Raw genomic sequence first — 120966 nt, 5'->3', positions numbered from 1 at the left:
ATATGCATTTTAATGAGGGAAATAAGTATTTGACCCCTCTGCAAAACATGACTTAGTATTTGCTGGCAAAACCCTTGTTGGCAATAAATAATAATAATAATATGCCATTTAGCAGACGCTTTTATCCAAAGCGACTTACAGTCATGCGTGCATACATTTTTGTGTATGGGTGGTCCCGGGGATCGAACCCACTATCTTGGCGTTACAAGCGCCTTGCTCTACCAGCTGAGCTACAGAGGACCAGTCACAGAGGTCAGACGTTTCATGTAGTTGGCCACCAGGTTTGCACACATCTCAGGAGGGTTTTGTTCCACTCCTCTTTGCAGATCTTCTCCAAGTCATTAAGGTTTCGAGGCTGACGTTTGGCAACTTGAACCTTCAGCTTCCTCCACAGATGTTCTATGGGATTAAGGTCTGGAGACTGGCTAGGCCACTCCAGGACCTTAATATGCTTCTTCTTGAGCCACTCATTTGTTTCCTTGGCTGTGTGTTTTGGGTCATTGTCATGCTGGAATACCCATCCACAACCCATTTTCAATGCCCTGGCTGAGGGAAGGAGGTTCTCACCCAAGATTTGACGGTACATGGCCCCGTCCATCGTCCCTTTGATGTGTGAAGTTTTCCTGTCCCCTTAGCAGAAAAACACCCCCAAACCATAATGTTTCCACCTCCATGTTTGACGGTGGGGATGGTGTTCTTGGGGTCATAGGCAGCATTCCACCTCCTCCAAACACGTTCATGCAAAGAGCTCGATTTTGGTCTCATCTGACCACAACACTTTCACCCAGTTCTCCTCTGAATCATTCAGATGTTCATTGGCAAACTTCAGACGGGCCTGTATATGTGTTTCTTGAGCAGGGGGACCTTGCAGGCGCTGCAGGATTTCAGTCCTTCACGGCTTAGTGTGTTACCAATTGTTTTCTTGGTGACTATGGTCCCAGCTGCCTTGAGATCATTGACAAGATCCTCCCGTGTAGTTCTGGGCTGATTCCTCACCGTTCTCATGATCATTGCAACTCCACGAGGTGAGATCTTGCTTGGAGTCCCAGGCTGAGGGAGATTGATAGTTATTTTGTGTTTCTTCCATTTGCGAATAATCGCACCAACTGTTGTCACCTTCTCACCAAGCTGCTTGGTGATGGTCTTGTAGCCCATTCCAGCCTTGTGTAGGTCTACAATCTTGTCCCTGACATCCTTGGAGAGTCTGATTGATTGATTGCTTCTGTGGACAGGTGTCTTTTATACAGGTAACAAACTGAGATTAGGAGCACTCCCTTTAAGAGTGTGCTCCTAATCTCAGCTTCTTACCTGTATAAAAGACACATGGGAGCCAGAAATCTTTCTGATTGAGAGGGGGTCAAATACTTATTTCCCTCATTAAAATGCAAATCAATTTATAACATTTTTGACATGCGTTTTTCTGGATTTTTTTGTTGTTATTCTGTCTCTCACTGTTCAAATAAACCTACCATAAAAATTATAGACTGATAATTTCTTTGTCAGTGGGCAAACGTACAAAATCAGCAGGGGATCAAATACTTTTTTCCCTCACTGTATGGAGCAAAAAGTACATTATTTTCATTAAGAATGTAGTGAAGTAAAAGTAGTCAAAAATATAAATAAAGTAAAGTACAGATACCCCAAAAAACTACTTATATAGTACTTGAAAGTATTTACACCACTGCCAATAATGCACTGCACTGTAAAGGTGTAACTGTAACAGTAACAGTAACAATAAACATAAATTAAAAATACTTTATGTATTCCACAAGGGGGTATGGTGTAGGCAGCAGTGCAAATAGGTAAAACAACATATAACAATTAACATAAGAAATGACCACAACTGTCAATTACATTTAAAATTTCACCTTGACATGCAACTAGGGGCTCGATTCAATCCGTAGCGCTGAAGATCTTTGCTATAGCATGATAGAAATATAAAGGTAATGTTCCCGCATTGGCGGAGACTGCATTCACGGTAAACGCTGCAGATCTGTGCTCAATCCGAAAATAGCTTTACATTTTAATTGCGCTATAACGCTGTGTTAATAAGTGACGTATGGAGACGTGTTAATAAGTATGCAATAAGTATGTGTTATGGGCATCAGCAAACATATTAAGGAGCTATCAGTTGTTATGGGCAATGCAGCATGAGTGCCCTACCCCCACAACTACACATTATTTTAGCAGCCCATACCAATACCCCTCCTACATCCTGCAATACAGCAGCCTTCATCACCTGGAGCCTACAAGCCCCAACCATGCCCAAACACCGAGCTGCCCAGTGACACAAGCCTACCAGACGAGCTAAACCACTTCTATGCTCGCTTCGAGGCAAGCAACACTGAAGCATGCATGAGAGCACCAGCTGTTCCGGATGACTATGTGATCACGCTCTCCGTAGCCGATGTGAGTAAGACTTTTAAGCAGGTCAACATTCACAAGGCCGCAGGGCCAGACGGATTACCAGGACGTGTACTCCGAGCATGTGCTGACCAACTGGCAAGTGTCTTCACTGACATTTTCAACATGTCCCTGACTGAGTCTGTAATACCAACATGTTTCAAGCAGACCACCATAGTCCCCGTGCCCAAGAACTCTAAGATAACCTGCCTAAATGACTACCGACCCGTAGCACTGACGTCTGTAGCCATGAAGTGCTTTGAAAGACTGGTCATGGCTCACATCAACAGCATAATCCAAAGAAAAGAGAAGCCCCCCCATTCCCAGCGGGGCTGTAGTGGAACAGGTTGAGAGCTTCAAGTTCCTTGGTGTCCACATCACCAACGAACTATCATGGTCCAAACACACCAAGACAGTCGTGAAGAGGGCACGACAAAGCCTATTCCCCCTCAGGAGACTAAAAAGATTTGGCATGGGTCCTCAGATCCTCAAAAACTCTACAGCTGCACCATCGAGAGCATCCTGACTGGTTGCATCACCGCCTGGTATGGCAACTGCTTGGCCTCTGACCGCAAGGCACTACAGAGGGTAGTGCGTACGGCCCAGTACATCACTGGGGCAAAGCTCCCTGCCATCCAGGACCTCTATACCAGGCGGTGTCAGAGGAAGGCCCTCAAAATTGTCAAAGACTCCAGCCACCCTAGTCATAGACTGTTCTCTCTGCTACCGCACGGCAAGCGGTACCGGAGTGCCAAGTCTAGGTCCAAAAGACTTCTCAACAGCTTCTACCCCCAAGCCATAAGACTCCTGAAAAGCTAATCATGGCTACCCGGACTATTTGCACTGCCCCCCCCACCCCATCCTTTTTACGCTGCTGCTACTCTGTTAAGTATTTATGCATAGTCACTTTAACTCTACCCACATGTACATATTACCTCAACTACCTCAACTAGCCGGTGCCCCCGCACATTGACTCTGCAACGGTACCCCCCTGTATATATAGCCTCCCTACTGTCACTTTATTTTACTTCTGCTCTTTTTTTCTCAACACTTTTTTTGTTGTTGTTTTATTCTTACTTTTTTTGTTTAAAATAAATGCACTGTTGGTTAAGGGCTGTAAGTAAGCATTTCACTGTAATGTCTGCACCTGTTGTATTCGGCGCATGTGACCAATAAAATTTGATTTGATTTGATTTGATACCGTGAGACAGCCCAACACACTCCCCGGTGAGACCCTCTACAACCACCCAAATTGAACTGACACAGCTGGTTCCAGCTCCTCAACCCGAGTCCCTGTCAATCCAGCCTGTCCGTCCAGTTTCACCGATTGGGCCACCACCAGGTCTAGAGACAGCCCAGTCACCGCCACGACCTGAGCCACAGCTATCTCTAGACCAAGCACAGCCAGCCTAGTCTATGCCACGTCCTGGGCCACAGCTAGCCCTAGACCCAGCTCAGTCTTCCCAGTCACCCCCACGTCCTGGGCCACAGTAACCTCTTCCTTAGGCTATTGCGCATCGCGCATATAAGCCTCGGATATCAACCAAAGTTGGCCTTAGTGTGATTGACCATAGAATTCTATAGGAGTGACCTACTGAGTAAAGTATTTGTCAACATTACATTTTTGCAAATCAAGCGACTGTGAGGCGTGGCTCTGTAATTGTGGTGTGCTAGGGGGAGGGTTAGGGGGAAGGTGTTGTCAGAGATGATTGGTTGGTAGATTAAGCCAATTAAGCCAATGCCTATGCGCCAGTTATTTCTCCCGGATCTCTGTATTGGCTAACGAAGGCCAAGTTTGACACGTTGGTCCACCAGACTCTTCGTGTGTTTGGGTGGAAGTGTCTGGGAACGAGATAAGGGCACAGCTACCCCTAGATCCAGCTCAGCCAGCCCAGACACATCCACGGCCTGTGCCACAGCCACTTGCTCCACAGCTGTATAAGGAGTATGTAAACAGTGTTATTTCATTATAACTGCTGATACGCAAGGTATATTTTACAGCAAGGTATTATTTTCATAACCTTTATGGTATACTGTTATGATCCACATTGTTATGTGCATTTCTCCACTTGTTCTGTATAAACCTATACAAATGGTGTGGAAGCGATGGCTGCTGTTTTACAGTCTCCTACCCAATTGTGATATTTTGTGTGGTTTATTTTGCGTTGTTTGTAACTTATGTTGTACATACAGCATTCGGAAAGTATTCATACCCCTTCCCTTTTTCCACATTTTGTTACGTTACAGCCTTATTCTAAAATGGATTTAAAAAAACATTTTCCTCATCAATCTACACACAATACCCCATAATGACAATGCAAAAACAGGTTTTTATAAATCTTTGCACATTTATATAAAAAAACAAAACAGAAATACCTTATTTATATTCAGACCCTTTGCTATGAGACTCAAAATTGAGCTCAGGTGCATCCTGTTTCGAATGATCATCCTTGATGTTTCTATAACTTGATTGGAGTCCACCTGTGGTAAATTCAATTGATTGGACATGATTTGGAAAGGCACACACCTGTCTATATAAGGTCCCACAGTTGACAGTGCATGTTAGAGCAAAAACCAAGCCATGAGGTCAAAGGAGTACTGAAGGTCCCCAAGAACACAGTGGCCTCCATCATTCTTAAATGGAAGAAGTTTGGAACCACCAAGACTCCTCCTAAATCTGTCCACCCGACCAAACTGAGCAAACGGGGGAGAAGGGCCTTGGTCAGGGAGGTGACCAAGAACCTGATGGTCACTCTGACAGAGCTCTAGAGTTCCTCTGTGGAGATGGGAAAACCTTCCAGAAGGACAACCATCTCTGCAGCACTCCACCAATCAGGCCTTTATGGTAGAGTGGCCAGACGGAAGCCACTCCTCAGTAAAAGGCACATGACAGCCCGATTGGAGTTTGCCAAAAGGCACCTAAAGGACTCTCAGACCATGAAAAACAAGATTCTCTGGTCTGATTGAACTGTTTGGCCTGAATGCCAAGCGTCACATCTGGAGGAAACCTGGCACCATCCCTATGGTGAAACATGGTGGTGGTAGCATCATGCTGTGGGGATGTTTTTCAGCGGCAGGGTCAGGGAGACTAGTCAGGATCGAAGGAACGATGAAGGGAGGAAAGTACAGAGAGATCCTTGATGAAAACCTGCTCCAGAGCGCTCAGGACCTCAGACTGGGGCAAAGGTTTACCTTCCAACAAGACAACGACCCTAAGCACACAGCCAAGACAGTGCAGGTGTGGCTTCGGGACAAGTCTCTTAATGTCCTTGAGTGGCCCAGCCAGAGCCCGGACTTGAACCCGATTGAACATCTCTGGAGAGACCTGAAAATAGCTGTGCAACGACTCTACCCATTCAACCTGACATAGCTTGAGAGGATCTGCAGAGAAGAATGGGAGAAACTCCCCAAATACAGGTGTGCCAAGCTTGTAGCCTCATACCCAAGAAGACTCCAGGCTGTAAACACTGCCAAAGGTGCTTCAACAAAGTACTGAGTAAAGGGACTGAATATTTATATAAATGTCATATTTAAATGTTTTATTTTTAATAAATGTGTAAACATTTCTAAAAACCTGTTTTTGCTTTGTAATTATGGGGGTGTGTTGATTGAGGAGGGGGAAAAAACAATTTAATCCATTTTAGAATAAGGTTGTTAAAAACCAAAAAAGTGTTAAACATATCAAAATATATTTTTATAGTTGAGATTCTTCAAATAGCCACCCTTTGCCTTGATGACAGCTTTGCACACTCTTGGCATTCTCTCAACCAGCTTCATGAGGTAGTCACCTGGAATGCATTTCAATTAACAGGTGTGCCTTCTTAAAAGTTAATTTGTGGAATTTCTTTCCTTAATGCGTTTCAGCCAATCAGTTGTGTTGTGACAAGGTAGGGGGGTAGAAGATAGCCCTATTTGGTAAAAGACCAAGTCCATATTATAGAAAGAACAGCTCAAATAAGCAAAGAGAAACAACAGTCCATCATTACTTTAAGACATGAAGGTCAGTCAATATGGAAAATGTCAAGAACTTTTTGCAGTCGCAAAAACCATCAAGCGCGATGATGAAATGGCTTTGTCTTGATCACGTTGAGGGAGAGGTTGTTATCCTGGCACCACACGGCCAGGTCTCGGACCTCCTCCCTATAGGCTGTCTCATCGTTGTCAGTGATCAGGCCTACCACTGTTGTGTCGTCGGCAAACTTAATGATGGTGTTGGAGTCGTGCCTGGCCATGCAGTCATGGGTGAGCAGGGAGTACAGGAGGGGCCTGAGCACGCACCCCTGAGGGGCCCCCGTGTTGAGGATCAGCGTGGCAGATGTGTTGTTACCTACCCTTACCACCTGTGGGCGGCCCGTCAGGAAGTCCAGGATCCAGTTGCAGAGGGAGGTGTTTAGTCCCAGGGTCCTTAGCTTAGTGATGAGCTTTGAGGGCACTATGGTGTTGAACGCTGAGCTGTAGTCAATTAATAGCATTCTCACGTAGGTGTTCCTCTTGTCCAGGTGGGAAAGGGCAGTATGGAGTGCAATAGAGATTGCATCATCTGTTGATCAGTTGGGGCGGTATGCAAATTCTAGGGTTTCTGGGATAATGGTGTTGATGTGAGCCATTACCAGCCTTTCAAAGCACTTCATGGCTATAGACGTGAGTATGTGACATTGGATTTAGGTTCAAATTTGGGTGAAAAAAATACAAAATGTCCTTATCTTGATGACTTTTTTCAAATTCAACCAGTTTCACAAGTTGATTCAAGGTCATCAAATTGTGTTTTTGGTTGAAATGAAGTGGAATCAACATTGATTCAACCAGTTTTGCCCTGTAATGAAAAGTGTAATGAATGACAGTCAGTAATTGGCATTCATTAGGCCTAGACTAGGCTACTTGTAAGCTAAATTGATGCGTCCACTGCTGTCTGCTCGTGCCTCAGTCGCTCATCTCTGCCTTTTCAAAATGTTTATTTTATCTTCGAACCACACTGCATTTTGGAGCCTAGTCCACACGTTTTCAAGCACATTTTTCATGTGACTGACATGCGGTAATGGTAAATAATAGTTAATAGCCTACAGTTTTCTTGCCATCTTTGTTTTAGTTGTTTTGATAGGCTCATGTTTTACCAGTAAGGCCTACCCCCATTATTTATTTTGCCATTACTTTCATCCCAACAGCTTAATTTCATTACTGGTGTTTCATTTTGTTCTTATAAACATAAGATGTTTGCCCTATTCATCATAATGTAGCTAATGACTGTAATTATGCTACAGAAATCTGATGTATCAGTCATGAGTTCCTCTTTCTCATGTCACAAGGCTTCGATTTTTGTATTCTCAGTTGTCCTCGATAGGCCTGAGCTCTGATGCCTGTTCATGATTTCATGATTATCTTAGTGGCAGAACTCAGGCTATCGTGATGGATGGGGTTAAGTGAAGGGTTGTTTAGTCTAAGTTACTCTAAGTTCCAGCTGCAAAACTTCAGTCTGATTGATCATTCCATTGGACAGAAGACACAGAGGAATTCTTTTTGGATGATTTTCCTTCAAGTTAGACAGACAAGGTGAGTTTTCATGAAATCTTTTGGCAAATTATTTTGTTAAGCTATTGAAAAGGTAGCTAACCAAACATAGTTTTGCTTCTTTGTCAATGACGTGCGCCAACACATCTGAGTAAATCATACACAATTATTAACTGATGATATTCCCTGATCTTTTCTGAACTTCCCAATACTTCTCAGGTGCATTTCAGTCACTTCAACTCATACTTAGACTACTTGTGATTTAACTAATGTCAAAAATACTGTCAGACTGAATTGTCATAGCCCCAAATGAAAATGTAAACACTGTCTGTTGATTATATATGGGGAAGGTAATTCAGAGTTTTTCCTGAACCCAAAAAAGGCTTACAGTGGCTTGTGAAAGTATTCACCCCCCTTGGCATTTTTCCTATTTTGTTGCCTTACAACCTGGAATTAAAATGGATTTTTTGGGGGGGTTTGTATCATCTGATTTACACAACATGCCTACCACTTTGAAGATGTAAAATATTTGTTTTTGTGAAACAAACAAGAAATAAGACAAAAAAACAAAAACTTGACCGTGCATAACTATTCAAAGTCAATACTTTGTAGAGCCACCTTTTGCAGCAATTACAGCTGCAAGTCTCTTGGGGTATATCTCTATAAGCTTGGCACATCTAGCCACTGGGATTTTTGCCCATTCTTCAAGGCAAAACTGCTCCAGCTCCTTGAAGTTGGATCGATTCCGCTGGTGTACAGCAATCTTTAAGTCATACCACAGATTCTCAATTGGGTTGAGGTCTGGGCTTTGATTAGGCCATTCCAAGACATTTAAATGTTTCCCCTTAAACCACTCAAGTGTTGCTTTAGCAGTATGCTTAGGGTCATTGTCCTGCTGGAAGGTGAACCTCCGTCCTAGTCTCAAATCTCTGGAAGACTGAAACAGGTTTCCCTCAAGAATTTCCCTGTATTTAGCGCCATCCATCATTCCTTCAATTCTGACCAGTTTCCCAGTCCCTGCTGATGAAAAACACCCTGCCGATGGTGTTCTCGGAGTGATGAGAGGTGTTGGGTTTGCGCCAGACATAGCATTTTCCTTGATGGCCAAAAAGCTCAATTTTAGTCTCATCTGACCAGAGTACCTTCTTCCATATGTTTGGGGAGCCTCCCACATGGCTTTTGGCGGACACTTATTTGTTTGCTTATTTTAAAGCAATGGCTTTTTTTTAAGCAATGGCTTTTTTCTGGCCACTCTTCCGTAAAGCCCAGCTCTGTGGAGTGTACGGCTTAAAGTCATCCTATGGACAGATACTCCAATCTCCGTTGCAGCTCCTTCAGGGTTATCTTTGGTCTCTTTGTTGCCTCTCTGATTAATGCCCTCCTTGCCTGGTCCGTGAGTTTTGTTGGGCGGCCCTCTCTTGGCAGGTTTGTTGTGGTGCCATATTCTTTCCATTTTTTTATAATAGATTTCATGGTGCTCCGTGGGATGTTAAAAGTTTCTGATATTTTTTTATAACCCAACCCTGATCTGTACTTCTCCACAACTTTGTCCCTGACCTGTTTGGAGAGCTCCTTGGTCTTCATGGTGCCGCTTGCTTGGTGGTGCCCCTTGCTTAGTGGTGTTGCAGACTCTGGGGCCTTTTAGAACAGGTGTATATATACTAAGATCATGTGACAGATCATGTGACACTTAGATTGCACACAGGTGGACTTTATTTAACTAATTATGTGATTTCTGAAGATAATTGGTTGCACCAGAGCTTATTTATGGGCTTCATAGCAAAGGGGGTGAATACATATGCAGGTACCACTTTTCTGTTATTTTTTGTAAAGATTTTTTTTTAACACGTTATTTTTTTCATTTCACTATTTTGTGTATGTCCATTACATGAAATCCAAATAAAAATCAATTTAAATTACAGGTTGTAATGCAAGAAAATAGGAAAAACACCAAGGGGGATTAATACTTTTGCAAGGCACTGTATATACTCAACCTCAGCAGCCAAAGTGTGACTAACCAGGGTTTGAACCTATGCTCCACAAGACTGTGTTGGCCGGCCGGCTAAGCTAAAGTAATGCATGTTTTCTAGCTCTGCTCTACTTATGCACATATGCAAACGCTCATAAGGTGAACATAAGGCGAATGGTATATATTATTATTATTATTTATTTATTTAGGGGGTAGATCAGCTTTAATTTTGTAGATAGATTGTAGCTTCCATCAATGTAATTGTCTGCATCATTTCAAATCCCCCATATATTTTTTGCCAATATATACATACATACATACATACATACATACATACAGTGCCCTCCACAATTATTGGCACCCCTGTTTAAGATGTGGTCGAGGACTTCCAAAAATTCTCTTTTTTTTTAAACAACATAGAACCCAAATGCAAAAAAAGAGAAAAATCCAACCTTTTATTTAAGTACATTACTTTGGTGTAAAAAAAAAAATCACACATTTAGAAAAAAAATAACTTGAAATCATGTGTCCCACAATTATTGGCACCCCTGATGTTAATACTTTGTACAACCCCCTTTTGCCAACAAGACAGCACTTAATCACCTCCTATAACATTTCACAAGATTGGAGAACACAGAGAGAGGGATCTTTGACCATTCTTCTTTGCACAATCTTTCTAGATCATCCAGTGTCCTGGGTCCTCTCTTATGCACTCTCCTCTTTAGCTCGCCCCACAGGTTTTCGATTGGGTTGAGGTCTGGGGACTGAGATGGCCATGGGAGGACCTTGAGTTTGTGACTGCTGAACCATTTTTGTGTAGATTTTGCCACATGTTTTGGATCATTATCCTGCTGAAAGACCCAATGACGACCCATCTTCAGCTTTCTGGCAGAGGCCATCAGGTTTTTATTTAAAATGTCCTGGTAGTTCAAAGCGTTCATAATGCCATGCACCCTAACAAGGTTCCCAGGGCCTTTGGAAGAGAAACAGGCCCACAGCATCACAGATCCTCCACCATACTTCATGGTGGGCATGAGGTGCTTTTCGGCATACTCATCTTTTGTTTTACGCCAGACCCACTTAGAGTGTTTGTTGCCAAAAAGCTCAATCTTAGTCTCATCTGACCAAAGCACACGATCCCAGTTGAAGTCCCAGTGCCGCTTAGCAAACTCCAGACGTTTACGTTTGTGAGTGTTAGTGAGAAAAGGCTTTTTCCTTGCATGCATCCCAAACAGCTTGTTGGCATGTAGAGAGCGTCTGATGGTTGTTTTGGAGACTTTGTGACCCCAAGATGCCACTCTTTGATGCAATTCTGTGACAGTGAGCTTAGGACTTTTTTTTACTTCTCTTACCATCCTCCTCACTGTGCGTTGTGGCAAGATAAACTTGGGACCTCTTCCAGCCTTGTTTGTCACTGTTCCAGTTGTTTTAAACTTCTTAATGATTCCTCTGACTGTAGATACGGGCAAGTTAAGGCGAGTGGCTATTTTCTTGTAGCCATTGCCTGACTTATGAAGGTCGACACAAATCTGCCTTACTTGAATGGTGTGTTCTCTTGTCTTTGCCATGTTGACAAATGGGTAAGAGAATTAGGCCTCTGTGTCACGTCATATTTATACCCCATGGAAACAGGAAGTCATGAATTACTAATTAAAAGTTCCTAGATACCCTGACCAACTTTAGCAACTACAGAAAAATATATTTTTTAAAAATCAATTACAATTTTCAGCGGAATTGTTAGGGGTGCCAATAATTGTGGGACACATGATTTCAAGTTTTTTTTTCTAAATGTGTGATTTTTTTTTACCACCAAAGTAATGTACTTAAATAAAAGGTTGGATTTTTCTCTTTTTTTTGCATTTGGGTTCTATGTTGTTTAAAAAAAAAGGAGAATTTTTGGAAGTCCTCGACCACATCTTAAACAGGGGTGCCAATAATAGTGGAGGGCACTGTACATACATACATACATACATACATACATACATACATGCATACAGTTGAAGTCGGAAGTTTACATACACTTAGGTTGGAGTCATTAAAACTAGTTTTTCAACCACTCCACAAATTTCTTGTTAACAAACTATAGTTTTGACAAGTCGGTTAGGACATCTACTTTGTGCATGACACAAGTAATTTTCCGAACAATTGTTTACAGACAGATTATTTCACTTATAATTCACTGTATCACAATTCCAGTGGGTCAGACGTTTACATACATTAAATTGACTGTGCCTTTAAACAGCTTGGAAAATTCCAGAAAATGATGTCATGGCTTTAGAAGCTTCTGATAGGCTAATTGACATCATTTGAGTCAATTGGAGGTGTACCTGTGGATGTATTTCAAGGCCTACCTTCAAACTCAGTGCCTCTTTGCTTGACATCATGGGAAAATCAAAAGAAATCAGCCAAGACCTCAGAAAAAAAATTGTAGACCTCCACAAGTCTGGTTCATCCTTGGGAGCAATTTCCAAATGCCTGAAGGTACCACGTTCATCTGTACAAACAATAGTACGCAAGTATAAACACCATGGGACCACGCAGCCATCATACCGCTCAGGGAGGAGACTGTTCTGTCTCCTAGAGATTAACGTACTTTGGTGCGAAAAGTGCAAATCAATCCCAGAACAACAGCAAAGGACCTTGTGAAGATGCTGGAGGAAACAGCTAAAGTATCTATATCCACAGTAAAACGAGACCTATATCGACATAACCTGAAAAGCCGCTCAGCAAGGAAGAAGCCACTGCTCCAAAACCGCCATAAAAAAGCCAGACTACGGTTTGCAACTGCACATGGGGACAAAGATCAGGAAGTTAAAGATTGGTCGAAAATGGGTCTTCCAAATGGACAATGACCCCAAGCATACTTCCAAAGTTGTGGCAAAATGGCTTAAGGACAACAAAGTCAAGGTATTGGAGTGGCCATCACAAAGCCCTGACATCAATCCTATAGAAAATGTGTGGGCAGAACTGAAAAAGCGTGTGCGAGCAAGGAGGCCTACATACCTGACTCAATTACACAAGCTCTGTCAGGAGGAATGGGCCAAAATTCACCCAACTTATTGTGGGAAGTTTGTGGAAGGCTACCCGAAACGTTTGACCCAAGTTAAACAACTTAAAGGCAATGCTACCAAATACTAATTAAGTGTATGTAAACTTCTGACCCACTGGGAATGTGATGAAATAAATAAAAGCTGAAATAAATCATTCTCTCTACTATTATTCTTAAAATAAAGTGGTGATCCTAACTGACCTAAAACAGGGAAGTCTTACTAGGATTAAATGTCAGGAATTGTGAAAAACTGAGTTTAAATGTATTTGGCTAAGGTGTATGTGAACTTCCGACTTCAACTGTTCAGTGGGCACGCGCTGCACGTCGGGCGCATGCACTGGTGGATTCTGGGGCTGCGGGAAACCTGATGGACGCAGGGCTGGCCCAAGGGTGGAGCGTTCCGTTACTCTCCCTCGCCGAGCCGGTTCCGGTCATGGGCCTGGACGGCCGGCCGTTGGGGTCGGGCTTCATAATCCGGGTGGCGGGGGGGGGGCTATGGGAGGATGTCCAGTTTTTCATTGTGGACTCTCCGGAGTGTCCCCTCATCCTCGGGCACCCCCGTCCTGTTCCGGTCTCCACCGACCACTCATCAGCCCAAACCACCGTCCCAGACCACCTACCAGTCCTCACCTCTTCCCCAGGTTCCGCACTCCAAACCGCCTACTGCCCTAACGGCGGCTACAAACTCTGTCACCGGCCCAGACCTGGCAGGCATTCCCCCGGGAGTATTGGGATCTGGGGGAGGTGTTTAGTAAGAGGCATGCCAAGGGCCTACCTCCTCACAGGCCATACGACTGCGCTATCGATCTCCTTCCGGGCGCCATGCCCACACGAGGGCGATTGTTTTCCTTGTTCCGGCCGGAGACGCTGGCCATGAGGGAGTATATCGATGAGGCACTCGTCGAGGGGCACATCCATCCCTCTACCTCACCCGCGGGTGCGGGCTTCGTCTTTGTGGGGAAAAGGACGGTGGGTAGCGGCCGTGCATTGATTACCGGGCGCTCAACGACATCATGGTTAAGAACCGCTATCCACTCCCCCTGATGACGACGGCATTCAAGTCATTGCAGGGAGCCCGGGTCTTCACCAAGCTGGATTTACGCAATGCCTACAACCTGGTGAGGATTCAGGAGGGGGACGAGTAGAAGACGGCTTTTAACACAACCAGTGGGCATTACAAGTACCAAGTCATGCAGTTCGGTCTAGCCAACGCACCTTCGGTGTTCCAGGCATTGGTCAATGACGTGCTCCGGGACCTCCTCGACTACAGCATCTTTGTGTATTTGGATGACATCCTAATATTCTCAAAGGACATGAGTGAACACCAGCAGCACGTTCGGCAGGTCCTCCAACGCCTTCTCCATCACCCGCTCTTTGTGGCACCTGACCACACGACTGGGCAGTAGTCCAGGTGAATCTATGGCCTGTAGCACCTGCCTGATATTGTTGTTAAGAAGGCAGAGCAGCACTTTATTATGGACAGGACTCTCCCCATCTTAGCTACTGTTGCATCAATATGTTTTGACCATAACAGTAGACAATCCAGGGTTACTCCAAGCAGGGTTACTCCAAGCATTTCCACATTATTTATTACAAGATTTAGTTGAGGTTTAGTGAATGATTTGTCCCAAATACAATGCTTTTAGTTTTTGAAATATTTAGGACTAAATTATTTCTTGCCACCCATTCTGAAACTGACTGCAGCTCTTTGTTAAGTGTTGCAGGGATTTCACTCACTGTAGTAGCTGACATGTGTAGTGTTGAGTCATCCGCATTCATAGACACACAGGCTTTACTCAGAGCCAGTGGCAGGTCATTAGTAAAGATTTTAAAAAGTAAGGGGACTAGACAGCTGCCCTGGGGAATGCCTGATTCTGCTTGGATTATGATGGAGAGGCTACCATTAAAGAATACCTTCTGTGTTCTGTTAGACAGGTAACTCTCAATCCACGGTATAGCAGATAACATATATGTTTTTCCAGCAGTATACTATGATCGATAATGTCAAAAGCCGCACTGAAGTCTAACAAACCAACCCCCACAATCTTTTTTATCATCAATTTCTCTCAGCCAATCATCAGTCATTTGTGTAACTGCCGTGCATGTTGAATGCCCTTCCCTATAAGCGTGCTGAAAGTCTGTTAATTTATTTACTGTAAAATAACAATGTATCTGGTCAAACACCATTTTTTCCAAAAGTTTACTAAGTGTTGGTAACAGGCTGATTGGTCGGCTATGTGAGCCAGTAAAGGGTGCTTTACTATTCTTGGGTAGCGTAATAACTTTTGCTTCCCTCCAGGCCTGAGGGCACACACTTTTTTGTAAGCTTGAAGAGATGAAAAATAGGAGTGGCAATATTGTTCGCTACTATCCTCAGTAATTTTCCATTCAAGTTGTCAGACCCAGGTGGCATTGTTGATAGACCACAATACTTTTTTCACCTCTTCCACACTCACTTTACGGAATTCAAAATTACAACGCTTGTCTTTCATAATTTGGTCAGTTATACTTGGATGTGTAAGTTCGACGTTAGTTGCTGGCATGTCATGCCTAAGTTTACTAATCTTGCGAATGAAAAAAATTAATAAAGTAGTTGGCAATATCAGTGAGTTTTGTGATTCAATGAATGATGGAGCTGAGTTTGCCTTTTTGCCCAAAATTTAATTTAAGGTGCTCCAAAGCTTTTTACTATAATTCTTTATTGTCACGGTTCAGACAGACGACAAGAGGACCACAATTGCGTCACACCAGAAAGTTTATTAAAACTTAAGGGAAAAGGGAAGTAGGGAGTGAGTGAAGGCTCCAGGGGTTATCCCGTCCAATGTGCTGGGTCTGTGCCCCCCAGTGGCAGCGATCGTCCGATGACGCCGGTGGTTGGTGGTCCAGAAGTCCTGGGGGAGGAAACACAGACACAACGGGGCGGATGAAACAAGGCAGAAGTACAGTTCAAGGGAAATCCAAATACGTTGTAGCAAGGCAGAAGGCTGGTCAGAGTTACCGGGGTCGAAGAGTAGTCAGGAGTCGTAATGGCAGAAAGCAGGTCTGGTTTTCCTGGGGCAGAAGAGTATCCAAGAATCAGGCAGGTCCGGGGGTCACAAAACAAGGGTGAGCCAGAAGCGCGAGCACACAGGTTCGGGTGTGAGCTTTGCAGACGATCTGACAAAGGAGAGCTGAAAGACAGGACTTTAAATACTGGGAGAGGTTAGTGGGTAATGCAGCGCAGCTGGCAGAGTAATTAGAGCCGAGCAGAGCAGGGACAGGTGGAGCTAGTTAGGCTGAGTAGAGAGAGAGAGATGAGCAGAGTGGAAGATAGTGGAAACACATTAAGGTGGTAACCCGGTGGAGTGAGAGGGCTCATGACAGAACCCCCCAAGGGGACGGCCCCAGAAGTCCCAAGAGCAACACCACGCCGGGCGGGAGGAGGGGAGCCGGAGGAGGGCTAGAACTCCTCCGAACGGTCCGAGCGAACGCCCTCATCCTCGGAGGAAGCCGGAGGGCCGTGGTCGGGGAGATGGGACAGGTCCCGAGACAGGATCAGGCACAGGACAGGAAGCCGAGCGGGCAGGACGGTTAGGGATCCCTCTGGGGCGGCCCCTACGGATTGCAGGTTGATCAGGATGCCCGTTGGTAGGAAGGCGGTGATGAGAGTCCTATCCACAATCCGACTAGCTGGCACCCAGGTCCTTTCCTCAGGTCCATAGCCCTCCCAGTCAATGAGGTACTGGAGACCCCTACCCCTCCGTCTGGACCGAAGCAGGCGGCGGACGGTGTAAACCAGACCACCATCGGCGAGCTGTGGAGGAGGAGGACAAGGCGCAGCAGGGACCAGCGGACTCTCATGAATGGGCTTAATCTTAGACACATGGAAAGTGGGGTGCACCCTCATGGGAATTAGGCAGTTGGAGCCGGACAGCAGTTGGGCTAATCACTCTTATGATAGGGAATGGGCCAATGAACCGAGGTGCCAACTTCTGCGACTCCACCCTGAGTGGCAGGTTCCTTGACGACAACCACACCCTTTGACCAACATGGTAGGTGGGAGCAGGGATTCTCCGACGGTTGGCCCCGGTAGTGTAGCTGGCAACGGATCTGAGAAGTGTGGCTCGGGCCTGTGACCAGGTGCGGCGACATCGACGGGCAAACGCAAGTGCAGATGGGCAAGTAACCTCCCCTTCCTGACTGGCAAATAGAGGAGGCTGGTATCCATAAACACATTGGAAAGGGGACATACCGATGGCAGAGCAGGTCAGAGAATTGTGTGCGTACTCCACCCATGTCAATTGCTGCGACCAGGAGTGGGGGTTGCGTGAGGTCATGCATCGCAGTGCCTTCTCGAGCTCCTGATTTGCCCGCTCTGACTGCCCATTGGATTGGGGATGGAATCCGGAAGTCAGACTGACTGTGGCTCCCAGCAGGTGACAGAACTCCTTCCAAAAAGCGGAGGAGAATTGTGGACCACGGTCAGAAACTACATCCTTTGGCAGTCCGTGGATCCGGAAGACGTGTTCCAGGACCACCTGGGCGGTCTCCTTGGCGGTTGGGAGCTTGGGGAGGGGAATGAAGTGTGCCATCTTGCTGAATCGGTCAACTATGGTGAGAATGACGGTCTTGCCCCTTGAAGGGGGCAGCCCCGTGACAAAGTCAAGGGCGATGTGAGACCAGGGACGTCTGGGCACAGGCAGGGGCTGCAGCAATCCGGCTGGGGGCTGGCAGGACGACTTGTGTTGGTTGCAGATGGGGCAGGCTTGAACGAATTCCCGTACATCCTTTCTCAGAGCGGGCCACCAGAACCTCTGGGCGAGCAGGTTGTAAGTGCGGGTGGAGCCAGGGTGACAAGCTAGGCGGAGTCATGTCCCCACTGAACGACCTGGGACCTTAGGTTTTCGGGGACAAAAGGCGGTCAGCTGGGCAAGTGCTGGGACCGGGCTGGTTACGGAGAGCTTCCAGCACCTGTTCCTCAACAGCCCAGGTCAGAGCTGCTACGATGCAGGGACTTGGCAGAATCGACACAGGATCCTTGGAGGGGTTGTCATCCTTCTGGAATTGACGGGAGAGGGCGTCTGGCTTGGTGTTGCGTGATCCAGGCCGGTATGACAGAGTGAAATTAAACCTGGTGAAGAACAGGGCCCAGCGGGACTGCCTGGAGTTCAACCGTTTGGCCGTGCGGATGTACTCCAAGTTCTTATGATCGGTCCAAACGAGAAATGGAATGGTGGACCCCTCCAGCCAGTGACGCCACTCCTCCAAGGCAAGCTTCACAGCCAGCAGCTCTCGGTTCCCTATGTCGTAATTGCACTCAGAGGGGGACAACCGACGTGAGAAAAAGGCACAGGGATGGAGCTTCCTATCCTCCGCAGCCCACTGAGAAATCACAGCACCAACTCCCACATCCGAGGCGTCCACCTCCACAATGAATTGCCGGTCCACGTCAGGCATCTGGAGGATGGGAGCGGAGGTGAACCTTACCTTGAGGGTACTGAAGGCCTTGTCGGCTGCTGGGGTCCAGGTGAAGGGTTGCTTGGTGCTGGTTAGAGCAGTGAGAGGGGCAGCAACGGTACTGTAGTTCCGGATAAACTTTCTATAGAAGTTAGCAAACCCCAGAAACTGTTGCAGCTTCTTTCTGTTCTCCGGAACTGGCCATGAAGTGACTGCTGATACTTTGGCAGGATCCATTTGGATACTTCCCTCTGCCACTATGTACCCCAGGAAGGCCACTGTCTTGACGTGAAACTCACATTTCTCTGCCTTGGCGTAGAGGGAATTCTCCAGAAGACGATGAAGGACTTGCTGGACATGGCGGGTGTGTTCAGACAGGTTTCTGGAGTAGATTAAGATGTCATCCAGGTAAACGAAGACAAACTTGTTTAACATGTCCCGCAGTACATCATTCACTAGAGCCTGGAACACAGCAGGAGCATTGGTGAGGCCAAAAGGCATAACCAGATACTCGTAGTGGCCTGTTGGTGTATTGAATGCGGTCTTCCATTCATCTCCCTCCCGGATCCGCACTAGGTGGTAAGCGTTTCTGAGATCCAACTTGGTAAAAACAGTGGCTCCCTGGAGCAACTCAAAAGCAACGGTGAGCAGAGGGAGAGGGTAACGGTTTTTCACTGTGATGTCGTTGAGTCCCCTGTAGTCGATGCAGGGGCGAAGAGATCCGTCCCTCTTCCCCACAAAGAAGAAGCCAGCACCAGCCGGAGATGAAGATGAACGGATCAATCCTGTGGACAGAGAGTCATTGATGTAGTCCTCCATGGACCTTCTTTCAGGAGCAGACAACGAATAAAGACGGCCCCTTGGAGGGGCTGTTCCAGGGAGGAGGTCGATGGCACAGTCGATACGGTCGGTGAGGGGGGCAGAGATGTGGCTCTTGCTTTGTTAAACACTTCTCTGAGACCATGGTAGCATTCTGGGACATGGGAGAGGTCAGGAGCGGAGTTAGTAGGTACTGGCCGAGGGGGTAGTGCGGCAGCAAGCAGGCAGGTTCGGTGGCAGTCCTCTCCCCCACTCCCTGATCACCCCGGTCACCCAGTCGAGCTGAGGGTTGTGCCGGGCGGAGCCATGGGTAACCCAGGATGAGGGGTTGGCCTGGAGAGGGAGCAGGTGAAACTGGATAGTTTCTTGATGGTTTCCGGACAGACCCATCAAGACCGGGGCCGTGACATGAGTGACCGATCCGAGTAAGTGTCCGTCCAGTGCCCGGGCAGGAATAGGAGGTGTCAAACGGAGGTTCTCCAGTCCCAGTTGGCGTGCCAGCTTGATGTCCATTATGTTGGCTTCGGCGCCCGAATCCACCAGAGCAGCCAGGGTGTGAGTTGAGTCAGAGAGGCGGAGGTGAACTTGCAGCAAGGGTTTGCGGTCGGAGGACTGGATGGTCATTGAGCTCAACCGGACTCCCCTATGCCCGGTGAGCTTCGGCTTTTAAAGGGCAGGTTACCACACGATGTCCATCACCTCCACAATAGAGGCAGAGGTTTGAGGTGAAGCGGCGCTGGCGCTCTGCAGGAGTGAGAGAGGCTCGCCCAATCTCCATAGGCTCAGACTGATCAAGCTGACTTGGGTGAGTGGCAGTAGCTGACAGGAGCCCAGTCGGATCTCTCCGAATGCCGGTAGTTGGTGGACCTTGGCGCCCCCTCTCACGACGACGGGTCTGTATCCTTCTGTCGATCCGGACAGTCAGTGCGATGGCTTCATCAAGAGTGGAAGGCAGTTCATGGGAGACCAACTGCGTCCTTGATATAGTCAGCCAAGCTATGGAAGAACGCGTCCACCAACGATGGTGTGTTCCAAGAACTTCGTCTTGCCAGGGTTCGGAAGTCGATGGAATGGTCTGCGACTGTACGTCTGCCTTGTCGAATACTGAACAGTTCACGAGACGCCTCTGCGGTTGGTGAATCCAGGTCAAACACCTTCAGCATCTCCTCAGCAAACAGGTCGAAGGTTGCACATGCGGGGGGTTTGACGTTCGAACTCTGCTGTTCCCCAGAGTCGAGCTCGGCCCGTCAGGTGAGTGATGGCATACCCGACCCTAGCCCCCTCCGTGGCGAAGGTCCTTGGCTGCAAGGAGAACTGAAGTCGGCAGCTAGTCAGGAATGGCCGGACCTGGGTAGAATCGCCGTTGAACCGCTCGGGGTTTCCAATCTTGGGTTCGGGGCCGCGGCTGCAATGACCGGGGCAGGTAACTCGGAGGCAGGGCTGGTGGGCAGACTGGCTGGGGTAAGGTTGGTGAGGAGTTGGATGATCCTGGCGAGTTGTTGTTGCTGCTGCTGGGACTGCTGCTGGTGCTGCTGGAACTGCTGATGCTGTTGGTGGCCGACCTGAAGCAGAGAGGTGATGTCGCCGCTCATGCGGCCTAGCTCTCTCTCAGTGTGTTCCAGGCGTAGCATGGCGGTGGGTTGCTCAGGTTCTTCGGTTTCCATGTCGGGGGAAGTGTGCGCTGAGTCCATGATGGTCGGATCGTACTGTCACGGTTCAGACAGACGACAAGAGGACCACAATTGCGTCACACCAGAAAGTTTATTAAAACTTAAGGGAAAAGGGAAGTAGGGAGTGAGTGAAGGCTCCAGGGGTTATCCCGTCCAATGTGCTGGGTCTGTGCCCCCCCCCAGTGGCAGCGATGCGTCCGATGACGCCGGTGGTTGGTGGTCCAGAAGTCCTGGGGGGAGGAAACACAGACACAACGGGGCGGATGAAACAAGGCAGAAGTACAGTTCAAGGGAAATCCAAATACGTTGTAGCAAGGCAGAAGGCTGGTCAGAGTTACCGGGGTCGAAGAGTAGTCAGGAGTCGTAATGGCAGAAAGCAGGTCTGGTTTTCCTGGGGCAGAAGAGTATCCAAGAATCAGGCAGGTCCGGGGTCACAAAACAAGGGTGAGCCAGAAGCGCGAGCACACAGGTTCGGGTGTGAGCTTTGCAGACGATCTGACAAAGGAGAGCTGAAAGACAGGACTTTAAATACTGGGAGAGGTTAGTGGGTAATGCAGCGCAGCTGGCAGAGTAATTAGAGCCGAGCAGAGCAGGGACAGGTGGAGCTAGTTAGGCTGAGTAGAGAGAGAGAGATGAGCAGAGTGGAAGATAGTGGAAACACATTAAGGTGGTAACCCGGTGGAGTGAGAGGGCTCATGACACTTTATATCATTTATCTTTGTTTCATAGTATAGTTTCTTCTACTTTTTGTTCTGTTTAGCCACATGATTTCTCAATTTGCGGTAGGTTTGCCAATCGGTTATGCAGCCAGACTTATTTGCCTCTCAACCATAACATTTTAATTCCTCATCAATACACAGGGATATAACAGTTTTTACAGTCATTTTCTTAATGGTTGCATGCTTATTAGTAACTGGAGTAAACAATTTCATAAATGTGTCAAGTGCAGCGTCTGGTTGATCTTCATTACACACCACAGACCATCAAATATTCTTCACATTGGATGTGGATGATTTCATTCCTGTGCTGTTTGTAAATACCCTGATAGGTTGACTGATAACCTGAACCAGGTTGCAGGCACTGGTTACAGTTTGAAGCTTTTTCTTGAGTGGGCAGCTTGATCAAAGCCAGTCAAGGGGGGGTTAGAAGGATTACTTTTATACTATTCCAGGTATTCCTTAAAGAGGTAGGGTTTCAAGTGTCTCCGGAAGGTGGTCAGTGACTCCGCTGTCCTGGCGTCGTGGGAGAGCTTGTTCCACCATTGGGGTGCCAGAGTAGCGAATAGCTTTGACTGGGCTGAGCGGGAAGTGTGCTTCCATAGAGGTAGGGGGGCTAGCAGGCCAGAGGTGGATGAACGTAGTGCCCTTGTTTGGGTGTAGGGTCTAATCAGAGCCTGAAGGTAAGGAGGTGCCGTTCCCCTCACAGCTCCGTAGGCAAGAACCATGGTCTTGTAGTAGATGCGAGCCTCAACTGGAAGCCAGTGGAGTGTGCTGAGGAGCGGGGTGACATGAGAGAACTTGGGAAGGTTGAACACCAGACGGGCTGCAGCGTTCTAGATAAGTTGTAGGGGTTTAATGGCAGAGGCAGGGAGCCCAGCCAACAGCGAGTTGCAGTAATCCAGACGGGAGATGACAAGTGCCTGGATTAGGACCTGTGCCGCTTTCTGTGTAAGGTAGGGTCGTACTCTCCGAATGTTGTAGAGCATGAACCTGCAGGATCGGGTCACCTCTTTGATGTTAGTGGAGAATGACAGGGTGTTGTCCAGGGTCACGCCAAGGTTCTTTGCACTCTCGGAGGAGGACACAATGGAGTTGTCAACCGTGATGGCAAGATCATGGAGCGGGCAGTCCTTCCCCGGGAGGAAGAGCAGCTCCGTCTTGTCGAGGTTCAGCTTGAGGTGGTTATCCGACATCCACACTGATATGTCTGCCAGACATGCAGAGATGCAATTCGCCATGTGGTTATCAGAAGGGGGAAAGGAGAAAATTAATTGTGTGTCGTCTGCGTAGCAATGATAGGAGAGACCATGTGAGGATATGACAGAGCCAAGTGACTTGGTGTATAGAGAGAATAGGAGAGGGCCTAGAACTGAGCCCTGGGGGACACCAGTGGTGAGAGCACGTGGTGCGGAGACAGATTCTCGCCACGCCACCTGGTAGGAGCGACCTGTCAGGTAGGATGCAATCCGAGAGTGAGCAGCGCCGGAGATGCCCAACTCGGAGAGGGTGGAGAGGAGGATCTGATGGTTCACAGTATCAAAGGCAGCAGATAGGTCTAGAAGAATAAGAGCAGAGGAGAGAGAGTTAGCTTTAGCAGTGCGGAGAGCCTCTGTGACACAGAGAAGAGCAGTCTCAGTTGAATGACCAGTCTTGAAACCTGACTGGTTTGGATCAAGAAGGTCATTCTGAGAGAGATAGCAGAAGAGTTGGCTAGAGACGGCACGCTCAAGAGTTTTGGAGAGAAAAGAAAGAAGGGATACTGGTCTGTAGTTGTTGACATTGGAGGGATCGAGTGTAGGTTTTTTGAGGAGGGGTGCAACTCTCGCTCTCTTGAAGACGGAAGGGACATGGCCAGCGGTCATGGATGAGTTGATGAGCGAGGTGAGGTAAGGGAGAAGGTCTCCGGAAATGGTCTGGAGAAGAGAGGAGGGGATAGGGTCAAGCGGGCAGGTTGTTGGGTGGCCGGCCGTCACAAGTCGCAAAATTTCATCTAGAGAGAGAGGGGAGAAAGAAGTCAAAGCATAGGGTAGGGCAGTGTGAGCAGGACCAGCGGTGTCATTTGACTTAATAAATGAGGATCGGATGTCATCAACCTTCTTTTCAAAATGGTTGACAAAGTCATCCACAGAGAGGGAGGAGGGAGGGGGAGGATGAGGAGGATTCAGCAGGGAGGAGAAGGTGGCAAAGAGCTTCCTAGGGTTAGAGGCAGAGGCTTGAAATTTAGAGTGGTAAAAAGTGGCTTTAGCAGCAGTGGAAGAGAATGTAGAGAGGAGGGAGTGAAAAGATGACAGGTCCGCAGGGAGTCTAGTTTTCCTCGATTTCCGCACGGCTGCTCGGAGCCCTGTTCTGTGAGCTCGCAATGAGTCGTCAAGCCACGGAGCAGGAGGGGAGGACCAAGCCGGCCGGGAGGATAGGGGACATAGAGAGTCAAAAGATGCAGAAAGGGAGGAGAGGAGGGTTGAGGAGGCAGAATCAGGAGATCGGAGGGAGAAGGATTTAGCAGAGGGAAGAGATGAAAGGATGGAAGAGGAGAGAGTAGCGGGAGAGAGAGAGCGAAGGTTGCGACGGCACATTACCATCTGAGTAGGGGCAGAATGAGTAGTGTTGGAGGAGAGCGAGAGAGAAAATAATACAAAGTAGTGGTCGGAGACTTGGAGGGGAGTTGCAGTGAGATTAGTAGAAGAACAGCATCTAGTAAAGATGAGGTCAAGCGTATTGCCTGCCTTGTGAGTAGGGGGGGGGACGGTGAGAGGGGGAGGTCAAAAGAGGAAAGGAGTGGAAAGAAGGAGGCAGAGAGAAATGAGTCAAAGGCAGACGTAGGGAGGTTAAAGTCACCCAGAACTGTGAGGGGTGAGCCATCCTCAGGAAAGGAACTTATCAAGGTGTCAAGCTCATTGATGAACTCTCCAAAGGAACCTGGAGGGCGATAAATGATAAGGATGTTAAGCTTGAATGGGCTAGTGACTGTGACAGCATGTAATTCAAATGAGGAGATAGACAGATGGGTCAGGGGGAAAAGAGAGAATGTCCACTTGGGAGAGATGATGATTCTTGTGCCACCGCCGCGCTGACCAGATGCTCTCGGGGTATGCGAGAACACATGATCAGACAAGGAAAGAGCAGTAGGAGTAGGTGTGTTTTCTTTGGTAATCCATGTTTCCGTCAGCGCCAAGAAGTTGAGGGACTGGAGGGTAGCATAGGCTGAGATGAACTCTGCCTTGTTGGCCGCAGAACGGCAGTTCCAGAGGCTGCCAGAGACCTGGAACTCCACGTGGGTCGTGCGCGCAGGGACCACCAGATTAGAATGGCAGCAGCCACGCGGTGTGAAGCGTTTGTATGGCCTGTGCAGAGAGGAGAGAACAGGGATAGACAGACACATAGTTGACAGGCTACAGAAAAGGCTACAATAATGCAAAGGACATCGGAATGAAATTAAGTAAACATCTGGGAAAGCGAGAGAGCGGGGCCTCCCTCACTTACGTTTCACTGAAACACTCAAATATAACTCTCCCAACTCTCCCATAAATTATAATTGTTGTAAACTACAGCGGTTCAATGTTTTCTAGGAATAGACTAACTTCGTTTATTCAGCTAGCTAACTTGGTACAGTATTCGTCCGTGAAAACCGCCCAGGGCACCGTATCCTATGACGCCATAGCTAACTAGCATGCTAGCTTCCAATAACACGGTTTAGCACCAATACTCAGTTACAACAAACTACCAATAGTGTGTTAACACGCTAAACAGATCATTCGTGTCCGTGTCTAATGTTGTGTAAAGTTTTGGGGTTAGTTTTTGCAGTTTGAGTGAGTACGTCGTCAACTTATTCAGCCAGTTAGTTAGCTAGCTAGAATAGTTAGCATATTAGCTAGCCATTGCTCTCTGTCTGTCAACGAACCAACCCCTCCTCCCACGGTATGAAACACACAGAGAGAGCCAAGCTAATGTTAACTAGTCACCCATGTCTTGAATTCCTTTTGAACGACTCTGGTTACCAGTATGTAAAAATAAAATTAAAATAAATGTAGGCTACTGTTAGCTAGTTAAGTGTAAAGCTAGCTACTGAATCGATTTAGCCAGTTCGCATCTGTCCCAACGGAGAGAAAGCGTCTCCAAACATTACATCTAGGTCGTTCCAGCTAGTGTTTAGTTAGCTATCCAGGTAGCAACAAGCTAGCTACATTTCGAGTACAGTAGCTACTAACTACCTAACGTTAATGCTTCAGATAATGAGGTTAGAAAAACTATCCATAGTTGCTAATAGTTACCAGTAGCTACCCGCTAGCTAGCTAGCTTTATTGGTCCAGGTAGTGGGTTAGCTAGCTCGTGCTTCACCGGGCTCAGCCGAATACAATGCTTACCTACAATAACTACCTTAGATTGTAGGTAGGTATTGTAGTTAGGTATTGTAGGTAGTTTATCTAGGTCAGGGGTGTCAAACTCATTTTAGCTCAGGGGCCACATGGAGGAAAATCTATTCCCAAGTGGGCCGGACCGGTAAAATCATGGTATATATAACTTAAAAACAACAACTTCAGATTGTTTTCTTTGTTTTAATACTATCAACATAAAACATAAAGCTGGAGCCTGAGGACAGTGTGTCCAAAATAGTACAAGCACAACATCACTATTAATCATAAAACACCTCAAGTTTATTTGAAAATTCTAAAGAAAAAGAACACACAAACACACAATGCCTCAGTGATTCACAGAACTGTTTCACAGATCACAGAACTATATCAGGGTGTCATTTCTCAGGCAGAAATGTAGATACAAATAATGAAATCCTGTTCCCCAAACAAGTGCAAGAACCACAGAGTCAAGAATAGGTTAAATATACAAATAAATAAAAATCAATTAAAAACAATAGTACATCAACATAAAAACATATAAACATAAAGCTGGAGCCTGAGGACAGTGTGTCCAAAAGCACAACATCACTATTAATCATAAAACACCTCAAGTTATTTGAAATTCTGAGGACAAACAACACACAAACACACAATGCCTCAGTGATTCACAGAAGTATATCACAGATCACATAACTATATCAGGGTGTCTCATGCAGCACTTTAAGTGGGGTTGCATAGTTTATTTGACTCCTGATACGTGGCATCTTTTAGCTTTCACCAGCGCATCAATATCAGGCGTCACATCCTGAGTGGCAGCCAACTTCAGGATGTGATTCAAGTGCTTGTGCGTGAGCCTTGAGCGCAGCTTTGTTTTATTTATGCTCATTACAGAGAACTTGCTCACAAAGATATGTGGTTCCAAACATGCACAACAGTTTTGCAGCGAGGGCTGTCAAGTTGGGGTAACCTGGCAAGAGATTCTGATAAAATGTGTCCAAGCCAGCTGCGGCAAATTTGCCCTTCAAATCCGAGTCACACTGCAAGTATATTATTTCAAGTTGGATGCTGACGGGCAGATCAGAGGGATTCACGGTTAATGGCGAACAAAAACCGTTGAAGTCTTTCTCCAGTTCACCAAAAATCTGAAAGCGTTGCTCAAACTCCCTTAACAGTCCCGTTATTTTATCTTTGAACCGCTTCATGTCTGCCACATGTTGGGTCGCGCACACATTTTTCAGACAGGGGAAGTGAGCTGCATCACCACCGGCGAGTTGTGTCTCCCACAATGACAGCTTCAACTTGAAAGAACGTATGCTGTCATAATACTGCGTGGCAACTTTGTTGCACCCTTGCAGCTGTTTGTTCAAGTTATTCAGGTGCTCTGTAACATCCACCATAAATGCAAGGTCCTGCATCCATTCTGCGGAATGAAATTCTAACACTGGTTTGCCCTTTTCTTCCATGAACTGTTCAATTTCTTCTCATAAATCAAAGAAACGCCTCAGCACAGCACCTCGGCTTAACCATCTTACCTCAGTGTGGTATGGCAGGCCATAGATGTGGTCTTTCTCTCTGAGAAGGCTGTCAAACTGACGGTGATTCAGGCTTCTGGATCGGATGAAATTAACAGTTTGGATGACCACCTTCATGACGTTATCCATCTTTAATGACTTGCAACACAAAGCCTCCTGGTGCAAAATACAGTGAAAAGTCAAAAAATCACGTCCTCCATTTGCAGATTGCACTTTCTCTCTGAACTTTGTCACAACGCCTGCTTTTTTCCCGATCATTGAGGGCGCACCATCTGTAGCCAGGCTGACAGCGCGGGACCAGTCCACTCCGACCCTGTCCAGCGCGCTGACGAGTGCAGTGAAAATATCAGCTGCTGTCGTTGTATCTGTCATCGGCACCAACTCCACGAACTCCTCGGTGACGGTCAATGTGTCATCAACTCTGCGGATGAAAATGGCCAGTTGTGCAACATCTGTAATGTCCGTGCTTTCATCAATTGCAACCGAAAACGCAATAAATTACTTTACTTTTTGCTTCAACTGGCTGTCCAAATCCACTGAAAGATCGGAAATCCTGTCTGCAACTGTGTTTCTTGTCAGGCTGATATTTGCAAAAGCCTGGTGCTTTTCAGGGCACACAATCTCCGCTGCCTTCATCATGCATGTTTTTACAAATTCACCCTCACTAAATGGTTTTGAAGCCACTGCGATTTCATTAGCAATGAGGTAGCTAGCTTTCCCTGCGCCACTGATGTCTCGGCTGTGAGTAAACACAGACTGCTGTTTCTTCAGACCCGCCAACAGTTCATTCACCTTCTCTCTTCTCCGCTGTCCTTGAAAGTTGTCATATTTGTCGGCATGAAGACTCACATAGTAGCGACAAAGGTTATATTCTTTCAGCACTGCAACATGCTGTGAACACACCAAACATACAGCTTTCCCATTCAATTCCGTGAATAAATGGAAGGATGACAATTTTTCTTGGAACACTCTGCGTCCACTTTTCTCTTTTTTGACAGAGACATATTGGGGCAATGAGGGTGCCAAAGCACATCATGTTAAAAGTAGAAGCCGTAATAAATATCGCGGGCAAAACAAAGTAGCTCATCCGGACTGGCTGCACTTGCTTGACCTATTTGCTCTGCCCCGGTATAAACAGTTTGCTTGCTTAACACAATTGCTATTGCGCCATCCAGTGGACACAATTGGAACAGCAGTTTCTTTTATTGAAAAATTGCAGCTCATTTTTATACTTTACAAAATCATCTCGCGGGCCGGATTAAACCCGTTTGCGGGCCTGATCCGGCCCGCGGGCCGGACGTTTGACACCCCTGATCTAAGTACATGGTTTAAGCTTTACTCGACACAATATAAAGAAGAAGCCAAGCTTACCTCCCGCTTAGAGAAACACAACCTCACCCCATCACCACCTGTATTCACACGTATTATCCAGATACTGACTGTTAGCATTTGGTGGTCGATAGCAACTTCCTACAATAATGGGCTGTAGGTGAGGCAGATGAACCTGTAGCCATATTACTTCAACAGTATTTGACATGAGATCCTCTCTAAGCTTTACTGGAATGTTGCTGTGAATATAGACCGCAACACCAACCCTGTTGGCTTTTCTGTATTTTCTGTAGATGTTATAACCATGTATTGCTACCGCTATATCATCAAAGGTATTATCTAAGTCAGTTTCAGAGATAGTCAGTATATGAATGTAATCTGTTACTAGCAAGTTCACGATTTCATGAACCTTATTTCTTAGCTACATATGTTAATGTGGGCACTTTTCTGGAATATTTGATTGTTTTGATTGTTTTACAGAGCGGCTTATCAGAAGTAGACATGACAGTGATATTTATGTTTGAGCTGATAGTGCAGGGTGAGCTGCACACAGCGAACTTCCTACTAGGCACACCACCTCAGTGCTAACAGTATAACTCTGGTTCATAGACACATGATTACTGCATACAATTGCTATAGGATCGATAGAGGCATTCAGTGGACTTAGAGGGACATCAATTAAGTGACTTACATTATGACTTCCAATGCTCCTGGGCAATGTACATTTGCTGCAGCACAACGACAACTCAGCGACACAATAGTAGGGATTATCTGAGCAGGGCTTGGGTCATTGATAAGCCATTGTCTCAACGCAGCCTTGAAATGCGTGGAAAGAGTCCAGGAGCTAAGATTATTTGGATGGACTTTGTCATTCCTGTAGAGTATCTTCTGTTTCCAGAAGGTGTCAAAGTTATCTATAAAAGTTATGCCAACAGAGTGGCAGTAGTCTTTAAACCAGATATGAAGTGTTAAGAGCCTGCTGAACCTTTCGTAGCCGCGACCCAGTGACGGCACGTGACCAGAGATAATTGGATGCTTTTCAGAGCCTTGGAATGGCAAGCCAGACAAAATTAATCAGGCCTATTTATCTAATGAATTTGAATTCGGAGGGCAGAAATTATTAAATATTAAAGCATTAGACCTCTCACTAAAGGCTTCAATCATACAAAAGCTATACTTAAATCCAAACTGGTTCTCTAGCAGATTCGTAAGAATGTCTCACCCCATGTTCAAGAATGGCCTTTTTCCTTTTATTCCGATTACAACTTCTCACTTTAGGTATTTGAAAATGAAATGATCTCCAAAATATCGCTATTTTTAAAACAAGTGATAGAAAGTTGGTTGCAATTTCAGTTTAATCCACCAGAGAAGACAGAACAAATATTACAATAATTATGGTTAAACTCAAATATACTAATGGATAAAAATCCATTATTTTTGTAAAAAGAAAAAATATAATGGTATACTCTTTGTCAATTATATCATAAATAGGACTAACAAAAATATGTGGAAATGTCTGCTTTATCCAAAATTATAACAAACTAATTGCAGCATTTCCGCAAAAATGGAAGAGGCAAGTGGATAGGGAAGAAGGAACTTGTCTGTAGGCCCTGCATTAAAGACCAAAACTGGTTAAAGAAACTTAGGATAAATAAAAAAGTTTACAGCATTTACAGCTGTGCCATACAGCTTGCAAAATAGCTGGGAAGAGATTTTCGATGTACCGATTCCATGGCACATGTTTTATGAACTGATACACAAAACTACGCTGGATTCAAAACGTTTTAATTTTTTTTTAAATGATTTCACAAATTCCTTGCAACCAATAAAATGTTATATATACAGTACCAGTCAAAAGTTTGGACACTATTCATTCCAGGGTTTTTCTTTATTTTTACTATTTTCTACATTGTAGAATAATAGTGAAGACATCAAAACTATGAAATAACACATATGGAATCATGTAGTAAACAAAAAAGTGTTATGTAATGTAAATGTAAATACATTTGAGATTCTTCAAATAGCCACCCTTTGCCTTGATGACAGCTTTGCACACTCTTGGCATTCTCTCAACCAGCTTCACCTGGAATGCTTTTCCAACAGTCTTGAAGGAGTTCCCACATATGCTGAGCACTTGTTGGCTGCTTTTCATTCACTCTGCGGTCCGACTCATCCCAAACCATCTCAATTGGGTTGAGGTTGGGGGATTGTGGAGGCCAGGTCATCTGATGCAGCACTCCATCACTCTCCTTCTTGGTAAAATAGCCCTTACACAGCCTGGAGGTGTGTTGGGTCAATGTCCTGTTGAAAAACAGATGATAGTCCCTCTAAGGCCAAACCAGATGGGATGGCGTATCACTGCAGAATGCTGTGGTAGCCATGCTGGTTAAGTGTGACTTGAATTCTAAATAAATCACAGACAATGTCACCAGCAAAGCACCCCCACACCATAACACCTCCTCCTCCATGCTTTACGGTGGGAAATACACATGCGGAGATCATCAGTTCACCCACACCGCGTATCACAAAGACACAGCGGTTGGAACCAAAAATCTCAAATTTGGACTCCAGACCAAAGGACACATTTCCACCGGTCTAATGTCCATTGCTCGTGTTTCTTGGCCCAAGCAAGTCTCTTTCTTATTATTGGTGTCCTTTAGTAGTGGTTTCTTTGCAGCAATTTGTCCATGAAGGCCTGATTCACACAGTCTCCTCTGAACAGTTGATGTTGAGATGTGTCTGTGACTTGAACTTTATTTGGCCTGCAATTTCTGAGGCAGGTACAGTGGGGAAAAAAAGTATTTGGTCAGCCACCAATTGTGCAAGTTCTCCCACTTAAAAAGATGAGAGAGGCCTGTAATTTTCATCATAGGTACACGTCAACTATGACAGACAAAATGAGAGAAAAAAAATCCAGCTAATCACATTGTAAGATTTTTAATGAATTTATTTGCAAATTATGGTGGAAAATAAGTATTTGGTCAATAACAAAAGTTTCTCAATACTTTGTTATATACCCTTTGTTGGCAATGACACAGGTCAAACGTTTTCTGTAAGTCTTCACAAGGTTTTCACACACTGTTGCTGGTATTTTGGCCCATTCCTCCATGCAGATCTCCTCTAGAGCAGTGATGTTTTGGGGCTGTCGCTGGGCAACACGGACTTTCAACTCCCTCCAAAGATTTTCTATGGGGTTGAGATCTGGAGACTGGCTAGGCCACTCCAGGACCTTGAAATGCTTCTTACGAAGCCACTCCTTCGTTGCCCGGGCAGTGTGTTTGGGATCATTGTCATGCTGAAAGACCCAGCCACGTTTCATCTTCAATGCCCTTGCTGATGGAAGGAGGTTTTCACTCAAAATCTCACGATACATGGCCCCATTCATTCTTTCCTTTACACGGATCAGTCGTCCTGGTCCCTTTGCAGAAAAACAGCCCCAAAGCATGATGTTTCCACCCCCATGCTTCACAGTAGGTATGGTGTTCTTTGGATGCAACTCAGCATTCTTTGTCCTCCAAACACGACGAGTTGAGTTTTTACCAAAAAGTTCTATTTTGGTTTCATCTGACCATATGACATTCTCCCAATCCCTGGACATGTACTGGCTTAAGCAGGGGGACACGTCTGGCATTGCAGGATTTGAGTCCCTGGCGGCGTAGTGTGTTACTGATGGTAGGCTTTGTTACTTTGGTCCCAGCTCTCTGCAGGTCATTCACTAGGTCCCCCCGTGTGGTTCTGGGATTTTTGCTCACCGTTCTTGTGATCATTTTGACCCCACGGGGTGAGATCTTGCGTGGAGCCCCAGATCGAGGGAGATTATCAGTGGTCTTGTATGTCTTCCATTTCCTAATAATTGCTCCCACAGTTGATTTCTTCAAACCAAGCTGCTTACCTATTGCAGATTCAGTCTTCCCAGCCTGGTGCAGGTCTACAATTTTGTTTCTGGTGTCCTTTGACAGCTCTTTGGTCTTGGCCATAATGGAGTTTTGAGTGTGACTGTTTGAGGTTGTGGACCGGTGTCTTTTATACTGATAACAAGTTCAAACAGGTGCCATTAATACAGGTAACGAGTGGAGGACAGAGGAGCCTCTTAAAGAAGAAGTTACAGGTCTGTGAGAGCCAGAAATCTTGCTTGTTTGTAGGTGACCAAATACTTATTTTCCACCATAATTTGCAAATAAATTCATTAAAAATCCTACAATGTGATTTTCTGGATTTTCTTTTCTCAATTTGTCTGTCATAGTTGACGTGTACCTATGATGAACATTACAGGCCTCTCTCGTCTTTTTAAGTGGGAAAACTTGCACAATTGGTGGCTGACTAAATACTTTTTTCCCCCACTGTAACTCTAATAAACTTATCCTCTGCAGCAGAGGTAACTCTGGGTCTTCCATTCTTGTGGCGGTCCACATGAGAGCCAATTTCATCATAGCACTTGATGGTTTTTGCGACTGCACTTGAAGAAACTTTCAAAGTTGTTGAAATGTTCCGTACTGACTAACCTTCATGTCTTAAAGTAATGATGGACTGTTGTTTCTCTTTGCTTATTTGAGCTGTTCTTGCCAAAATATGGACTTGGTCTTTTACCAAATAGGGCTATCTTCTGTATAACCCCCCTACCTTGTCACAGCACAACTGATTGGCTCAAACGTATTAAGAAGGAAAGAAATTCCACAAATTAACTTTTAACAAGGCACACCTGTTAACTGAATTGCATTCCAGGTGACTATCTCATGAAGCTGGTTGAGAGAATGCCAAGAGTGTGCAAAGCTGTCATCAATACAAAGGGTGGCTATTTGAAGAATCTCAAATCTCAAATATATTTTGATTTGTTTAACACTTTTCTGGTTACTACATGATTCCATATGTGTTATTTCATAGTTTTGATGTCTTCACTATTATTATACAATGTAGAAAATAGTAAAAATAAAGAAAAACCCTTGAATGAGTAGGTGTGTCCAAACTTTTGACTGGTAGTGTATATATGTAAATATAAATAGGGGGGATACAACCATTCCAGCTCTGCAAATTTTGCTGCGAAGAGACAAAATCATTAGATGACTTGTTTTGGTACTGCCCATATGTCGTTTGTTTTTGGTCGCAGGTTCAGGAATGGTTTAAAAATTGCAACATTTATCTGGAGCTAACTCTGCAAATAGTACTGCTGGGTGATTAGAAAAGTCATAGTTAATCGATCAACAATATAATAATGTATGCGCACATTACTGTAAGTCGCTTTGGATAAAAGCGTCTGCTAAATGGCATATTATATTATTATATTATTATAATAATACTCTTATCAAAAATGTGTATCTTTAATTTACAATCTGTAGAAACTATGAGAATAGAAAGGTTCAGAACTTTAGTGAAACATCACAGCACAGTTTAAAAATACTGTATATGGCAAATAGAAATCAAAACTGGATGGTGTTCAGAGATAGATGGGAGGGATTGAGGGGAGCTGAAGGGTGGAAGTTTGGAGAGAAGGGGTTCCATTCACCCAGGCTGACGGCCTGGTGTAGGATCATTTAGGGGCCAAAGTAGTGGGATGGGGTGGTAGGATTTGGGGATTTGGGGTTAGATGGTGGTGCAATAAAAATTTTCACATTCACCTTTTCCCTTTTTTGGGGGTGATCAAAATGTGCAATCCGCACTCCGACCTGCGAAAGGCATCAATACGCAACACAGCCAAATATTTCTCTGCTGCTGCAACTACCACATCTATCTTCAGTGATTTCCGCTCCATCAGTGCAGTGCAGTTGATCACCATGGCTATAAACGCATGAAATCCAACCTTACTAAAACTCATCCTCTCTGGCACGCTCTCTTCAGGCCTACTCACTGTGGGCCTCCCAGTCGACTCACTGACCCTTGGGCTATCCTCTACACTCTACACTCTTCACTGCCTCAGCATAGGAAACGTTTTGCCCCACAGCCAGGGTTGCCATGTCCGTAGTTTTCTGAAAATTGGGCTAATTTAAAAAATGTCACGGTTGAAAATGTACTGGTCGCAGGTTGCAGGTTTTGGGCAACTTTAAGATTGCAACGCGGCCACCATGGCATTTCAAAAAATCGATTTCAATGTGATCTGTTGCTGCTGACTATCAGGCCGTGAGGCAGGCTGTTGAGTGAGTGAGTGAGTGAGTGAGTGTACGGCCCAATTGTCATACTTGAGAAAAAATAAATATACCTTAATAGAAAATGACTCAAGTGAAAGTCACCCAGTAAAATACTACTTGAGTGAAAGTCTAAAAGTATTTGGTTTTAAATATATATAAATAATTTCACATTCCTTACATTGGTTTACAGATAGCCAGGGGCACACTCCAACACTCAGATATAATTTACAAACTAAGCATTTGTGTTTAGGGACTCCGCCAGATCAGAGGCATTAGGGATGACCGGGGATGTTCTCTTGATAAGTGTGTGAATTGGACAATTTTCCTTACATTCGAAATGTAAGGAGTACTTTTGGGTGTCAGGGAAAATGTATGGAGTAAAAAGTACATTATAAATAATAAAGTAAAGTACAGATACCCCCAAAAACTACTTAAGTAGTACTTTAAAGTATTTTTACTTAAGTACTTTACACCACTGGGTGTGGTGTAAGGCCCCCAGGCGCTGCAGCAGGCAGCTGAGTCATGTGAGTGAGAAGAGAGAAGCACAGTGCACATCATGACAACTTTTTACCAGTTGTAGGTATGCTATTTAGATTGTCATTATGGAGACATCTCTTTCCAAACCTTTTTCCATAAAACGTGCTAGAACCGATGTGCATCAAGAAATATTGGCAACAAAGCAGTGGAAAAACAACTTTAGGCGCACTAGAGTGCATGAGATGGATTCGCTCAGAGGTGATTTAAAGTGCATTCTAATGTGGAAAAGTCCACAATGAAAATGACATTAAATGTGGAGAATGATACATTTGCATATGTTGGCCATCAAGCAGACTATTAATGTATATGCCATTGTAGGCTATGTAGCCTTAGCCTACCATTTGATACAATACATATGTTGAAATGAGATTTCACTGTATCATTGCAAATCAATTTGTGCAACTTGTGTAGCTTACATGGAGCTGGCAAATTGATTTAATAAATAGCCTATAACTAAGTTTATTGTTGTTATAGTGTCGTGTATGAAGATTATGACTATTCTAGAGGGACAAAGAAAATATGTTTATCTTAGTTCAAAAGTAGCAGTTGTAGGGATAGGTGATTGGACGAAAGAGGGAGCAACCCATATTTTGGCATTGTTTATAAGTATGAGCTAGACAAAGAGGGGGCAGAAGCATTCAGATTATTTTGGGACGGTGCTTCTCCAGACACCGCGGGTCTGTAAACATGCTGTAAACTTGTGATATGAATAAAAACTTCTAATCAAGGTGCAGCCTAAGCGGACTCTTTGTTTGACAGCAATAACCACCAACAGCCGACGCGACACGACATAATGGAGGCTCCGCTGAGATTGGCCTGCAACTTCCCTTTGTTTCATTCATGAGCAGCGAGGTGACTACCGCTCAAGCCGGCTAAGGTGAGATTCCTCACAAATTATTGGGCGTTAGTTGTTTGGCTGGCTTGTGGATGTGCGCTGGTGAAGGTGTACCATGTAAAATTACTTGGGTTTTGGGCTGGTGTGGTGTTATTGCTGTCGACTGGGTGTCTGTAATAATTATTTTAAATTTTGGGTGCATTGGTAATTGGCGCAAATAGGGGGAAGAATTCTAGAGCAATCGATGGAAGTGAATAAGGCAGAGATACGTATACAATTAGGGCATTGTGAATCTGGAAAGACCTCGAAACGAGGCCATCATAGGATGGGCCATAAATCCTGATTATGCATTCGGTGTTTCAGGTTAGTTCTGGGAACTATGAGGTGGACGGTTATATTGTAAGTTATTCTCATCTTGTAGCCGACGGGGTATCTGCTTGGGGTAACCGCTCATATAATATCCATATCTCACGGCAGCATAAAGTTAGCAGGGGATAAATGTATTTAGGCACAATGCAGGTTATATTGCGTCATGCCACATTGTACATAAAGGCTAAGGCTAAATGCTAAAGGCTAATGCTGAATGCTAATTATGTTACATGCTACATGCTAACTTTTGACCTTGGAGGGCCATTGCGATGGGATAAAGCCTCTTAAATTTGTTTGTGTGTGTAGAATTCAGAGTTCTACGCAAATGTGAGCTCTGTTAAGTGTAATTGTTTGATTATAAGGGGTAAAATAGTGAAGTTGTAGCGGAATGCTAGGGTTCTATTGTCTGGGAATCGTATCGTTAAATGTATTTGCGCATGCGTTTAATTTTACGACACTACACTACAAAACGTGGGAGTTGGAGTTTATTGCACGAGATTATGAGACGTTGGTTTACGGTACTAAACTACAACACGGTGGGTACTAAAACTACAACAGGGGGATTGTGGGTAAAGTGTCATATTTCTGTTGGGCTTTGCTGCAGGGGGAGACAGAGAAACACAGACGAGGGAACAAAGAGGAAAGATTTGAAAATGAATTAAATCTTCTAGTTGTTACATCGGCTGTTGGTTAAAGATGAAACTTGTTTTGTGACCTATTGAATTGATAAATGAGAGAGATATGTTGACGGATTAAAAATAAAAAGAATTAAATAAATAAATAAAATAAAAATGTTTTTGAGCGATCCATAATTATTCCTGAGTTGATTCTTAGAGCGAATGTGAACGAAGGAATGTTGAATGCTGAAAGTAACTCAGTGATTGCATTAACTACTAAAATCTTTTTCTGTGTCTCTGTTCTTTTGTCATATGAGAGGAGCAATAGGACGAGACGACAGGAGAGAGAGAGAGAAAGAGAGGGGGTGCTGACGTACACGTCACGTGACGCGACAGAGGATCGAGTCAAAAGGTTTCTTTGGTACTGTTATGTTTACAAAATCTTCCCCTACAGGATATCTGATGTTATGACAATTTCACATAGGCTTGGCAAATACTGATTCATTAAAAATTGCATTTTGGAGGCTATGTTCATCACTTGGGTTGATTGGAGTTGTGTTGGGAATCAAGGACTGACATTATTCTGTAAAATTAAGATAATTAGGTGCTTATAGAGCAAGGGGGTTTATGGGAATTGTAGTGTTGAAGGGTTAGAGGCTTTGTTTTTAGGATTGTAGTCTGAAGTTGACTACTTGCATTTGATGGGTTGTGGTAAGATAGCCACTAATTGATAAATTGGTAGGATAGGATATAGAAATAAAAAATTGATTTTAATTGTTCATAATTTTAATTGATTTTTTAATTGATTTTTTATTTTAATTAAAAATGTTTTTTGAATAAAATTTAAAATATAATTTTTTGATATTCATATTTTTGTTGATTGATAAAAAAAAAAAAAAAAAATTTAAAGGGGGGAAGCCATAGGCTATATAGTCTAAAATAAAATAATTCACAATAAAGGAATATAAAAGGGTAGTTACAATGGGGAGAAAGGACAGCAAGGCTATGAAAGTCATTACACCGGTTGATATAGTTGAGAATAGTAATCCTTTAGTTAAGGGTATTGCGAGGTTATCCGGCAAATGGAACAAACGTTGGCCTGACATTGAACAACCATGGCCAGTGGAAGGGACTCTTAGCCCTGACGTCATCAACATCATGAAAGTGCTTCTGTCAATTTACAAGGCAGATCAGAAGAAGGGAAGAAAAGGCGACAGAAAAACTAAGGGCAGAAGTTAGTACACCTTTCTCACACACGGATTCAGCAAAAAGACACCCACCTTATGAGAAGGAAGTAGAGCTTAGGGATGTTTATCCTCAGCTTCCAGTGATCATCCAGCAGGGTGATTATTACATCAGAGATGAAGATGAACGAATAATATATAGAGGACAAGCAGAAACGACCAGAAAGATGAATCCAAAACTCCAGAAGTAAGAAAAACCGAGATGTCTGGAAACTAAGAGAAGAATGAGGTTCGGAAAGATGAGGATGAAGATACAGAAGAGAATAAAAATTGCTGAGAAAAGGATCCCAAGAATTGGAGGAGAAGAATACATTGAGGCCAAGAAGCTGAAGAAAAGTAAGAAGATGATGGAAGATGATATTTCGAGGACAGAACTTAGAATATAAGCTGTTGAAGAATCCTGATATGTCAACAACAAAGAACAGGACGAAGAAACTCTCAAAAAACTCAATCATACAACTGGTGGAGAAGGAGAAGAGAAGCTTTGGTTATGAAGAATCAGAGTGAACCAAATCAACAATCACTGTTACAGCTTCAACTGAACAAGATCAAATGCAATTGTACCAGCCACCAAGGGGGGTACCAGGTGTTTCATATCCACAGCCAGTTTCTGGACAGACACAGAGTTGGAGAGGAAGAGGACGAGAAGGCTTAGAAGGAGGAGGAAGATTTCAGCTACACTTCCAGCAACTTTCAGAAGACTGTTATAATTGTGGACAGGTTGGTTACTTTACCTGTGACTGCAATGCGTCAGGAGGAAACAACAGAGAACATTTCTAAGGAAGATACAGGAGCCAGTCAAGATCATCTGGAGGACAGGTGAACCCCTACAGGGGGCCGGAGCAAGGATTCTAGAGCCTAGAAGATACGAAGGGGGGTGTCAGCTGATAACATCGATTAGAGAAGAAGAGAAAATATCTAACAATTGAAGTAAAAATAAAGGACTAGGAGAGGTGAATAGTGGAAAAACTTTTATCTGTGTTCAGCCTAAAGAGGTTAAACATCTCACTATGTAAAATTAACTAATTAGGATAGGGATTTGAGGTAGTAAAACAGCTAATTACTCTTAAGGAACCAATTGAGCGCTGCTATAAAACTCAAAGAGAAATTAAAATAGACATACTAATATTAGAACATATACCTATTGCATTGTTGGAAAGAGATGCATGGTGTAAATTGAACTGTACAATAAGACGTACACTAGACGGCTGTCTGGTAGAGGATTTTAAAAAGAATAGGGTTTTTGGGAATCATATTTGCTTGAAAAGATAATATCATAGGAAGGATGATAATCTATTAGACTGACTATTAGACAATCTGTCTGAAAAATAAAGTTAAAAGGGGTGACTGTTATTCTGGGTTACATTCTTACACCAAGAGATTTCAGGCTAGGCTAAAAGGTGTTTAGTCGTTTGCCAAGTCTGTGTGTAAAGAAGTCATCACATATTCTAAAAATTGGTGGTAAAGGATTTTGTGAATAAATCAGTGGAAAAGGTTTTTAAAGGTTAGGAGAAAAGATTAGATTAAAAAAGTTAGGAGAACTAGGGTTGAAGGAACTCTAAGACAGTAAGCTAAGTTTCAATGTTAGTTAGTAGTAAGAGAGAAAGAACAGTGGTGAAGGACATTTTAGAGTTTAGTGGGAAGATAGATATGGTAGGAGTTTAGATCTGTTAGGAGCAGATGCGTTGCTGAATGATAAGAGAAGATTGAGGGTGATTGAGTATCTATATTACAGTTCCCAGCAGGAAGATCAAGGTAATTGTGGGTGTATTTTTTATAATCAGAAGTTTGAAAGTCAGGGATTAGAGGTAGGACTGAGAGTTGAAAAAGTGACACTAGTGGTGATAGATGGAAGTACAAGCAAAGAGTTCAAAGCTTTGGGAAAAATGGATGAAGTAACAACAATGACATCAACACTTCAGTCTATTATAACAACAGTGAGAAGCAATTTAACTCTTTCAACGTTGATAGTTATTAAAGCCATAAATATATCGCATTTGATTATAAGGGAACCAATAGCTCCAGCACCAATTTTAGGGGGAAAAATACTTATTGGGGTTAGGATGGGGACGTTCCTCCCACATGGAGAGATAATTATGGAGAAGAAGTATTGTTATCAGGACCAGATGTAGAAGCTGTTGCACCTAGTCAAAGGAGGTATAGTTTGTACAACAATATGAAGTGAAAGAGGGTTATGAGTGATTGTTCATTTATTTTGCATAATGTTACAGAGAAAGATCAGGGAGAATATATGTGTACTTATCTAGTGCAAGCATTAAAATTTGTTCCGGTTAAGAATTATTGGTTAAAGGGCTATGTAATTCGTAAAGTGACGCTTATAATGGAAGATTTGAAGTCTGTTGAAGTTTCCACAGTCACCAAAGGAGTTCAGGAAGAATATGTTACAGTAGTCACTCCAACAGTAAATAATGCACATAGGATATCGGTAGCTTTCCCACTAGAAATAATTAAGGTTAATACATCAACTAAATCAACTACTTTAATGGTAACTTTGGAAAGGGATTAATGATACGATGGCAATAGCAAATGTAGGAAGTATGACACCGACACCGACAACAACTTTTCTGAAATTAAAGGAGGTAGCAAGAGAGACTCAGGGGTTTATGATACGGATAGAGAGTGCTGTCAATATAGATTCATCTGAAATAGTGAAGGATACTATCATGGAGGTACAGGATGAGGTCTTTGATTTTAATGACAGACAAGGAGAGGTATCTGATCAGTACCGCTCGTTAGGGAAGAGAGAAACTAAATGGATGGGTTTGATTCTTCTGTTGTGAAAATTAGAGATAGATGGGCAGGTAGGAATCTTTGGTTCCAGCAGTTAACTCATTCTGTAAGATCAGTGAGGAATCTTGAGGGTCCATGTCTGTTGAGAATTCCAGAACCAGAGACGTGGGGTTCCATTTTAGAGACGGTCGCTCAACCGCTATCAAGTGTGTGTCAGTCTTATGCTTTGTCATGGCTGTTGTATCAGCAACGAGCATTGACAGATAAAGTAATGTCGTTGTCAAAACATTTGTTTAAGCCTAGGTTTAGGTGTTCTTGGTTAAATGAATTACCCTATGTGAATTTGTTGGATGGTAGGGAAAATCAGGTAACAACGAACCCTGAAGCATTGGAGGTGAAACCAGTGAGGGCTAAAAGTTGTTTTTGTTCTAATAAAACATATGAGGTAAGGGGTATGTTTATGGGAATATCAGATTGTGATGAGTATATGATAACTTTGGGTATGCATGACCTTAAGGGTAGTAATGAGAAATATAATGTTACTTTTTATGTTCCAGTTAGTAAGAAAAGCAGGACGTTGATGGTTAAAAGATTAGCTTTTGCCTGACAATGTGACTATGGGGAATTTTAGAGATATTTTGAGGGTTTGTGGTGATAAAGCATATTCTTACCCTAGGGATGGACAGGATGTTGTTACATGTCAACGTTGAAGCTTCCATATGAGGTTTCTACCATTAAAAGAGGGGTAGCACCGGACACAGATAAATCTAGGTTTGAAAATAGGGTGAAAAGAGACATGGCGACATGTCATAGTCTTCAAGCCTATCATTGAAGGATAAATCTAAGGGAGAAGGGGGGACTTTTTCCATGGTATGGTGTAACATTTTTGGCAGATCATCTTGATAATTACCTATACTTTGATTCCAGATAGTTATAGATGCATTGAAGAATATAAGGGATGCGTTTGGTAGATCTGAAGGAGCTGGATGGTCAGCAAAGACTTGGTTGCAAGATCAGTTAGGCCAGTAGGAGCAGTGATGGATTACATTTTAATAGCAGCTTTGATAACACTGTGTGTGATGTTTGTAATTTGTTACTGACCTTTGAGAAAGCTATGATATTGAGATAGGTTGGAGTAGTGATGCCTGGAGACAACACTCAGATGCCGGTGTTGACTGTTCCTGATCTGGATGAAGATGGACAAGTAGAACTGGATGGATAAATATCCTTTTTGATGATTTGATCATTTTTCATTTTTTTTCAATATTAGTGTGATTTTAGTATGATTTTATGAATCAAAGGGGGGAAATGGGTTAATGTGATTCATACATCATTTATATATAATTTTTATATTCTTAGTTGATATTGATGTTTAATTTGAAAGTGCTGTTTTGCAAAAGATACTGTTTGGTCTTTCCTTTTCTTCCAGAAGCATTTGGGGGAATATGTGGAGATTGGAATACTCAAACGAGGACAATATGAAGGGACAATATGAAAGGACAATGACTGGAGGAGATGAAACAAGGAGGGTGTGGAAAGGTTCTGATTCCATCATCAACAATGCATTGGAAGTCGGGACTATGGGGGAGATGAAGTGTAGTGGACTACATTCCAGTGTCTGCAATGAAATATAGACATATTTGCATGTGTAATACATAATGTGTGTCATAGTCTTAGGTATTAATTTTTGTAGAAGGATATTTGATGTTATTGAATACATGTGAGGATCTTAGATGTTTTTGTTTATTTCGTTGATGCTTAGGGACAGGGAGTCTAGGCAGGGAGAGGTCCACTGTAGGATCCGATGGGTTGACCAGCCTTAGAGTGGACATTTTTTTGGATAGTATTTTGTTTGCAGGGCCTTACATGTGTATTTAATTGCATCATAGTTTCAAATGCATTTATAAAGAGTTATGAATTCATTGGGAGTACCTAGGTGGTTGCCTGGGGCAGAGGAACCGTGAGAGAATTTTACTGTCTTGATTGATGGATGGATATCTGGAAAGATGGCTGCCGGACAGTTTTTCGCTCTCACACTCCATAAAGATTTGTTCATATTTCATAGTAATGTATTCACACTCCATGAAGATTTGTTCATATGTCATAGTAATGTATTCACACTTCATAAACAGTTATTCATATTTCATAGAAAGGTATTTACACTCTAGAGGAGAATGTTTTTGGTTTAATGTTAAAGATACTCAATAAGATAAATTGTTACTGGTCATAATCCTATTCTGTTTGTTTTCGAGACTTTTAGTTAGTCTCGAAGGGGGGATATGTCGTGTATGAAGATTATGACTATTCTAGAGGGACAAAGAAAAGATGTTTATCTTAGTTCAAAAGTAGCAGTTGTAGGGTGACGCCCCAGGGGGGATAGGTGATTGGACGAAAGAGGGAGCAACCCATATTTTGGCATTGTTTATAAGTATGAGCTAGACAAAGAGGGGGCAGAAGCATTCAGATTATTTTGGGACGGTGCTTCTCCAGACACCGCGGGTCTGTAAACTTATGCTGTAAACTTGTGATATGAATAAAAACTTCTAATCAAGGTGCAGCCTAAGCGGACTCTTTGTTTGACAGCAATAACCACCAACAGCCGACGCGACACGACAATAGCCTTGCAATCATTAATGTTAATGTTTGTTTAGTTCATAAAATTGAAAGTTATCAATTGTGATCATGGTCACAGCCAATGTTCTCTCTAGGACTGCGGCGCAGAAAAAAAATGCCATGCCACCGAGAGACGCAAGAGATTGAACTTCACTGAGTTCGCCTCATTTGCACTATATAGATTAACGTTTTTTTCTGTTATCGAATAAACATTATATCAGCCCCTTTTCAATACAACAAACGAAAACAAATCTAACTTTGCAAGACTGAGCACGTGATTTTGTTGTAGGCAGAGCCAGAACGCAAAGGAGTAGAATTCTATTGGCGGGGGTAAAGTTAGTCCACGAGCGGTCTTTCAATCAACCGCGAGTGAATGCGCTTTTCAGAGTGCAGATTTGTTGATATTCTTTGCTAGTTAGCGAGTTATTAGCCCAGTTATATATAAGTATAGGTCAGCAATGGAGAGTTACTGCTTCCTACAAGAGCACAAAATGTGTATGCCAGTCAAGTAAAAAGCTTACGTCTTAATTAAAGGGCCAGTGTTGTATTTTGAGAGAGGCTTGAATATGCAAATAAGCCAAGAGGCAGAGGGGTCGCCTACATTGTCTAATTCTCTGTATGGTAATAATAATTCATTTTATTTTGTAAAGTGGTTTCTTACATCATACAACACAATACAATGCAATTTACAGTCACCTATTTCGCCCATCATGTTACAGACCAAGTAAAAAATCATTAATATCAAGCCCTTCATAATGTAAAAACGTTTTTAAGTCTCATGCAATGTAGGCCTGCATTGAACACCACACATAGGCTACTGTAGGCTATATCATAGAAATCAAAAGCTATGTGAAAATGTTATGGGATTTGCTCCATTGGTTTTGTTGGTAGGCCTATATTATGCTCAGATAGCCACAATACTTATTGGCTACTGTCTAAAACTGTAAGGGTACAGCCTCAGTGTTCACTGTAAACGTGCGCCGGAAGTTGCACAAAATTCTCACAATGTTCAAGTTTCTGCTCACAAAACCTAAAATTTGCTCAGTGCCCCCCAAAATTTGAGGGAACATTGGTCACAGCTCTATCGCAATTGCCAGCTGTTGTTAGAATGCATTAGATTGACACTAACAGTCAGTCAGATTAGGCTACAGATAAAACAAAAAAAACACTGGCTGATGTTGTCAAGCATATTCAGTTCATATTCATATTATTAATATTTGTTCAGTGATTGAAATTACAACCCCATCCTCAGTAGCCTATTCCAGCAGGCTATTGGATAACACAAGCAAAGTTTCCCAAAAATATCAAGGACATCAACCACCCGAGCCACTGCCTGTTCACCCCGCTATCATCCAGAAGGCGAGGTCAGTACAGGTGCATCAAAGCTGGGACCGAGAGAATGAAAAACAGCTTCTATCTCAAGGCCATCAGACTGTTAAATAGCCATCACTAGCACATTGGAGGCTGCTGCTGCCTATTGAAATCACTGGCCACTTTAAGAAATGGAACACTAGTCACTTTAATAATGTTTACATATCTTGCACTACTCATCTCATATGTATATACTGCATTCTATTCTATAATATTCTACTGTATCTTAGTCCATGCCGCTCTGTCATTGCTTGTCCAAATATGTATATATTCTTAAATCCCATTCCTTACTAGTTTTGTGTGTATTGGGTATATGTTGTGAAATTGTTAGATATTACTTGTTAGATATTACTGCACTGTCGGAGCTAGAAGAACAAGCATTTCGCTACACCAGCTATAACATCTGCTAAACACGTGTATGTGACAAATACAATTTGATTTGATTTGATTAGATTTTTTACCTCTAAATCGCCTAGCTATTCATGTTGAATAAATTAGTCTGTCAATTTGAACTAAGCAAATTGCTAAATCGTTCAGTTTACACCTTGACTACATCTTGCCTAGGCTACTGTAGGCTATCTGAAATTAGATGTAGGCCTATCATGGGCTATAGGCTACCTGCATCTAGCTAAGCAAACCATGGCAAAGTTGAACTGCAATCATAAACCCAGATTTGAGTCAGTAGTCTATGCCTATTGAAATAAACCAATCTAAAAAATAGGACATTTATAACGGGTTGTAGTCTTAACATCTGGCACATAATAAGGCACAATTGCCAGAAAAAAATGCCTAACATTGTTTTTTTTAAGTTCTTCCAAGTGTTTCCTGGGTAGAGATTTCATCACTCAAACTCTCCTGTCAATTTTATGCCAAAAGGGATTTATTTACAATCATAGCAGTCAAACGAGTTAAATCGACATCCATTGATGGAAAATTATCTGGCATTTAATAAGGGCGAATTATATTTTCTCTTGCAACATGTTCAAATTCCTTTATTACTTCAGCTAGCTCGCAATAATTCTTATTTTTATGGAAAACCGAATTTTGATCATAACGTCATTACAATATATTCCTTCTTAATTCGCTCGATTATTTTATGGAAAAGGGGTTTATTGGGTTTAATGTGTCAACTACTCTCTTGCTGCACAAAAAAAATTGGGGTAGTTTTAGGCCTTGTGCGCAAATTTTAGAAGTCATTGGGCTAGACATTTAATCTGGACCTGGCAACCCTGCCAACAGCGTCTAGTCTGCGGAAAGCCACACTAAGAAGAAGAAGAAGAAGAAGAAGAAGTTGCTTAGTTACAGTAGCTGTTCAACCCACACATATTTAGTCTAGCATAGCATCGTTTCATGTAATGCTAGCTAAATATTTTCAATATGCCATGTAAAGTAACGTTACATGGAGACTGCTTGGTTATAACGGCATAGACTAAAAAACAAAGCTAGCTAATTAAGCAACTGATTTGTCTCGAGTCATAACTTTAGCGTGCATGCAAGGTAAGGTCGTTAGTGCGTAAAAAAATACATTGCTAGTGCGTACTATGTTGAATCTAGCTAGCTATTTAACGTTAGCTAGTTAAGTTAGGTGACTGACGTTAGCAGAGCTTTCTTGATAGGATCAGCTGACTTGATACGGGCTTTTGTAGGACTTGATAACGTTACAGTAAAGTTAAGTCTGTCTTTATGCTAGCTAACTATAGCGTTAGCTCTTCCATTTGAGATGTGGATGTTTTACTTGAGCTTGCTAGCTAGCTACTACTGGCTTCCCCATCAATCAAGGCTGCACTGACGTGTTATATGCAGTGTACTGTAGTCAAATAAAATAACTTTAGCAGAGTGCCTTGGGTACTGACTGTAAAACTGTCTGTCTTTCTGCTAGCTAGGTAACTACTAGTTAGCTTAACTGTAACGTTAACTAGCTAGTGACGTCAAGGAACTTCCACATCTTGCTACTAACGTTAACGTACACCCATGAACTGTTTTACTAGAGCTAGCTAGCTCTTCCATTAGAAATGTGGATGTTTTACTTTATCAATCAAACCTGCAATTAAGTGCTATATGCAGTGTTCTGTGGTCAAATAAAATAGGAAAATGCCTTTGGCTTTGTGTACTGTAAAAGTGATTTTTAGACTCCCCTCACAGTTAGCTAGCTACTGTAGCTAACATGATGTAGGTAGCTAGATTGTGTGTAAGAAGCAGTTGGTCAACAAATGCAATGCATATAGCCTCAACATTGCTAATGGTGGTTTGATGAATATGTCAATCATTGATGATTGGAGGGTCACCTATAAGGTACCATTTGGCATTTAAATGAAGTATTAACCAGCTGAGAGTATTGAATATAAAAAGATGTCCCCTTATCTCTCTCCAGTTTTCGACCAGAGTGCTGAAGGAGACACCTGTTATGTACAGCCCCAAAGAACTGGAGGGCGAGGTGGATCACTCGTTTTTCGACAGTGATTGTGACGGCAGCAGCATTAGCAAAGAGCAGGGGAAGAGTGAAAGAAATAGTGACATAAGCTCTGAGGCTAGAAAGGAGCCAGACATCCAGCCAGAGGCTCCACAGACAGAGCGGCATAATGGTACAGAAGGGTCCGGTGGTGGTACTAGGGACCCTAGTACTGCAGGAGTGATACCTCAACCGAGGACAGAGGAGAAGGGTCATGGCTTTGGGGCCGAAGACAGGAGGAACCGGTCTTCTAGCATGTCTTCCATTAAATCAGAGGTAGGCATGCTAACGGCGAGGCTATTTATTGAATGGCCTGTAAGAAAGGCATGAACAAGGATAGTCTGATGAATATAACCACTGTCGTCTTTTACCCGTTCCCTTGTGACTTTCCCGACCCCTTTACCCAGGTCAAGGTAAAGTCACAAGGAAAGGGCAAAGAGTACTTTGTTATAGAATCAGAATGCACCCTAACTGTAATAGATTTACAGTGCACATGCAGGCAAAGCAGCATGCAGGAGTAATAACTTGGCAAGTCTGTGTGGCTTCATCATTCTACTTTATGCCACAAGGTGGCATTAGTCACTCAATGCAACTGCCCAGGCTTGGGGTCCATTGGGATTGAGGCCTAATCAAAATCAATGTCAAGGAAGCGTCATTATTTGGAATTTGAAATAAGATATATGATTTAATCCCAAATATGTCAATTAGAATTACAATTGTTTTTATACAATACAGTACAGATTTAAAACAAACAGTAGTCACATCAAATGCAATCCTCATCATACATGCTCTTATTTTTATTTTATTTATTTTTTCTTCTATTTTGTCTTATTTATTTATTTATTTTTTTTGTGGGGGGGATCAGCTTAATATTGCAGATAGATTGTATCTTCTATCAATGTAATTGTCTGCATCACTTCCAATTCCCCATGTTTTTTATATATATACTCCCCTTTATTACTTTTCAACCCCACCATCCTTTCCCTACTTGGAGTAAATTAGTGAACAACAATGCCCAGGCCTCTACTTCCGGTCTATACTTACTATCTACACCTTATGGACAGAGTTAATTTTACAATAATTCTATTATATATATATATATATATATATATATATATATATATATATATATTATTTATTATATCATACATGCTCTTAATCACTTTCAATAACATGTCCATCAAAAGCTTGAAAAGAGTTCCATGACCAGGGAGCTGAGTAATAAAATATGTCTAACCGTGGTCTGTTGTAATATTTGTAAACTATATTCACTTACCTGCCTAGTCGGAGGTGAAGGACGGCAGTGGTGCAGAGGAGGTATCTAGCATCCATTCCAAGAGCTCCAGCGACAGCCGCATGGCGTCATCGGCAGAGGAGCAGGAAGAAGACGCTGATGATGATGAAGATGGCTATCACCAGAGCCAAGATGAAAGCGAGGAAGAGTCAAGGAGGCCACCGGGTCCCAGGTTCAAAGATTTTATGATTTATTATCCTGATTATTTAGGAATCCCATATTTCCTTATCTCAAAATTTTAATCAGGCATACAATTTCTTATCTTCATGTATTTATTATTTAGAAGTGACCATTGAGATTATAAATGTATTTTCCAAAGAAGGCCAAGGTAGCAGCAAACAAGCATGTAACATTATGCAGGGGTGTCAAACTCATTCCATGGAGGGCAGAGTGTCTGCTAGTTTTAGTTATTTCCTTTCAATTTGTGTCCAATTAAGACCTAAACAAGGGGAGTTCCTAACTAATCAGTGACCTTAACTCAATGAGTCCCACCGTAACGCTGGTGCGTTTTGGACATAACCCCTTTTAAACATTTTGTGTTTGAGCTATAGACTTCTGAGTTGGACCATTGGATGTGTCTATTTCTTCTGCATCCGTAGATACCAATACTGAATCAGAGAGGTGCGGGGGGCTGCCTTAATCGACATCCACATCATTGGGAGCAGTTGTTGTTGGAGGTTAACTGCCTTGCTCATTAGTCTGTGATTAACGGGAGCTGAGCTAGAGTGGTGTTTGTGAGACAAGGGCGGATCCTGAAGGGGCCCTGGGCCGGGTCTTTTTACAAAAACGTCTGTAGAGTCCGGTTTGAGCTGCTAACTATTAAAAGCTACCTACTGTGAGACTCTCACGAACATGCACATGTAACATGTTTTGCTTTATGACGCTCACAAGCTACACAAGAGTTGTTAGAAGGTAAGGGGGTCTTCTACATGGAAGATCATAGGAAATCCCAGGACCTAGTGTTTATAATACTGTAATAAGGTCACATAGTTGCTGTCACAAACTCCACACAGTTGTCACTGACTAGTTGGATATTAATTTCCCATTGAGACTTATTTTTTAAATTGATATTTGTCAATATAACTCATGAATGCAACTGTTTATGTCAAATTGTTTTGTGTTCTACTTGTAGCCCTGGTTGTCCTGCAAATACAATGGTAAACCACTTAATTGTGAGGCCCACCATTGTAATTATATGTGCTGGACATGCAGATAAATGGAAAGCCAATTTTTGCTGGGGCCTCAGGTCTGATAGGGTTAATTGATCAATCAAGTACAAGGGACGAGTGAAAACCTGCAGACACTCGGCCCACCATGGAATGATTTTGACACCTGTGCATTACAGACATGAAATCAACAGTACAGTGTTCCAATATGCAGGCAAAATAAAATATCCCAAAATACAGACAACTAAAAGCATTCACATCCTCTGTTTACCAGGTTGTGTTCTTATCTAGACAGCCATATCATTCAGTTGGATGGGTAAGCCTTTGTTTCGTGACTTTATCTTTTGTTAACCCAAGGTTGATACCCGGACCTAATGGGACACAGCACGGCATTCCCAAGAAGCCTGTCAGAAAGCTCCACCACAGGAGCTTGTCCCTGTCTTCCACTTCATCCGAGTCGGCGGCGGATGAGAGCTACAGCAGTGGGGAGAGCTGCTCCTCCGAGCCCTCTCACTCTGTGGACATGGTAGGATTACAACTTGTTCTTGTCTAGCTGGCTTAGGCTAGTCATTCTCAATCCTCCTGGAGAGAGCTGCAGTACTGCCCGGCTTTGTACGTATACCCAGTGGTTACTTCAAGGAAGGGAGGAAGGATGCATTTTAAGAGTATTCGGACAGGGTCCAGCTTTTTGTCCCAGCTCAGCAGTGAAACACCTGGGTTGAATTCACTAGGAACCAAACGGAGGCAAACGGGCTGAAATGGGGTGGGACCTAATAAGAAACACTAGTTTTTGTAGCTAAATGTTTTGCTAGGTTTGTACTAATGAATACCCCAGATTCAGCACAAGAGTCAATAGAAGGTAAGGGGGTCTTCTACATAGACGATCATAGAAATCCCAGGACATAGTGTCTATAATACTGTAATAAGCTCACATAGTTGCTGTCACAAACTCCACACAGTTGTCACTGACTAGTTGGACGTTAATGCCACTGAGCCTTATTTCTTTTGAAAATCAGTTGATCAGTTGAATCAGTTGTGATGGCACTAAGCTCGGACAAAAACCTGCAGTACTCAACTGGCACAGGAGTACTGAGGATCACTGCTAACTGTATGTCGATCAGCATAAGAGTCTGGAAAAGGGCATCAGCACCTGCTAAATGACTAAAATGTAAGTGTGGGCACTATTGTGTTTGTAGTAAGGTGTTCAACAGGAGTTATGACACTCTTAAAATCCAGAATTGACCTTGTTTTAACATTTAAAACAACTCCCTGCATGTATCTTATTATTCCTTCAGGTGCATACCGGAAGCCCAGAGCCCTCTCCCAAGCCCAGGCTCCCAACCCACCAGACATCCGTGCCCTTCTCCCCCAGACGGAGGCCCCCCAGGCTGGGCTCGGCAGCGCCCAGGGAGATGCCCCACACCACCGCCGCCCTGGAAGAAGAGGAGGACACGGTGACTGACGTGACCCCACTGTCGACCCCCGACGTCAGCCCGGCCCAGTCCCTGGACCTGGGAGTGGGGAGGGTGGTGGTGGAGGAGGAGGGTGTGGGGCCTGGGGGTGTGGGTGTCAGGCAGCAGCAGCATAGAGGGACAGAGGGGAGCGCTCCCACTGGTAACCTCAGCAGCATACCCCAGGAGGAGGAGGAGGAAGGGGGCTCCTGGAACCCGGATGCAGAGGAAGGTGAATGGAGGGTGGGGAGAAGCAGGGGCTGAGGTGTGTGTGGGGGCGGGGTTGTCAGTCCAGGAGGACGGGAGCTATCTGAGAAAGTGGTGGTTTACATGTGTTTTTATAAATCTCAGCAATATTTTCATTGACATACAGATGCTCCGTTTGTAACACATCAGACAGCTAACTAACAAAATGTTCATTGCTGCTTCCTCCTCTGTCATCTCTCCCTCCTCTCTCTCTGAAGCCTTCCTCAGTCGCCTGGGGAGTGGGCTGGCCATCGACTGCCCCAGTGGAGGCAGGAACAGGAAGAACTACTCCTTTAGCAATGACGAGGTGCGGCAGATCGACCGGGAGAACCAGAGGCTGCTGCGCCAGCTGTCGCGTCCCTCGCCCCACTCGCGACCGGGCAGCACAGGGGGCACCAGCACCACCAGTAGCTCCCGGAGGAGGTCCAACGGAGGAAGAGGGGGTCCGACCCCTGTCCGCCTCTACCACACCGCCCTCAACAGGCAACGCGAGCAGCAGCGCATCGAGAAGGAGAACCTGGTGAGTGTTCTTCTCTTTTTGTGTATATATCTTTTGTTATTGGGTGTTTGGCTTTATTGTTTCAAAGTTTCGTTGTGTTTATTGGGATTTTTGTTTATTTCAAGCTCAAATGAGTCAAGACTTGCTTCAAAGTGGAAAAGTATTTGCCCCCTTTCTGAATTTTCTCTATTTTTGCAGCTAAAGGTGGCACAACCAGTTTTTGAGTGTGAAGGGGCAATTACTTTTTCACACAGGGGCATTGGGTGTTGCATAACTTTGTTTATGAAATAAATGAAATAGGTACAGTACCAGTCAAAAGTTTGGACACACTTACTCATTCAAAGATTTTTCTTTATTTTTACTATTTTCTACATTGTAGAATAATAGGGAAGACATCAAAACTATGAAATAACACATATGGAATTATGTAGTAAACACAAAAGTGTTAAACAAATCAAAATATATTTTTGATTCTTCAAAGTAGCCACCCTTTGCCTTGATGACAGCTTTGCACACTCTTGGCATTCTCTCAACCAGCTTCACCTGGAATGCTTTTCCAACAGTCTTGAAGGAGTTCCCACATATGCTGAGCAATTGTTGGCTGCTTTTCCTTCACTCTGCCATCCGACTCATCCCAAACCATCTAAATTGGGTTGAGGTCGGGTGATTGTGGAGGCCAGGTCATCTGATGCATCACTCTCCTTCTTGGTAAAATAGCCCTTACACAGCCTGGATGTGTGTTGGGTTATTGTCCTGTTGAAAAACAAATGATAGTCCCACTAAGCACAAACCAGATGGCTGCAGAATGCTTGGTAGCCATGCTGGTTAAGTGTGCCTTGATTTCAAAATAAATCACTGACAGTGTCACCAGCAAAGCACCATCACACCTCCTCCTCCATGCTTCATGGTTGGAACCATACATGCGGAGATCATCCGTTCACCTACTCTGTGTCTCACAAAGACACGGTGGTTGGAACAAAGGACAGATATCCACCATCAGACCAAAGGACAGATATCCACCGTCTAATGTCCATTGCTAGTGTTTCTTGGCCCAAGCAAGTCTCTTCTTCTTATTGGTGTCCTTTAGTAGTGGTTTCTTTGCAGCAATCCGATCATGAAGGCCTGATTCACGCAGTCTCCTCTGAACAGTTGATGTTGAGATGTGTATGTTACTTGAACTCTGTGAAGCATTTATTTGGGCTGGTAACTCTAATGAACTTATCCTCTGCAGCAGAGGTAACTCTGGGTCTTCCTTTCCTGTGGCGGTCCTCATGAGAGCCAGTTTCATCATAGCGCTTGATGGGTTTTGCGACTGCACTTTAAGAAACTTTCAAAGTTCTTGAAATATTCCGTATTGACTGACCTTCATGTCTTAAAGTAATGATGGACTGTCGTTTTTCTTAGGTTATTTTAGCTGTTCTTGCCATAATATGGACTTGGTATTTTACCAAATAGGGCTATCTTCTGTATACCACCCCTACCTTGTCACAACACAGCTGATTGGCTCAAACGCATTAAGAAGGAAAGAAATTCCACAAATTAACTTTTAACAAGGCACACATGTTAATTGAAATGCATTCCAGTTGACTACCTCATGAAGCTGGTTGAGAGAATTTCAAGAATGTGCAAAGTGTCACGATCGTCGATAGAAGTGGACCAATGCGCAGCGTGATGAGTGAACATACTTTTAATTGATTCACCACACGAAACAAAACAACAAAACGATACGTGAAGTCCTAGGTAACAGACACAACCAAACACGGAACAAGATCCCACAACACACTGTGGAAAACAGGCTGCCTAAGTATGGTTCCCAATCAGAGACAACAAGCAACAGCTGATACACGTTGCCTCTGATTGCGAACCACACCGGCCAACATAGAAACAAATGAACTAGATAATCACCCTAGCACACAAAACACATAGAAACAACACACCCTGGCTCAACATAACAGAGTCCCAGAGCCAGGGTGTGACACAAAGCTGTCATCAAGATATATTGTTTAACACTTTTTTGGTTGCTACGTGATTCCATATGTGTTATTTCATAATTTTGATTTCTTCACTATTATTCTACAATGTAGAAAATAGTAAAAATTAAGAAAAACCCTTGAATGAGTACGTGTGTCCAAACTTTTGACTGGTACTGTATGTCATTGTTGTGTTATTTGTTCACTCAGGTTCCCTTTATCTAATATTAGGTTTTGGTTGAAGATCTGATAACATTCAGTATCAAATTAGAAAGTGGCCAAATAATTTTTCACACCACTATAGCTGTGCAATCAGGGGCATATTATTGTATATTATGGTTAGAGGATTGCTTTGAACTTGGTGTTTGGCTTCACCCTGTGATGTACAGTGGGGAGAACAAGTATTTGATACACTGCCGATTTTGCAGGTTTTCCTACTTACAAAGCATGTAGAGGTCTGTAATTTTTATCATAGGTACACTTCAACTGTGAGAGACAGAATCCAAAAATCCAGAAAATCACATTGTTGATTTTTAAGTAATTAATTTGCATTTTATTGCATGACATAAGTATTTCATCACCTACCAACCAGTAAGAATTCTGGCTCTCACAGACCTGTTAGTTTTTCTTTAAGAAGCCCTCCTGTTCTCCACTCATTACCTGTATTAACTGCACCTGTTTGAACTCGTTACCTGTATAAAAGACACCTGTCCACACACTCAATCAAACAGACTCCAACCTCTCCACAATGGCCAAGATCAGAGAGCTGTGTAAGGACATCAGGGATAAAATTGTAGACCTGCACATGGGCTACAGGACAATAGGCAAGCAGCTTGGTGAGAAGGCAACAACTGTTGGCGCAATTATTAGAAAATGGAAGAAGTTCAAGATGACGGTCAATCACCCTCGGTCTGGGGCTCCATGCAAGATCTCACCTCGTGGGGCATCAATGATCATGAGGAAGGTGAGGGAACAGCCCAGAACTACACGGCAGGACCTGGTCAATGACCTGAAGAGAGCTGGGACCACAGTCTCAAAGAAAACCATTAGTAACACATTACGCCGTCATGGATTAAAATCCTGCAGCGCACGCAAGGTCCCCCTGCTCAAGCCAGCGCATGTCCAGGCCCGTCTGAAGTTTGCCAATGACCATCTGGATGATCCAGAGGAGGAATGGGAGAAGGTCATGTGGTCTGATGAGACAAAAATAGAGCTTTTTGGTCTAAACTCCACTCGCCGTGTTTGGAGGAAGAAGAAGGATGAGTACAACCCCAAGAAAACCATCCGAACCGTGAAGCATGGAGGTGGAAACATCATTCTTTGGGGGTGCTTTTCTGCAAAGGGGACAGGACGACTGCACCGTATTAAGGGGAGGATGGATGGGGCCATGTATCTTCCCTCAGTAAGAGCATTGAAGATGGGTCGTGGCTGGGTCTTCCAGCATGACAACGACCCGAAACACACAGCCAGGGCAACTAAGGAGTGACTCCGTAAGAAGCATCTCAAGGTCCTGGAGTGGCCTAGCCAGTCTCCAGACCTGAACCCAATAGAAAATCTTTGGAGGGAGCTGAAAGTCCATATTGCCCAGCGACAGCCCCGAAACCTGAAGGATCTGGAGAAGGTCAGTATGGAGGAGTGGGCCAAAATCCCTGCTGCAGTGTGTGCAAACCTGGTCAAGACCTACAGGAAACGTATGATCTCTGTAATTGCAAACAAAGGTTTCTGTACCAAATATTAAGTTCTGATTTTCTGATGTATCAAATACTTATGTCATGCAATAAAATGCAAATTATTTACTGAAAAATCATACAATGTGATTTTCTGGGTTTTTGTTTTAGATTCCGTCTCTCACAGTTGAAGTGGACCTATGATAAAAATTACAGACCTCTACATGCTTTGTAAGTAGGAAAACCTGCAAAATCGGCAGTGTATCAGATACTTGTTCTCCCCACTGTACCTTGATGCAGCAAAGGCATTTTGAAAAAGTAACTCTTTACTGCCCAGATCTGTTCCATGTTATGTTATGTTACAGACTAAAAGTTCTAACGTCCTTAAATGAGGCCTTGCTGGCTAAACCCAAAGTCCCAAACAATCCTCCAAAGGACAATTTCTATGTGCAGTTTCAGGAAAACATATGTAATGGACATTTCGGTTCCATTTTCACACAAACTGCTGCCTGCGTGCACACACACTTTTAGTCTAAAAACTATAATCATCTGCTTGTGAGGCAGTGGAGGCTCCTCAGAGGAGGAAGGGGAGGACCATCCTCCTCAGTGAATTTCATACAAATTGTAAACATTAAAGTGATAATTTTTAGTTAAAACTATACTAAATATAATCACGTCACCAAATAATTGATTAAAACACACTATTTTGCAAAGAAGGTCTACGGTATCCTCAACAGCACTCTGTAGTTTAGCACCATGGTGTAGCTAGTGGACAGCTAGCTTCCGTCCTCCTCTGGGTATATTGGCTTCAATACAAAACCTAGGAGGCTCATGGTTCTCACCCCCTTCCATAGACTTACACAGTAATTATGACAACTTCCGGAGGACATCCTCCAACCTACAGTGGGGAAAAAAAGTATTTAGTCAGCCACCAATTGTGCAAGTTCTCCCACTTAAAAAGATGAGAGAGGCCTGTAATTTTCATCATAGGTACACGTCAACTATGTCAGACAAATTGAGGAAAAAATTTCCAGAAAATCACATTGTAGGATTTTTTATGAATTTATTTGCAAATTATGGTGGAAAATAAGTATTTGGTCACCTACAAACAAGCAAGATTTCTGGCTCTCACAGACCTGTAACTTCTTCTTTAAGAGGCTCCTCTGTCCTCCACTCGTTACCTGTATTAATGGCACCTGTTTGAACTTGTTATCAGTATAAAAGACACCTGTCCACAACCTCAAACAGTCACACTCCAAACTCCACTATGGCCAAGACCAAAGAGCTGTCAAAGGACACCAGAAACAAAATTGTAGACCTGCACCAGGCTGGGAAGACTGAATCTGCAATAGGTAAGCAGCTTGGTTTGAAGAAATCAACTGTGGGAGCAATTATTAGGAAATGGAAGGCATACAAGACCACTGATAATCTCCCTCGATCTGGGGCTCCACGCAAGATCTCACCCCGTGGGGTCAAAATGATCACAAGACCGGTGAGCAAAAATCCCAGAACCACACGGGGGGACCTAGTGAATGACCTGCAGAGAGCTGGGACCAAAGTAACAAAGTCTACCATCAGTAACACACTACGCCGCCAGGGACTTAAATCCTGCAGTGCCAGACGTGTCCCCCTGCTTAAGCCAGTACATGTCCAGGCCCGTGCTAGAGTGCATTTGGATGATCCAGAAAAGGATTGGGAGAATGTCATATGGTCAGATGAAACCAAAATAGAACTTTTTGGTAAAAACTCAACTCGTCGTGTTTGGAGGACAAAGAATGCTGAGTTGCATCCAAAGAACACCATACCTACTGTGAAGCATGAGGGTGGAAACATCATGCTTTGGGGCTGTTTTTCTGCAAAGGGACCAGGACAACTGATCCGTGTAAAGGAAAGAATGAATGGGGCCATGTATCGTGAGATTTTGAGTGAAAACCTCCTTCCATCAGCAAGGGCATTGAAGATGAAACGTGGCTGGGTCTTTCAGTATGACAATGATCCCAAACACACCGCCCGGGCAACGAAGGAGTGGCTTCGTAAGAAGCATTTCAAGGTCCTGGAATGGCCTAGCCAGTCTCCAGATCTCAACCCCATAGAAAATCTTTGGAGGGAGTTGAAAGTCTGTGTTGCCCAGCGACAGCCCCAAAACATCACTGCTCTAGAGGAGATCTGCATGGAGGAATGGGCCAAAATACCAGCAACAGTGTGTGAAAACCTTGTGAAGACTTACAGAAAACATTTGACCTGTGTCATTGCCAACAAAGGGTATATAACAAATTATTGAGAAACTTTTGTTATTGACCAAATACTTATTTTCCACCATATTTTGCAAATAAATTCATTAAAAATCCTACAATGTGATTTTCTGGATTTTTTTTCCTCATTTTGTCTGTCATAGTTGACGTGTACCTATGATGAAAATTACAGGCCTCTCTCATCTTTTTAAGTGGGAGAACTTGCACAATTGGTGGCTGACTAAATACTTTTTTTCCCCACTGTATCAGAGCTCTTGCAGCATGAACTGACATTTTGTCCACCCAATCAAAGGATCAGAGAATTAATCTAGTACTGAAATTATAAGCTACAGCTAGATAGCACTGCAGTGCATAAAATGCGGTGAGTAGTTGACTCAGAGAAAGACAATAGTTGAATAGTTTTAAACAAATTAATTTTTTCCAAACTAAAGGAGAAGCAAGAGAGATATACAGTAGCAGTCAAAGTTTGGACACACCTACTCATTCAAGGGTTTTTCTTTATTTGTTTTACATTGTAGAATAATAGTGAAGACAAACTATGAAATAACACATATGGAATCATGTAGTAACCACATTTGTCTCTCAACCTGTGTGCACCTACTGTCACAGGTGTAGAGCGGAGTAGGCAAGAGGCAGTCGCAGGTTTAGAACTACTGAATTTATTTAAGCACCGTAGATCAAAGCGGGACGAAACCCAAATGCTGTTGTGCTCAAAATATATCTTCATAAACAAAAAGGTACAGGGCGAACCCGAAGTGCAAAATATAAAGTACTCAGGAAATAGTAGGAGAGATTCCAAGTTACATATACAATGACCGACAAAGACAAATGGCAGAGGGAGTATATATACAGTGATAGAGTGGGGATTGGAACCAGGTGTGTGTAATGATGACGAGACAAGTCCGGGGTTGATGAGTGAAGGGCGTTTGCCAGCAGTAGGTTCGGCAGCAGCTAGAAGGCCGGCGACGCCGAATGCCTGAGCTGGACAGGAGGGGGAGCCAAAGCGAAGGCTAGTGTGTCACCTACGTTGTAAACTTTCATTCATAGGCTTGGTTGTAGCAACCTCATGATGGGTATAGGGAAGATTTGAGTATCGTGTAGTAGCCTAAACCTATCACTGTTACATTGAACTGGGTGAATGGAATATGAATGACAGTCATCCAATATGCTGTAATAGAAATAAGGCCATGCTCATGAAAAAAAAATGGTCCTCCCTCATCTTAAAATGAACTGGCCGCCACTGTTGTGAGGGGATTCTACCTGGTAATAAAACAAGACATTCACAGATTTTGTTTGACAATTGGGAAAAAAATTTTTGGCTACTGCGTTGATATCACCATACAAGTTTGACTGAATTGAGTCATAATATTATGAGAGAAAATGAAGATACAAGGATGACTGTATTATGAGCGACTGATTAATCAACTTTTGCAATGCAAGTCCCACTCCTTCCATATTTTCTCTTTATTGGACAGTGATAACTAGAGAGAGCCAGGAAAGAAGGGAGAGGAGTTTTAAATTATAAGGGTGGGCCGGATTCAAACCCAAGCCAACACTGAGTACGTTTACGTGCACACTAATAATTTGATATGAAACTGATTATGGCATTAGTCATGTAAACACCTTACTCTGCTTATCTTAATCGCCGTAAGGTCATAATCGAACTAAGCATACAGTGTATTAGATCTGCGCATGTGCTAGCACCGGGTAGCGCAAGCCTCCCTCTTATGCGCGAGTGAAGTGAGTTTTGAAAAATTGAAAGTATACATCATATAAAAAAATGTCATATACAAACTTTATATGTCCGAGCTCAGAATCAAAAGTATTTGCAAAAATAACATGGTCACTGTGGTAGAACGTTTAATTTGATTGCCGATTTTTTTTTTGTTGCATTTATAAATAATCCCATCAGTAGCCTGATTTCAGATGTGTCCATGTAAACAGGATTATTAGAGAAATCATTCTTCTTGTAAAGTATGTAAACGTTTTAAACAAACTATTATATTAACCTGACTATCCACAATAATGGCATTATTGTGTGCATGTAACCGTGCTCACTGTGTAATGGATTCTGAAAGCAGCAGCTCTAACCACTAGGCTAGACCATTCATTTTGTGAAATCCAACATTACAATTATTATTCTCTAAAAAACACAGTTAACAATAGGCCTATTTCTTTCATTGTACAAAATTATGTAGGCTACTATCTTTCGGATTTATGTTAAATTTAGCTCACACAAATATAAGTGTTTTATTAGATCGTTGAGAAATATTATATGTATTTAGCCAAAGATACATATCAGAATTTAGCCTTACTCAAGTGTCTTTCAAAATGCAATACTACTTTTAACAACTAAAATTAGCTAAAACAGTAATTAAGAAATGTTTTGTCTTCCAGTATCATATTTTCCTTTGTACATTTTCCTGTATCACAATGTTTTTTAAAAAGTACGACTCCGGTGGGACTCGAACCCACAACCTTTGAATCACCTCACATTCACAAGCCTAGAAGTCCAATGCGCTATCCATTGCGCCACGGAGCCACCTGTTTGATGTGTGTGAAACTGAATCTTTTGAACTGTGTGTGTGTGTGTGATGGTTGTGTGTCCATGCATGTGTTTGTTCATGCACAAATGTGTGTGTGTGTGTGTAGAGGGAGAGCCTATTCAGGGAGGATTGCCAGGGGTGTGTCTGCTGTCTGTGTGTCTGAGAGCACAGGCCGGTCAGTGAAAGCAGACACGGGACGGCCACAGAGAGACGGTAGCAGGTGGCAGTGGACACAACAGTGGTGGCAGCACAGATTTACATTATATAGAGTTCAAGGCCAACCCCAACCTTTACTCCCACAGCCCTGCACTAAGAGAGATAATGGTTTTAAACACTGTAAATGTAAAAGTTGTATGGCACAGATTACTATATTTAAATATTAAACACAATTATGCACTGAGACATAAAAAAGGCATTCCATTAAAATAATAATTGCTAAGGTGGTCACTAATGGAAAGTACAATCTAGTAAACCTCACATAGGGTGACGTGTCGACGCAGAAAGGGGCATCTTTACAATTGCACTGTTCGACACCCCCATATGGATGTGGTATAATTGAGGGATTAAAAATTAACCTTAAGTATTGGGAGCAGCATAGTCTCTCTGGACTCTAGCACCACTTTTTAAAGGGATAGTTAAGCTTTTTACATATTTAGATACAGTCCTCTGTAGCTCAATTGTTAGAGCATGGCGCTTGTAACGCCAGGGTAGTGGGTTCGATCCACGGGACCACCCATATGTAAAAATGTATGCACGCACGCATTACTGTAAGTCGCTTTGGATAAAAGCATCTGCTAAATGGCATATTATATTCAGAAAGTATTAATACCCCTTGACCCATTCCACATTTTGTTGTGTTAGTTGAATTCAAAATGTATTAAATAGCTTTTTTTTCTCACCCATCTACACACAATACCCCATAATGACAAAGTGAAAACATGTTTTAAATTTTTTTTGTGCTAATTTATTGAAAATGAAATATAGAAATATCTCATTTACACCCCTGAGTTAATACATGTTAGAATCACCTTTGGCAGCAATTACCGCTGTGAGTCTTTCTGGGTAAGTATTTAAGACCTTTGTACACATGGGTTGTACAATATTTGCCAATTATTCTTTTCAAAATTCTTTAAACTCTGTAAAATTGGTTGTTGATCATTGCTAGACAACCATTTTCAAGTCTTGCCATAGATTTTCAAGCAGATTTAAGTCAAAACTGCAATTCGGCCACTCAGGAACATTCACTGACTTCTTGGTAAGCAACTCCACTGCCTTCTGTTTTAGGTTATTGTCCTGCTGAAAGGTGAATTTATCTCCCAGTGTCTGGAGGAAAGCAGACTGAACCAGGTTTTCCTCTAGGATTTAGCCTGTGCCTCGCTCTATTTTGTTTATTTTTTATCCTGAAACACTCCCCAGTCCTTAAGGATTACAAGCATACCCATAACATGATGGGCGGCAGGTAGCTTAGTGGTTAAGAGCGTTGTGCCAGTAACCGAAAGGTCGCTGGTTCTAATCCCCGAGCCGACTAGGTGAAAAATCTGTCAATGTGCCCTTGAGCAAGGCACTTAACCCTAATTGCTCCTGAGCGTCTGCTAAATGACCCAAAAAATAAAAAATGATGTAGCCACCACTATGCTTAAAAATATGGAGAGTGGTACTCAGTGTTGTATTGGATTTGCCCCAAACATAGCACTTTGTATTCGGGACAAAAAGTTAAATCACTTTGCCACATTTTTTGCAGTATTACTTTAGTGCCTTGTTGCAAACATGTTTTGGAATATTTTTATTCTGTACAGGCTTCCTTCTTTTCCCTCTGTTAATTAGGTTAGTATTTTCAAATCAAATCAAATTGTATTGGTCACATACACATTTTTAGCAGATGTTATACACCCGCAATAACATCTGCTAAAAATGTGTATGTGACCAGTACAATTTGATTTGATTTGAAAATACTAACCTATCTAACAATTCACAACAATACACACAAATCTAAAAGTAAAAGAATGGAATTAAGAAATATATAAATATTAGGACGAAAACGTTCTTGGCCAATAATGTAAGAAATATCACACAAAAAAACAAAATACTGCAAAGTTGCGTAGGCGCTAGAAGCAGAGCTGCCATGTCTGTCGGCACCATCTTGCAGATCAATGTTGTTGATCCATCCTCAGTTTTCTCCTGTCACAGCCATTAAACTCTGTAACTGTTTTAAAGTAATCATTGGCCTCATGGTGAAATCCCTGAGTGGTTTCCTTCCTCTCCGGCAACAGAGTTAGGAAGGACGCCTGTATCTTTGTAGTAACTGGGTGTATTGATACACCATCCAAAGTGTAATTAATAACTTCATCATGCTCAAAGGGATATTCAATGTGTGCTTCTTTTTTTTTACCCGTCTACCAATAGGTGCCCTTCTTTGCGAGGCATTGGAAAACCTCCCTGGTCTTTGTGGTTGAATCTGTTTTTGAAATTCACTGCCTGACTGAGGGACTTTACAGATAATTGCATGTGTGGGGTACAGAGATGAGGTAGTCATTCAAAAATCATGTTAAACACTATTATTGCACACACAGTGAGACCATGCAACTTATTATGTGACTGCTGAACCTATTTAGGCTTGCCATAACAAAGGGGTTGAATACTTAATGACTCAGTTCAGCTTTTCATTTTATATTAATTTGTAAAAAAATAAATGGGGAATTGATCCCAAAATGCTCATTGTTTGCAGTGATTAGTCATATGTCATCCTATATGTCAAAAAGTCACCCTTTTATCTCTAAAACTCCCACTGTTATTGTGCAATGAGCAGTCAGTCTGCTGGCTGGGACAGGCTGTACAGTACTGTAGCTGTCTTGCAGTGCTCTCTTTCGCTCGCTCTCTCTTACTCTCCTCACCCCTCTTGAGGAGTTTTCTCTCCCTCCCTCCCTCCCTCCCTCCCTTCCTCCCTCTATTCTTAGTGTGGTAATTGAATATACCCTGTGATGTATATACACTCCTCACACAAACTCGCTCACTCTCTGTCTCTCCATTGACAGACGGCTCATTTGTCCAGCATTGGAGTTGTTCAGGGTAGTTGACTGTCCCTCTTTCATTGTACACTATATAGTTTGAGAGAAGGTATCACTTTATTTGGATAGTCCCAAGTAGATGGTTTGTAGATGTTCAGTAGATGTTCAATTACCATCAACAATATTTAAACTAACCATCCACTAACACTAGCCCTAACCCTGTCCTTAACCTTAACCTAACCCTAACTTTAGCAAGCAGTTGCATATCAACAGATAGTTTGACCATCTGTAGATCATAATTTGGGACTATCCAAAGTGTGACCTGAGAGAGATATGAATACCTGGCTCTATGCATGTTTTATGATATTGTTATACACACTTTCTGAGAGATTGTATTGGTTTACACTAAACATGTTCTATATATTTTCTAGCAAGGAGTTTAGATATAGTACAGGTCAATTCTGCCCCCTATGACATGTGGGGGACCATTCTTACCCTTTCCCGTTTCCATTCCTAGTTCTTCCTGACGGTCTCACTTACTGAGATCTCCTCTCCAAAGGGCTTGTTGGTGGGAGCGTGACTGCATGTGACATTTTGAGCTACTGGCTGAGCACTGGTTATTTTTACTCTCAATGGGCCACGTTTTAACCTCTGCTTTTCAGGGCTCACTATCCTCTCTCCCAGTTTCATTAAGGTCTCTGGTGGTATGGCCTTGGAAATGTTTCTGTTTCTACATGAACTGTCTACTCACAGTGTACGAGAAGTCTTATTAGATAGTTGAAATGTATATAAAAATGCCATATGATCTTGCCACGATGACCTTAAAATATGCAACATTTGTTTGTGTTTTGGTAATGTATTTGGCTAATACTTTAGTTTAATTTTCACTTTTATTTATCCAGTTTCTCATAGATTTTATTTCAATTTGCAAGAGACCTAGCTATTGGACATGATCGGAGGGGTCAAGTAGTTTTAATTAGTGTGGACTGTGTGTAAGGAAGAGTTAGTATGAATTCGTGCCATGTACCTCCAATAAGGGCAAGGTCATGGCTAAGGGCCAACCAACCAGTTAAATTAGGGAGAGGAACCCAAAGCCTCATAAGTCAGCAAAGTGTTGCTCACGTGTAATGTCACAAGGAATGGGGGGGGTGGATCTATGATATCATAGAACCTCATCTGCATGCTCATCTTATTGACCGGATCTAACAAAATCCATCTCTGAATGAACTACTGCACAACATAAGTTGAATAGTAGTCTCTCTCTCTCTTTCTCTTACTCACTCACTCACTGACTCTCTCTCTCACTCACTCACACGCATACAAAAGCTGTGCAGTAGACATACGGTGTTCACAGTTAATGTACGTATGTTGTGTTTTTACCCAACTACCAGCACACATTCTTTGCGGCTGTCGCAAATCGAGACATGTCCAGATACCATCATCTTTTGTCAATCATGTGTTAAAGGTAGAGTTAGCAATATGACGTTGATGCAGAAAGTAAACAGCATAGTGGTTCAATTTCCGCAACAACTAAGTGTCACGGTTTACTAAGCCCGAACCCAGAAGCAGACCAGGACAAGGTACGTTGAGACAAAGGTGAGTGTTTATTTAATAGATCCCGAGTGAGGCTGAATAATCCAGGGAACAGAGCGGGTGGCGTGGATGGGTTGTTGAGGGTGCAGTGGTTGGTCCGGTAATGGCTCGGCAGCCGCCGACCATCAGGCAGAGGTTGGGTGAAGGTTCCGGGTGAGAGACTGCAGACAGAAACAAACGGAGGTCAGTACACGGCAAGCCAACAAGGTGCAAAACAACAAAACTAATGCTAGTAACTCAACGGCTGATACGCTGACAAACATACTGTTCATGGCTAACGATCCGGCAGGAACTGGATGTTCGGCCAGAGCCTAAGAAGGGTGATGATCAGGACCAGGTGTGCAGATTGCTGATGGGATGCAGGTGCGGAAAACAAGAGAGCTCCCCGGAGCGTTCCCCGAACCCTCGGGAAACTGGAGATCACGAACAGGAAAACTAGTCACCAGACAGGACCCGACTCAGACTGCCGGGATCGTTACAGTACCCCCCCTCCGGCCGAACGCCACCGGGCGGACTCCCGGAGCGCCAGGATGGAGGCGGTAGAAGTCACTGATGAGGTCAGCATCTAGGACCTGTCGCCGCGGAATCCAACTCCTCTCTTCAGGGCCATACCCCTCCCAGTCCACGAGATACTGGAAACCCCGGCCCCGCCGTCTGGAATCCATGATGCGACGCACCGTGTAGGCAGGACCACCTCCGATCATCCGAGGAGGAGGAGGAGGAGGCGGAGGAGGCAACAGAGGACTGAGGAAGACAGGCTTGAGGCAGGAGACATGAAAGGTGGGATGGACTCTGAGCGTCCTCGGTAGTTTGAGTCGAACTGCCACTGGATTGATCACCTTCTCCACCACAAACGGACCAATGAACTTCGGTAACAACTTCCTAGACTCAGTCCGTAACGGAAGATCCCGTGTGGCCAACCAAACCCTATCTCCGATGGAATAGGTGGGAGCGGGGATCCGGCGACGATTCGCCTGGAGCTGATACCGGTCCGAAACTCTAAGGAGTGCCTTTCTGGCCCGATGCCAGGTCCGGTGGCAACGACGAATATGGGCCTGAACAGAAGGCACTGAGAGCTCCTTCTCCTGAGAAGGGAACAGGGGAGGTTGGTAGCCATACAGGCACTGGAAGGGAGACATCCCAGTGGCAGATGTAGGGAGAGTATTGTGGGCATACTCAACCCAAGGCAACTGAGAGACCCAGGAGGTGGGGTTGGAAGAGACCAGACAGCGTAGCGTGGATTCCATCTTCTGGTTGGCTCTCTCCGCCTGACCATTGGATTGGGGGTGAAAACCAGATGTGAGACTGACTGTAGCTCCAATGGCCAAACAGAAGGACTTCCAGACAGCAGAGGTAAACTGAGGGCCACGGTCGGAAACGATATCACTGGGCAAACCGTGGACCCTGAAAACCTCCCTAACCAGGATCTCGGACGTCTCCGAGGCAGAGGGAAGCTTGGCAATTGGCACAAAGTGGGCGAACTTGCTGAATCTGTCCACGATAGTCAAACGACCGTGTTCCCCTCAGAAGCGGGCAACCCAGTGACGAAGTCCAGGGCCAGATGCGACCATGGACGCCGGGGAATAGGAAGGGGGTGAAGTAGTCCAGAGCTGGGCCGATTGGTACTCTTATTCTGCGCACACACTGGACAGGCAGCAACAAAACCCCCGAGTATCCTCGGCCATGGCAGGCCACCAAAACGTCTGCGAAGAAACGCCATTGTCCGAGCCACGCCAGGGTGACAAGCCATCTTGCTGGCGTGGGACCATTTGAGGACAGCAGGACGAACCGACTCAGGCACGAACAACCGACCGGGTGGACCGTTACCGGGACCGGGCTGAGTCCGAAGGGCCGCCAGCACCTCCTCCTCAATCTTCCACATAACTGCTCCCACGACGCAGTTCCGGGGGAGAATTGTCTCGGTCTTGGACCCACTCTCCTCCGTCCTGGAGAACATCCGGGACAAGGCGTCCGCCTTGCCGTTCTTAGATCCAGGTCGGAACGTCAGGGAAAACTTGAATCGTCCGAAAAACAACGCCCACCTGGCCTGGCGGGGAGTTGAGACGTTTAGCCGATTGCACGTAAGCAAGATTCTTGTGGTCAGTCCAGACAATAAACGGTTGCTCCGCCCCCTCCAACCAGTGACGCCACTCCTCCAAGGCAAGTTTCACCGCGAGAAGCTCCCGGTTACCCACATCGTAATTCCTCTCCGCAGGCGAAAGGCGACGAGAGTAGTAGGCGCAGGGATGGAGTTTACTGTCCGTGGAGCATCGCTGCGACAGGATGGCGCCAACTCCCACATCAGACGCGTCCACTTCAACGACGAACTGACGGGCCGTGTCCGGTTGAGAGAGAATCGGTGCGTTGGTGAATCGCCTCTTCAAATCCAGAAACGCTCGATCCGCCTCCGGATTCCACTTGAAGGTCCTGATACTGGAAGTCAAGGCAGTCAACGGAGCGGCCACACGGCTGTAATCCCGGATGAATCTGCGGTAGAAATTCGCAAACCCCAAAAATCTCTGGAGCTGCAATCTCGTACCGGGCTGGGCCCATTCCAGAACCGCTCTAACCTTCTCCTGGTCCATCCTAATCTCTCCCCTGGAGATGATGTACCCGAGAAAGGATGTCGTGTGGGCGTGAAACTCGCACTTCTCGGCCTTCACGAACAGGCGATTCTCCAACAATCGCTGCAGAACCTGCCGGACATGCTGGACGTGGTCGGAAGGTTCCTTCGAGAAGATCAGAATGTCATCCAGGTAAACAAACACAAAGAGACCGATCATATCTCTCAGGACGTCGTTCACCATACTCTGGAATACCGCTGGAGCATTGGTCAGTCCAAACGGCATCACCTGATACTCGAGTGACCCATCGGTGTATTGAAACCCGTCAACCACTCGTCCCCCTCTCTGATCCGGACCATGTGATACGCATTGCGTAGGTCTAGCTTGGTGAATACCGTAGCACCCTGTAAGGAGTCGAAGGCAGAACTCATCAAGGGCAGGGGATACTTGTTCTTGACCGTGATGGCATTCAACCCCCGATAATCAATACACGGTCGAAGAGAGCCATCCTTCTTACCCACAAAGAAGAATCCTGCCCCCAGGGGTGATGACGAGGGACGAACGAGACCAGCCGCTAGGGACTCCTTGATGTAGGTCTCCAACGCCTCACGTTCAGGTCGGGAGATACTGTATAACCTTCCCTTGGGGTAGACAGCTCCCGGGAACAGGTTGATGGCACAATCATATGGTCGGTGGGGAGGGAGTGACAGAGCCTTCTGCTTACTGAAAACTTCCCCCAAATCGTGATATGTCTCGGGAACCAGGGACAAATCTGGGGGTTTAGCCTCAATCACCTGACTGGGAACCGAATGGGGGCAGGCAGTCTTGAGACAGTTAGCATGACAATCAAGGCTCCAACTCGTTACCTTGCCCGTCACCCAATCGAACGTGGGATTGTGTTCCTTCAGCCAGGGGTATCCAAGGACCAGAGGAACATGGGAAGACGGCAGAATGAAGAATGAAATCATCTCAGAATGATTCCCCGACAACCGCATCTTAACCGGGTTCAGTCCTCATCGTGATACGTGCCAGACTACTGCCGTTCAGAGTGGTCGCTTCAATGGCTTCCGGCAATTGCTCCTTGGAAAGCCCCAGCTGTTCCACCAACTCGGCATCAAGAAAGCTTCCATCGGCACCTGAATCGATAAAAGCGTTAATCGCTAAGCTTTGATTCCTGTTCACAAGGGTAGCCGGGAAACGGGGTCTGACAGAGGTACTGAGAGGTTGAAACTGGCTCGCTAAAAGTCCTCCCAACTTTAGCGAGCCGGGCAGTTTGACGACCGCCGGGAACAAGTGGAGATGTAATGTCCCGAGCGACCACAGTAGAGGCAGCAGTTGGTCTTACGTCTATGTTGACGCTCCTCCTTGGTTAACCCGTGCCGCCCCACTTGCATGGGTTCAGAATCGGGAGAGAGGTCCTCTCCACTAATCCTTTGTGGTGGAGAATGATCGACGTGTTCTGGTCCACCACCCGACCCGACTGGGAACTGAGAAGCTGATCGATTGGACGGACCCCATTGCTTCTCCCTCCTTCGCTCTCGGACTCGATTATCCACCCGAATAGACAAGGCTACCAAGCCGTCCAGGTCACTAGGCTCCGGATAGGAGATCAACTCATCCTTGAGCTGCTCCGACAGACCCTGGTAAAAAGCCGCTTGCAGAGACTCCTCGTTCCACCCACTCTCCACAGCCAACGTCTTGAACTCGATCACGAAGTCGGCCACGCTGCGAGTTCCTTGGTGAAGAGAAAACAGGCGCCTAGCTGCGTCCCTCCCTCGGACGGAATGGTCGAAGAGCTTCCTCATCTCGGCCGTGAACCCCTGGTATGAAGCCATGCAGGGATCCTGTCGTTCCCAAACGGCTGAAGCCCACTCCAGCGCTCGACCACGCAGCAACTCAATCACAAAGGCTATCCTAGCCTTCTCTGTGGCATAAGAGTAGGGCTGCAGATCGAACACTAGTCCACACTGCATAAGGAAGGAACGGCATCTTCCCAGCTCCCCCTCATATTTATCCGGCGTCGGAACCTTGGGCTCACGGATGGACACAGCTTCAGAAGCGGCAGGCGAGATGGGTGAAACCGGTAGTGGATCCTCCACCGGACACTTGCGTTGGTTCTGGACCTCCGTCAGACCGGTAGAAAGGTTCCGAACTGACAACGCGATCTCCTGTAGTACCGTGCTATGATGGCCCAACATCTTCTCCTGCTGGGTAATAGCATGGCGAACAGAGTCCAGGTCCGCTGGGTTCATTACTGGCCGGATCGTTCTGTCACGGTTTACTAAGCCCGAACCCAGAAGCAGACCAGGACAAGGTACGTTGAGACAAAGGTGAGTGTTTATTTAATAGATCCCGAGTGAGGCTGAATAATCCAGGGAACAGAGCGGGTGGCGTGGATGGGTTGTTGAGGGTGCAGTGGTTGGTCCGGTAATGGCTCGGCAGCCGCCGACCATCAGGCAGAGGTTGGGTGAAGGTTCCGGGTGAGAGACTGCAGACAGAAACAAACGGAGGTCAGTACACGGCAAGCCAACAAGGTGCAAAACAACAAAACTAATGCTAGTAACTCAACGGCTGATACGCTGACAAACATACTGTTCATGGCTAACGATCCGGCAGGAACTGGATGTTCGGCCAGAGCCTAAGAAGGGTGATGATCAGGACCAGGTGTGCAGATTGCTGATGGGATGCAGGTGCGGAAAACAAGAGAGCTCCCCGGAGCGTTCCCGAACCCTCGGGAAACTGGAGATCACGAACAGGAAAACTAGTCACCAGACAGGACCCGACTCAGACTGCCGGGATCGTTACACTAAGAGCGTTGAAGCACGAGGATCAACTTCTCTGCTGTTTTGCTGCTGAGTCTGCCTTTAAAGGGGCAATCAACAGTTGCTATATCCAGTTTTGGACTTACAGTGCATTCGGAAAGTATTCAGACCCCTTGACTATTTCCACATTTTGTGACGTTACAGCCTTATTCTAAAATTGATTTTTAAAATTTTTAAAAACGAATCAATCTACACATAATAACCCATAATGACAAAGGAAATTCAGATTTTTATTAATTTTTGCTAATTTATAAAAACAAAAAACTGAAATATCACATTTACGTAGGTATTCAGACCCTTTACTCAGTACTTTGTTGAAGCACCTTTGGCAGCGATTACAGCCTCGAGTCTTCTTGGGTATTACGCTACAAGCTTGGCACACCTGTATTTGGGGAGTTTTTCCCATTCTTCTCTGCAGATCCTCTCAAGCTCTGTCAGGTTGGATGTTGAGCGTCGCTGCACAGCTATTTTCAGGTCTGGAAGATCCTCCCATCTCCACAGAGGAACTCTGGAGCTCTGTCAGAGTGACCATCGGGTTCTTGGTCACCTCCCTGACCAAGGCCCTTCTCCCCCAATTTCTCAGTTTGGCTGGGCGGCCAGCTCTAGGAAGAGTCTTGGTGGTTCCAAACTTCTTCCATTTAAGAATGATGGAGGCCTCTGTGTTCTTGGGGACCTTCAATGCTGCAGACATTTTTTGGTACCCTTCCCCAGATCTGTGCCTCAACATAATCCTATCTCGGAGCTCTATGGACAATTCCTTTGACATCATGGCTTGGTTTTTGCTCTGACATGCACTGTCGACTGTGGGACCTTATATAGACAGGTGTGTGCCTTTCCAAATCATGTCCAATCAGTTGAATTTACCACCGGTGGACTCCAATCAAGTTGTAGAAACATCTCAAGGGTGATCAATGGAAACAGGATGCACCTGAGCTCAATTTCAAGTCTCATAGCAAAGGGTCTGAATACTTATGTAAATAAGGTATTTTTATTGTATTTATTTGTTCATTTTCTTTGCAAAAAAATTATATAAACCTGTTTTCGCTTTTTCATTTTTGGGTATTGTGTGTAGATTGAGGATTTTTTTTATTTTTTAAATTAATTTTAGAATAAGGATGTAAAGTAACAAAATGTGGAAAAAGTCAAGGGCTCTGAATACTTTCCGAATGCACTGTATAAATTAATGATATGTACCCATTGATTCTTGAAGAATATTACTTATAAATGCCTCATGAGCTTAGTTCACCTTTTGTCAGAACCCAAAATATAAGCTTGTTTTACTCCAGTGTTTGTAAACAAAGTAAATGTAAACAAATACTGTATAGCATAAAATAAAAATGTTATATCATGGATGGTCAGTCCTTGCATCCATAGCTCTGTCTTTGAATTTGAGAGTGGTTACATTTCTCCAGCCCCATCCTCCCACTTTATACCTACAACATTGGTGGGGATAACGCTTTGTTATTGTTTCAACTGCTGATTGCCGCTTTAAGAGACTAAAGTGTCTGGGCTTTGGAGTGGATGTATAATGGTAATGGCTCATGTCCAGTGGATTTGTAAGGCTTGTTCCCTTTGACACTGTTGACAGATCCATTTTGTTTGACTGAAGTGTGCTAATTATGTTATGGGTGTGCAGCATGCCTGCAGCTGCCTACTCTATCAATGACACTGGGCTGGCATTATCAAAATAGACAAAGTGGTCTGTATGTCATTTTGAATACACAATTACACAATATTTACCTTTTTGAAACACTATTAGCTTATACTGTATATCATTCGGTACCAGATAATTACTTATGGTGTTGAATTCTTTGCAGTACCAAAAGGTATCCATTGCTACACACACAATTAAATTATGATTTTCAGGTCAAAACTGGAAAAGGAATGTAAAATAGTGTTTTATGCTCTGCCAGTGTGTGAAAATGTTGAAGGGTACCTACGTAATGGCTACATAACCCTCCACGTATTTATAAAGCAGTTAATAGGCATTTCATAGTTGCTTACGTCACCTCATGACAACGACCGCAAGTTGATATTGTAGTTATGTCTTGCAATTGGCATATGTGCTGCATATAAATGTAATATAATAATAATAATATGCCATTTAGCAGACGCTTTTATCCAAAGCGACTTACAGTCATGCGTGCATACATTTTTTTTTTTTTTTGTGTATGGGTATGGTAATGTGGTATGTATAGCTTATGAATGTCTTAGGAAGACATTATACAGGTACCCTTTACGTAAGATTGCGTAGCAGTGCGGTCGTGTTCTCTTGTGTGTCCATGTAAAAAGCCAGTTTTTTGTATTTTTTTTGTATTTTACGTATATATTTCCCTATCACACTTTTCATCCTTCTACTAAATATACTTTCCTGCAACCCGCCTCACTCAATGCGGAACGGATTCTATTATTTACTCACCTTTATCTAGAATCTCCAGTTGAAACTAGCCAGCCAGCCAGCTAACTAGCTAACTAGCTACTTGCTATTAGCCAACGTTAGCGGTGTTCACCCAGAACATCAGATTTTCTGCCGGAATAACTGAATCACTGGACCATAACACCGGATCTAGCTAGCTGCAACCGAATGGATCTCGAATGGTTGCTGTAGGCTATTCACCACTGCCCCCGTAGCACCAGTTAGCCATGAACCTTGAGCTAGCCCCAGCTATCTACCTCTCTGTCTACCGGACGGGAGTAGCCAGCTAACCAGCTAACTAGCTACTTGCTATTAGCCACCGTTAGTGGCTTTTCTCCATTGTCCGTGGCTATCGGCCAGTCTGCACTGTCTGCACAGCGAGTTATCGACCCAGAACCTATCGGATTTTCTGCCGGAATCACTGAATCGCTGGACCATTAACACTGGATAATCGCAACTAGCTAGCTGCAACCAAATGAACGTTGTTGTTGGCTAATCAGCCTTGAGCTATTCTTGAGTCAGGCACATCTCCCGGCTATCTACCTCTCTGTCAACCGGACGGGACCTCCTAGAGTCGACACGGAGCCCTGCCGATCCATCACGACTGGTCTGCCGACGTAATCGTCTGTGGTTTCAACAGGCTTCCAGTTGCGACGACCACGAAGATCCATCTGCTAGCCCCGGCCCGCTAGCACACGCAAACTACAACCGTGCTTCCTGCTCGCTGTGCTGAAGCACAAATTTGAACTGCTCTCGGACTCACATATTGCTGTTCACTGGACCTTATGATCACTCAGCTGCACAGCTGATGCCTGCTGGACTGTTCCTTTACACGGTACCCTGTCCTGTTTATTCTGTTTAGCATCAGCCCAAACTTTATCGCCATTACCAGTTGTTGTCTTAGCTCTCTCTAATAACACCTGTGATTGCTTTATGCCTCTCTCCCATGTCAATATGCCTTTCCAGTTAGTTCTTATTATACAATTTCACTGTAGAACCCCAAGTCCCTCTCAAACTGCCTCAAATAGTTCCTTTGTTCCACCCCCCATACACGCCGAGACCGGCTCAATCGGTGCCTCCAGTGATGCTATCTCTTTCATTGTTACCCAACACTTAGGTTTACCTCCACTGTACTCATATCCTTCCATATCCTTGTCTGTACATAATGCCCTGAATCTTTTCTACAACGCCCGGAAATCTGCCCCCTTTATTCTCTGTACCCAACGCACTAGAAGACCAGTTCTTAAAGCCTTTAGCCGTATCCTTATTCTAGTCCTCCTCTGTTCCTCTGGTGAGGTAGAGGCTAACCCAGGCCCTGCAGCCCCCAGTATCACTCCTACTCCCCAGGAGCTATCATTTGTTGACTTCTGTAACCGTAAAAGCCTTGGTTTTCTGCACGTTAACATCAGAAGTCTACTTCCTAAGTTTGAGTTATTCACTGCGTTAGCACACTCCGCCAACCCTGACATTCTAGCAGTGTCTGAATCCTGGCTTAGGAAGGCCACCAAAAATTCAGAAATGTCCATCCCCAACTACAACATTTTCCGTCTAGATAGAACTGCCAAAGGGGGTGGAGTTGCAATCTACTGTAGAGATAGCCTGCAGAGCTCTATCATACTATCCAGGTCTGTGCCCAAACAGTTTGAGCTTCTACTTCTAAAAATCCACCTTTCCAGAAATAAGTCTCTCACTGTTGCCGCTTGCTACAGACCCCCCTCAGCCCCCAGCTGTGCCCTGGACACCATATGTGAATTGATTGCCCCCCATTTATCCTCAGAATTCGTACTGCTTGGTGACCTAGATTGGGATATGCTTAACACCCTGGCCATCCTACAATCCAAACTAGATGCCCTCAATCTCATACAAATTATCAACGAACCTACCAGGTACAACCCTAAATCCGTAAACATGGGTACCCTCATAGATATCATCCTGACTAACTTACCCTCTAAATACACCTCCGCTGTCTTCAACCAGGATCTCAGCGATCACTGCCTTTTCACCTGTGTCCGTAATGGGTCCGCGGTCAAACGACCACCCCTCATCACTGTCAAACGCTCCCTAAAACACTTTAGCGAGCAGGCCTTCCTAATTGACCTGGCCCAGGTATCCTGGATGGATATAGATCTCATTCCGTCAGTAGAGGATGCCTGGTTGTTCTTTAAAAGTAATTTCCTCTCAATCTTAAATAAACATGCCCCATTCAAAAAATACAGAACAAAGAACAGATATAGCCCCTGGTTCTCCTCAGACTTGACTGCCCTTGACCAGCACAAAAACATCCTGTGGCGTACTGCATTAGCATCAAATAGCCCCCGCGATATGCAACTTTTCAGGGAAGTTAGGAACCAATATACACAAGCAGTTAGGAAAGCAAAGGCTAACTTTTTCAAACAAAAATGTGCATCCTGTAGCACGAACTCCAAAAGGTTTTGGGGTCCATGGAGTATAAGATCACTTCCTCCCAGCTGCCCACTGCACTGAGGCTTGGAAACACTATCACCACTGATAAATCTACAATAATCGAGAATTTCAACAAGCATTTTGCTAAGGCTGGCCATGCTTTCCACCTGGCTACCACTACCCCGGCCACCAGCTCTGCACCCTCCGCTGCAACTTGCCCATGCCACCCCCGCTTCTCCTTCACACAAATTCAGACAGCTGATGTTCTGAAAGAGCTGCAAAATCTGGACCCCTACAAATCATCTGGGCTAGACAATCTGGACCCTTTCTTTCTAAAACTAGCCGCCGAAATTGTCGCAACCCCTATTACTAGCCTGTTCAACCTCTCTTTCGTAACGTCTGAGATCCCCAGAGATTGGAAAGCTGCCGCGGTCATCCCCCTCTTCAAAGGGGGTGACACTCTAGATCCAAACTGTTACAGACCTATATCCATCCTGCCCTGCCCTTCGAAAGTTTTTGAAAGCCAAGTTAACAAACAGATCACCGACCATTTCGAATCCCACCGTACCTTCTCCGCTATGCAATCCGGTTTCCGAGCTGGTCATGGGTGCACCTCAGCCACGCTCAAGGTTCTAAATGATATTATAACCGCGATTGATAATAGACAGTACTGTGCAGCCGTCTTCATCGACCTGGCCAAGGCTTTCGACTCTGTCAACCACCGCATTCTTATTGGCAGACTAAATAGCCTTGGTTTCTCAAATGACTGCCTCGCCTGGTTCACCAACTACTTCTCAGAGTTCAATGTGTCAAATCGGAGGGCCTGTTGTCTGGACCTATGGCAGTCTCTATGGGGGTGCCACAGGGTTCAATTCTTGGGCCGACTCTTTTCTCCGTGTATATCAATGATGTCGCTCTTGCTGCTGGTGACTCTCAGATCCACCTCTACGCAGACGACACCATTTTGTATACATCTGGCCCTTCATTGGACACCTGTGTTAACAAACCTCCAAACAAGCTTCAATGCCATACAACACTCCTTCAGTAGCCTCCAACTGCTCTTAAACACTAGTAAAACTAAATGCATGCTCTTCAATCGAACGCTGCTGGCACCTGCCCACCCGACTAGAATCACTACTCTCGACGGGTCTGACCTAGAGTATGTGGACAACTACAAATACCTAGGTGTCTGGTTAGACTGTAAACTCTCCTTCCAGAGTCACATTAAGAATCTCCAATCCAAAGTTAAATCTAGAATCGGCTTCCTATTTCGCAACAAAGCCTCCTTCACTCATGCTGCCAAACATGCCCTCGTAAAACTGACTATCCTACCGATCCTTGACTTTGGCGATGTCATTTACAAAATAGCCTCCAACACTCTACTCAGCAAATTGGATGTAGTCTATCACAGTGCCATCCGTTTTGTCACCAAAGCCCCATACACTACCCACCACTGTGACCTGTACGCTCTTGTTGGCTGGTCCTCACTACATATTCGTCGCGAAACCCACTGGCTCCAGGCCATCTATAAATCACTGCTAGGCAAATCCCCACCTTATCTTAGCTCCAGTATATCTCACTGGTCATCCCCAAAGCCAACACCTCCTTTGGCCGCCATTCCTTCCAGTTCTCTGCTGCCAATGACTGGAACGAATTGCAAAAATCTCTGAAGCTGGAGAATCTTATCTCCCTCACTAACTTTAAGCATCAGTTGTCAGAGCAGCTTACCGATCACTGCACCTGTACACAGCCCATCTGAAATTAGCCCACCCAACTACCTCATCCCCATGTTGTTATTTATTTTGCTCATTTGCACCCCAGTATCTCTATTTGCACATCATCTCTTGCACATCTATCATTCCAGTGTTAATACTAATTGTAATTATTTTGCACTATAGCCTATTTATTGCCTTACCTCCATAACTTGCTACATTTGCACACACTGTATATATATTTTCTGTTGTATTTTTGACTTTATGTTTTGTTTTACCCCATATGTAACTCTGTGTTGTTGTTTTTATCGCACTGCTTTGCTTTATCTTGGCCAGGTCGCAGTTGTAAATGAGAACTTGTTCTCAACTGGCTTACCTGGTTAAATAAAGGTTAAATAAAAATAAATAAAAATAAAAGTAAATTGTTACCACCCTTTCTCACCAGGCTTTCCTGCGGAGGCTAGAGTCAGTGAGGCCCACCCGGGGCATGAAGAGGGCAGAGCAGCTGGCAGACTACCAGCGCCAAGCCGGATACCTGGGCATCGCCACCTCGCTCTCTGCCATGGACAGATCGCCATCCAAGATGGAGCGGCCCTCCAGCAGAACGTCACCAGGTAACCTCTCTGAAGAACTGATGCTCAATAGCTCTCAATAGCCCTAAGACCATACTTATTCCTGTCATTTATTAAGAGAGTCTGAATTTGCATCTTTTATTTTTGTTCTTTTAAAGGACCACTTTAGTCAAAACATATTTTGGTATTTTTCCATTAGTCCACTGTTAATATAATCCAGTTTTTTTAGCATGTCATGTTTTCGAGATCATAAGCACTGAGCACTTCCACTGTAGCCAGGACAAACTCATTTTCACGATTTCAAAATAAATTATAGCATTCAATGGCTTTTACCTGATGAAGTAGAATCATGTTGAAAAATAATGTTAACATTTATATTTATATTACTAAAACATAAGTTGAAAATGATGCTGTTGCTGCTTCCTGTTGTCATGTATTTTTGATATGTACTGTAGCCAAGTGTCAAAACACTGGTTTTAAATGTCCAAATTCATAATCAATATGCTGAAATAAGTTGTGATATGTTGAATACCAAAACATAAAAATGACTCCCTACTGTATACACACGTGTCACACTTTAGATTGTTCAGATTACTTGTATTTTGCTAAATTAGTAACTGCTCACGCATAGGGCTGTGGCGGTCACAACATTTTGTCAGCCGGTGATTGTCAAGCAAATAACTGCCGGTCTCACAGTAATTGACTGTTAATTAACATAAGCACATTTAGCATCTTCTGGCTTCCACACATAGCCTACAAGCCTCTAATGCAGACCTTTGGAACATCTGCATTTTAAGAAGTCTACTAAATCCATGTAATACAGCCTATACCTTCACAATAAATCCATTGTTTATTTTAGACAGGTATAAAGAAACATGATATGAAGAAAATGTAGTCTATTTCAGAAGAACAGAATAGCATACTCTGAGTTGTCCTTATGTTAGGTACTGATCTGGCTATGCCATATGGCTGTGGGCTACACTAGTTCATTTAGCAGACAAGATTTGCTTAGAATTCCATGGCATTATTTTATAGTATTTTATAGTATAAAGAATACAATTGAATAAAATAGAAAGGATATTTTCTCCAAACGATTTGAGGGAGTGCGCACATGCAGCTATTCTGTGTTGATAAGTTAACAAAGAAATAAGTACTCCTATATGCTTAATTTAGAGTTATTTATGTAACTTTAGTTGTGATACAAACGTTGGGCTATATGTTTTGATTTTAAAACATTCTAAGGCTGCATGATGTGACTAATGATGATTTGAAAAAAGTTGCATGAAAGGCATGAGCTCTGCTTTGTTTTTTGTGCAGGCTGTACACACTTCATCAGTCTCTCTCTCATTCACAATTTGACAAGCACGATAATGCCTCAAATTTTCCGGCCGCATCCCCTTTGTGTGGCCGTAATGCCCCCCAAAGAAATCCATGCCATTTGCGGCCGTTGTGCCCTTGGGCTGAATATTATAATTATAATTCCCTTCTCCCTGCATGCTGCTTGCTCCAAAGCACCTCTCACTTACATGGCTCTCTGTCACGTGATCGGGTCTTTCTCACATGGTACAAGTGAAAACAGACACATCAGGGATGCAACTGCGCGCGTCCTTATCCAATTCCGAGGCGCATATTGAAGATATTGGAAGAACTGTCCACATTTACTTTTCGTCAGCCAACAAGATCAGTAGGCTTAACGAACAACAAAAGCACTAGCCTATATCAATCTACTATCCCCCATAGTACAAAAGTTGACCTATTCTATTCTGTGCGAGAAATAAATATTCCAAACATAGTCTGGGACAGTTGTGGGATGCGATAGATAATATATCATTCACCAGTGATATGCTAATATTGTCACCCATCAGACTATTCTTGATTTAATCTTGTCTTTACATATACTAAAAAAATGTATGTGAAATTTGTTTTGATATAGAATGGACCATTATCATGCACCTGTCTCGAAACAGGGGTAGGTTGAAAAAATTATGTAATCTATGCACTTAAATAGCGAATGGAGGACGCTTTTCCTGTGGTTCATTTTCATGCCAGCCAGGTAGGCTATACTCCTGTTGTAAAGAGAAGCAATGTGTTTAATATTAGGAAAGTTGAGAAATAAATATAGTAGGCCTAGCCTATAGAAAGCTGATGGGATCCTCCTCTTTTAATAGAGGCCATCTCTCTGTTTTCTCACGCAATTGCATAGCCTATAGAAATATTGCGCAACATGAGCTCTTTTACATTTTAGTCATTTAGCAGACGCTCTTATCCAGAGCGACTTACAGTTAGTGAGTGCATACATTTTTCATACTGGCCCCCCATGGGAAACGAACCCACAACCCTGGTGTTGCAAACGCCATGCTCTACCAACTGAGCTACACGAGGTTTATGAAGTGTTAGATTAGATTTTCGATCACATTTCCATTGATGTCAGAGTGATTAGAGGGACAATAGAGTGCCGAGTACCAGGCAGGTAGCAAGTTTGGTAGGCTACTAATGACCATCAGCAGCATCAGAGCTTGGAGAAGCCTAATTACCATGACTAAACGGTCACGTGGAATTTGACTGCCTTAATGACTGGTGACCGCCGGAGTGGCGGTAATACGGTCACCGTAACAGCCCTACTCACGCATTAACTTTTACCAAGCAGTCACTCCAGACTGAAATGGATTAGCTTGTTCTAGTGTAATCAATAGTGCGTCAATATTGCATGGAAATCAATGGAACTGGGACAATTTGCTGCCGCTACATGTGCCATTTGCGCTCTTCTAAAAGACAAAACACAGTGAACTTGGGTATATACATATACCTGTCCATAGATGAAAACCTGTACTAGCCATTTATCAACTCGTCTCCTTGTGGGACAATGTTTATGGTAGATGGCCAATATACGAAGAAGGAGAAACAACACTTTTTTGACTGGATCATTTCAACGAATGTTCAGTATCACGCATCATCATCACAGTTTTTGCTCTGTACTGAAAGTGGCTGCTGACATGCACAATGTTTTCATGAACAAATATTAAAATATAGTTTTTGAGTGAACTATCCGTGTTTAAAGTGCACAAAATTATACCAAATGCTCAAAGCTGTTTTTTTGTTAGTTTATTCCCATGGATTATATTTAGCTCACCCCAGAAACGTCATATGTGATGTACTGTAGTGCTCGAATGTACATGGCTCATATCTTTTTACATTGAGGGAGTTAAATTTGTGAGAAGGTAGTACATCATATGTGTAGTATTGTAATACTAGTATGTAATAAATGTAGTAATAATAGTATGTAAATCAGTAGGAGTATTGACCCCTGTTGTCTTGTTGTTTCTTCAGGAAAGAGCCCCAGTCCTGGCAGTACCAACCACCACCACCACCACAGTGCCAGGGCATCATCTGCTATCGCTACCACCACCACACCCCTACCCAGGCACTCCAGTGCTGCAGCATCCCGGGCAGCCTGGTCCTGAGAGCTGTGCTCAGGGAGGAGCACCATTCCCCAACTCCCCCACCCCTTCCAAGTCCTTACCAATAAGGCAATAGTAGCCCCTAAACACTGTTCCAAGGTCAGTTTGGCATTCTGGGCATTCTTCCCCAGATAGTTAAATTGAGGTTGTTAGGAGTGTCCCACACAATGAAGGATCTGTGTCAGAGTGGTGCGAAGCTGGAAAGTGGTCACACTTTGTCCAAACTAAATCCCCATTGTGCTGTGATCATGCACTTGTCCAGTGATTCTGTTTTAGCGCACAATATTCATAAATAAAGTGATCTGACACTGATTGGCTGTTTCCCAGATTTAGACTGAGCCTAAAAAGGTTTTTTCTTGGAGCATACTTTTTAGTACAGGAGTAGGCTTAATATGGGGTTTCCGGGAAACCAGTCCTATATGATGTAAGAATTATATTGTGTTGCCGTTATACAACCGTTCTCATAAAACTGCTTCACTATGGCTTCCCAGGACCAAGGCTAGCAGCTATAAAGTATTGTGAACTGTGCTTCTGTTGTAATGGAAGATATAGCCTGGCTTTAGCCTAGATATAGCTATTATGGTTCAGGTATTTAAAAAAATACATTCCTTTGTCAGCTTAGCAGGTGGTGCCTATCAGTATGCTTAGTGAATAGAGTAAGTACTAAGTATGCCATGCTGTATTTGCACTCTTGTGAAATATGTTCAAGTGGAACTTTTCTGCAATTTTTCTGTAATTGTTGTTACATTATGATGAATAATAAGAGAGATTATATCTTTGTGGTCTAGTAAAGCTTTTTCAGAATATCATGGGAGAATTAGTCATATATATTTTTATTGTGATCCTGTGCAAATTTCTTGACGTTTTCCAATAAAACTGCTTGTTGCGCGCACCATTCATGTCTGTCCGTGTTCAAAGGAGCTCAAACAATATCCACAGGACTTTTCCACTTGTGGCAGCTGTCTTTTGTAGGCCAGTTAGCTGCATGCCACCCACATGGCAACAGAGACTGCCAATGCAGACACACTTAGCGGGCAGCAAATCTGGCATGTTGTGGACATGAATAATTATCACCCACAATGACATAATGTCACACACGCACACACACGATGGCTACAACAGCGGCAGGGGATATAGGCCAGTGATTGGCTGTGTCATGGTCAGAAGTCCAACAAGTGAGTGACATGCTAGCTGCCAGGGATGACTGGCCCAGCACTATAAGTCATCAATAGAGAAAATAACAAGGAAAATACTTAATCAGTAGTCGTAATTAATTAGTACTATAAGTTTACTCAAATAAATTGGTTTATGAGGGTCGGCACATGAAAAGTAATACATTTGTATATTGGTAGTGGTATTGGAAGCATCAAGTTTGTTGGCCTTTTTTGTCTTTTTAATAATAATAATAATAATAATATGCCATTTAGCAGACGCTTTTATCCAAAGCGACTTACAGTCATTTCATATCACCCCTTCACCCAGCATCTATAGTTATGTGTATGTATAGCCTAGTAAAACCTGTTGTTTGAGAAAATGAGAGTAATATTAGATTTGTATTGCATCTGTTACGTACATAACAACAAAGACTATGAAGCATGGCAGCTGGTGAGACACTGGGCTATATGATTCCCATCTAGGCTGGCTCCCAAAAGAAGGATCTCTATTGCCAGCCCAAGAAAATGGGATGGATGATATTGCTAACCCTATAATAGCCCAAGTCAGAGCCTGGAACTAGTAACCCTTACCTAACTGTTTTGACTTATTGTTACGTTATACTGTATATTATGTTAAATATTGTATACATTACAATATTTCAATAAAACTCATATGAACCACAAACGAACGCACCAAAGCAGAGGGCTTAGTAGGTATTTTTCATCTTTATTCTTATTAAAATAATGTTTATTGTGGGACACATGAGATATGACAACACAGGAACATAAGGCCCTTGGAAGACAGCGGCTGCTATGAAGAGTACATTCCTTTGGCTTACTATGAGAGAAAGAAAGAACTGAGAAGAGTGGATGCAATCTTTGTTTGCAGTAGGCATGTAATTAAATGGAAAAATCCCTTTTCTGGACCAGTTTGACAGTCAACTGGCAGGCCTGAATGTGCGTTTTTCTGCACATCTTGGGTAAGATATATACAGGTTTCAGAGTTGGTGCGTTGCTCACATGACCAAATACACTGGCGAGAAGAATAATGAGCAACCAACTCCTGGGCTGGCTCAATAGAATACACATCTACCCCGATAATTCACCCAAGCTGTTCTCATTATATGATACAATTAAGACGTGGTGAAGGGTGTGAATGTTTATGTGTACTTCTTGATCTCGTCGTAGAGCACCAAGACGAAGGCGCCGCCCATGCCTCGGATCACGTTGGACCAGGCCCCCTTGAAGAAGGCTTTGCCTCCCTCGTTCTTGGCGATCTTCTTCCAGCAGTCGATTGTGCCAGTGTACATGATGTCCGCTATTGAAATTGACACATTGATCATTAAAATGCGATATATAGGCCTATTGTAATTTGGGTAATTTGCGTGCATAAAACAAATGGAACATTTCTATGGATCAGTTACAGTAGGCCATTCATTGATATGAATCAATGAGTAGGCCTGCAACTGACTCACCTGATTTGCGTCCTGACTGCATCATCATACGACGTCTGACCGTGTCAAAGGGGTATGAAATAATACCGGCTGCTGCGGTGACGCTCTGGGCAATCATCCAGCTGATGAAGATGTGAGTGTTCTTGGGGTCGGGCAGCATACCTAGAAGATGACGTAGAGCAACATAATTGAGATTCTGGCCTTTCTTTGTAAAATACACTACTTTTACATAACAACGTCCCAATTGCAAACAGCTACTTAGATTTATGATTTGACTTTAGCTCATGCTGCTCACCCTTGGCTGTGTCGTAGACTCCAAAGTAAGCAGCTCTGTAGATGATGATGCCCTGGACAGACACGTTGAATCCCTGGTACAGGCCCTTGATACCGTCGGTTTTGTAGATCTTGCTGAGACAGCTGCCAAGACCACTGAACTCTCTCTCGGCTCCGCTTTTTCCGATGTCGGCCGCGAGCCTGGTTCTGGCGAAGTCAAGTGGGTAAACGAAGCAAAGAGAGGTGGCACCGGCTGCGCCACCGGATGCCAAGTTACCGGCGAACCAACGCCAGAACTGTGTCTTCTGGTCCACTCCTCCAAGGAAGATCTTCTTGTACTTGTCCTTGAAAGCGAAGTTGAGGGCTTGGGTGGGGAAGTAACGGATCACATTGGCCAGGTTGCCTCTCCAGAAGGAGATAAAGCCTTGCTCTTTGGGGATCCTCCTGACGCAGTCCATGATCCCTTTGTACTGCATTTCCTTTGTGATTTGTTGGCTGGCATGTTGGACCTGGAGAGTAGAATAACAGAAAGCGTCAATTCAATCAGCAAAAAAAAGCATGTCAATCGGATTTTCTCATTGTGCTTTAGGCCTACTTCGTATTACGCTACTGAAGTGTGTATCTTATAGCAAGAGGCTAACAATATTGAGTTTGTTGTTGGGCCAAATTCCTAATTCACTTTAATTCACTAATAATCACGGGTTTGTATGAATGTATGTGTGCAATTTCTGTTATAATCATCTATTCTCAGCGGCGTTGTACACTGGCCATTGCTTCATGTCACTTGAGCACAGTCTGTGCGTATTGGGTTGCATGCGTCTGGATAAATTTAGCTGTAGCCTAGGCCTAAACCAAATATCGCCGCTCTTGTATCCAAACGAGTATCGACATCTTTGCCTAATTAATTATCATCCTATTAATCGAAACAGAGCATTACTTGTACTTGAAATCAGCACTAAAATATAAGAACGCAACAAATACATGTACTTTCTGTTATTCAAAATAGTCATTTTTCATTTATGACCTTAAATTCATATGATTCCGTTTCTGTCCTGAAGGAAAGGCCAACTGAGTCCTATCGAATCCAATTAGAAAGCTCAATAGCACCTTGGACAGCGACAAGTCACGTGCGTAAGAAACGTCTCCAAAGCGCTTTTCGCATGTCTGTCTGCATGAGAACCATTTGCAAAATTAATCTAATTTAATTATAATCTAACTCTAAAAGTGTGACTTCTGCGCACTCAATGGATAACCAATAATATATTAACTTTATGACAGCGACTGGAAAACAATTATTCTCACTCAGTCTTACCTGGAGCAACAACTTTACTCTCTCAATTGGAGCAACAGCTGTCTTGGAGATGGCAGCAGCAATGCCACCAGCCAAAAAGTCCTTAATGAAGCTAACCACCGCGTCCGACATGTTTGCAAGTTCCTCCTCGTGGAGTAGAGGTCAGACCCAAAATGTTCCAGACAGTCCTCACCAAGACACCCTCAAAGAAACCCAACGCCCCTCCAAGTGGACGAAGCCCCTCCATCTCGCCTAATATATCTGGGCTATATATCGCGAGAATTTGGGGGTGATGGATATGCAGACCGTCGAACAGATTGACGAGGCTAAATAAATATCCTAGGTTAAGGTTCAAATCTTAGCCATGTCCATTAAATAAAGTTTCATGGAACACTTGGGGACGTTTAAAGGGCAAATCCAAATAATTTTCCAATGACACTGTGGTGTTAGATAATATGTCTTATTCTGCTAATGAATAACATCACAACATCACAGCGATCTATTATTATTTATGTTCTATTTATTCTTTAGGGCAAAGTTGTATCGCAGTTTAGGGTGGGAACCATGATACAGTGTGCATTTAATGCATGGGTAGGCTATGTTTTTTAAGTGTAATTTTAAGCGTAGCTTTTTAATTTATCTTCATAATTCAATATAGGTCTTACTGTTCTGATAAATGTGATTTAAGAGGTTAGGCCTCGCAAATAGGCCATCGAAATTCACACATTAACAGCGAGGGCGAGAGGGTGACATTGTTGCTGGTATGCATGTGACTTTGAAGACTTTGGCTTAGCTTGCCAACTTTTTAACATTGTGATGTAATTCATGATGTGGTGAGGATTTGCTTCATAGCCTGACCTGTAGCCTATAATGCGTTTTGAGGAGCCGGAAGCGCGCGCGTCTCCATGTAACAGAATGTCAATGTGACCTACAGCGCAGAAGTAGGTTATATTATGTGCTGATTATGGCCTTCTTTGTAATTATCATTAATTGTCAATGGATTTGTGTTTTTCACATCTTCAGGCCTGTTCCTGCTAACAACTTATGCTATTTATGACAAGCTTTCAACCCTGGAAAGAAAGTATTCCTCCGTTTTGTATGTATTAGGCCAATACCTTCAGCAAAACATGTTAGGTTCGTGGTTTTGACCATTTCCAAACTGGTGTTCCAGCTTTGAAAACAGACTCTTACTCTTGCATTTCTCACACACAGTACAGCATGTTTGATCGTTGCTTGGATACAGCCGAATATAGTCTCTTGCAGAACATTATGTAGCTTGTGACTTAACCGACACAATAGTAACCTATGAAAACAAAACATAAGCCCTGTAATTAAATTTACAAAGGGACCTGGAGTTGCTGCCAAATACCCTATTGCGCCAACACCATTCCCTCTCCACTTGGTTGCTGAGACAGTAACAGTCGAATTCAATCAAACTCTATTTACTGGTATTTCTGGATGGCAAAACTAAATCATTCTGTTTGCACAACAATAAGGCATCAGTAAGGTACCTAAGATAATGTTTTGAATCAAATAGATCTTCACGTATAGACCTATTAAGTCATAGCCTACTTGCTGTCTATAGTCTGTACTGTGTGGGAAGAATATTGCCTACTATTTTCCTATAGGCTTTGCCTATACTTACAACCCTGATTACCGGGTTAATTATGAAAGATCTGCACCAAGACCATTGATTTTCCCTTTCACCTGTGACAAATACGAATGTAGGTGAATGCCAGCCGGATCCCATTGATAACTAGTCTGGCTAATGGGTCTGTGTGATTATAGAAGCCCATCTTGTTTCAAGCTCCAGGCACAACGTTACTAACCTATACATGCTCCTCGTGTCAGCCTTTCCATGAGACCCATGGCTGCAGCGTGGAGATCAAGAGATCTTGCACGAATAGGTCATGTGTGCGCGCAGGGGGCGTCAATGTCCACGGATAATTAGCCTACAAGTCTACACTTGTTGCGCAGCGCTGCTGGCAGTGCGTCGCTCAGTTCTCGACGTGCGTAGGAGCTTGACCAATGCCCTATTGGAATGGGACCAAATCCTACGCGCACGTGCCCGCACATTGCAATAGGCTAATTGCGCAAATTACGCAAATGGTTGGTGGGATTTATTATCACTATATGACTACAGTTATGCAACGAGTAATGCGAGTAATGCTCTCACACTTCCCTGGTTTTGCTGCACACTGATTTTAGCAGTTGTTTTGCAGGCTGCATAGCAACTGCGAGCAGTGCATTTTGACAGGCAGGGATAATATAATAGGCTATTGGAACCCACTCAAATAACTTTAAATGGGGCGAATGCTATAGGCCTACTTAAAAAAAATGTATAATTAAGGTTGCATGTAGATTACATTCCCCACAGTTCGGAAAATGTGTTTAATAAAGACAAAATTCCCTACATTGATGACTTTTTTGGAAATCCAACCAGTTTTCCACGTTGATTCAAGTTGCACACATAAAAATATAACATTAAGCCAAGAACAACACCATTGTTCTTTGAGTTGACAAGTCCACCCCACCATTTACCACCGCAATAAATAAACTTTGGCGGAGAGGGCTGGAGTGCTTTCTGTTGTCTGTAGCAACCGCGCACCTATAGCCTATTCTGCAAAAACCAACTCGAGTTGGAGACGAGGCACAAAAAGTTAACCTTTGATGTCGTACGCAGTGAAGGAACTTCAGAATAGAGTAGCCTAAGCTATCGAGGAAGCATTAATAACGAATAAGTTAACGAAATAATAACGAATATAATTAAATAGGACTATTTTATGCTATCATCACCATGTGACATTTGCTACCGTTTTTATCCTGGCGTATGACAGATACAATGTCTAGACTGTCCTCGGTTGCTTCTCTTCGACTACCAGCCATTCAGCACCCGTTATCAAGACTCAAAGACCCAGAAACCCTCTATCTCAGGGGCTACTCCAGAGATTACGCTCAGAGTGATGAAGTTGTACCGCCGCTGTCGCGGGATGGGGGCCTCGACCACAGGTTATCCTTATGACAAGGCTCCGCTGAAGCAGAGCGGTTTCAGCCTGGTCTCGCAACCAATCCCCGAAAGAGTCGAGGTCTCAGTAGCCCTTGATCCGGTTAAACCACGGCTGCCCATCTTTGGTGAGTAGCCTATTGCAATGTGATCTCTGGCTAAACGAATAATAGGATAGAGACTTCAATGAACTACTGCGCAACAAAGTTGAATAGTCTCTCTCTCTCTCTCTCTCTCTCTCTCTCTCTCTCTCTCTCTCTCACACACACACACACACACACACACACACACACACACACACACAAACACACACATACGCACACACGTGCGCGAATTCCTTTCAGCACCATAAACAGCGCCAGACCAGTTTCTCTGGTCCAGATCTCCATGTGGTGGCGCCCTTCTACAAATAAATGTGCGATGTTTGGCCAGGTGCTTCTCACTGCTATTGGAGTTAGTAATTGTTGATTATCTTGGGAGGAATTTATTTTAAAAAATATGATCGTCTACTAGGTCTCTCCGGATATTGCAAATGTAATGTATAACTCAATGTCTAGTGTTATTACAAATTCCATGAACTGCTGGATTGCAGAGTTGGGGTAAATTCGAATTGAAGTCAGTAAATATTCAGGAAGTAAACTGAAATTCCAATTCAATAATTTCAATAACTTCTCAATAAACTGAAAGGACTAGTATAATATATTTATTTCAAAAGTTATTAAAAAAAATCGATTTTAAATTCAAATTACTTCCTGAACTGTCTTCGAAATGACCCCAACCTTGATAGATTGGCTATTATTTTCTTCAATTTATTACCATGTTTCTTACACCTATCCCATCAGATCGACTAGCCTAAATGCAATCCACAATGACTTTGTGACTGTGTGCACTAAACTGGAGTATGCAGATACCCAGAGACAATTACAATTAATGTGTTTAAATTAGGACTGTTGAACTGCAATACAATTAAACCGATTTTGCACTTATCAGGAGTGATCATGATCCTGGTATGCTGTGAATGTGGTTGTGCTTTGGACAGGTCAGCAGGTGGCACCAGAGAGCTGGGGGAGCCGGGTCACCATCCTAACCAGTACCAGCCAAACCAGCATCACCAGTCAAACCAGTACCGTCAGCCAAACCAATCTCCTTTCATCCGTCTTTTGGTCTCTTTTCCCCTCTTTTCACTTCATTTCACTCCATCTGACATCTCCTATTCAACTTCTCTCCTTATTTCAAGGGTGCTTATTCCTGTTCAACACTCAATGGAATGTTTGATTTAAGTCTGACCATTTGATCCATATTATATATTCCAAGACCACATACAGCTTCTTAGCTATGAGCTCGTCAACAGCAGGATTGTGGTCGAAAGTCAGACAGTGTTGCTCTCCTTCCACATCAAAGTCAGTCTCGTTCTTAGTTTATTTAACAGACACAGATATGGTGTGGAGTTGGGGTCGGAGTAACGAAAGGGGCTTCAGTGGGGTCCTTGGACCATGCTGAGGGAAAACCCATAGGTACCCAGAGAGCCTCATTGGTCAGGAATGGTTAACACAGCATACCCAGGGGAGGAGAGGCTGGAGAGGTAGAGATTAGTATTTTGAGTGTGAGTGTGTTATGGCTGAGATCTGCAGATGTCAGACGGGTATAGCTGACCAGGTTTAGCCCTGTCTGGAACCGAAGCACAAACACGCACACGCACACATGCAAGTTCGCACACACACGTACAGTTCAGTCGTACATAATATGCTGTACACTCACACACAATGCAGTGTGCAGAGTACACATACTGTGTGCACACATAGAGACACACACACCAAGGCAAACATAAAAATTCAGACAGTCAGGGATACTGCCTGTCAAAAGACCCACAACAGTTATCTTAAAACCCAAACCCCCGCTCTTCCTTAGATCAGAAGAAGTCCCTTGATAATAGAGACGATGAACGTCAGTCAAAGTCCTAACCTACCAGCAGAAAGGTCTGGCCTGCTTATGACATCTGCATAGTTCCTAGTGGACGTCACTTAGCTTCCTCTGTTTTGTTGAATGTGAGATGTTGAATCATTATTGTTTTGACGTAGTCAAAGTTGTCAAAATTAATTTTGACAAAATGTTTCATGTTCTGATGGTTGATTGGTGTATTGAATGAACTAACAAATGAATGAACAAATTACCGAATTAATTAACAAATGAATGCACTGAATGCACTAAGTGAGCTATAGTCACTGCATTGATATCTTTGTTTTCTACCTCCAGCTTGAGCACGAGGTAAGGCAGAAGACTCAGTCATTAGGACACTTGAACCTTCAGAGAATGTTCAAGAACAACCACCCGGAAGGAAAAGCACTGGCCAACAGGTTAGGCTTTGACTAACACACACACACACACACACACACACACACACACACACACACACACACACACACACACACACACACACACACACACACACACACACACACACAGATATACACACACACACACAAACACACACACAGGTGTGCACTCACACACACTTAAAAAAAATAATTGTACCTACACATAATCTTCTCCCTATACATTAACACATACAGACACACAGCTACAGGATGTCCTTTATCCTATATGGTTTTCTTAATCCCTCTCCTCTCTCTTGTCTTTGCTCATAGAGATGTGTTACTGATGATCCTCACCAAGTTTCTGGGCAGATTCATCACACTGCAGCAGTACAGCCAGTTGGTGCTCCGGTTAGTACATCAACCAAACTTAATAAATATCACATTGTAATCGTATAGTGCATTCAAATGCATCTGTTGCAAAGTGCTGGGTAAAACAGGGGTTAAACCCCTTCAAAAGAGTCAGGAAGGTTGACAGTGTAAAGGAAAAACATAACAGGAGTCTTTATTCTATGGGGCGACAGTTAGCCTAGCGGGTAGAGCGTTGGGCCAGTAACCAAAAGGTTGCTGGTTTGAATACCTGAGCTGACAAGGTGAAAAATCAGTCGATGTGCCCTTGAGAAAGGCACTTACAGTGGGGAAAAAAAGTATTTAGTCAGCCACCAATTGTGCAAGTTCTCCCACTTAAAAAGATGAGAGAGGCCTGTAATTTTCATCATAGGTACACGTGAACTATGACAGACAGAATGAGAAAAAAAATCCACAAAATCACATTGTAGGATTTTTAATGAATTTATTTGCAAATTATGGTGGAAAATAAGTATTTGGTCAATAACAAAAGATTCTCAATACTTTGTTATATACCCTTTGTTGGCAATGACACAGGTCAAACGTTTTCTGTAAGTCTTCACAAGGTTTTCACACACTGTTGCTGGCCCAATTTTGGCCCATTCCTCCATGCAGATCTCCTCTAGAGCAGTGATGTTTTGGGGCTGTCGCTGGGCAACACGGACTTTCAACTCCCTCCAAAGATTTTCTATGGGGTTGAGATCTGGAGACTGGCTAGGCCACCTAGGACCTTGAAATGCTTCTTACGAAGCCACTCCTTCGTTGCCCGGGCGGTGTGTTTGGGATCATTGTCATGCTGAAAGACCCAGCCACGTTTCATCTTCAATGCCCTTGCTGATGGAAGGAGGTTTTCACTTAAAAATTCACGATACATGGCCCCATTCATTCTTTCCTTTACACGGATCAGTCGTCCTGGTCCCTTTGCAGAAAAACAGCCCCAAAGCATGATGTTTCCACCCCCATGCTTCACAGTAGGTATGGTGTTCTTTGGATGCAACTCAGCATTCTTTGTCCTCCAAACACGACGAGTTGAGTTTTTACCAAAAAGTTATATTTTGGTTTCATCTGACCATATGACATTCTCCCAATCCTCTTCTGGATCATCCAAATGCACTCTAGCACACTTCAGACGGGCCTGGACATGTACTGGCTTAAGCAGGGGGACACGTCTGGCGCAGCAGTATTTGAGTCCCTGGCGGCGTAGTGTGTTACTGATGGTAGGCTTTGTTACTTTGGTCCCAGCTCTCTGCAGGTCATTCACTAGGTCCCCCCGTGTGGTTCTGGGATTTTTGCTCACCGTTCTTGGGATCATTTTGACCCCACAGGGTGAGATCTTGCGTGGAGCCTCAGATCGAGGGAGATTATCAGTGGTCTTGTATGTCTTCCATTTCCTAATAATTGCTCCCACCGTTGATTTCTTCAAACCAAGCTGCTTACCTATTGCAGATTCAGTCTTCCCAGCCTGTTGCAGGTCTACAATTTTGTTTCTGGTGTCCTTTGACAGCTCTTTGGTCTTGGCCATAGTGGAGTTTGGAGTGTGACTGTTTGAGGTTGTGGACAGGTGTCTTTTATACTGATAACAAGTTCAAACAGGTGCCATTAATAAAGGTAATGAGTGGAGGACAGAGGAGCCTCTTAAAGAAGAAGTTACAGGTCTGTGAGAGCCAGAAATCTTGCTTGTTTGTAGGTGACCAAATACTTATTTTCCACCATAATTTGCAAATAAATTCATAAAAAATCCTACAATGTGATTTTCTGGATTTTGTTTTCTAAATTTGTCTGTCATAGTTGACGTGTACCTATGATGAAAATTACAGGCCTCTCTCATCTTTTTAAGTGGGAGAACTTGCACAATTGGTGGCTGACTAAATACTTTTTCCCCCACTGTAACTCTAATTTGCTGCCTTACAGAAGGAGAGAAAAAAGTCCTACTATGGCTGACCCTTTGAAACAACACATTTCACTCCACCTATCCAGTTTATGTGACAATAAAACATGTATATATATACACCACGTGTGATGATGCTTGATGTGAATCACTGAAACAAAACATTAATTTGCCTACAATGAACTTCAAAAGCCATGTGTGTTAGAGTCATGTAAAAACAAAACAAATGAACCTGGGTTAGAATCAATTCCATTTAAACTAAATTCACAAACTCAAAACTCCTCATAGAAAACCATGGCTAATTCTTCAATTTGATAAAATCAAAAATAATCTAAATTCATCCCTGCAGTTAACTCCATCCCTGGAATGAACCATACAGTAAAACATAACCTTTTGAACCCTCCAGACTGCATTTGTCCAAGAAGGCAGCCATTGGCTTTGAGGAGCTGTGGGAGGCCATAAGAGAGTCTGGAGCAGGTGGACTAGCCGCTTGGTTTAACCCCAACCAGGACCCCAGCACAGCCCCTCCCCTTGCTCCAGCTGCAGTCACAGCCTCCCAGACCCTCTCCCTATTGCGGGGACAGGCCCAGAACAGGTAAGTCTGGAGAGAGGACACCCATCCCCTAAGTATTGTAAAACGACGCCGGATTAAAAACATAGAATTTTCCAATTTAAATGATTATACAAAATTCTTGCAACCAATATAATGTTATATATATGGGGGATACAACCATCCCAGCGCTGCAGATTTTGCTGCAAAGAGACAGAATCATTAGATCATTTGTTTTGGTACTGTCCATGTGCAGCTTGTTTTTGGTCGCAGGAATGGCTGAAGAATTGCAACATTTACCTGACGCTAACTCTGCAAATAGCAATGCTGGGTGATTTGAAAAGTCGTAGTGTCACGATCGTTTAAAGACTGGTCGAACCAAGGCGCAGCGTGATAAGCGTACATGTTTATTAAACGAATAAACACACGACAAAACAACAAACAAACGATACGTGAAGTCTTAAGGTACACACAACAAACCTATACGGAACAAGATCCCACAACTAACAGGTGCCAAAAGGCTGCCTAAGTATGGTCCCCAATCAGAGATAACGAGCGACAGCTGCCTCTGATTGGGAACCACCCCGGCCAACATAGAAATAGACATACCAGATACTACACCATAGAAACAACACAACACGGAATATACACACCCTGACTCAACAAATAAACGTCCCCTGAGTCAGGGCGTGACAGTACCCCCCCCCCCAAAGGTGCGGACTCCGACCGCGCCACATAAACATAATAGGGTAGGGGCCGGGTGGGCATTCTGCCTCGGAGGCGGATCCGGCTCCGGGCGTAACCACCACTTTCTCTCCACCTCCCTGTTGCGCCCCTGGTTTGGTCTGGACCTCGGCGCACTGCTTCCCCTCTCATTCCTTCCACGAAGTACCAAGCCTTGTCTGGACCCTGGTGTGGTAGACCCCAAACCTGGAGAGGGGCTGACGTCTGGGTCTGGACTGGAACCGCTGACTGGAGCTGGACCCGACGATGGTGGATCGAACTGCACAGGCTCCGGACTGGAGCCGCTGACCGGAGCTGGACTAGGCACCGGTGGAGCGGATTGCTCTGGCTCCGGAGTGGAGCAGCTAACCGGAGCTGGATCAGGCACCGGTGGAGCGGACTGCTCTGGCTCCGGAGTGGAGCAGCTGACCGGTGCCGGACCAGACACCGGTGGGACTGGACACATGCACCACTGGCTTGGTGCGAGGAGCAGGAACAAGCCGGACCGGGCTGGCGACGCGCACCACTGGCTTGGTGCGAGGGACAGGAACAGGCCGGACCGGGCTGGCGACGCGCACCACTGGCTTGGTGCGAGGGGCAGGAACAGGCCGGGCCGAGCTGGCGACGCGCACCACTGGCTTGGTGCGAGGGGAAGGAACAGGCCGGACCGGGCTGGCGACACGCACCACTGGCTTGGTGCGAGGGACAGGAACAGGCCGGCAGGACTGGGAACACGCACCACTGGCTTGGTGCGGGGAGCAGGAACGGGCCGGGCTGGACTGGGAACACGCACCACTGGCTTGGTGCGGGGAGCAGGAACGGGCCGGGCCGGACTGGGAACACGCACCACTGGCTTGGTGCGGGGAGCAGGAACGGGCCGTGCCGGACTGGGAACACGCACCACTGGCTTGGTGCGGGGAGCAGGAACGGACCGTACCGGACTGTGGAGGCGGACTGGAGGTCTGGAGCGGAGAGCTGACACAACCCGTCCTGGCTGGATGCCTACTTCCACACAATATGTGTGAGGCATTAGCACAGGACATACGGGGCTGTGCACGCGTACTGGCAATACAGTACGTAGCACCAGCGCAGGATATACGGGACCGAGGAGGCGTACTGGAGACCACGAGCGTTGAGCCGGCACACCCCGTCCTGGCTGAATGCCCATCTTCGCACGACACGTGCGTGGTGCCAGCACAGGACGTACAGGACTGTGCCGGAACACTCGCGGCACAGTACGTAGCTCCGCATAACACGGAGCCTGCCCAGTCACACGCTTCCTTGCATGAGTACGGGGAGTTGGCTCTGCTCTAACGCTAGGCTCCGCCAACCACCCTTTTAGCCCCCCCCCCCACCCAAAAAAAATATTGGGGCTGTCTCTCGGGCTTCTTCCTCGACCGGCACCTTCTGTGTTGCCGCTGCTCCGCTCTATAGCGCGCCTCCACTGTCTCCTCCCAAGGACGGCGATCCATTCCGGCCTGAATCTCCTCCCAAGTCCAGGATCCCTTCCCGTCCAGGATCTCCTCCCAGGTCCAGGCTGTCTGCTACTGGACACGCTGCTTGGTCCTCATTTGGTGGGATCTTCTGTCACGATCGTTTAAAGACTGGTCGAACCAAGGCGCAGCGTGATAATCGTACATGTTTATTAAACGAATAAACACACGACAAAACAACAAACAAACGATACGTGAAGTCTTAAGGTACACACAACAAACCTATACGGAACAAGATCCCACAACTAACAGGTGCCAAAATGCTGCCTAAGTATGGTCCCCAATCAGAGACAACGAGCGACAGCTGCCTCTGATTGGGAACCACCCCGGCCAACATAGAAATAGACATACCAGATACTACACCATAGAAACAACACAACATGGAATATACACACCCTGACTCAACAAATAAACGTCCCCTGAGTCAGGGCGTGACACATAGTCAATCGATCAGTAATATAACAATACTTTTAGCTTAAATGCATTCCAGGTGAAGCCGGTTGAGAGAATGCCAAGAGTGTGCAAAGCTGTCATCAAGGCAAAGGGTGGCTATTTGAAGAATCTCAAATATAAAATATATTTTGATTTGTTTAACACTTTTTTGGTTACTACATGATTCCATATGTGTTATTTCATAGTTTGATGTCTTCACTATTATTCTACAATGTAGAAAATAGTAAAAATAAAGAAAAAGCCTTGAATGTGTAGGTGTGTCCAAACTTTTGACTGGTAGTGTATATATAACTTCAAACCAGGTGTGTCCAAACTTTTGGCTGGTACTGTATATATGCAATATTAAAGCTGATCTACCCCCCAATTTCATTTTTTAAATTTTAAAATAGAAAGATTGTAAGTCGTGCTATGGTTGTGCCGGGGTTGTACTTCAGGCTTTAGAGAAAGTGTAGGTGTGTTATGGCTGAGATCTGCAAGTGTCAGACAGGTGGAGCGGATGGTTAAGTTAGCATCTCTATTGCCTTCCTGAGAGTTGAAGTACTGTCGACCCCAGCCTTGACAATGCAGTGTCTAAATTTCAACATAGTGAAATTGTGACATTGGTTGTGACATATACTGTACCATAACCCAAAGAACTACATTACTAGACTGTCAGTCAGTGGTGGAAAAAGTACCCAATTGTCATACTTGAGTAAAAGCATAGATACCTTAATAGAAAGTTACTCAAGTAAAAGTGAAAGTCACCCAGTAAAGTACTACTTGAGTAAAAGTCTAAAAGGATTTGGTTTTAAATATACTTAAGCATCAAAAGTAAATGTAATTGCTAAATATACTTAAGTATCAAAAGTAGAAGTAAAATTATAAATAATTTCAAATTCCTTATATTAAGCAAAGCAGATGGCACCATTTTCTTGTTTTTAAAATTTACGGATAGCCAGGGGCACACTCCAACACTCAGACATTATTTACAAAATATGCATTTGTGTTTAATGAGTCCACCAGACTATAGGCAGTAGGGATGACCGCGTGTTCTCTTGACAAGTACGTGAATGTTTTACTTTTTTCCTGTCCTGCTAATAAGCATTCAAAATGTTACAAGTACTTTGGGTTGTCAGGTAAAATATATGGAGTAAAAAGTCCAATATTTTCTATAGGAATGTAGTGAAGTAAAAGTAAAAGTTGTCAAAAATATAAATAGTAAAGTAAAGTACAGATACCCCAAAAAACTACTTAAGTAGTACTTTTAAGTATTTTTACTTAAGTACTTTACACCACTGCCGTCAGGTCTGAAATCTCTGGGTCAAAGAAGGCTGGGCATTGGTTAACCCTGGAAAGATAACTCTAGACAAAAGGCAGGCTTAGGGTGAGTTAGCTACAAAGCTTTCGGGAAACTAACCCCCTGGATAGTTATATTCAAACAATGCAGAGCCAAAATGGCCCTTTCTGTTTTAAGTCAATGCTGACGCAATTCTCCCGCTTTAGAGCAATCTCAGTTCAAACTTGGTAGGATGCTTTAAACACTGGACACATTCATACTCCCTCTCCATCGACAGGGGAGCCCAAAACCACACGACTCAGGGGAAAGGAGATTATTTAACTATTTACCTCTTCTCTTTGGTGCCATTGTCAGGGTGTGAAATGGTGTGTGTGTGGGTGGGTGTGGGCGCATGCGCAAGAGCGAGTTTGTCATCAGCAGCTCTCGACCGGGGAGGTATGTGTGTCTCCCCTGTCAGGGCAATCTGGCAAACCGCTGCGGTGGACAGACAGAGACAAACACACACACATAAACACATTCCAGCGGAGGTCGAGAAGGCCTGAGAGCCACCAGTTCAGAAATCCCTGTGACCAATCAGGAAGACCTGTAGACTCCCAGTCAGTTGGAGCAAAGAGAAGTGGGGCGGGGAGAAAGAGTGGGGAGAGGGGGAGAGAGATACAGGGGGTGGGGGTGGGAGAGAGAGAGAAAGAGGGAAGAGTGAGGGAAAGAGAGAAGGAGGGGATTGAAAGGGAGGGAATACGAGAGAAAGAAAGTGACCATAAAAAGAACAGCGTGGTGTAAAGTAACTAAGTAAAAATACTTTGAAGTACTACTTAATTAGTTTTTGGGGATATCTGTAATCTACTTTACTATGTATATTTTTGACAACTTGTACTTTTACTCCACTACATTCTTAAAGATACATTTTACTTTTTACCCCCATACATTTTCCCCGACACCCAAAAGTATTAGTTACATATTAGTAATGCTCAGGCAGGACAGCAATATGGTCCAATTTACACACCTATCAATATAACGCATTGTCATCCCTACTGACTCTGATCTGGCAGACTCACTAAGCAGAAATAATGCACTTGTAAATTATGTCTGAGTGTTGGAGTGTGCCCCTGGCTGTCCTTACATTTAAAAAACAAGACATTTGTGCAGTTTGGTTTGCTTAATATAAGGAATTTGATTTACTTTTACCTTTTACTTTTACTCAAGTATGACAATTGAGTACTTTTCCCACCACTGTACTTTAAGTACATTTAAAACCAGATACTTTTAGACTTTTACACAAGTAGTATATTACTGTGTGACTTTCACACACTTTTACTTGAGTCATCTTTACTTGAGGTATCTTTACTTGTACTTAAGTATGACAATTGAATACTTTTCCCACCACTGAAAGGAGGAGAGAGAAAGTAAGAGGGTGGAGAGAAAAGGAACTCAGGAATAGAGAGGAGTGAGAGGGACAGATAAAATGGTGAGAGCAAGAGAAAGGGGTGAGGGAGAGAAAGAAAAACTCAGGACGAGAGAGGAGTGAGAGGCACAGAAAGGGAGAGAGACAGAGAGAGACAGAGAGAGAGAGAGAGAGAGAGAGAGAGAGAGAGAGAGAGAGAGAAAAGAGAGAGCGGGAGGGAGAGTCAAATGATTGTGAACTCTTTAATCCCATTACCCCTTACTGATGTGTCTGATTGACAGGACTTTTTTCTCGCTTTCCATAAGGCGTTCACCCGCAGGCGTCCTAGTATTGTTATCTTTTGAAAACTTCTGTTAGTCAGTCACACTAGCAACCACCCTGTGGACACTAGGCTACGTTTACAAAGTAAGTAAAAGTAACTAGCCTTGCACAAGCCTTGGCTCATAGGAGATGGAAACTATCTCCTGTTTCTGTAGCGTGAGACAGCTTGATGTACAAGTACAGCCCCTGGACAGGACACTAGTCTATCGCAGGGCCTTACCCCCAGTCTATCTCCTTAACATTTACAAAGTATTAGTGTCAAATTTACCTAATATCAACTTTTTGGTCACCACATATGAAGTCTATGCAAGTCTACAAATGATTGAATATTTTGATATTCATTGGCTTGGTATTGAGAATGACATTTGGAAAACAAAAGAAGCAGCATTTTTTAATAGAGATCGTACTGTATATCTGCAATATGAATGCAACCAAGAATCTGCACTGTTTGAGTGCCTAAATCATCATCATAAATCCCTTTTGAGATAAAGTTTTGAGTAATGCAGGAATCTATAAGCCTCACACGTCTATCTATAATATTTGTTATCATAATGTCATCATCTTATTCATCTATTTAGAAACTGAAGATGCAACAGTTTGTTTTGCAAGCGACATTTAAACACACGCATGTGCACGCACGCACGTGCACACACACACACACACACACACACACACACACACACACACACACACACACACACACACACACACACACACACACACACACACACACACACACACGTATCTGAATGTCACAGAAACGTTTTCACTTTCCTTAGCTGAATGCTAGACCAGACCAGCTTAAAGCTGACTAAAATGTAAATGATGTGGTTTTCCCCACCACAGGTTCCTGGAGGGCATAGAGTCACGTCCCACAGAGCTAGGCCTACAGAGGACCAGTTGGATTGTAGCTCCAGAGCTGAAGAGATGTCTTTCACAGCTGGGCCTCAACTTAGAGGGAGTTTGAGAAGCTTTAGAAGAAGTGTGTTTTCCCCCTCAAAATATCTATATATGTATAAGTCATTTATGAATAATACGATGTGGTACATAAGTAAAGTATGAGGATTTTTGAAATGTTAAACATTATATACTGCATTTTCTGCATTTAAGTATGTGCATCAGGGTTGGAGTCAAATCTAATTCCCTGATTGAAAAAATTGCATATTTTCAATGATTTCTCAATAACCGGAAGCAATTTATTTCAAACGTAAAAAAAGTAATATATACAGTACCAGTTAAAAGTTTGGACATACCTACTCATTCAAGGCTTTTTCTTTATTTGTTTTACAATTTTTTACATTGTAGAATAATAGTGAATACATCAAAACTATGAAATAACACATATGGAATCATGTAGCAACCAAAAAGTGTTAAACAAATCAAAATATATTTTATATTTGAGATTCTTCAAATAGCCACCCTTTGCCTTGATGACAGCTTCGCACACTCTTGGCATTTTCTCAACCAGCTTCACCTGGAATGCTTTTCCAACAGTCTTGAAAGAGTTCCCACATATGCTGAGCACTTGTTGGCTGCTTTTCCTTCACTCTGCCGTCCGACTCATCCAAAACCATCTCAATTGGGTTGAGGTCGGGGGATTGTGGAGGCCAGGTCATCTGATGCAGCACTCCATCACTCTCATTCTTCGTCAAATATCCCTTACACAGCCTGGAGTTGTGTTGGGTCATTGTCCTGTTGGTAATGTCTCTTAATTTGTTGTTACTTAAACTTCAGTATTTACTGAAGTTTTGACTTAAGTATTTAGTATTTACATATACTTAAAGATGCAGTCCGGGATCTTAAGCACAACAAATTCGTAACATATTGTAGTAATTGAATTCATAACATATCACACAAGTTTGTTGTTACTTAAACTTCAGTATTTACTGAAGTTTTGACTTAAGTATTTAGTATTTACATATACTTAAAGATGCAGTCCGGGATCTTAAGCACAACAAATTCGTAACATATTGTAGTAATTGAATTCATAACATATCACACAAGTTGCACACACACCAAAACATTTTTTTTTTGCAGGATGTAACATTTCATACGAAATGGATGACATGGTACACAATTGGATAACATAGAACACAAAAAACAGGAACCCGTTTTGGCTCGTGAGCACCACTTTCAAAACTACTGTCTGAAATTATACAAAAGTTCTGGAGCATCACTTTAAGTATTAAGTATTTAAGTAAGTATTAACTATTATATGTACAAACATAGTGTCAGCGGTCCAGTGGGTTGAAGCATGGTGCTTGCAACACCAGGGTTGTGCCTTTGAATCCCGTAGTGTACACACACTTAATGTAGGTGTCCCTTTCAATTGTATGTTACATGGATAGAAGCATCTGCTAAATGATCATGTTATCAATATTATTATCAAACATTACATCCAGAGACAAAAATAGTTAGTAATTGCTGTGACCAAAAGTTACCTATAGAGGGCACTGTAGTATCATACCAGTCAAAGGCACCTCACCCTTATAAAGGACAGAACAGTTCTACATTTTTAATCCATTAATAGTCCCCTAAATTAATATGTATCATTTTAAATGACTAAAGTTGGATATTTTTCTGGTCTGGGTACCCCCCTAACCCCTATGATATTGAAGCTTTTACTTTTCAAGGTATGACTGGGTTAATATGCAGACCACAGTTGGGAAATAAAGGGCAATTTCCCCTGAAATTAAAGGTGCGATCTGTAGGTTTTCCACATGCAAACAACCCTTATTGTCTTAAACAATGATTTATTAATACATTAATAAATTCATTTATTAGTTAAGTTTAGGCACATGTAAGTTCTTCAAATTTCGAAGGATAGGTGTCCGTAGTTGAAATTATCATTGATGAGTGCCAGTGGGACATTTTACAGATTGCGCATTGATACTACACCATGCTTTTCCCTTTACCCATCATGCCCTTGTGCTTTCAGCCAGACCCAGGGCCCTGTCGATGTTGGAGGAGGAGCGTGGGGTATCCATCGCCATGGAGACGTGGCTGAAGGACAGGTTGAGCGAGGGCGTCCAGAGAATGAAATCCCAGTTTGACCAACTGGATCCAGACCAGACCTTCAAGGTGAGTCTGTTGACAGCTAGGGATTGGAGACAGGTGAAGGTTCAATATAGTTTCACTTTTAGTCAAAGTATTGGCCTGGTATTGAACTGAAGAAAGAAAGAAAGAAAGAAAGAAAGAAAGAAAGAAAGAAAGAAAGAAAGAAGGAAAGAAAGAAAGAAAGAAAGAAAGAAAGAAAGAAAGAAAGAAAGAAAGAAAGAAAGAAAGAAAGAAAGAAAGAAAGAAAGAAAGAAAGAAAAAAGAAAGAAAGAAAGAAAGAAAGAAAGAAAGAAAGAAAGAGAAAAAGAAAAAGAAAGAAAGAAAGAAAGAAAAATACATTTCAAAGTATTCAAGGTATTTAAACTAGGTCTGTGTGTTTGCCGGGGCATTTGTCTAGGTGGGCCTGGAGGAGTTTCTGCAGGTGCTGAAGACCTTTGGCCTGAATCTAAAGAGGGAGCATGTGGGCTTGTTTCTGGCCAGCTCAACAAGACAGGTGTGATCCATTACCCAGAGTTCCTCCGCATGTTTCAGGACCGCAGAGAGGAAGGGGTCACACACAGGATCCTATCCAACCCACAACACAGGTCAGAGGTCACAGCCACATAGTCACAATCCAATGGTCAAAACTGGTTGTATCCTTGATGTTTTTTTTGTGACATTGTTGTCTGGTTGTATATTGGTTGTACACTTGACGTCTTTTTAGCGACCACAGAATGTCTTTACCTGGTTGTAATCTGGTTATGTGACATCTCATTAACCAGAAAACCAGTTTACAACCTTCAATTATGTCATTATTAGGCTACACACTCACGCACTGACTGGATCAATGGAACTGGTTTGTTCTTGTTTGTGTGATTTGATTTTGTATTTCATCCTTGTGCCCTGAGGGGACAGATTGTATCTTTTACATATAGCTTAGAGTTTGAGTTACGAAGGCTTCTGGAAGTGCACCCCAGAGCTGTGACTCTAAAATTCTACAGTAACACGTGTCCAGAGTACTCCCGGTCACATCTAGCCTTCCTCTGCGCCACACTTATCCATTTATGCTTAAATGTTTAAAAGGCAGCAGAGGTTTACACTTTGCTTGCTAGTAGGGTATTCAGAGGCTAATTTATTACAACTTTTACAGATTAAGGACCCTAAATTGGATAAAGCGGGACAAGCAAACATTAGCACAGATTAACTAAGTTTAGTTTACAGTCCCTTTCCCAGGGATGAGTTACCACGGCGATAGCAGACAGAAGTCAGCCGTCCTATGTCGGAGGTTATCTTAACCCAGATTAAACGAAGTGTGTGTGTGTGTGTGCGTTTGCGGGTGTATGTGTGTGTTTGGGGGACTGCTTGACATAAGACTTGTGAACAGGACTTGATGGGTGGGTTTTACATGTCATTGTGTACTTTGGGATTTGGGATATTTACATTGAGCGTTGAAGCCTGTAAACTGGAGTTAGGGATCTATGGTGACAACACAAGTACACTGAACAAAAACATAAATGCAACATGCAACAATTTCAAAGATTTTACTGAGCTACAGTTCATATAAGCAAATCAGTCAATTGAAAATAAATTCATTAGGCCCTAATCTATGGATTTCACATGACTTGGAATACAGATATGCATCTGTTGGTCATTGATAGTTTTTTTTTTAAAGGTAGGGGCGTGGATCAGAATACCAGTCAGTATCTGGTGTGACCACCATTTGCCTCATGCAGCGCGACACATCTCCTTTGCATAGAGTTGATCAAGCTCATTTAGCAGACGCTCTTATCCAGAGCGACTTATAGGAACAATTAGGGTTAAGTGCCTTGCTCAAGGGCACATTGACAGATTATTCACCTAGTAGGTTCGGGGATTAAAACCAGCAACCTTTCGGTTACTGGCCCAACGGTTTTAACCGCTAGGCTACCTGCTTATGCCTGCCCATACTATAACCCCACTGCCACCATGGTGCACTCTGTTCACAATGTTGACATCAGCAAACCGCTCACCCATACGACGCCATACACACTGTCTGCCATCTGCCCAGTACAGTTGAAACCAGGATTCATCCGTGAAGAGCACACTTCTCCAGCGTGCCAGTGGCCATCGAAGGTGAGCATTTGCTCACTGAAGTCGGTTACGATGCCGAACTGCAGTCAGGCCAAGACCCTGGAGAGGACGACCGGCACGCAGATGAGTTTCCCTGAGATGGTTTCTACAGAACAACGCTGTACAGTGCATTCGGAAAGTATTCACACCCTTTGACTTTTTCCACATTTTGTTACGTTACAGCCTTATTCTAAAATTGATTAAATATATTTTTTTGACATTTTTGTAAATTATTACATTTACATAAATATTCAGACCCTTTACTCAGTACTTTGTTGAGGCACCTTTGGCAGCGATTACAGCCTTGAGTCTTCTTGGGTATGACGCTACAAGCTTGGCACACGTGTATTTGGGGAGTTTCTCCCATTCTTCTCAGCAGATCATCTCAAGCTCTGTCAGGTTGATGGGGAGGGTCACTGCACAGCTATTTTCAGGTCTCTCCAGAGATGTTCGATCTTGTCTAAGTCCTGGCTCTGGCTGGGCCACTCAAGGACATTCAGAGACTTGTCCCGAAACCACACATGCGTTGTCTTGGCTATGTGCTTAGGGTCGTTGTCCTGTTGGAAGGTGAACCTTCGCCCCAGTCTGAGGTCCTGAGCATTCTGGAGCAGGTTGTCATCAAGGATCTCCCTGTACTTTGCTCCATTAATCTTTCCCTTGATCCTGACTAGTCTCTCAGTCCCTGCCGCTTAAAAACATCCCCACAGCATGATGCTGCCACCACCATGCTTCACCGTAGGGATGGTGCCAGGTATCCTTCAGACCAAAGAGTTCAATCTTGGTTTCATCAGACCAGATAATCTTGTTTCTCATGGTCTGAGAGTCCTTTAGGTGCCTTTTGGCAAACTCCAAGCAGGCTGTCATGTACCTATTACTGAGGAGTGGCTTCCGTCTGGCCACTCTACCATAAAGGCCTGATTGGTGGAGTGCTGCAGAGATGGTTGTCCTTCTGGAAGGTTCTCCCATCTCCACAGAGGAACTCTGGAGCTCTGTCAGAGTGACCATCGGGTTCTTGGTATCCTCCCTGACCAAAGTCCGCTCTATGGACAATTCCTTTGACCTCATGGCTTGGTTTTTGCTCTGACATGCACTTTCAACTGTGGGACCTTATATAGACAGGTGTGTGCCTTTCCAAATCATGTCCAATCAATTGAATTTACCACAGGTGGACTCCAATCAAGTTGTAGATACATCTCAAGTATGATCAATGTAAACAGGATGCACCTGAGCTCAATTTCGAGTCTCAAAGCGAAGGGTCTGAATACTTATGTAAATAAGGTATTTCTGTATTTTATTTTTAGTAAATTTGCTAACATTTCTTAAAACCTGTTTTCGCTTTGTCATTAAGGAGTATTGTGTGTAGACTGATTAGGAACATGTTTTAGAATAAGGCTGTAACGTAACAAAATGTGGAAAAAGGGAAAGGGTCTGAATACCTTCCGAATGCACTGTATATGACGAGATATATTGAAGTTACATGTGTTATGACGTGTTGTATGTCATGAGTATGTGTCAAATTATGTTGTGTTTGTCTTAGTCCTGTAACTAGTGTGCCCACTTTATTGTGTTGAATATTGCATCGTGTATCGCATCATATCGGATATCATATTGTATATCCCAGATTATAAACTGGGCAGTTTGTGTCCTGGTTGCTGATTGGCCGAAACAGCATTTTCTTCAGCTGTGTGTATATCAGACAATATACCACGGTTATGATGCTAAAGTACTTGTATACTGTTCTTTTTATGTCAGTAACCAGTTTACAATAGCAATAAGGCACCTTGGGGGTTTGTGGTATATGGCAAATATATGACAGCTAAGTGCTGTATCCAGGCACTCCTCTTCGCGCCTAAAAACAGCCCTTAGCCATGATATATTGGCCAACATACCACACCCTCTAGGGCCTTACTGCTTAAGTATATTGCATTGTATCGTATATCGTATCGTATATTGTACCGTGTAGGCCCCGTGTAGCTCAGTTGGTAGAGCATGGCGCTTGCAACGCCAAGGTAGTGGGTTCGTTTCCCACGGGGGGCCAGTATGAAAAATGTATGCACTCACTAACTGTAAGTCACTCTGGATAAGAGCGTCTGCTAAATGACTAAAATGTAAATGTAAAATGTAACCCTGATACAGATGGTAATATTGAGGGAATGGCCGTGTCCGAAATCTGTCTTGCCTACTACTTACTAAAACTACATACTGTGTACTAATCGTACTACATACTGTTTAGTAAAAACTAATTCAGTAAGCGACAAATACCAACTGGGAATACGTCATCTTATGCGTAATTGATTTCAGCCATTCGTTCATTTTGGTACAGTGCGTTACCTTCTTTGATTATCAGCTGTTGTCAAACACAAAGCATACCGTTACCACATTTTTGAAATGTCATATACTATAAAACGTTCTATTTTTGCAGAACCAAAATGCCTACTATTTAGAATGCAAGAACGGATATTCGGACACGGCCAATGTCTTCTTCTTACCACAGGTTTCATCATATCCAGGGGAGCATCAGCCACGCGTCCACACTCACCATGGTGGAGGCTAAACTGGCTCGACTCTTCCAGTCAGAGTACCTCGATCTGTTAGAAACGTTTCAGTAAGTATAGAGTCACATGGTGACTCAACAAATAGCAAATATGAGCATATTGTAACAGCTAGATACACTACATGACTGAAAGTATGTGGACATCTGCTCGTCGTACATCTTATTCCAAAATAATGGACATTAATATGGAGTTGGTCCCCCCTTCTTATAACAGCCTCCACTCTTCTGGGAAGGCTTTCCACTAGATGTTGGAACTTTGCCACTGTGAAATGCTTCCATTCAGCCACAAGAGCATTAGTGAGGTCGGGCACTGTTGTTGGGCGATTAGGCCTGGCTCGCAGTCGGTGTTCGAATTCATCCCAAAGGTGTTCGATGGGCTTGAGGTCAGGGCTCAATCAGTCAAGCCAGTCAAGTTCTTCCACACCGATTTCGACAAACCATTTCTGTATGGACCTCGCTTTGTGCACGGGGCCATTATCATGCTGAAACAGGAAAAGGCCTTCCCCAAACTGTTGACACAAAGTTGGAAGCACAGAATCGTCTAGAACGTCATTGTATGCTGTAGCGTTAAGATTTCCCTTCACTGGAACTAAGGGGCCTAGTCCGACCCATGAAAAACAGCCCCAGACCATTATTCCTCCTCCACCAAACTTTACAGTTGGCACTATGCATTGGGGCAACGCACACCTGTTAATTGAAATGCATTACAGGTGACTACCTCATGAAGCTGGTTGAGAGAATGCCAAGAGTGTGCAAAGCTGTCATCAAGGCAAAGGGTGGCTATTTGAAGAATCTGAAATATAAAATATATTTTGATTTGTTTAACACTTTTTGGGTTACTACATGATTCCAAATGTGTTATTTCATAGTTTTGACTTCTTCACTATTATTCTACAATGTAAAAAAATTAAATAAAATAAAGAAAAACCCTTGAATGAGTAGGTGTGTCCAAACTTTTGACTGGTACTGTATATTTCACTGTGTAAATTCTTGGGTATAGGCTGTTCACTGCAGTATTAGGCCTAATATTTAACTAATTAATGAGTTGCATACGCTTCTATCTTAGGCTACACATATCTAGTCTGTCTTCACGGTTCTCTTTGCAATTACGCACCCTGCCTGTCCACTGCCTCTCAGCTACAGCTATTCCTCTTATCTTTTGGAGTCCCAGGAAAAGCTAGATTACAATAGCTTGTTGTACACTTAATTTTATTTACTACTGCTAGCCTATTGAGGAGAGATTCCAGCTTGCTCTTGCTTGCTAAATGTACACCATATGAGTAGCCTGCTAATGTACCTTTCTGGACCTTGTAAACTGGCGAGAATAGACCCATAACTGATCTAAATGGTTGTATAATCAGGCCTAGGCTGTATGCAGTTATTTCGGCATGAAGCATTCAAAATAGGACGTTTGAGCGGATATTCAAATTAGCCTACATCACTACAGTTTACAGTCCTAGACAACAATTGTGTACTCACTTGATAACAATACATTCCTCATTGCATTGTGTTGTTGTAGCCTAGGTAGAATAGTTGTCTTGTCTAAAAACGTATGCCTAAACAATAGTGGAGCTTTGCATATCCGGGACTCCAGAGCACAGCCTGGAAGAACGCACAATCTGCCATTTAATAATCTGTAAAAAATTAAATAAAAAAAGTACACTTTGACGGATCAATATTTATAGCCCTAATATTTATCTAATGAATGGCCTAATATGTAGCTAATATTTAGCTTCTTACTTCGGCTACACATCTTTAGCCTCTCTCTTCCAGCTGTTCCCGTGCACACTATAGGCTACGCAAGTCTCTCCGCTATTCCTCTTCACGTGAAATCCCAGGAAAAGCTATAGGCTACAAAAGCAATAGGACATATATGTTTAGCCTTTTTTATACTAGGCCTACTCGCCTTTTCGTGGCTCTTGCTAATTGCTGAATGTAAAATAGGCATAGGCCAAACGAACTGTCGGGGAAAGTTAAGGAGCGTTGGTGTGATCACTTTGGGAAGTGATGATAACATTGTTGCACTAATTCTCTGCACATGGTTGCACCGGACAGACAGAGAGAAGAGCACAGTGAAAAGTAAGATCCAAACGAATTGACAATCATTAGAAAAATTGAAATCATGATGACATGATGTAAAAGATGCGCAGGCTAAACAGCGTTTGTTGTTGAATTTCTACATTTAATGAGTTTCTAATCATTTTTCATTACATATACATTGAATAATTATGTGCAGTTGTCACTATGACAATGAACACACCCTGAAGCGCTGAATGGTCTGTGTTACCACCTTATTAATAGGCCTACAGCGTGCAGTAGGATGCGTTGATCAGTTGATTGACATGTGTATTGCAGAACGATTAAAGATAAAGGTCCGCTGGTGTGGATGCTCGCCAACGTTTATAGTTATGGATAATTTATCGTTATAGTTATCGTTATAGTTATCGTTATAGTTATCGTTATAGTTATCATCCTTGGTGTGGATGGTCCTTTAGGCTATACTTTTAAAACTTTAAGCATTTAAAGGCATTGGTTTTACTGGAAGATATCTAAAAGATATAGGCCTAACTTTCTCACTATGTAAACTTCTTCCACTACCATTAATAATGATACTTACAGCCAGATGAGCAAGCACACAAAGTTTCTACTGAAACTTCAATTTCTAGTTCAATTTGTTTAATTTGATTACAGTACACCTATGTTGTAATTATATCTGAACAATACATTTATATTTTTTGCATAAATGGGATAGAAATGATGGAAATGTGAAAACAGTGTAATGTACTGTAATTTACATTCAAATGGCAATTTTGAAACATGCATCTTGCATTTTTTTGCTATTGGATCAATGGTTGTGTGGTGAAAGATGTCTCCAAACAAAAATGAATGGACAATAAGGTTTTGAACATAAAACTTGCTGTATTACAAGTGTTACAAAAGTTTGGAGTTTTGTAAAGAGTTTTGAAAATTCACCACATACTTGTGAAAATAGCACCAAAGCGACACCTCATGTAGACTAGATGAAGGTGTCTTCATCTATATAGCCCTCAACCATAAGGCCCGAAATCCAGATGTGCTGTTTTGAAAATGCCAAATGAATCTGTGCTAAGTTAATTTGCATCTATGTGTATTTCTCCGGTTGACTAGTTTGAGGTGTACTGCGTGTGTGTATATGTGTGTGTGTGTCTGCTTGCGTCTGCGTGTATGAGCATATATTTGTGTGTGACACCGTTGTACACCATTAATCCTCTGATTGAGAGAGGATGTGTCCATCTCGATGTGATGGCCGGAGAGAGAGCTGATTGACCCTTGACCCGGCTGTGTGGGGCGAGGAGGGGGCCCTGTCAGAGGGCTAATGACCAGCGGCTGCTCAGGGGCATTGTGGGCCATGGCTAAGTGACTGGGCCGGATGACCACCCTCTGTTCTGACCCGATGCCTCTCTTTGGTCCCCCCTCATGCCCTTTCCTTGCACCCTTAACCCCTCTGGACACACACACACACACCCTCTCTAGATTCGGCCTGGAGGTTGCAGACCCTGAGTTTGAACAGCTGCTGGACAGGCTGCCCCTGGACAAGGATGGAAATATCCAGCCGATTTCGACACAAGGTAATCCCCCCCGACTCATCCCCACCCCTTCTCTCCTTGACCACTACACCATCCCTCCACTGACCCCCCCCCCTCTCACTCTTTCACTCTCTCTCTCTTTTACTTTCTTGTTCTCTCTCTTCAGTGAAACCTCTCCACTCTGCTCCCTGAATGCAGCTTTAAAATGTATTCCGTCTTCACCCACCTATTTTTATTTGTTGTTAATTAGCTCTGTCTCCATTTTCGCCACGTGTTGTAAACCTCCCCTAAACCAGCGATTCTCAACTGGTGGACCCACAGTTTGGTTGCGGGAGGTTTTGAATGGGTTGAGATTGTCTGAGTAAAAATAGTACAAATACTACAGTGTGAACTTAAACGACTAGGTAGAAAATGTGTAGAAATTATAAAGAACCTATATTTTAAAATAATTTAATCTCTGAACTATTTTAGTAATATAAAGTTATTAGCAGCACTATTTCGCAGATTTGGGTGATTTTGTGATCTCAAACCAGTGAGCTTAGCATTTTTCATCAAGAATATGGGCAAAATTGAATTATTGACAATGAAAAAGGTGGGACTGTTGTTCCCTTGTCATATAATTTGTACATGTACTATCAATATAGCATTAAACAAAGTTTTTCAGATTGCAGTTATTGCGAATATTGGATTGTGACTGAGACATCCTGGTTCAATTTGGGTCCTGAGGCAAAACCAGTTGAGAACTACTGCCCTAAACCACTCTTATATACAAATTGGGAAGTAAAGGGTTAAGGCTCTACAATTAACTAACTAAGATCCTCTTTTAGTTATTGGTTAAATAGAGTCTTGCACACTCATTTAGAAATCCTAAGTCGTGAATCAATCCTAGGAGAATCCTAGGAGATCATAAAGTAATGTAAAATAAAGTACAATAGTAGCCAGTAAAGTTTTATGGAGAGGTTTATGACCCAATACTCTTAATTCATATTTCTATGTAATCAGCCTCCATAACCTTTCGCACCTCAAAATAAACAAATATTACTATTCTTTAAATATTTTTCCAGAATTTTGATGGTGGTCTGCTTGGTTCTTTTTTTTGGTGGATAATGGAATATGGAACTTTTTTGTATTTTACATCCCAGTGAAACATTTTCATTCAAAGGATAATCATATAGAATTTAAAAATATATATGTTTAAATTAATTTGTACAAATTGTTTAAAAAAGTTTTCAGGAAACTTGGAAAAAAACATTGGAGTCATATGTATTCCCACCGCTGTAGCTTATTGCTTTTGTTTGCATCCTGGGACATTGCTGATGTCACGATCGTCTAAGGAAGCGGACCAATACGCAGCGCGTTGAGTGAACATGATGACTTTAATGATAAAGCACGTAAATACAAAACAAAAGACGATAGTGAAGTCCAACAGTGACTATGACTGAAACGGAACAAAAACCCATGCACAGTAAAAACAGAAGTGTTAATTTAACTCCTATCGAGTTGAATTTAACTCTGTTTCAGATAACATTTGGTCCCACTCAAAATCAGTGTAAAATGTACTCTTTGGTCAGTGTAAAACTTTTAGAGTTAATTCTACTCCATATTGTGTAAAAAATAACAATGAAATGTGTCAAAATATTTAACACTGTAGTTTAATCACACTGTTGAGAGTAATATGATTACACTGTATAGAGTTAAGTCAACTACAATTTTACTTCAAAAAATGACACTTTAAAGTGTAATGATATTTACTTTTCATTTCTCTACAGTGTTTTTTATTTATTTATTTAAATCATATGATGTAGTGTTACTGAATTATAGAAATATCAATACTATCAAATAAAACAAAGCACAATAATACAAGATGAGAGCACCCACATTTATTGAAAAAAAAAAGTATAATTTCAATGTCCGTGAATTTACATTGTACACCCATTGCCTTGTCTATGACAGAAGTATAACATCATAAAAATTTTCACCAGAGAAAGCAATATGGCACAACAAGGAGAGCTGTGTCATTTCCTCCATATGACCTTTGTATGTCAAAAGGTCTAGGGTAGTGCAGGTTGTCGACATGAAAAAAAACTAAATCATGCTTTGATCTGATCACCTCATATGCATGGAAATGTTCTTGAAAAGTTACTGTAACTAAAGGCACTGTGAGTAGTAACAGTTTTTCACACATTATCAGAACTGACTCAATCTGATAAAACAAGGGCACTTCAGAGTCAACTTCGCCACAGATAACCAAGTGTGGGCGATAAACATACCCATTATGTTTAGCCCAATTAACCTTCATAACCTGAATGCTACTGGGCACTTGCATTGCCAAAGCAATTTCAGAACCTCCTTTTACCATATTTAAAGCCACCATTTTTCCTGGACCAATATCTAACCGACTAAAAGTTGTTGATCTTCGCCAACTATATGCCATATGATTCTGATGATTTTTTGCCAGCGTTTTGGTAATATTTTTAAACGATTTAAGCTGTTTTTTGAAAAAATTATGTTTGCCTTCATACCTCATACACCAACTATGAAGTACAGGCCCTATTTTCTGGATGCAGCGGGGATAGTGGATAAGAAAATGGTGCTTTGGTAAAAGTTTTTTCTGAGGATACAACTTCTTAAACAGTGTATGGTGATCAACAATCAAATGTTTTAAATATACACATAGACCTTGAGATAACATGGGCGAGAATATAATGTTAATTATTTGCAATAATAAAAGAAGCAGGCCCCAGTGTTGGTCAGTAGAAGTTACCAAATCTCCAAAGATAAGAGGAACATTCCTAAGTAAGCACCAGGACTGAATTGCATTCAGTCCCAGATCATTAGATCCTTCACTTAAATTAACAGTCACAGGCCTGTTATTTCTCTCTGTGAAACCATAATCAAAACTTTGTATTCTTGAATGTATTTCTCCTGATGTAACATGTTTTTCATTCAAATACAGAAATAATAACTTCAATTCGTACTGGCCAACCCCTTCTAACACATCATGCATCACATCAACTGAGAAGTTCTCAGTTGTGTGAAAATACCTCAATTAATTTAATATGCATGACCTTTTCACACCAAAAACATACGGAAGGGATGGATTACAAGCCATTTCTTGACAGTGAGCAGTATGCATATCTTTGGTGCGTAAAACTATTTTGGAAGAATCTTCAGAGAATTCTGTTTGAAAGTCCTCCTTTTCTGCTAAACAGAACATGCAACAGTACCTTGCACTGAAAGACTCCACCAGACCAAACAAACTATGCAAACCCAAATTATCACCTGTTACCTGTACTACAGTGCCACGTACATAACCACTGTATAATGGAATCTCAATACCATCGCTCTCTAACACTTTAATGTCTCGAACAATGGGAGCAAAAATTTCACTAAAACCATATCGTTTAACATCTTGAGTATGAAATAAGGCGCACAGGTGTATGTTAGCCAAAAAAGAATTCCATTTTGGAGAGAAGTTTCTTAAAGTAAAATATACTCCACCCAATTTATGAATACCTCGCTTGGAACCCAATGGGTTGGCGACCTCAAAATCATCATAGAACATCTGGACCTGTATTGTCTGCTTCTCAGTTGAGAACAGGGGGTGACTTTTAAAAAAAGATCCATCACAAAAACTCTCAGTCTAGAGTTGCTGGTAGCTGAGCTTTGCAACATTTCTGCAAAATACTGACTTTTAAATATTGACTGCAGTGTAGATAAAATTGGAATATACATGAATTTATCTTGAACTACTACCTGATCATATGTTCCAGTCTTTTTATTTCGTCTTGTGTCAAATCTTGAACCAATCACACATTCAACTGGTTCTACTATTTCCCACTTGGCAGTCATAAATTTTGATCGCTTGTATTCCGAATTTAGAACTGTGAAAGGATTCTCTAACCCCTCAAAACACGCCTCAACTTTCTTGCACATTTCTGTTTCTCTTTCATTACTAAATACATGCTTTATCACTGTTTCTTTAGCATGCTGATGAATATCTTGAACAATCTCTTCCATGGAAATCACTACAGTATTTACTGTACTTTGACCAACACCTGCTGCCTTTAGATCAGAAATAACAGCTGCACAACTATTTACAATGTATGGCGAAGATAACTCTGACTCAGCCTCTAAACATTCAGTCGACACTTCAACATGAGAAATATTACTGGTGTTGACGGTACTTTGAGGGTCTGAAAGATCATCTTCTATAGAATCTACTAAACTTTCTCCGTGGCACTTGTTAAGATGTTTTCTAAAACCAGAAAAGCTACCAAAAGAACGTGAGCATCCTTCTTGACCACATTTCAGAAAAAGAGTCCTGCCTGTACATAGCCCATGAATTATCTTAAGGTGCTTAACAAGGTTGTTTGGACTTCCATGGTCACTTTTGCAAAGAAAACACTTCATAGTTTTATCTCAACTAACGCACCATTCTTGCTCGCAACTCAGCAACTCTAGGAGTCTCCTTTGTTTCCCCCATGTCGATGTTATAGATGGTTGTTTGCACAAAAGTGAAAAAGCTGCTCAAGGAAGAACTGTATGACGTACCAAATACGTAATGGGCTTTAAAGACTTCGTCAAAAGCTCCTACTGAACCTGTTGCCTTGCATGGAAGAGCATGCTTGTCAACCACAATGAAGTAGGAGTGAATGCTGCTCTGTGTGGATCCCTGGGCGAGAAGGTAGGGCTGACTGCTTTGGGTGATGTTGTCAAGATGCTGCTGCACACTGGTTCCAACCTACAAAAAAACACATTCAACAGAATTGTTTTGGTGACTAACCTCTGACAATAGATAAGATCACCTCAAACTGTGCACAAGATTGAGATGATGGAATATATATTTTAAACAACTGTTAAGCATACCTTTTGAAATCTGATGAGCTGATCTACAGCTTGATATGCAGACATCTTTCCCGGCCTCTTTCTACCTTGTGCAGATGGTGGTAGCAAATGTAGCAGCAGCAAGATGGCAGACATGTCACTGTCCCAGCCTACAAATAAGTAAATAAAAACCTGGTTAACATTGTGCCGTAGCATAACATTCTTATTCACAACTTGCACCATTATGGACATATAATGCACACCTACATTATCCACATAAAAAGTAAAACAGTTCATTCATACCATTCTCAACTTCAGCAGCTGACTCAGCATTGCGCATCAAATCCAAGAGTTCTGTGGTGGATACAAGTCCATGGCTTTCCTTTATTACTTTTGCTTTGAAAGTGGTTGGCCACTTCTCCAAGAATTTGTTGGCTGTGGCCTCACCAAACAGAAGTCTGAAATCTTGTTCTATCTGCAATGTAACACACAAAGACAGAAATAATGAGTGTTACCTTATTCTTCATTGGATATTTTTGGTGATGCAGTGAATTAAGTTGTCATACCAGTCCTGGTGTGTCCAGAAATCTTGGGAAGACCGAGAAGACATCTGATGATTTGGCTTCATCGTTGACCATTGCTTGCCGATATATGAAGGTCATTTTCATCTTCTCACGGACAGTGTTTTCATCAGCAGAGTGTCTCAAAACAGCAATAGCTGCTTCCACATCCTCATCAGATGGCTCTCTGTCATAGGTGAAGGGCTGACGATCACGGCCTGGCCCACCAACTTAAGACAAAATACAGTGTTAAGAAATCCTTTCTGTACAATTCACAGGTCACCATTATAATTACATGTCACTGATCAGAAAACATACCTTTAGGAGATTTGCTGACTGAGGCACCTCTTTCCTCTGCTGTTTTTCTTTGTATGGTCTTCAATCGCCATGCAAGGTATCCGGAACCACTCTCCGGATCGTAGTAATGATCCTATATTATTATAAATAAATTATAAAGGAGTACTATTCCCATTTCATAGAGTGAATATGTGCATAATGTTGCAATAACCCATTTACTTACATATCCATGTTGTGAGTATGGGTCTTCTAGATAGGGAAACAAAGCTACTATCCCCTGTGCTCTGACACTTTTGGGGGGGGATGTCCTAGCATATGAATACTAAGTTAACATCACACTGAATTGATATTGCACAACACATTTTACATAATTAATAACCGGAAAATAATAACAATGTTTCTTTACAGCCCATCTATATGCTTAATGCTTACCCATGTGTTTCTGTCATCTCAGCAGCAAGTATGTTGATCATCTGTCTTCTGGTGGCATCTGTCAGAGATTTGGTTTTTCCATACTCTTGCATAATGCGTTCACCACCAGGCTTTGATGTTAGGATTTTTTTCAATCAGCTATAGGTGGAAAGAAATGTGCTTTCCGTAATTGTAAAACAATATGTAATGCTGTCACATGATGAAACAACATTCAGATTGGACTTAACAGCAATGTTCACCACTTACTGCTTTTGCCTCATAGTTTATGTGGCATGGCCTTTTAGGCTGGCTTCCTTCGCCAGCCGCTACTTCTTCAACATCGTCACACACAGTGAAATTCAGAATGATGGTGTCATCAGATGTACCCGAGCATGATGATGAATGAGAGGTATCTGTTCATTATGAAATTTGTGCAAAACATAGAAACATATTACAATAAACTGTTATTTTTAAGACAATAAAGGTTCTCATTCTGGCCTTTAAACTAAAAAACTAATTGAATGAATGAATACCAAGTCCATTGCCCAGCATGATTCTGAAAGTTCCAGGTGACTCCTTTACTAATTCTTCAAAAACATCTGAGTCAACTTCTGTGTCAGACTGGTCATACACCTTAATGTCTGGCTTTCTGCTTTCTGGTATGTTGAATTTTAGACACACTGTTAAAAAAAGAAGAAAAAAAGAAAAACATGCATTCCCTTCTCACAAGAATCCAAGTTCATACTTAAGGTTGCCTCATGTGTTCACAAAATGATGAAAGACAAGGATCTGCACCTGATTTTATGTTACTGAAAATATAAAGCACAGCAGAAATGACTATAGACCTAAATAGATATCATAAGATAATAGCTTAATGCTGTATTATTTTGTCATTAGGGTGATATGTATTGCTTTAACCTATTATACCTACCTTCTTTCAAGAAAGCATTGAATGTCAGCTCAGACAGCTTGACGTATTTCTGCTCTTCCCCGAGCTGAACACGCAACAGCATTTTGCCTCTGTTAACAAAGAAAATATATATTCAAAATCATCATTTAGTGCTGGTTCAACTAAGCGTTGGCTAACTATCCATTTATCTCAGTAGTACTAGCTACGCAATGCACTATGCATTACTTAGACGTTACACTGCAATTACAAAGGCTGAAGTAGACAAAGTTGTGCTGGTTGAATATAACGTTAAGCTGCCATTTTCTGCAGCAAATGTGTGTAGGCTAGTTCAAGTTTAGAGGCACATTGTCCCATTAGCTACCAAATAACTAGCTATGTGTCAAAGTTAGCTAGCTCATTAGCCATTTTAGTTCGAACAGTAGCTAACCATTAAAATGGTTAAGCAATGTTAAACAAACCCGTCATGCAAATCAGTGATCTAAGTTATCGTTTTATAACACCAACATTAGCTGGCTAACTATCAGAAGCATGCTAACATTACCGTTATATATAGCTTTATAAAAAACAGTTAACGTTAGTGTAAGGAAGCCTGGGAAGCTATAAAATAACGTTAGCTAACAATACTATCTGTATAAATGTTTTGTTGTTAGCGAACGTTATTTTACGTATTTACCATTCTGACAAACTTCATTCGTGAAAATATTGCAACACAAAGAAAGACAGTTACCGATACTGATTGCAAGCTAGCTAACCGCATGACAAGCACAATCTGCGCTCATGCCAAACGGTGGTGTCCTTCAAACGAACTGATTAGCTAAGTTAACGTTACCTATTTTTAGCCATATGAAACAGCAAGCCATTCACAAAAATATCAAACATATTCCATGGGTATATCATATAACAGTTATTACTGTCAACCATCTGAACTTACAAGCTAATTTAGCTGGCTGATGACGAGGTCACTGCAAGGGGGACCGCCGCATGGAACTCGTAACTTAAAATATGACCTTGACATCAGCACAACTCTAAAATTATGTAAAGTTAAAAAATACCGGTTTGGTGTTGAAAAAACGGGGATGTAACTTACCTAGCAATATCTGTGGCCTAGCTACTCCTTCGCAATCTTCCTCCACCAACGTACGTGCCAAACTTCAGCAAAGCAGAGTGGCGGGTATTCATCACTGCTGTAGAGTTGAAATTGTCACTGCGTATCTGCAGATTTTTACACTCACTTTTAACTCCACTGATAGAGCAACTTTACTCTCAAAAATGTTGAAAATACTCTATCTGGGTTAAAATAACTTTACTCTGAAATATTAACACCCCATTTTTTACTGTGCACAACCCACATGAGAACACAAACAGTTTAAATATGGCTCCCAATCAGAGATAACGAGCCGACAGCTGACACTCGTTACCTCCGATTGGGAGTCACACGACACTACAAATAACTCACCCAAAATACAACCAAACGAATACACCCTATACCACCAAACCCCACAACAAAACCCAACAAAACAAATACACCCTGGCTCAAATACAAAAGTCCCGGAGCCAGAGTGTCACAGTACCCCCCCCTAAAGGTGCGACCTCCGGGCGCACCAGCATACAGTCTAGGGGAGGGTCTGGGTGGGCGTCTGTCCACGGTGGCGGTTCTGGCCCTGGTCGTGGTCCCCACCCCACCTTAGTCACCACCCGCTTCCCTAGCCTCCTCCACATGACCACCCTCCAACTTACCCCACCTGGATTTAGGGGCAGCACCGGGCTAAGAGGCAGCACCAGGATAAGGGGCAGCACCGGGCTAAGGGACAGCACCGGGCTAAGGGACAGCACCGGGCTGAGGGACAGCCCCGGACTCAATGGCGGATCCTGTCTGGCGGAAGGCTCTAGCGGCTCCGGTCTGGCGGACGGCTCTGAAGGCTCATGGCAGACGGGCGGCTTAGCAGGCTCAGTACAGACGGGCAGTTCATGCAGCGCTTGGCAGACGGACAGTTCAGACGGCGTTGGGCAGACGGGCAGTTCAGGCGCCGTTAGGCAGACGGCAGACTCTGGCCGGCCGAGACGCCCTAGAGGCCTGGTGCGTGGTGCCGGAACTGGAGGTACCGGGCTGAGGACACGCATCTCAGGTCTAGTGCGGGGAGAAGGAACAGGGCATGCTGGACCCTGGGGACGCACATAAGGCCTAGTGCGTGGTGCCGGAACTGGTGGTCCCGGGCTGAGGACACGCATCTCAGGGCTAGTGCGGGGAAGAGAGACGGGCCGGACCGGGCTGGCGACGCGCACCGTAGGTTTGGTGCGAGTGGCAGGAACAGGCCGGGTCGGGCTGGCGACGCGCACCGTTAACATAGTGCGTGGAGCAGGAACAGGCCTGGCTGGGCTGGCGACGCACCCCGTAGGCTTAGTGCGTAGAGCAGGGACAGGCCGGGCTGGGCTGGCGACGCGCACCATTAACTTAGTGCGTGGAGCAGGAACAGGCCGGGCTGGGCTGGCGACACACACCGTCCATTTGGTGCGAGGGGTCGTAACAGGCCGGACCGTACTGGGGACACACACCACTGGCTCTACCCCGGGAACTGGAACGGGCCGGACCGGACTGGTAATACACCCCAGTACCACTCGCCGTGCCTCTACATCTCCTCTCCCTACTTTGACCAGTGGCCCCCGTAACCTGGTGGCCTTTTGAATTCGCCCCTTCTCTGCCTCCGTCAGCCCCGTCGTCCATGCTCTGTGCCCCCCCCTAAAAATTTATTGGGTAGTGCTCACGGGCTTCCAGCCTTGCCTCCGTGCTGCCTCCTCATATCGCCTCCTCTCGGCTTTAGCTGCCTCCAGCTCTTCACGAGGGCGGCGAACTTCTCCCGGTTGTGCCCAAGGACCCTTTCCATCCAGTATCTCCTCCCATGTCCATGAATCCTGTGTAGGTGGCTCCTGTTGCCGCTTGACACGCCGCTTGGTCCTAGATTGGTGGGTAATTCTGTCACGGTCGTCCAAGGAAGCGGACCAAGGCGCAGCGTGTGCAAAATACATCTCTTTATTATGGAAGAGAGAAAAACACGAAACCGAACACTATCCAAAACTAACAAAAACAACAAACGACCGTGAAGCTAAATTACGTAAGTGCACTGACAAGCAACAAACGTTCAACATAGACAATTACCCACAAACATATGATGCCCATGGCTGCCTTAAATATGGCTCCCAATTAGAGACAATAAACCACAGCTGTCTCCAATTGAGAACCAATCTAGGCAGCCATCAACATACAAACACCTAGACAAGACACTACCCCATAAACTTACAAACCCCTAGACAAACCAAAACACATACTTCACCATGTCACACCCTGACCTAACTAAAATATAAATGAAACAAA

General features: G+C 43.3%; 4 protein-coding genes, 2 long non-coding RNA genes and 1 other non-coding gene across 7 annotated transcripts; 3 read left to right on the top strand and 4 right to left on the bottom strand.

Moving 5' to 3' along the window:
* Positions 1–46267: 46267 nt before the first annotated feature.
* Positions 46268–82130, top strand: cfap97 (cilia and flagella associated protein 97). Its single transcript, XM_045206311.1, has 8 exons — positions 46268–46736; positions 47611–47964; positions 48973–49154; positions 50506–50674; positions 51444–51831; positions 52064–52365; positions 77740–77908; positions 81194–82130. The coding sequence occupies exons 2-8, from the start codon at positions 47644–47646 to the stop codon at positions 81325–81327; spliced, it is 1665 nt and encodes a 554-aa protein (XP_045062246.1). The 5' UTR covers positions 46268–46736; positions 47611–47643; the 3' UTR covers positions 81328–82130.
* On the bottom strand, positions 60684–60775 carry trnar-ucu. Its single transcript is given in 2 exon segments — positions 60684–60719; positions 60739–60775. It is a non-coding gene; the product is annotated as a tRNA-Arg (tRNA).
* Positions 82131–83164: 1034 nt separating the features above from the next.
* Positions 83165–85735, bottom strand: slc25a4 (solute carrier family 25 member 4). Its single transcript, XM_045206383.1, has 4 exons — positions 85518–85735; positions 84228–84714; positions 83954–84094; positions 83165–83796 (listed from the first exon to the last, which is right to left on the bottom strand). Exons 1-4 carry the CDS (start codon positions 85626–85628, stop codon positions 83639–83641), a joined length of 897 nt encoding a protein of 298 aa, XP_045062318.1. The 5' UTR covers positions 85629–85735; the 3' UTR covers positions 83165–83638.
* Positions 85736–89580: 3845 nt separating this feature from the next.
* Positions 89581–100293, top strand: LOC121536027. Its single transcript, XM_045206333.1, has 5 exons — positions 89581–89663; positions 90754–90854; positions 91146–91223; positions 93515–93703; positions 100173–100293. The coding sequence occupies exons 2-5, from the start codon at positions 90811–90813 to the stop codon at positions 100291–100293; spliced, it is 432 nt and encodes a 143-aa protein (XP_045062268.1). The 5' UTR covers positions 89581–89663; positions 90754–90810.
* Positions 100294–102197: 1904 nt separating this feature from the next.
* LOC123481631 lies at positions 102198–107172 on the top strand. Its single transcript, XR_006657218.1, has 3 exons — positions 102198–102407; positions 102781–102967; positions 106966–107172. It is a non-coding gene; the product is annotated as an uncharacterized LOC123481631 (long non-coding RNA).
* A 7060-nt stretch (positions 107173–114232) lies between these two features.
* Positions 114233–116845, bottom strand: LOC123481652. The gene is made up of 7 exons (XM_045206382.1): positions 116708–116845; positions 116499–116583; positions 116297–116408; positions 115985–116208; positions 115722–115893; positions 115461–115588; positions 114233–115335 (listed from the first exon to the last, which is right to left on the bottom strand). The coding sequence occupies exons 1-7, from the start codon at positions 116797–116799 to the stop codon at positions 115018–115020; spliced, it is 1131 nt and encodes a 376-aa protein (XP_045062317.1). The 5' UTR covers positions 116800–116845; the 3' UTR covers positions 114233–115017.
* Positions 116846–116851: 6 nt separating this feature from the next.
* LOC123481653 lies at positions 116852–118923 on the bottom strand. Its single transcript, XR_006657229.1, has 4 exons — positions 118684–118923; positions 117618–117706; positions 117220–117366; positions 116852–117099 (listed from the first exon to the last, which is right to left on the bottom strand). It is a non-coding gene; the product is annotated as an uncharacterized LOC123481653 (long non-coding RNA).
* Between the last annotated feature and the right edge of the window lie 2043 nt (positions 118924–120966).

This window comes from Coregonus clupeaformis, chromosome 22, assembly GCF_020615455.1.
Source record: "Coregonus clupeaformis isolate EN_2021a chromosome 22, ASM2061545v1, whole genome shotgun sequence".
NCBI lineage: Eukaryota > Metazoa > Chordata > Actinopteri > Salmoniformes > Salmonidae > Coregonus > Coregonus clupeaformis.
This window is presented reverse-complemented; position numbering and strand designations above follow the sequence as displayed.

Coding starts and splice junctions, on each gene's coding strand:
- cfap97 (XM_045206311.1), top strand. CDS start 47,644: ATGTACAGCCCCAAAGAACTGGAGGGCGAGGTGGATCACTCGTTTTTC. Junction 47,965..48,972: donor TGTCTTCCATTAAATCAGAG/GTAGGCATGCTA, acceptor TTACCTGCCTAG/TCGGAGGTGAAGGACGGCAG. Junction 52,366..77,739: donor GCATCGAGAAGGAGAACCTG/GTGAGTGTTCTT, acceptor CTTTCTCACCAG/GCTTTCCTGCGGAGGCTAGA.
- slc25a4 (XM_045206383.1), bottom strand. CDS start 85,628: ATGTCGGACGCGGTGGTTAGCTTCATTAAGGACTTTTTGGCTGGTGGC. Junction 84,095..84,227: donor AGTCTACGACACAGCCAAGG/GTGAGCAGCATG, acceptor GTCATCTTCTAG/GTATGCTGCCCGACCCCAAG. Junction 83,797..83,953: donor GCAGTCAGGACGCAAATCAG/GTGAGTCAGTTG, acceptor CAATTTCAATAG/CGGACATCATGTACACTGGC.
- LOC121536027 (XM_045206333.1), top strand. CDS start 90,811: ATGTTCAAGAACAACCACCCGGAAGGAAAAGCACTGGCCAACAG. Junction 90,855..91,145: donor GGAAAAGCACTGGCCAACAG/GTTAGGCTTTGA, acceptor CTTTGCTCATAG/AGATGTGTTACTGATGATCC. Junction 91,224..93,514: donor TACAGCCAGTTGGTGCTCCG/GTTAGTACATCA, acceptor TGAACCCTCCAG/ACTGCATTTGTCCAAGAAGG.
- LOC123481652 (XM_045206382.1), bottom strand. CDS start 116,799: ATGCAAGAGTATGGAAAAACCAAATCTCTGACAGATGCCACCAGAAGA. Junction 116,409..116,498: donor CATACTCACAACATGGATAT/GTAAGTAAATGG, acceptor ATAATAATATAG/GATCATTACTACGATCCGGA. Junction 115,894..115,984: donor TTCTGGACACACCAGGACTG/GTATGACAACTT, acceptor GTTACATTGCAG/ATAGAACAAGATTTCAGACT.